The sequence below is a fragment of the Erpetoichthys calabaricus genome, chromosome 9, assembly GCF_900747795.2.
Source record: "Erpetoichthys calabaricus chromosome 9, fErpCal1.3, whole genome shotgun sequence".
Taxonomy (NCBI): Eukaryota; Metazoa; Chordata; class Cladistia; order Polypteriformes; family Polypteridae; genus Erpetoichthys; species Erpetoichthys calabaricus.
In genome coordinates, this window is record NC_041402.2 from 194,562,380 (window position 1) to 194,706,558 (window position 144,179).

General features: G+C 46.3%; 5 protein-coding genes across 6 annotated transcripts in view; 2 read left to right on the plus strand and 3 right to left on the minus strand.

Moving 5' to 3' along the window:
- zgc:92275 (cholesterol 7-desaturase nvd) overlaps positions 1-10,339 on the minus strand; it is an 18,523-nt gene extending 8,184 nt beyond the window's left edge. Inside the window, exon 1 of the mRNA XM_028808739.2 lies at positions 9,888-10,339. Within this exon, the coding sequence (XP_028664572.1) occupies positions 9,888-10,263 (376 nt within the window). The 5' untranslated portion in view covers positions 10,264-10,339. The remainder of the gene's footprint in view (positions 1-9,887) is intronic.
- A 43,185-nt stretch (positions 10,340-53,524) lies between these two features.
- Positions 53,525-71,913, plus strand: slc31a1 (solute carrier family 31 member 1). 2 transcript variants are annotated; one of them, XM_028808740.2, is made up of 5 exons: positions 53,525-53,694; positions 66,539-66,689; positions 66,778-66,850; positions 67,005-67,173; positions 70,905-71,913. In XM_028808740.2, the coding sequence occupies exons 2-5, from the start codon at positions 66,555-66,557 to the stop codon at positions 71,104-71,106; spliced, it is 579 nt and encodes a 192-aa protein (XP_028664573.1). In that variant the 5' UTR covers positions 53,525-53,694; positions 66,539-66,554; the 3' UTR covers positions 71,107-71,913. The 2 variants fall into 2 exon arrangements, with proteins under 2 accessions (XP_028664573.1, XP_028664575.1); XM_028808742.2 differs by lacking the exon at positions 53,525-53,694 and adding an exon at positions 64,069-64,153.
- A 3,862-nt stretch (positions 71,914-75,775) lies between these two features.
- Positions 75,776-84,907, minus strand: cdc26 (cell division cycle 26 homolog). The gene is made up of 3 exons (XM_028808744.2): positions 84,766-84,907; positions 83,868-83,960; positions 75,776-76,255 (listed from the first exon to the last, which is right to left on the minus strand). Exons 2-3 carry the CDS (start codon positions 83,946-83,948, stop codon positions 76,070-76,072), a joined length of 267 nt encoding a protein of 88 aa, XP_028664577.1. The 5' UTR covers positions 83,949-83,960; positions 84,766-84,907; the 3' UTR covers positions 75,776-76,069.
- A 251-nt stretch (positions 84,908-85,158) lies between these two features.
- Positions 85,159-118,913, plus strand: prpf4 (PRP4 pre-mRNA processing factor 4 homolog (yeast)). The gene is made up of 14 exons (XM_028808743.2): positions 85,159-85,279; positions 94,156-94,341; positions 98,648-98,834; positions 101,302-101,389; positions 101,506-101,585; positions 106,706-106,799; positions 109,968-110,062; positions 114,179-114,237; positions 114,369-114,492; positions 114,589-114,678; positions 114,804-114,926; positions 115,021-115,128; positions 115,223-115,341; positions 118,517-118,913. Exons 2-14 carry the CDS (start codon positions 94,179-94,181, stop codon positions 118,708-118,710), a joined length of 1,524 nt encoding a protein of 507 aa, XP_028664576.1. The 5' UTR covers positions 85,159-85,279; positions 94,156-94,178; the 3' UTR covers positions 118,711-118,913.
- An 18,057-nt stretch (positions 118,914-136,970) lies between these two features.
- Positions 136,971-144,179, minus strand: part of rnf224 (ring finger protein 224) — a 10,134-nt gene continuing 2,925 nt past the window's right edge. Inside the window, exon 2 of the mRNA XM_028809590.2 lies at positions 136,971-138,075. Coding sequence (XP_028665423.2) covers positions 137,602-138,075 — 474 coding nt within the window. The 3' untranslated portion in view covers positions 136,971-137,601. The remainder of the gene's footprint in view (positions 138,076-144,179) is intronic.

Below are 144,179 nucleotides of genomic sequence, written 5' to 3' on the forward strand. Positions count from 1 at the left end.
CAGACACGATGGACCCAACACACCTCACCCTCTCATGACTCCCATCACCTTTGGAGGAGTTTTACCAGCTGCCAGAGTCACTGACATGCCCAATTTTATAAGAAGTTTCTCCAGCTATCATTGGCACTAACGTGCCCAAGAGGGCGCAGGGCATGGCAAGGAGACAAGGATGTTCCTCCCAGTGTGTCATTCAGGGAGTAAATGGCCCAGCATGTCCCATCCCTGGCATCGATAAAGAGGCTGCCTCTGAACACTAGAGGGCAGACGCCCCGAGGGGGATAATAATAATTCTTTGTATTTAGGTATATAGCGCTGTTCCATCCATCCATTTTCCAACCCGCTGAATCTGAACACAGGGTCACGGGGGTCTGCTGGAGCCAATCCCAGCCAACACAGGGCACAAGGCAGGGAACCAATCCTGGGCAGGGTGCCAACCCACCGCAGGACACACACAAACACACCAAGCACACACTAGGGCCAATTTAGAATCACCAATCCACCTAACCTGCATGTCTTTGGACTGTGGGAGGAAACCCACGCAGACACGGGGAGAACATGCAAACTCCACACAGGGAGGACCTGGGAAGTGAACCCGGGTCTCCTAAATATGAATAAATAATTTATTCTTTGTTTTTGGGATTAGAATTACTACCAAAAACCACACAAGGCATTTTAACAGTTATTAAAGCACTTAAAAAAAAATAAATTGCAGATATTTCCTCGAAATTAGCCGAACACATGCAAAGTAAAAATGATAGGATACCGCGACACCGCACGAGTGTCCTACCTTTGTTAGTTGTATTATGGGTTATTCTCATCTATTTTATATTATGCAGGGGGCGCAGAATTATTCCAGGTAGAAAAGGGGGGGGGTGAAATACGAAAGTTTGAGAACCGCTGCGTTTACCCCCAAGTCAGGACGGCCTCACTCGAGCCCCCAGCGGAGCCAACTTGTATGACAAGGACGTCGCAGTGACAGCCGCCGTTGACAAAGACCTTTCAGCGCTAACTCGCTTCATAATCACAGGACTGGCCTTTCTATTGTTTCCAGCTCTTTCGTTTATTTCGTTTTCGTAGCAGGACCACCGATGTATGATGAGCTGAGTGAGCCCCCACGCTGCAGAACGGAGCAGAGCCTGATGCTTGGTTGGCTGGATGATTGGGGCGGGGCTTGATGTTGTGTAGTTGCCTCCCTTGTGAGTCGCCGATGTCCAGCTCCGCCCCCAACCTTCCAGCCTGGCCTTGTTCCCGTCTGTGAGGAAGACGCTGAGTGAGTGCTAGTGGCGCGTGTCTGAAAAGGCGTCCCGGACTCGGCCTTCGTACCAGGGGGTGCCAAGTAGTCTTTGGCTTTGCCTGTTTAACCAGACTGAAATCACATCAAAACCTCAATGTCACCACGGTCATTTTGGTACCCAAGGACTCTCCGTAGAGTTCAACTTGGTGACCTGCACTGTGTGGAGTGGCAGTTATGGCACTGCAGCCATGTGGTGCAATTCCCCAAAGGGTGGTCCATCTCACAGGACACTCGATTGTTGAGGACCCGAGTGGCTGGACCAGGCCAAGGGGACATCCACGTAACACCTGGGTCATTTCCAGAGGGTGGCACTGGACCACGTGTCTGCCTTTTTCTAACCAGATTCCTGAGCTGTTTCGTTGTATAGTGGGTGTGCCAACATGCCATACCAGTGTATGCCCCTCAACTTGACCTGACCAGTGCGGGGTTGAGGTGAAAATGTCACAAAATGACATCAATTTCTCGTCCTTAGAGTGTCAGGCAGTGCTGTCGGTTTTATGAGGACACATCAGGTACATCGGGTGACAGTCGCTGTTACCTTCAGAGCGGTGACTTCAGCCTGCTGATTCCTTCGCTTGTCTGACAGCAGAGGTTCCTGTCGCCCTGCAGGTGCAGCTTGTGCCTGCTTCTGCCCGTAGACGTGGTGATCTCGGCCTGTACGGACCTCCGCCACTCCAGCTTGTGTCTCCTGTCACCTTCATGATTGTGTTGAAGTCATTGGGAAAGGAGATGAGCTCCGGAGCTGCGGCTGGTGAACACAGGGGGTCCGCCTTTACAAGAAACTCAAGACCACCTCGTCATTCCGTAGTCTGCAGATCACTAACACTTCCCTGCCACTCTGACACGACCGGACCGGCAATGACCTTCATGGCCAAGATGTTTAGCTTGAGGCTCCATGAGATGTCAGCCAAAGACCCTCCACAGTCAATCAGCAGACCCAAACGTCTACGTCAGTCCAGTGAGAGCCTGCTGTCTGTGCTGTCAACCTCTGCCACCACAAGCCCCCGAATTGCCACTTGACAAAAATGACGGGACGTGAAGGAAGTCCTCCGATACACGTGTGGTTTCATGAAGCACAGCAGAACACAATTCTTGTGTTCACAAAGACCAAGTCAACGTGCGCTGCTTGTTGTGACACCTGATTATTGTCAATCCAACTAAACCCTGCTGCAGAATGGGGAATGGGGTGGAGTCGGATATCGGACCCCCTGCTGTATTTAGCAATCCTCCCCTCACTTTTCCATTTTCAAATAAAACCCTAAACACACCAAACCCTGAGCTGAACTAACGTAACTGACCTGCTGTCTTCAAACTGCACTGCAAAATATGTGACACTGCGCCATTCTGGTACGGTAAGGGGCGGTGCTTAGCTCAGATGGGATTATTGATGACAAAAATATCATTACTTATTCATAAATGAAGAATATCATTACTGGCCAAATCACTAAATAGATACACGTCTAACCTTCATTATATTCTAACATTCAGACATTGGGCAACGAGCAGATTACCGAAAACAGGAGGAGACTGACACCTGACCCCGCCCACATCAGTCCCTAACCAATCTCAAGTCTTGTGGCAGACCCCGCCCCATCCTATGTTCCACAGTAATAAAATAACTGAATATGGGAGGAGACTGACACCCGACCCCGCCTACATCCATCCCTGTTCCACCCCATGCCCACCTGCCAGGGTTTATTAGGAGGCAGAGCAGCTGCTGGATGTTTGGGAGTGGCACTTGATGTCAGGGGCACAGCTGGATGTTGCAGTTCCCGTCTCCTTCATCCTCGCATCCAACCCTCTGCTCCCGTGTACGGAGGAATATTTCAGACAAAATTAACTAAATAATTATTTATTGAGTTTTGTCCGAGTGATTCCTCCATACACCGGCTCTGTTCCAGTCTCTTTGTCACTTGTGTGGCACCCGTGTATGCTCAAGTCATCTTCAGCACGTCTTGGAGGCTTTTACAGCGGATTATTTCCATCAATAAATAAAAAAAAATGATTACGTTGATTTGCATCACTGATTGATTGATTTCATAATTTCCATCCATCCATCCATACATTTTCCAACCTGCTATATTCCTAACTACAGGGTCACGGGGGTCTGCTGGAGCCAATCCCAGCCAACACAGGGCACAAGGCAGGAACCAATCCCAGGCAGGGTGCCAACCCACCACAGGACACACACAAACACACCAAGCACACACTAGGGCCAATTTAGAATCGCCAATCCACCTAACCTGCATGTCCTTGGACTGTGGGAGGAAACCCACGCAGACACGGGGAGAACCCGGGAAGCGAACCCAGGTCCCCAGATCTCCCAACTGCGAGGCAGCAGCGCTACCCACTGCGCCACCGTGCCGCCCGATTTCATAATTTCCAACTGCCATTGTCACTGTGCACACGTGAGCTCTGGTCATCAAGTGACAGCTGCTTGAAGCAATCGAGTGGCAAGAGCGCAGCGGACGTTGGATTTGGTTTTTGGTTGTACGTTTGGTTTTAATTAAATCAATAATCAATAAGTTGACTTCAGATGTTTTCACATATGAAGAGCTGTCAGCGCGGGGGTCTGCGTGACGTTTGCATGCACTCCCCGTGTGGGCTTAACGGCGTGCGTTTAACACCTGACACATGTCACTGAGCAGTAGGACAATATCGGCCACTGGACAACCAGATCAGACCGTTGCAGCATCTCAACAGCAAATGGCTGACACCTCGTTTACAGAGCCCTGTTTCTCTTCTCTGATTGGCTGTCCGTTTAGCGTCCACCAAGTTTGCTTTTAGCTTTATGCCCAGCACTGCCAGGAGGACCACCTGCACCCTGTGACCGACCCTAAAGTGGGCGGACTAAACGGACCCCTCTGCACACGTTCGTGGTCCGCTTGTGACTGCAGCTCAGTTCTCGTTACTTGACTGGACACTGCGCATGTGCCTAACCTCAATCGACGAGCGGACCACGCGTGTACGATGCCCACCAAAGCAAGCAATTTTTTTTTGTGAAACAACGCTATTATTATTAGCTTTTTTTATTATTATTATTTTTTGAGTTGTAAGCAGAATGACCAGAAAGCCAATTTTTCAAATGTGAAATCTGGATGCGTGTTCATCAAGCGCCTCAATGTAGAAAAAACGGTCGTAACTCACTTAAAGATCCCGGAGTGACACAAATGTGGACCCCCGCTCAGCTTTAGGAGGAAAAACATTTGATCAGTTCACCTAATTTTACAAAATAAACTTCTCCAGGACTCAGGATACCTCGTGAGCTGCGCTAACCTGCTAAGAGCTGCCAGAAGGTGGCGCTCAGGCGGAGGTTGGCACACAGCCTTACCAACGAAATGTAACGCCTCAGTGTGGCGCGTGTTGCTCACAAACGCCATCTTTTCAAGGATTTTGATGTTATGAAGTCTTTTACGTAAAGGGGTTCACAGTAGAGAGGGGGGCTTTGAAATACACTTGATGACGCAATAAGGTGAATGAGGGGCGTGACAATAAAAACTTGTGACTCGGTGCACGTGACAATAACGACCCTATATAAAGCTTTATTGAATATACCAAAACGTGACAACTGCGCCTTTGATGCAATGCGGGACCTAAAAGTGTCGCCCAGCACCTCCAAGTCCCCGAGAGCCCGGAAATGCCGCGCTGTTTCGTCTTCAGACGTCAGACAGACGTGCCGCGATGCCAGCCTTTGCCCAGACAGTGTGTGTGTGTGTGTGTGTCACACTTGGCAGACTTCCCGGCTGCAGTGTTTATGTTTTTTTTTTTTACTTCATTTCCAAATCACGAGTGCTAAGCTCTTCTTCACTGCACCTTCTTCACCCTCATCATCATCATCATCGTCATCACCACCGGGTAGCAATGGCGAGTCGACGCAGTCTCGCTGAGGAAGAGCAGCGCAGAGCTTGTGGCTCTAAATTTATTTTGGGTAAAAGCTGTCAAAAATAAAATAACTTTGGCACGTTGATAATGTAAACCCCTCTAATGGAGTTTCCAAGAGAGTGCAATGCTGCCCCTAATTATAGTCCGTTCAGATAATAAAAACCCGCATTTGACCCCTCAGATCCCTAGTGAATGCCCACCAGTCCTTTTCTCACCAGTGGTGGTCTGCACTGAGCTTTGCCAAGGACAAGCCCTGCAGGTCAAGTTCATTTGATGGCCCACCACACCCCTCGTCACTCAGCGGCTCAATGGCAGCCCCCAAACCTGTTGGCCCTTTGACAATGCATGGTGACCCTCCCAGCCAGACATGATGTCCTTCTCAATGGACCCCCTAAGTGGAGAGCCCTGGGGTGTAACTGCATTTTTCCTGCACTCACTTAGGAAACTCGAAATACGGGTTACGTCACCAAGGGCTGCAGGCTGCCAAGCGTCCCAGTTTATTTCAAGCGTTTCTACCTGCAGGAGTCTTCTCATCAAGCCACTAAATGACAGGGGTCGTCACACACGTAGACAAACCCCCCACATGAGTACCCGTGAACTGCAGGGCATCCAATCAGCAACCAGAGCAGCAGTAGCACCTCAGCCTTTTAAAAGGGTGGCGGCTCAGCTATGCAAATATTTACCAGAAATGAATGCCAGCTGGGCCACATCGGTGGCATTAGGCCACATTCAGGGTCACCGCACTTCCATTTGGTCCACACCTGGGTCAACAGGCCCGAGAAAAATGAATAAGTAAATGAAACGTGGCATTCCAGTGAGTGAAACTGGCACCATCATGACGGACTGCCACTTCTGATGCCAGGCTGGCTGTAATGTGGGCATCTTATAAACAATTTTAAGAAAAAGGCTTAAACGCAGAAATTACTGTGCATCATGGGACTCGGTTTATTAGTATTGTTTTATCCGAGGTGGCTTCAAATATCTGGAATACAGTTAGTGGCATTTCTGTTGTTTTTCCAGCCCAAGCAGGTGAAGCTCAGGGTCTCACAGTGGTGCCAGTAGTGGGATTTGAGCCCACAGCCTCAGGGTTGCCTTAAACACTTCACAAATCTAAGAGAAGAGCAGCTGGTCAGAGCTCCTTGGCACCTCGGCCACCATTACGACTCATGCCAGAGATGGTGTTGGCAAAGTGCAAGATTACTTCTAATTAGGTTACAGCAAGGATTGGCAGCCCTGGCATCAGAATGCCATGCTGCTTACAACTTTCTGTTTTAGCCAGGGACTTTAATGGCACACTCCTCCCTTCATCAGACTACAAATTCTTCTCATTTGCACCCAAGTCTTTGTCACGCTCGGTATGCTCATTCTAAATGGCATTGCAAGTGCCTCTCAATCTTTATTTTTTATAGCGCCTTTAACAAGCAGCTTGACATCACAGAATTACAAACTCATGAGTGGCATCAGGCCTACCAGCTTCCAGCTAACTAAGTCTTCCACAGCAACTCAAGAACGGGACCAACAAAACTGGCACCCCATGGACTTGTTAGAAAGGGAAACTGGCATCATGGTGATGAAGATGGCACTGCAGCCTCCACAGTGGTATCACACCCAGTCAGGCTGGAGGGGCTTCATTCAGAGTGCAGACACCGGTGGACACTGGGCACATGGACACTTGCTGGCCAGAGCTGGAGGTGCCACCATTGGTGATGATGACGCTCCGCTGTTTGTGAGCCGCTTGATCCCGTTAGGTGGTGGGAGGCTGCAGCCTGTCCTAGCAGTGCCAGGTAGTCTGGCAGGAGGACCACCACAAGGTTCTTACTATACATTGATTTTAAAAGAAGCGGAAGGAAATGCCAGGCATGTCAGCTGCTTTGCATAGGAGCGTCTGCGAGGTAAACGTGAAACAGGAGGAGTAAGTGGGCAGAACGGCTGCGGGCAATGGGGGACGTGCCAGCTGAGGTTATTAAAAGTCACTCGAGATCAGGAAGTGGCGCAGCCCAGATCAAGGAATTCGCTCATTAGAGGCGTCCAGATGAACTGAAGCAGCACAATTCTGCCAATCTGGAGAGGACCACTGAGGTACCCGTCTAAGTCAGGGACAAAGGATGTCAATGGGGGCACAAATTTCTTACCACAAAGTCAATTCCATTTGACCCAGAAATGGGGTGGGACCCAAACTGTAGACCCCAGTGGTATACGGTGTGTTAACTTGTGACATTAAAACTGTCCCATGGGTGGGGAAGTGAGCATAGGCATTGGCACAGTCATGCCATGTGATAGGCTGTTCCCTCTACCTGGCAGTGGGTCTCACTTTGTATTCTCTTCTGTCAGGATGGATGTCTTGTCTGAAAAATCAACCCCAAAAATGCAAGATGGCAGATTTTGAAAGCAGACTGATTAGAACAACGGCAGCTGCAGTGTGGCACAGCTGGCAGTGTCTCCAGCTCGCTTCTGACTGACATCTCCCTTTGCATGAGTCCCTACTTGGGTGCCATCTGTGTGGAGTTGGCATGTTCTACCTGTGCAGGTTTGTTGCCCCCCTCACACAGTCCACTGGCTTCTATACGGGAGGCTGGTAGGACGCGGCTATAACATACAAACAGGTGCCAGTGCTCACACTTCAGAACGAAGCAGCATGTTGCCCACTAAAGAAAATGATCAACGTCATTTAAAAGATCAACCGTATGCCACCATACCATGCATTTTCTAACTTTCTTCATCCTAGTCAGGTTCCAGTGTGCAAGAGTCAGTGCCACCAGCAGCAACCCTGGATGGGTGGGGTGGCAGTCCATCTCAGGGCACACACATACAAACCCACTCAATCCTCACTTGAGACATTTTTAGGTAAGTATTGCTATTTAAGGTGAGGAAGACAAGGGTTTCAAGGTAAGGCAGTGATACCCAGTAATGATGGCACCAGAGATTGGCGAGGTGTGATCTGCACAGGCAAAGAAGAAATTCAATTGACTCTGCACGCTGGACAGTAATGACCCTATGAACCTATCATATAGTGCCTTTCACATCCATTGGCCTTCCCTATCAATCTGTTTTATAGCGCCTTGTGTAGTGCCCTCTGTATCCTTCTCAATATCGGTGGCACCTTACATATCAATCACTAATGTGACGACAAAGATCAGCGACAGGTGACATGTTGATTAGCACATACATGTTAGAATTTCAATGGGCTCTGACCCTGTGGGCCTATTGTATAGCACCTTTTACAGCCATCTGTCTATTATAGAGCGCCTTTCTTATCTATGAATGTTAGAGTGCCTTCCTCATCTATCCCTCTGTTTATTGTGCCTTTCATATCAATCGCTAATCATGGGGCCAGAAATTGGTGACATTTTGATTAGCAAGAATTTCACTGACTTTGTACACGTGACATTAAGAACCCTTTAAATCTATTATATAGCGCCTTTCAGGCTCATTTGTTTAATTATTTATCTGTGCTATAGTGCCTTCCCTATTCGTTTGGCTATTTATTGCACCTTTCATGTGGCATGTGGTGGCAAGAGTGGCACATGCACTTTTCCATTGAATTTTCTGCATGAGAGACTAAGAACCCCACATATAGCACCTTTCATGTCCATCTGTTCCTTACATGGCACCTTCCCTGTTTATCTGTGTTACAGTGCCATACCTATCTGTCTATTTGTTGCACCTTTTATGTGGCATGTGTGGCACATGCAGATATTTTGCAGCATTTTCTACATGACTTAGAACCCTTTCAATCTATTATATAGTGCCTTTCATGCCCATTTGTTTATTACCTAACACCTTCCTTATTTATCTGTGTGATAGTGCCTTCTCTATTCGTTTGGCTATTTAACGCACCTTTCATGTGGCATGTGGTGGCAAGAGTGGCACATGTACTTTTTCATTGAATTTTCTGCATGAGAGACTTAGAACCCTTTAAATCTATGATATAGTGCCTTTCACATCCATCTGTTTATTACGTAGCACCTTCCCTGTTTATCTGTGTTATAGTGCCTTCCTTTCTTGTGGATTAGGATTTGCAGATATTTCATAACACTTTCCATAGGAGTCACTAAGGAGCCTATAAACCTCGTTATATAGCGCCTTTCAAACCCATCTGTCTATTAGATAGGGCCATTCCTGCCTATTTATCCCTTGCACCTCTCACATCACTCACTAATGGTGGCGCCGCACTGTGGCCACATGTGGTATCTCCTTACACTTTGAAAGCCTCACCATCAGAGCACTACAGATCTATTTTAGACTCCCCAGTTACTCAACATCTGGGTGGGCAACCCGAGCAACAGGAAGGGACGAGGAGAACATGAAAACCACACACAGTCGGTGTCTGGGTGGGCTGCAAATTCATAACCACTGGTCCTAACCACTGCGCCACCGTGCGGCCTGGTTAAATAATTAACCCGCCTCATTGTAAATTGCACTCGTGCACAGAAATGTAATTAAGAAACGAAAGTTGTAATAAAAAACTCACTGGCTGAGCACTGAACCACGAGGGCGCAGCGGATGCCAGGACTGCCAAGGTACGGTTGGCACTTCCTCTCCGTGCATTCCTCCGACGTCTCACCGATGTGCCTTCACGTCCAGTTCAGGGTGAGCCTCAGGCTCCCCGGCGACCCCCGGGTACAAACCGTGGACGGACGCGCGCAGACACAAATCACTGTGGTTTCGATCACTCGCCGCCAGCGTCGGCACCGCGCAGCGCGCGACTCACCCAGTAAGGTGACGCTCTTCACTTCTCCCTTGGCCAGCAGGTGCGAATCGGTGACCCGGTACCATCCGTTCGGGTAGACAGGCGGCAGATCTCCGGTCTTCCGTCTTCGCCTCGCCTCATTGGCGGCCTGGGCACGCGTCCTGCCAGCTTCGACGATGTAGCCAACGTCGTCGGGACTGCGGAGCACTTCCAACGGAGCACAGAGGAACGCGTGAAACCATCGCGCTGCCACCAATGCCAGTGCCAGGAATGGCCCGGCCACCACGGCCCAGCAACAGTGGCGCTCAGGAGATCCGGGTCGCCAGCCCTGCAGGAGCAGCAGCCCCGCTGTCACGCTGCACGCCGCCAAGACGCCCGCAGTCCACACGCCACGCATCTTTCAGCTCAAGTCGCTCGAGCAGTTTCTTCGTATCGCCGCCCGCCCGGCTCTGAGCACCTGCCAGCCCAGCCCCGCTTTTTCAGATCCCGGGCCCAAGCCGACGGTTACCATGGCTACGGCTTGACCCCGCCCATTGCTGTTTTCAAGCAAAACTGAGTAAGACGTGAGAAAGGAGATCGGCGCCGTAGCCGGGACACTTAAGGGGTCTGAAATGAATGGCCGTGGACGAGCTGATGGCCTCGGGGCTGCCGCCATAGGGTCTCAGATTGGAAGAAAAAAGTACAACGGCCCCAGGGCCACATCGTTTAGAAAAGAGACCTCAATCATAAGTACAGGGTGGGGGGCACCAGCGGGCGCACATACCGTGCAGAATAGTAATAATAATAATAATACATTTTATTTATATAGCGCCTTTCCCATGCTCAAGGCACTTAGTCGAATGAGGGGCTCCGGGACAGCCACGCGAGAAGAAGAAAGTAATCGAGCAAATATAGCAACCTGCTTATGGGGGTGGGGTGGGGGTCGGGGGGGGGGGGGGGTTGTGGCTCGGGACGGACCTGTGGGGAAAGTGGGATGGTCACGTCAACAGAGAACTGCACTGACAACCAAAAAGGCTGCGGGTGCAAAGCCACCTGCTGATTTACTTTGGGCCCCCACCAGTTGACAGCATGCGCCGCAGTTTACGCTTCCTTAACTCCTGCAAAATGTCACTGTCATCATCAACGTGCTTAGAGGACGAACGCTGAATTGTCACAGTTGTGCAGACATTGACCTGAAGAAGGAGCTGGAAAGAATTACAAGAAGAGTTTCACGTACCTGAGTACCTGAAGTTGGCCATGGAGGCGGACCGCCACTGAATTTTTCATGAACTCTCATGAACTTCAGAATACGTTGGTCCCAATGGCTATACGTACCCAAAGTGGCACACAATGGACACAGGGGGTCGTGCAACCTGGTGCACGGCTATGTTCAGGGGCTCTCTCGGGGTCACCCGGGGATTGAGGCGGGCGCGAACTGAGCCTTCCACCTTACTCCCTGGTGGCCACATGTGTTATGACAGCCCGTAGGAGAAAAGAACATTAAAGGTCCTCTGTTATATAGCGCCTTCTCACAATCAAGAGTATCCCAAGGAGCATTTACTGCAGTTTTCAGGCTGAGGGTCACACTTTGGACTTGTGGCATGGACTGAGCCAGCCAGTACAGAGCTTTACCTGCTAGTGGGTACCACTCTGTCTGGAGTGCCCAAAAAGGATAGTTAGGTATAGGAAAGGCACAATACGATAGATAGATAGATAGATAGATAGATAGATAGATAGATAGATAGATAGATAGATAGATAGATAGATAGATAGATAGATAGATAGATAGATAGAGTGAAAGGCACTATATAATAAATACATATGGAAGGCACTATAGGATAGATAGATAGATAGATAGATAGATAGATAGATAGATAGATAGATAGATAGATAGATAGATAGATAGATAGATAGATAGATAGAGTGAAAGGCACTATATAATAAATACATATGGAAGGCACTATAGGATAGATAGATAGATAGATAGATAGATAGATAGATAGATAGATAGATAGATAGATAGATAGATAGATAGATAGAGTGAAAGGCACTATATAATAAATACATGTGGAAGGCACTATAGGATAGATAGATAGATAGATAGATAGATAGATAGATAGATAGATAGATAGATAGATAGATAGATAGATAGATAGATAGATAGAGTGAAAGGCACTATATAATAAATACATATGGAAGGCACTATAGGATAGATAGATAGATAGATAGATAGATAGATAGATAGATAGATAGATAGATAGATAGATAGATAGATAGATAGATAGATAGATAGATAGATAGATAGATAGATAGATAGGCACTATATAATAAATACATGTGGAAGGCACTATAGGATAGATAGATAGATAGATAGATAGATAGATAGATAGATAGATAGATAGATAGATAGATAGATAGATAGATAGATAGATTGAAAGGCACTATATAATAAATACATATGGAAGGCACTATAGGATAGATAGATAGATATCCATCCATCCAGTCTCCAAACCGCTATATCCTAACTACAGGGTCACTGGGGTCTGCTGGAGCCAATCCCAGCTAACATGGGCGCAAGGCAGGAAACAAACCCTGGGCATGGCGCCAGCCCACCACAGTAGATAGATAGATAGATAGATAGATAGATAGATAGATAGATAGATAGATAGATAGATAGATAGATAGATAGATAGATAGATAGATAGATAGATAGATATGTGAAAGGCACTATATAGATAGTCAGTACGCTTTTTCCAGCTCATTCCGTATCAGATGTTCTCTCTGGAGTCAGATGTTATTTTCTCAGCAGGTCTTCTCTTAGGACTAACTGGCTCTCCAGCGACTTTGTTTCGTTTTTGCTAATTCCATTCAAATGCTGTTTTCTTTTTCTCGGCCTCTCCCCCCGTATTCGTTCTCGCCGTCGGACCGCCTGTCGTTTCCTCAACGGCTCTTCTGCTGCACACAGAGGTTGAAGGAGAGGTGACCCCACTTCAGATCTCTTCAAGTGTCATGGCGGTGAAGACCCCGTGAGGGGTGCAGTGTGTCTCAATGTGCTCTCCATTACAACCTAAGAACTGTGTAGGCAGAGGTGGCAGGATTTGCTGTGGAAAAGCGCAATTCTGTGCTGGGTTAAAATGTCACCTTCATCGGATGCTGGAGAGGACATTCTGAAAACAGTCGGATGTGCCCCTGGCTGAATCACCTGGGACCAGATGGCCACGGCAACACACAACATTTGAAAGGGGATTCATGCTGGATTCCCTGTGCTTGTGCTTACAATATGTGACAAGAATGACCCTCCAAACCTGCACGTATACTTACGAGTGTCAATTTAAAATGAAGATGTGGCTGGGTGCTGATGGTGCTGAACGTCTGCTCCGTAATGCTGGCTTGTCCTAATGATGGTCATCTGTCACGTGGATCCTTCTGTGACCCTCATGAACAGAAGGCTCTAGATAGACGCGCTCACAGACACCATTGATCCGTGACCCGCATCCACATTTCCGATTATCGTATTGTACTTTGAAAGGCACTATATAAGAGCTTAATTATAATAATGAGCAGACCACTTTCTTATTGTAGTATCCTTTCTCACATTAACTGGACAACCATGACAAAGTCTAGGTAGACAGCTGTGCAAAACACACCAGTGGGCGGTTCGATTCCTTATCAACATGTGCGAGTTGAAAGGCACTATATAAAACCGAGTGACTGATTCCACTTCACAGGTTTTGGAAGAGTGGAATCAGAAATGGCCTGAATGAGGGTTTATTGAACGTGGAGGACATCTGGAGCAGAGTAGAGATCAGCTGTGTTTTTTCCCTGCTAATTTTCTTTCTTTCTTTCTTTCTTTCTTTCTTTCTTTCTTTCTTTTTTTTAGGAGACACGAGTGGGCGCAGCCCACTTTCTGTTACACTCTGACCGTACGATGTCGACATCTTGTTCGTTTGCCTTTCAGATTAAATATTTTTCCTCAGTAAACAGTCCTAGTGACTTCCGTGACTGCACGCCTTTCATGTTCGCCACTGTCCCCGTCTGATCTGCAGGGCATTCGCGTGGTAATGACGGACGTTTGGCACCTCGACAGCCGCGCGCTCGCAAAGGAAAAAAACAAAACAAATGCGAGAACAAGGCGCGCGACGCGCAGTGCGAAGCGGCCAATCAGCAAGCGCCGCAGCGTCATTGTGTACGTTACCACGGCAACAGCCGCCGCCCGCCTCAGTGCTGGACCTTCAATGGGGATGAGCAGCGGACGCTTTGACGTGACCTGCAGTTCAAAAGCCGTCATGAAGGGTTTGTTTCTTGACACGTCGCCTGTACGTGTGAGATGTGGAGATTAGTCGGCTTACTGTTACCGAGTGACGCCATGGAGATTTCCAGATCGCACCTCCTTACTGCGAATGTTTCAATGTGGTAATGGCCAGCCATCCATCCATCCATTTTCTAAACCCGCTTCACCCAGAGCGGGGTCGCAGGGAAGCTACATCCCCAAATGTTATATCATCTATAAACAGAAAATCAATTTTTTACGTGTTATTTATCCCATATCGTTTAAAGTGTTTACTGAGAAAAAAAGTTATTGTCACATTTTCATGAAGAATGAGATAAAAAAAAAGTTTATGGTGTAATACAAGCCAATACTGAGCACCGCTGTAAAACAGCAAATGATGTGAAAAGCTGTTTGCCCACAACATTTAAAATGCACGTATTTTATTGTTGAAATGCCGTTAAACTAATTGTGTTATGGGTTGAAACCTAAAAAATGAAGGTAGATGTCAGTTGGTAACATTTACAGTGCACCATCTGTTGGAATGTATTTTGTAATGCTTGTAGTAATAAAATGTATTTAATTTGTCATTCCAACAAATGACAAACATGCGCTATCTAATGGAATGACAAATACAATGCATATATCTCTGTTATATGCCATTTGATATGGGATTCATGAAAACAGTGTTAGGATTTGTGAAGCGCCATCTGTTGGAATTACAAATGCAGTGCATTTTATTACTACAAATATTTGTCATGCGCCATCTATTGGTATGACAGGGACATAGCAAATGGACACACAGGTACTGTGCATAGACACACAGACACATATCTTTTTGTCAAAGTAGTGCTGTGCTACCTGTCCAGGACAGGTTGATCTCTAAGTGATCATTGCAGACCTCAGTGTTAACATTTGCCATGAATCATCCAGTAGAATGTATTTTGTAATGCATGTAGTAATAAAATGCATCAGATTTGTCATTCCAACACATGGCACATCACAAACATTTGTAACAATAAAAGGCATTACTTCAAATGTTTATGGCGTGCCACCTGTTGGAATGGCAAATACAATGCATAATTCTCTGTGACATGCCAAGCAGCAGCATCACACATCACCACAGGTCTACATCAGCAGTTTCATGGTGGAAGTGACGTCACCACACGTGTATACTACACGCTAAAGACACTAACCTTAAGTTGCCCCACAATGTTAACCATATATACCACATGCTTACCACACTAACCCCTAACCTTAACTTTTGCCATGGAATTTCTGGTGTAGACCTGTGGTAACGTATGGTGCTGTGACTCTGCAGTTCAATATTATTGATGCCATTTGGAATGGGATTTGTAACAACAGTGTTAATGTTTGTGATGTGCCATCTGTTGGAATGACAAATGCGATGCGTTTTATTAATACATACCTTACAAGTGCATCCCAGTAGTGCATTGGTTGGTGCATTGCATTTTTCATTCCAACAGATGGCGCATCACAAACATTACCACTGCTTTTACAAATCCCATAACAAACAGCATATGATGGAGAAATAATGACCAGATGGACCACAGATACACAAACATTTGTCTTTTTATTAACATGGATATATAAATTAGAATAAATATCACCCATCTTTGTAAATAGTTTTTATAATTTTATTACCTTTACATTTACCCACATTCGACTATCATTGCACTTGTTTGTATATAACTTTTTTTTATTGTACTATAGTATTGTATATTTTATATTTCTTATTACCACACCATGGGCGGCACGGTGGCACAGTGGGTAGCGCTGCTGCCTCGCAGTAAGGAGACCTGAGGTTCGCTTCCTGGGTCCTCCCTGCGTGGAGTTTGCATGTTCTCCCCGTGTCTACGTGGGTTTCCTCCCACAGTCCAAAGACATGCAGGTTAGGTGGATTGGCGATTCTAAATTGGCCCTAGTGTGCGCTGTGTGTGTGTGTGCCCTGCGGTGGGCTGGCGCTCTGCCCAGGGTTTGTTTCCTGCCTTGCGCCCTTTGGTGGCTGGGATTGACTCCGGCAGACCCCTGTGACCCTGTAGTTAGGATATAGAGGGTTGGATAATGGATGGATGGAAGAAGTCCCCAGGTGGAGCCACTTCGCATACTCCATGCCCATTGATGACAGCGATTCAATGATTGTTTGGAAGGCACGTCATTTTGTTTTGTGCGGACATCTTAAAAGCCAAGGGTACTGCACACGTTCTGCAACCATTGCTGAACTAAAAAGGAGGACTGAAGAGGAAATCACTGGCATTCCTCTCGACATGTTAACACCGAGGCGATGCAGAATTTCCACAACAGCCTGTCAGAATGATTACAAGAGCGCTGTGAAAGCCTTTTATAAGAATGGTGATAGCGAGACTGCTGCGCAAAGGGAATTTCGGCATCATTACCAGTTAGGACATCAATCTGCTCATGTGATTACAACATGGGTGCGTAATTTAGAAGAAACGGGTTCAGCCTTTCAAAAGAAGAGACCGGAGGCATGGTGGCACAGTGGGTAGCGCTGCTGCACAGTTAGAGGACCCGAGTTTGCTTCCCAGGTCCTCCCTGTGTGGAGTTTGCATGTTCTCCCCGTGTCTGCGTGGGTTTCCTCCCACAGTCCAAAGACATGCAGGTTAGGTGCACTGGTGATCCTAAATTGTCCCTAGTGTGTGCTGTGTGTGTGTGTGTGCCCTGTGGTGGGCTAGCGCCCTGCCCTGGAGTTTGTTCCTGCCTTGTGCCCTGTGTTGGCTGGGATTGGCTCCAGCAGACCCCCGTGACCCTGTAGTTAGGATATAGAGGGATGGATGATGGATGGATTACCACACCATTTACAAAGCCCACTTAGTCCTGTGCAGGGTTGCGGGGGGCTGGAGTCCATCCCTGATAACATAGGGTGCAAGGCAGGAACAGGACGTCAGTCCATCACAGGTTAAACACACACACACACTGGAGCTGATTTAGTGTCGCCAATCCACCTAACCTGCAAGTGTTTTTTACTGTAAGAGGAAATCCAGGCAAACACGGGGAGAGCATACAAAGTCCTCGCCGGAAGAATCTGGGACACGAGCTGGGAGCCGTTAGAAGAGAACTCAGGGCGCTGGGCTCCAGCATTCCCCAAACCTAGTCTCCTTACTGCAAGGCAGCAGTGCCCCTCACTGTGTCACCTTATATTTCTTATTATTTAATAAAATTCTTGGAAAAAATAAATAAACTAAAAATGAACAAAACGACACGTCACGGTTGGGGATTTCTTGTTTTGTCCTTCCTTGTGGCCGCAGCAACGCAAGGGCTGCCGGGAGGAGGGCGGTACTCTAGCGCTATCGGGGCGGGGCTATCGCAGTCACTCAGGTGATGACGTTCTTTAGCAGTAAAGCATCGTCTGTTTCAAAGATGCAATGAGAAGTCAATCTAACTGAACAGACTCCAATATGCAAGCTGTCGTGGCAGCTCAGGCCCCTTCTTCAGGCAGCCTCAAAGATATTTGGGGACTCCTTGAGGTGAAGCTCGCGCAGATGTCCTAGTGTGGCGCTCGGCGCTACCTGTGCATTGGTGTGCTAATTTGCTCACATTGTAACGGCCCAGGGGTGGTCGTTACAATTTGATTACGCCTGAGCCCATCCCATCAACTGTCAAGATGTCAGCCCCTCTAATGCACTTCGGCTGAGAAGCTCCGAGAACCGACGTGCAGGCAGGACGGCGCCACCTCAGACCCATTTTTGATTCCGAACAAAGCGTTTCGTGTTGTTAGTTACAAATCGCCAACTCTGCTCCGCTTTCACAACTTCGCACAAAGCCTTTTGTACTTTTAAGTACATAGCAACAGAAGAGAAAGACAAAAATCCCTGCCGCGATCCCGTTTCACCTCAGCTGGTCCAGTCGTGGGGGCTTCTTGTCATGGCACGACATCAGTCGCGGGTCCAGCACGCAGCTGTCAAGGCTGACACCCCTCAATGGCCCGTCTAGATGTCACGGGTCCGCCGTGCAAGGCTGGGGTGTGGCTGTCCTGTCTAGTCGCTGGCTGACACGGTGGCATTTAGTGGCCTTTAATGGCCTTCACTTCAATCCCCCGTTGTCGCGTGGTGTCTCTGTGAGTGTCGGCCGCCAATCCAATCCAATCCAGCCAGCCAGCCGTCTAACTCATAAAATGTTGTTTAAAGGGTTTGATGTTTGATGAACACGACTTGAAAATAAACTCCGAGTGTTTCTATCAACGCTAAGATCAAAATAGAAAAGAAATGGAATCCATGTGACAAATGGCGCCGTTTATTCATGTATCTGAATAGGAAATACTTCATCTAATATTGTGATCAGATGAAATCACGTGACCTAAACGTGCCATGTCACCCTATAACCAGATTGCCGGGGACATCGCCATTACCGTTATAACACTGCAAGATGCTGAGGAATCCATTCATGCTTTGTATTTTTTTTTTAGTCGGCCATATGTAAGTTCACGGAAATGGAAACTTGTGGTTTTTGTGTAAAGTCCAATTGACCGCAAACTACCGAGAAGCTCCTCATCATCGGGAAAATTTGGAAGAGCTGCGGCATAAAACGAGTGTTTACAACAACAACAACACCATTTATTTCTATAGCACATTTTCATACAAATAATGAAGCTTTACATGATGAAGAAAAGAGAAAAAAGACAAAGTAAAAACTGAAATAAGAGAACACTAATTAACATAGAATAAGAGTAAGGTCCGTTGGCCAGGGGGGACAAAAAAAAACAAAAAAAAAAAACTCCAGACGGCTGGAGAAAAAAAATAAAATCTGCAGGGGTCCCAGACCACGAGACCACCCAGACCCCTCTGGGCATTCTGCCTAACATAAATGATCAGTCCTCATTGTATTCAGGGTTCTCATGGAAGGACTTGATGATGACGGTCATGTGGACTTCTGGGGACATCAATGTGGGGACATCTCGGTGTTTTGATCAGGTGGTGGTGGCGCCACAGAAAACTGGAAAAAAAACAGAAGAGAGAGTTGGGGTTAGTACGGGTTTTAGAGCCAACATGAATACTTATGATAATTAATTGAATATACAGAGCAACAGGATTAAACTAAAATGAAGTTATGAGAAGGCCATGTTACAGTAATGTGTTTTTAGCCGTGTTTTAAAGTGCTCCACTGTGTTAGCCTGGCAAATTCCTACTGGCAATCTATTCCAGATTTCAACAATAACAACAATAACATTTATTTCTATAGCACATTTTCATACAAAAAGTAGCTCAAAGTGCTTTACATAATGAAGAAAAGAAAAATAAAAGACAAAATAAGAAATTAAAATAAGACAACATTAGTTAACATAGAAAAGGAGTAAGGTCCGATGGCCAGGGGGGGAAAGAAAAAAAAAAAAAAAACTCCAGAAAGCTGGAGAAAAAAATAAAATCTGCAGGGGGCCACGAGACTACGAGACCACCCAGTCCCCTCTGGGCATTCTACCTAACATAAATGAAATAGTCCACTTTGTAGTTAGGGTTCTCACGGAGTCACTTGATGGTGATGGACATGCAGACTTCTGGCTTTTAATCCATCCATCATTGTTGGAACATCATGGTGCTTTGAGTAGATGGTGGTGGCACAAGCCATTTCAGGTGCATAACAGCAGACGGCCGCCCACCTCACCGCTTCTTTTAAATTTAGCTCTTGGAATTCTAAGCAGACACTCATTTGAAGATCTAAGGTTACGATTTGGAATATAAGATGGCAGACATATATAAGATGGAGCAGATTACTTAAGGCTTTATAAACCATAAGCAGTATTTTAAAGTCAATTCTGAATGACACCGGTAACCAGTGTAGTGACGCTCAGACTGGGGTGATGTGCTCGGATTTTCTTTTCCTAGTTAAGATTCTGCACTCATTGCAGTCGATTGATGTCTTTTTTGAGTGGTCCTGAGAGGAGTGCGTTACAGTAATCTAGTCGACTGAAAACAAACGCGTGAACTAATTTCTCACCATCTTTCAATGATATAAGAGGTCTAACTTTTGTTATGTTTCTTAAGTGAAAAAATTCTGTCCTAGTGATCTCATTAATATGCGATTTAAAATTCAGGTCACAGTCAGCAGTTACCCCTAAATTCTTTACCTCCGTCTTGACTTTTAATCCTAATGCATCAAGTTTATTTCTAATAACCTCATTATATCCATTATTGCCAATCACTAAGATTTCAGTTTTCTCTTTATTTAGCTTGAGAAAATTACTACTCCTCCACTCAGAAACACAAGTAAGACATTGTGTTAGTGAAACAAGAGAGTCACGGTCATCAGGTGCTGTTGAGAAATACAGCTGTGTGTCATCAGCATAGCTGTGGTAGCTTACGTTGTGCCCTGAGATAATCTGACCTAATGGAAGCATGTAGATCGAGAAGAGCAGCGGACCCAGGAGAGAGCCTTGTGGACCACCATATAGAATATCAGGGGTCTCTGAGTTGTAATTACCACAACTAACAAAGAGTTTTCTCCCTGTCAAGTAGGATTCAAACCAATTGAAGACCCTGCCAGAGAGGCCCACCCATTGACTAAGGTGATTTCTAAGAATATTATGATCAATGGTATCAAATGCAGCACTCAGATCTAAGAGGATGAGAACAGATAGACGGCCTCTGTCTGCATTGACTACTTTAATGAGTGCCGTTTCTGTGCTGGGATTTGTTCTAAAACCCGACTGAAACTTATCAAGAATAGCAGGTTTATTGAGGTGCTCATTTAACTGTATAATGACGGCCTTCTCTAGAATTTTACTTAAGAAAGGCAGGTTAGAGATGGGTCTAAAATTTACAAGAGCAGAGGAGTCGAGATTATTATTCTTCAGCAGGGGTTTAACTACAGCAGTCTTCAGACAGTCTGGGAAGACCTAATGACAAGTTTACTATGTCAAGAATATTATCAATTAGCACGCCTGATACTTCTTTGAAAAAACTTGTTGGTATTGGGACAAGGACACAGGTGGAGGGTTTCATTTGAGAAATTATTTTATGCAAATAAGGTAAATCTATTCTGGCGAAAGAATTTCATTTGTTTATAATGGAGTACTGGGGCTTAGGATCTGCAGTGTTGGGGAGATATACTTTATTATTTCTATTATCATTAATTTTTTGTTTGAAAAATACAGCAATAGCCTCACAAGTTTCATTGGAAGTATTTTGGAGACATTCCTTTGAGTGACCTCTGAGTTTAGCAGACGATCCATCGTCGAGAATAAGACTCTGGGATTACTAGCATTGTTATTTATAATCTTAGAGAAATAGCAGCGCCTCTCAAGACGGACTGTGTTATTGTATTCTGTTATTTTAACTTTTAATATCTCATAGTGGATAATCAGTTTAGTTTTTAGTTTAGATCGACAGGGACAAATATTTGAGCGCCAGGGAGCCATTAGAAGAGAACACGTAGCGGGGGTGTGCAGGGCGGGGGGCTCCGGCATACCCTAAACCTGAACACCATTCAAGACGACACGGGTAGAGACTTGCAGAGGGAGGGAGCCCCATGATGACGCCGTGCATGGGTTGTTCTTGCTGAATGGGGCAGAGTGTGAGGGGCCATCCGATCGACTGTCCCCGTGCCTTCTTTTACTAAGCAGGTCCCTTGAATTGTAACAGGTGAAGACGTTTATTGAAAGGTTTTTATATTCATTTACAATTTATTATAAACGCTCCCTTTACCTGACCCAATTGCAAATGTAGTGGCTTTAAAATGGTTGCTGATGACTTGAAAGAAGACAGACACACCAATATCCGGATTCTGCCATTTATTCTGCAACTACGTCATCCAACTAAAAGACAAAGCAGTAAGGGGCACAGTGACGGTCAACACACGCAGCGACAGGCGCTCTCTCTCAGTCTCCTGCAACGGCGTCATCCAGCTGTTATGATACACGAGCGTCCTAGATAGATAGATAGATAGATAGATAGATAGATAGATAGATAGATAGATAGATAGATAGATAGATAGATAGATAGATAGATAGATAGATAGATAGATAGATAGATAATTTAATTTTTAAAATGACCTTTATTTTAAACAGTAACAAAAACATTAACAAAACAATATACACATTCAATTAACATAAAAAAAACAAGCGTCATAATAAACAAGAAGCCATACATCCGACCCCAACTACTCCCCCTTTACACTCCTCCTACTCCGCACATTAATAATAACTTTAACAGTTAATAATTCAGTATAACACAAAGACCACCTTTACTCCCCTTTACACTCCTCCTACTCCGCACAATAATAACTACATGATGTTGATGCCCACCATTACTATCTTGTTATTCCCAGTTGAACACCAGTTCACCCCCCTCCACAGCACACAGTACCTGTCGTGTCCCCCACATGTCACTAAACATTTCTAAATTGTTAGTTAATTTATGATACATGAAATCAAGTTTCAGTCTACTTTTAATTAAAATTTTAAAGAGCAGCAGAGCGTCAGTCCCCATGAGGTTCTTCTCTTTGTTTCTCCTTGTTTTTAAAATTGCTAACTTGGCTTGTCCTAACAGAAAATTTCCAATAACACATTTATTCTTATTTTTTTGGTAATAATTAATACCAAAGACAAAGCAAATAGTAGAGAACTTAAAACCAAATCCACCAAGAAGAGAGTCCAAGAACCTGAACAACGGCTTCAGCCGTTCACAGTGAATGAACAGATGACAGATGGTTTCTCTCACAGTACAGAACGGACACTGGTCAGTCTCTGAAACTTTAATCGTAAACAGAAACGAGTTTGTGGCTAAGGCCGAGTGTGTTATCCTCCACTGCAGATCTCCAAGTCTTTTCTGTAATGGGAGTTTATAATAAGCTCTCCATGAAGGTGAGATGTTCTCAGAGACCTGCAGTTCCTTCCTCCACAGTGTGTCAGGTAACTCCTTCAATTGATTATAAAATGTCACTTTAACACACAGTTTATACAGTTCTTTTTTGGTAAACAGTTCAAAGTCTTTTTCAACTACAGTACCAAAACGGAGAAGGTGCCCAGGCCTGTCTGTGTGGTCAGATACATTTGGCCTCACGATAATGGCAGGTGATGACATCTCTGCCTCTAGTTTGTCCTCACCTTTGAAATATTCGGCACACACAGAACTCGCACCTGACCTCCTCAGTGCTGTTTTTACCTGGCTGAGAAAAAGTTCAACCAGGCGTATTGATCTGATGCCCAGGACTGTCGCTAGGTGGGCTGGGGTGTGCCAGCACCTCATATCTGTGTTAATCAGGTCAATTATTTTTAAAAGTCTATTGTTCAAAAGAATAGATACAAAAAATTCTGAAAGCAATAATGGGCATTCTATCAGAGGATTCCACACTAAAGGTTCTTCTATGAACCAATAAGTACTCTCCAGATTTAGCCTGGTCCTCCTGAGGTTTCTGTGCCAGATTTGAAGTGCGGAATGATAAAATTTTGGCAACTCAGACCGAACAAACGTGGCATTGTTTAAAAAGAAAAAATGTTCAGCAAAATTGAAGCCTCTTACTCTGCGAAATAAAGTAAAGGCCAGCTGTCTCCACGGCAGGTGCTCGGGTCCGTATAAGAGTCGATGTAACATTTGGAGTCTAAATGCCTCCATCTTGCTTAACAAGTCAATGAGTCCCTGACCGCCTTCTTCTACAGGCAGATACAGGACACTACGCCTCACCCAATGTATTCCATCCCAAAAGAACTCTAAAATCATGCTCTGGATGGTCTTGATGATAGATAATGGGGGGTCAACACACTGCAACTTATGCCAGAACATGGAGGCTATTAAATTATTAATAATGAGGACCCTGCCACGACAGGAGATCTCCTTATGAAGGTATTTCCATTTGTTCAGCCTGGCTTGAACTCTTTTCTACCCAGTCTGCCCAGTTTTCTTCAGCAAAACCTCCCTTTCCCAAAAACACCCCCAGGTATCTGAAGACTCTTCTATTCCACTGAAGACCACCAGGCAGGTCTGGCGGGTCCCCATTCCTCCAGTTGCCAATCAAAAAAGCATTGCTTTTGTCCCAATTAATCTTTGCAGACGACAGTTGCTCAAATTTATCCAGGCAATATTTCAGTGCCGTGATGTCTCCAGGATGACAGATAAACACTGACAAATCATCAGCATACGCAACCACCTTAAGGTTTAAGTTCGGGCACTGAGGGATGTTCAGACCTTGAAGGTGGATGCGAAGCTGCTGCAGTAGTGGCTCGATGGACAGCGAGAAGAGCATACCGGACAGAGAGCAGCCCTGACGTATCCCTCTGGTTACTTGGAGAGGGGCTGTTAATGCTCCATTCAATATCACGACACTAAAGACGTTATGATATAAAAGACCAATGTGTCTAATGAACGAAGGTCCAAAGCCAACAGCCTTCAGAACTGCTAAGAGATACTTGTGGTCCACCCTGTCAAATGCTTTCTCTTGATCCAGTGATAAAAGTCCAGCGTCAAAACCAAAGAGTCTGGCCGCATCAATCACGTCTCGAACCAAGAAGATGTTGTCCAGAATACACCTGTTGGGTACACAGTATGTCTGCTCCGGGTTCACGATACTCGCCATGACTCTTCTTAACCGATTAGCCAGGGCTTTGGAAAAGATTTTATAATCCGCACATAGCAGGCTGACTGGACGCCAGTTCATTAACTCCGTGAGGTCTCCTTTTTTTGGGAGTAGTGTGATCACCGCCCTGCGACAGGAGAGGGGCATTTCACCCACTCGCAGACTTTCACTGAAAACCTCTGCCAGATCAGCGCCAAGGTGAGACCAGAAGGCTTTAAAAAACTCAACAGGCAACCCGTCGATACCTGGGGATTTACCAATGTTCAGGCCATTCAAGGCTGTAGTCAAGTCCTCCAGAGAAATCATAGTTTCCAAGAAGTCCTTCTCTCTATCTGGAATCTGAGGCAAGTCCTGGAGAAAAAACTGACGTCTCTAAAGGAACCTCTGCAATGTCCGCAGAAAACAGTCGCTGATAAAACTGATGTGCCCAGGCTCGAAGGGCTTCAGGCTCCAGCAGTTCCTGACCTTTGTCATTCTTTAAACAGGTAATAATCCTACTTTGGCCAATGGTTTTTTCCAAACTAAAAAAGAATTGTGTGGGAGCGTCCATCTGGGTGAGCGACTGCATTCTCGAGCGGACGAGTGCGCCGTTGACTTTCTTGTCCATGAGGTCTAACAATAATTGTTTCTTAGTTTTCAGGGACTCAAAGGTGTGGCCGTCAAAGTTAGAACATAAACCTGAATGAAGGTCTTCAATTTCCTTCTCCAGCTCCAAAATGGCCGCATTCACATCTCTGGTGGTCTGCTCTGTGTATTGTTGGCACAATACGCGTATCTCAGTTTTAGTACAATCCCACCATTGCCTCAGTGAGCTGAAATTCTTCTTTTTGCATCTCCATTGAGTCCAGAAATACACGAAACAGTTGATAAAGTGGGGGTCTTTCAATAGATTACTATTAAAGTGCCAGTAGGACTTGACAGAATGTTTAGAGAGAACAGAAACTCAAAGGAAAACGAGAGAGTGGTCAGATAAGGCAGTTGGAAGAATGGAGCAGTTAGTAATGAGATTACGGTGATGTTTTTGGATGTAAAATCTGTCAAGTCTACCATAGAAAGCAGCCCAGCTGAGCCCTTCACCCACGTATATTGTCGGACCCCCGGATGAAAATCTCTCCAAATATCAATGAGATTATTGTTGGTGACTACAGAACCCAATGCGATGACGGACCCCGGATGAGGTTCTAGCCCATTCCTGTCCAACTGTGCATTATCTGTGCAATTAAAATCACAAACACCAGCTCATCATCCTCACACGTCTTCAGCACATCATTTAAAACAGAGAAGCAGTGAGTTCTCTCAGTCCCTGAGTTTGGGGCGTACACATTAATAAACACCCACTTCTTGTCCCCCATAAGTGCTTCTACCTTCATCAGCCTCCCCTGGATTAACTCCGAACAAACCGCCCTGTCTGGTACAAAACTTATTTGAAAACAGGATTGCGACACCTGCACTGATATTGGAGCCATGACTTAAATGTGCCACCCCCTGCCACTCTCTGTGCCAGTCAGACTGATTTACCACGTCAGTGTGTGTTTCTTGAAGGAAGGTCACGTTCATCTTTTTTTGCGCTAAGTGCTCAAATAGCGCCGTTCGTTTTACCAAATCTCTGCAGCCGTTTATATTTAAAGAGCACAGGGAATAGACAGGCATAATACAGGAGAGTAAAGTAGCAGTCAACAACACTGAGGTAACCCAAAAAACGGGGAATCGCATTAAAACTGCCATCATGATTGCTCTTCAAGGGAACGTTTCACTTTACTGATAATATTCTTTAAGCGGACTCTCTCTTTGGAGGTCAGTCCTAGTTCAGCAGCCCGACGACGCACTTGTTTCGCTGAGTTCAGAAATTGATGAAGATCAGGAAAGTGTTCAACAATCCTGATCCCTCGCTTCCCTTCTAAAAATCCTAAAAACTGCAAAATATTTTCTGTGCTGTAGGCCTCGCTTAAGCTCGAGTGAGATGACAGATCCACCCTGATTGACGGGTCTGATTCATTGCCGTCCTCCCCTCCATCTCCTGTCACTGTGCTGTCAGTCTGCTGCAGAGCACTAGCGGCGGCCTCTACACCTTCAGTTTTCGTGCTCTTCTTGGCTCGTCCACCACTGGTTGTTTGCTCTTTTCTCTTTCTGGTTACCGGCTTAACCACACTGTGTTCACCGTCACCGTCTTCACAGAGCATTTCTCCATCGGCCCCCGTCACTTGTGTTTCTTCAGCAGGCAATGACTGCACAGTCAGATCGCTCTTCTCCGCCCCCCCTTGAGAAGGCGCAGCGCTTGGGTCCGTCTCTGCAGCGGCAACACTCTCAGTGGGTGTCTTCTGTAAAAGCGCTGCAGAGTCATCTGTATAACATTCGACCTCTGGTACAACCGTAGACACCACCTCCTCCTCTTCATGGCTGACTTCAGCCTTCTTATTCCCACTACTTTCACTAATTTGCCCGTCATCGGCCGCTGCGCCCGTAACTATTTCAGTCCTCGGGTAGTTGTCCATCACAGGCTCTCTGCTTGACACTTCCGGCTCCCCTGCTTCATGTCCCGGGCCTACAGTGATACTTTGTATGGTTCTTATCACACCCTGATCTTCAGCCACTTCATCAGAATCATAACTTTGATCTTCCATTTCTGAATCACTAAACACCGACTCATTTTCTTCATTGTCCGAAGTGCTATTACGGAGCTCTCTGTGCTCACCAGACGGTCCCGGCTTATCCGGGTTGACGGTCATCTCACCTCGCTTACACAGACTCGCTTTGTGCCCCGTCTGACCACACTTAAAACATTTCATTAGTTCTGTAGTGATAAAAACTATATACTCATAACCCTCTACTTTAAATTTCAAGGCCACATCAAGCTCCTCACGTGAGTTATTTAGCAGCATGTACACCTGTCTCCTAAAAGACACGACGTGCTTCAAATCAGGAGAACGGCAGCCAAGCGGAATCATAACTAAGTCAGATAGGACTTCACCATATCGACGAAGTTCAGTTAATAAAGCTTCATTTTTCAAAAATGGTGGAACATTTGAAATAATAACCCTTTTAGCAGGAGTCGATAAAGGCAGGACCGGGACTAGCGAGCCGTTTATTACCAGGCCCTCCTGCACCAGAGTATGCACCATAGCTTCATCGTTTAAAAAGACCACAACCGTTTTATTCATGCGAGAGGCAGACTTTACATTTTTACTACCCACTCTTTTCGCCACCTCAACAACACACAGCTCAACAGAGACCATCGGGTCCACAACCACCTTAATTCCGTGTTTTCGGGAAAGGTGTTCAAAATGTCGCGGGTTAAGCCCTGGAGGCTTTGCTCGGGACGCGGCCATGGCGGTGAGCCGCAGCCGCGTCCAACTATTACAACACTCACTAACAATAAACAATACACTTTTAAATAAATGGCAAATCAGTAAAAAAATCTGTATATATTAAATTGATAGTAAAAAAAAAAGATAGAAAAAGAAAACAAGAAAATACTCACAGAGACCCGCCACGAACGAAACCGCCAACAACCACGCCCACCCCAGACCAGAGTAATCGACAGACAGAGGTTCAACAGACAGAAAGGATAGATAGATAGATAGATAGATAGATAGATAGATAGACAGATAGATAGATAGATAGATAGATAGATAGATAGATAGATAGATGTGAAAGGCACTATATAATAGATAGATAGATAGATAGATAGATAGATAGATAGATAGATAGATAGATAGATAGATAGATAGATGTGAAAGGCACTATATAATAGATAGATAGATAGATAGATAGATAGATAGATAGATAGATAGATGAAAGGCACTATATAATAGATAGATAGATAGATAGATAGATAGATAGATAGATAGATAGATAGATAGATAGATGTGAAAGGCACTATATAATAGATAGATAGATAGATAGATAGATAGATAGATAGATAGATAGATAGATAGATAGATAGATAGATAGATAGATAGATGGATGTGAAAGGCACTATATAATAGATAGATAGATAGATAGATAGATAGATAGATAGATAGATGTGAAAGGCACTATATAATAGATAGATAGATAGATAGATAGATAGATAGATAGATAGATAGATAGATAGATAGATAGATAGATGTGAAAGGCACTATATAATAGATAGATAGATAGATAGATAGATAGATAGATAGATAGATAGATAGATAGATAGATAGATAGATAGATGTGAAAGGCACTATATAATAGATAGATAGATAGATAGATAGATAGATAGATAGATAGATAGATAGATAGATAGATAGATAGATAGATAGATAGATGAAAGGCACTATATAATAGATAGATAGATAGATAGATAGATAGATAGATAGATAGATAGATAGATAGATAGATAGATAGATGTGAAAGGCACTATATAATAGATAGATAGATAGATAGATAGATAGATAGATAGATAGATAGATAGATAGATGAAAGGCACTATATAATAGATAAATTGATAGATACATAGATAGATAGATAGATAGATAGATAGATAGATAGATAGATAGATAGATAGATAGATAGATAGATAGATAGATAGATAGATAGATGAAACGCACACATAGATTCGATTTGCCGTTTGCTTTCACGCCAATCCGGCTCCACTTCCGCCGACCTGCTCGCCCGATTCGCGTCCTTCTTTCTTTTCGGTTTTCGCCCGTTGTCACAACACGAGCTTTTCTGATCGCAGACTCGATGCCCCTTTGATGTGACTCTTTTTTTGTTTTCTGTCACGTAGCTCACGTTTCTCCGCCGATTCCCTTTGATCTTCACTTCCCGGGCACATTCCTTGGCACACCGCCCACCACGTGTCTCCAGGTGAATCCGCATCTCCGATCCACTTCACTGGCACCGCAGGACCGAATCATCTGATGGTCTTTTAGACTGAATTTGAAGTCAGCAGTTACACTCAGGAACGTTGATAAACTTTTTTCCAAATCCACTTCCAATTTCTATGGTGGGTCTCATGATCTAAAGCCTATTGTAACAATGGAGGCATGGGGTTCGCCCTTCACAGCAGATTGGTGGTAGGTGACCTGAAATAAGGACCATTGGCTTCCACCCCTCAGCTCAGGTTTTCAGTGGTGGCACACACTCCCTTGTGCCCACACATACCCACTACCCAGCACCACCACCTCGATCCACTCATCTGGGGTCAGAGGCAGCCCAATCTGCCACAATATACTGGCACTGGGCACAAAGCCCACTTAAGGGGGGCACCAGTATACTCACAGACAGCATCACACCTGCTTAACCCTGAGGTGTTAATCAACCCCAAACATGGAGGGAGATGGAAATCTTTGTGAATGCGGGAACAAATGTGGACATGAGGACATCCTGGTCCTTTAATGGCACTTGATGGTTCTTTACTGGGTTGTGTGGTTTTTCGTAGCTCCAATGTTTGACCAGACACCATCTCATTCTCTAAATATGAAGTCAATTCTTTCTGCTTTGAAAAAACTTCCTAATGTGCAGAAAAAGCTGACACTTTTAATGGAAGGCTACCTAGCAGCACATAACAGATGAAGAAGAGCAGAACTGAGCCCCTGGCACTCAACGTTGGTAGAACGAGTCCTGTTAAACTCAGAGGCAGTTGGTATTTGACAAAGCCGTCACCTTCTGTTCATGGAGCCTGCTACACATCTAAATAAATAAAAAGGTTCTTCATGTTGATGGGTCTTTCAGGAACCAGAAAGGGTTCTTCTATATGGCACTGGTTGGAAGGACCACCCTGGCACCTTTATGTTAAGAGCGTGCAGGATGTCAGCCCGACCGTCTTCCTCTCCTTTACAGCACCATCAGGCTACTTGCTTCATGACATCAGGCACCCAAAGCGTTTTAGTCAGTCCTGAAGTACGCCTTTTGAAAATTCAGTTGTGTGAAAAAGTAAGTGCACCCTCATGACCATCCTTAACCTTTTCAACGCATTTGAATGGGCACACAGCAGCAGATCTTCATGCAAGCAGAGCCTACAGAGCATGACATGGTGGATTCATAATCTCATAATCCAAATCAGGGATCTCAAAACCGGTCCTGGAGGGTCCCAGTGGCTGCAGGTTTTCATTCGAACTCTTTTTCTTAATTAGTGACCTGTTTGTGCTGCTAATTAACTTCTTTTGAATTCATTGTAATGGACTTCTCTTGAAGACTCAGAGCCCTACATTGTTTCTTTTTCCTTAATTAGCAGCCAAACAATAATGAGACACAAAATGAGCCAAAAAGCAACTGGTGACCGTCATACAATATCTGAAAATAAAGAAAGATGAAGGTCTCAGGAATGTTGATCTGCTCAGGTCCACAAAATGTTTGACCAAAGCTCTTAGAAAAGAGGAAATCAACAATTTTGAAAATGTCTGCTACTTCACAATTAGAGCAGCAACAAGCCATGGAATTAAAGAACGAGTTTAATTAACAAGAATCGGTATCTGATTAAGCAACTGGTTGGAATGAAATTGGTTGGAGTTTGAGACCCCGACTTAGCTGGTCTTCTGTCGGCTCCCTCACTTCACATTTCATTTGTCTTTGGGTGCCATTTAAGGAAAGAAATGAAGCAATTCTGAGGAACGTCCAGGGGAACAGATCTTAAAAAACAAGTTAATTGAAATGAATTCAAAAGAAGTTAATCAGCAGCAAAAACAGGTCACTAATTAAGATGATGGTTAGAATGAAAACCTGCAGCCACTGTTTGAGAGTGGAGTTTGAGAACTCCTGATCTAAATGAATAAAAAAAGGTAAATGAAGAAGTAAAGTAAGACCACCCCTCCATTTCTCACCACTTCACATCTGTCAGGTTAAAATGAAGGGGGGCCAGTGGTCCTTAGGGAGTCTGCAGGTGGACCTGACTGTCTCAGTTAAAGCGCATGCAGATATCGAGGGTCTGCTGTTCTCTTTGCTGCTGACGTGTGTGGTGTCCTCATTCCAACATCTAAAGAGCTCTCAAAGGCCCTCAGAAAGAACCTTCTGGATAGCTAGGGGTCTGCCAAGGACTTTAAAAAGGCCGCCGTCATTCCACTGTAAGGAAAGCCATCCACAAGTGGCGTACATTTCAAATGTCCAAGATGGAAAATTCACTCCAAGAACTGAGCATTTCATGCTAGAAGACGTCTCTAAGACTTTCATCGTAGGATCGTTAGGCGACTCTTACAAAAAATATGACCAAAGTGCAGGCATCTCTAATCAGAGAAATGGCACAACCGCGACCCGCATGCAAGGTGTGCCAAGGAAGAACGTGAGAGCGAGACGGCAGCGTGCCTTTGAACATCCTGCACACTCTGGACCAAAGGTTATTATAGTTTTGCCTTTTTATATTAGTTTTTATTTCTAGATTTTTCTGACCTTACTTGGGAATTCAGTTTAGTTTTAGTTTTCCTTCATTGTGTATTTTTAGTTTTTATTTCACAAAGACATTTCTATTTTATTTTTATATCTATTAGTTTCAGTTTTAGTTTTCATAATTACAGTACAGTTAAAGGGCTATTATGGAGTTTAGTTTTGTGTCACAATGAGACAGAACTGTACACTTAACGGGTTTGGATATAATATGAATTTAATGTCAGTGGAAGCTTACGACACTGCATGGTTATTATCTGGTTTCGTTTTTCTCTGATAAAAACAATCATAATGAAAACCAGACAGTGTATATGTACAATTTTATAATTTTTTCTGCTGAACAAATGTGTGCTGACTGTTGGCACGTTTCTTCTTTTCCTTTTATTGCACAGAATGAGGGTTTTTCTACTCTAAACGTCTACAGCACACCATATATCATATAACGTATTTGTGAATTTCCCCTTGGGATTAATAAAGTATCTATCTATCTATCTATCTATCTATCTATCTATCTATCTATCTATCTATCTATCTATCTATCTATCTATCTATCTATCTATCTATCTATTATATAGTGCCTTTCATCTATCTATCTATCTATCTATCTATCTATCTATCTATCTATCTATCTATCTATCTATCTATCTATCTATCTATCTATCTATCTATTATATAGTGCCTTTCATCTATCTATCTATCTATCTATCTATCTATCTATCTATCTATCTATCTATCTATCTATCTATCTATCTATCTATCTATCTAGTGCCTTCCACTCTATCTATCTATCTATCTATCTATCTATCTATCTATCTATCTATCTATCTATCTATCTATTATATAGTGCCTTTCATCTATCTATCTATCTATCTATCTATCTATCTATCTATCTATCTATCTATCTATCTATCTATCTATCTATCTATCTATTATATAGTGCCTTTCATCTATCTATCTATCTATCTATCTATCTATCTATCTATCTATCTATCTATCTATCTATCTATCTATCTATCTATCTATCTAGTGCCTTCCACTCTATCTATCTATCTATCTATCTATCTATCTATCTATCTATCTATCTATCTATCTATCTATCTATCTATCTATCTATCTATCTATCTATCTATCTATCTATCTATCTATTATATAGTGCCTTTCATCCATCTATCTATCTATCTATCTATCTATCTATCTATCTATCTATCTATCTATCTATCTATCTATCTATCTATCTAATGTTCTGATCCTGCCGACTATACTAAAATATCTATCTATCTATCTATCAATCAAGATCTTGCCTGAAGAAGGGGCCTGAGTTGCCTCGATAGCTTGCATATTGTAATCTTTTTAGTTAGCCAATGAAAGGTGTCATTTTGCTTGGCTGTTCTCTACATTCATAATGGCTAACACGGTACAACACCCTAGTACTACTAACAAGGGGGACAAATATTTAAAACATAATTCTGCTACTGGATTATTTTCACAATATCAGGTATTTTGAGCTGAAAGGCAGGTGTGTGCCTTTCCAAATCCTGTCCAGTCAACTGAATTTACCACAGGTGGACTCCAATGAAGCTGCAGAAACATCTCAAGGAAGATCACGGGAATCAGGAGGCACCAGAGCTCAATTTCGAGCTTCATGACAAAGGCTGTGAATACTTATGGACATGGGATTTCTCCATTTTTTTTATTTTTAATAAATTTGCAAAAACCTCAAGTAAACTTTTTTCACATTGTCATTATGGGGTGTTGTATGTAGAATTCTGAGGAAAAAAATGAATTGAATCCATTTTGGAATAAGGCTGTAACATAACAAAATGTGGAAAAAAGTGATGAAGCGCTGGGAATACTTTCTGGATGCACTGTATACGTGGACAGACCAGAAATCTTTAGAAATCCTGTAGACTACCAAGCAAGATGCTTCAAGATCAAGAAGAGCTGAACGGAGCCTGTGTGACTTTTGAAGACATGAACCTCTTGTGTGTCACTCATACGTTACCATCTCTTCATGGCTACTCATGGAACTTCTGAAATAAAGAAAGGTTCTTTCTGAAACCTTCATATGGATGGGTGGATATTTTGGGAACCAAAAATGGCTCCCCTATAACATCACTCTGAAGGACCCCTTTATTTATAAGAGTGTAGTGGAGAGATGAATCAAAGACAGAGCTGTCCCACCACAGTATCAGCAGTCATGTCAGGTGCAAACCAAAGTCAGCATTTCAGGAAACGAACCTCATAGCAAGTGTGCAGTCAGGTGGAGGACATGTTCTGCTTTGGGCAGCTTGGAGTCACCGAGTCAACACTCAGAGTGTGCTTGAGGAGAATGTGAGGCCATTGATCCCAAAGATGAACTTGAACCAGCATGAGAAAGATCCAACACACACAAGCAAATCCACCAAGGAATGGCTCAAAAAGAAGAAATGGAGGATTATGGGCTGGCCAAGTCAAAGCCCTGATTGAAATATATTTTTTTTTAGAAATGCGCAGAACTGAAGACATTTTGAGAGGAGGAGTGGCCCAGAATGTCACCGAGTCCGTAGCAGAGACTGGTGGGCCAACAGGTTTAGTCATTTCTGCTTAAGAGGGCAGGCAGTACTGGTTTCTGAGCCCAAGGGTGGTCTTATTTTTTCTCCCACAGACATATCTTTGTTGCCTAAATCATTGAAGACACAAATGTTCTTTGTGTTTTTATTCAATTCTACCACTTTTATCTGCAGACACTGTCTGCATGAAGCTCTTCAGATCCGTAGGTTGTAAAAGTCAATGTTTCTATGGGGTGCACTTACTTTTTCACATGGCTGTTTTTTGATTTGAAGCAGGTTAAATACTTTACCAGGACTATTTCATAATAGATCTGTTACATCCTGACTTTAACAGGTGTCACGCATGCACATCAGTGGGGGGTCACCATCCGAATTTCTCCCAGTTATGTGAGACCACCACAGCCCAAGTGGGGGTGCTGCCACTAACCATCTTGTCGTCTTCTTCTTCCACAGCGTAGAAAAGCTGCCCAATAGAGGCAACTGGCTCCACTCCTTCCGGCCCCTGAACGCGAGACCACCCTGAAGGAGGTGTCACTTTTCATCCAAGCCTTCAGCTATACCTGTATGAGCGCCACACTCAAGTCACGGCTGACGAAGCCATCGATAAGGACTGAGTCGCGTTGTTTTGGTGGCAGCATTTTCTGTTTCCTTTGAGCGCCATCGTGCGTTATTTTTATTTAAGACCCTAAGTAAATGGGGGCAGCCAGGTTGGCACCCTGAGGTGTATCACCCTGTCATTCCCTCAGATGACCGCACAGGACTCTCGCGCCATACAGTCACCCAGGCTCAGTATCCTGCCTACTACACTGTAAAGATGTCTGCTGTGTCCACAGATCAAGGACCTTTTCAAAGCCCAAAAACCCAACTTAGTATACAAAGACGCCTTCCCAGAATGCACTGGTTCCTTGTCAAGGAGTGGCTCTGAGAGGAACCACACCACCCAGTAAAGTGCCATTTTAGAACCAGTATGTTTAGGAGGGTACATCCCAGGTTAATGTAAAATGGCCAACAGGGAGCGAGTCTGTGCTCTGGTGGACTGGCGCCCCATGCAGGTTTGGTTCCTGTGCCCAGTGGTCCCCACGATGGACCAGCAGCTTACGAGATGGGGTGGAGGAGGGTGGGATTTACTGACCCCTGCAATTTTCTTGAGAACATGTCACACCATGACACAAACAGCTGTTGAATCGAGCAAACTGCTGCTCGCGGGTGTCCGCCTTCACCCGTCACTCCATTTTTACCAAACACACCTGAGTGGGCCTCTTCCTGGACGTGGGAGTGAGTGAGTGAGTGACTGAGTGAGTGGGGGGGGGGTAACCACATTGGGCCACTGACTCAACAGCCCCCCACCATATGACACGGGTTACATCCCATATGCAGTACAGAACTTCAGGCCCAAATGCTCTTCCGAATCAAAATCGAATTTGTAACACACGTGGTGTGGTATAGCGGGTCCGCCAGCAATAGGGGGCTCATTTTATATAAATGATGGCCCCCCCAAGATGGTGCAGGCGCTGATTGGCTGCAGGTGTGCGTGAGTGCGTTTCGCTCTGCGGTTAATGGAGGTGCTGGCTGATTGCGCCGCATACACGGGGAGAGGTGGGCCAAGCTGTCAGTGGTGCCATGGTGGGACGGGCTCCTCGCACCTGCACCCAATTAAATACCCAGGATAAAAGGATAAAAAGAAAAACGGAAATGAAAGAGAAACACGGAGGGTTAATGGAAGGAGAAAATCGAGTGAGAGAGAGAGAGAGACGGGAATGTGAACCCCGGGAGAGGAGGGCATGGCTGGCACGCGAGGTTGCTGCTCCTGCTGAACACGGGACTAGCAGCAACGTAATTACTCCTGGGGACTCCACCCACAAGGTCGGAGATGGCAGTCAAGGGAGCGGAGGCTCGGTGACACCCCGTGGACCACCATGGGATGGGTGGTGGGTACACGGACAGGTCTGAAGGGTGTTGGGTGACATCTCTCCATGCTGCGAGATCCGAATAGGACAGGCGTCGGGTTTTAAAGGGACGCACCAGACATCAGGGGGTTTGAAAGGAGAGCTTCCTGCAAGTATTTTAACTTCGTTTTATGGAATATTTATCGACTGTTTTTAATCTCGATGTTGAGGAATTATTTATTTAAAGAAGAAGATGGCACTGCACTGCCGAACACTGATTTGTTTTTGGATTGTTCAATAAAAGTGCTGTCACTTTATGTACCTCCCCCTTGTCTGGACGTTTGTGTCCTCCTGCGCTAGGCTCATCTCGGTTATCGCCGATTGAGAAGCGTGGAGCCAACCCGCACCGTCACATAGTGGACACTCGGACCCTCCGCTATTTCGGTTTGCCTTTCTCCTCTGACTCTGTGGAACTGTCCTGACCCGCTCTGTCACTGCAGACCCCGTCCCTTCGCATCTTCTTCAGTCCACCTTTCCAAGACCGACTAGTTCCCAACTGGCTCGATTTCGAGTTCCCATTGTTCCCTAACCTTCTCGTCTTCAGGATGTCCATCAAGTGCCTAGCGGGTCGGGATTGTGAGACAGTCTGGAGAAAATCGAAACGTCACCCGTCCAGTAGGTGGCAGCAGGGAAGTCAGAAAGGCACCTCCGGACCTCCAATACAATTTTGGCAAAATGGCAATGTGACCACCAAATATGGCAACATGACGTCCTGCAGGTGTAAGCACTCAAGACAGGCTTTCTCCTCTCTCCACATCCCAGCAGAACACCGCAAATAACATGAAGAACTTGTGCCCTCCCCCCAATTAAGGCAATCAGCCCCTGAGGCCGCCTGGCTTACCGCTGGGTGTTCTCAGGGCAGCTGCTCTTTCCTTGTGCCCATTTGGTTGGCATAAAACTTCCGGGGATCGGACACGGCCCACCTAAAACGCCTCAGGGTCAGATGGAGACCTCATAGAGTACTGAGTGTATCTTCCTGCAGTGATCCCTGGCAGCACCCACAGAACTCAGCTGGGCTGTACTCCGGGACTCCAACTCCCATCATGCCATTGAGAATTACCCACCTGTCTCCCTCCGGCCGCTCCTGTCCATCCCTCCTGAACGCAAAGTCCACAAACAAGTCTCCTCTCTGACAGCAGGGAGTCTTCTACTGCTTCAGCAGGGCTCACTCCGCTGAGATGGGATGGCACTTTCGGTCACAAACGCCAGACGCCTTGGCCTCCTCTCTGTTCGTCCTTCATAACCTTTCATTGACCCTCTAACCCGGTCCTCGCTTACGGAATCCATGCTCCTGCTCCAGACTGGTCAGACTGGTTTGAGTCCCTCCTGTTGTTTCTGGTGGTCTCACTCCTCGTCTTCTCTTCTCTGCCCATTCACTCCCTGGACAGTGCAGGTTCTTCTCATGGCTTCTCATGCTCAGATCTTCCTCTCGTTTCCCTCTGACTTCCTGCAGGTCTAAGCCGAGGTCTCCAGCTCTCTGCGTGACACTCATCCTGGATGACTTCTCGTCACCTCAAGCGTCACTTTTTCAAAAGTCTCCTCTCCTCTACTTGCCTTCTGACTCTCCCCTGTCACCACCCTTCACGGTCAGGAATCTTGACGCGACTCTGGACCCCTCGCTTTCATTTCATCGATAACGTAATCTTGTCATCGCTTTCTTTATAAGATTCGCAGGATGTCACCCTTTTTCCCACTAATTATGTCACCCAACTTCCTTGTTCATGGATGGGGTTTTTCATGGCCGGACAATCGCAACTCTCATCTGGTGGGGCTTCTGCCCTCTCCAACTTCTCCAGATTGCAGCTTCTCAGTTGGTGTTCCCTGCTCTTCGTCTCACTCCTCTGCCTCCGTCTCTCCGCTGGCATTCCATTGCTGCAAGGATCTCGAGGAATTCTCGTCTTCCAGCTGTTATTCTCTCCATATGTCCCTTCAAGACGTCTCTCTGTCTGTCTGCTGATTGTCCCTCCTCTTGTCACACGTGTCACGGCTGGACAAAGCTCGGGGTGATCTCAACGGCACCCCACTGACTCCTGTCTTCTGAAAGTGAAAATGGCCATCATCAGCTGTCAATTCTGTCCCAGCAAGTTTGCACCACAACCTTCTCCTCTTTGCATCCTCATCCCCCCTTCCCTGGTCACCCCTCTACCTGTCTACTTGACCCCGTCCCCTCACACCGTCTGCCTTTCCCTCACTCATTTCATCCTCAACACCTCAACACAGGGGGCTTCCCTACTACGTTGAAAGAGGCCCCCAGTACTGCCCTTTCTCCAGAAGCCCACACTGGACCCCCCCCCCCCCCCCACCAAGGTGGGTCATTACAGACCAGCCTCTCTCCTTTCCTTTCTTTTTGATATGCTGGAATATGCCATCTCTAACCAAGTGTGAGTGTCACAGGGGATGGATGGGCATCCCAGTGGGTGATTTTTTGCCCAGTGGGGACACCACACTAAAAGAGATTGGAAGGACAGGCTTTCCGATTGGATGGGGACAGGAATGGCAGGAAGGCCACTGCATTGGAAGGACAGGGGGAGACAACAGCATGTAGGTACTGCACTAGGGGACAGCCTCCCTGGGTTTTGGGTCCCTTTCAGATACCCACAGGGCATGATGGGAATTGGAGTCCCGGAGTACAGCCCAGCTGAGTTCTGTGGGTGCTGCCAGGGATCACTGCAGGAAGATACACTCAGTACTCTATGGGGTCTCCATCTGACCCTGAGGCGTTTTAGGTGGGCCGTGTCCGATCCCCGGAAGTTTTATGCCAACCAGATGGGCACAAGGAAAGAGCAGCTGCCCTGAGAATGCCACATAAACACCCAGCGGTAAGCCAGGCGGCCTCAGGGGCTGATTGCCTTAATTGGGGGGGGCACAAGTTCTTCACGTTATTTGCGGTGTTCTTCTGGGATGTGGAGAGAGGAGAAAGCCTGTCTTGAGTGCTTACACCTGCAGGACGTCATCTTGCCATGTTTGGTGGTCACATTGACATTTTGCCGAAATTGTATTGGAGGTCTGGAGGAGGCCTCTGCCTTTCTGACTTTCCTGATGCCACCTACTGGACGGGTGAAGTTTCGATTTTCTCCAGACTGTCTCACAATCCCGACCCGCTAGGCACTTGATGGACATCCTGAAGACAAGAAGGTTAGGGAACAATGGGAACCCAAAATCGAGCCAGTTGGGAACTAGTCGATCCTCGGATGGACTGGCACCCTGTCCCAATTTGGCTCCTGTGCCCGCTGGTCTGTGAGATGGAAACAGGCTGCCTTTGCACTTGTTCTTGACCTCACAGTGTGCAGGAAGGTGGGTTTCATTGATTCTGAGCTCATGGTGTTGGTGGCCTTTTGTTAAGTTTGAATGTTCCTGAGAACTTGTCATGGCACTATTTAACAAAAAAAAGAATCAAAGTGAATTCCATGAACTGAACCCCCAAGGTGATGGCTGACAGCTGCTCATGGGTGTGGGTGGGCATCTCCTTGGAAACAGAGGGGAGCGAACAAGTTTGTGTGTATGTGTGTGGTTGATGGCACCTCAAGAGCGCTTTCCTGAGGTGAATTCCATACGCTCTTCACTACTCAGGCCAGACCCAGGCCAGAGACGTAAGGTGCTATATTGGTCTCCCTAAAGCAGCTTTTCAACTCTCCCTCCTGTGATAAACTCAGCGGCCCACCGATGAAGGCTCCCAGGCTGACGTTTGCTTAACAAATTCATCCATCCATCCATTCATTTTCCAACCTGCTGAATCCGAACACAGGGTCACGGGGGTCTGCTGGAGCCAATCCCAGCCAACACAGGGCACAAAGCAGGAACCAATCCTGGGCAGGGTGCCAACTGCTTAACAAATTCTTCTTTGACAATCCCCTCAGACTGGTTTGCTCGTTCTTGTTGTTTTCTCAGGAACTCCTCTGGTTGTTTCATTCGTCAAATACTTTTCAGAAAATGTTGCATCAGCTGGACTCCTGATTTGACAGAACTTTCTTAAAAAAATCAGTTAGGGGTCATCTGAGACCTTTAGGGAGATATGGGCACGACCATCTCTGGGAGCACAGGGGCTACCAGCTATCTATGTCAGTCGCTTTACGCCCACCTTCTGCCCTTCAACTCCAGAGTCCCGGGCTCGGTCACTCTCTGTGCACAACTTGCATGTTCTCCCTGTCTCTGCCTGGATTCTTCTTGGACTCCCCCAGGCTTGGGGACAATCGGCCATTCAAATGAAAATGGCACTTTGCTGATCCCCTCACATCCCAGTGGTGTTCTGAGGGTCCGCATGTCCTCTGCCCACGGTGGATGCTTGCCATGGACCTGATGATGCTGGGATTGGCGCCTCTCCAAAGATAGACACAAGACATGGCCCAAACCTGAACAAGATGCCCAGTCTATTACAGGGCATGTTCATGCAGACGGTGGCATCGGCTCAGGCCATGCAAAATTGAAATCTGCCAATCAAAGTAAGGAAAACTGGAAAATGCAAGGAAGACCTGGAGTTGTGAGACGGTGTCCACTGTGCCACCTTTATTACTGCAGATGGTGGCCAAGTAGAATGGGTGGCGAGGTGCCATTCAAGAAAAGGTTTTTTAATTGTGGTAGCCCGTGTGGCTTACTGTACATCAAGTGCTTGGGCATCATGAATGGCACACCTCCACCCCCATGTCTCTCTGTAGTGCCTACCTGCCAAATTGTTTCCAAGGGTAGCATTAAAGTGCCCACATGGTATTTGTATATAATGACTGGAGTGCCCTGTTTGTGTCTTATTTGCCATTTGTAGAAGAATTCACCAAAGCAAGAAACAACATTCAGCTAAGCGGGTCTGTTGCTTTACTAATGCCAACTTTGGGCATCAGGTAGCCAGCTGACAACAGCACAAGGCTGGCAGCTCCATGTTAACCAAGACAAGCAGCTGGAATTCCCCAACGCCATCATGGCAACCACACTTCAGGCCAGATTTGGTCCTTCCATCTCAACCATCTGAGCAGGGGGCTTTGCTGGAGCTCACATGGAAGACCTCATTGAAGAAGCACATGGAAGAAAGTGGGCCAAGTGTGAGGGACGGGACTGAGAGACAAAGTGGGGCATCTCCGAACCCTGAAACTCCATAGGCACATCAGGACTCCACAATTGAAGAGCCATCAAGGGCATTCTTAAAAAGGCATCTAGGGGGCTTTGGATCAGGCGGGCAGAACCTTGGCACAGCCCACTAGTTGGACACAAACAGGTGAGGGTGTCTGGTGATCAACGACCCGAAACACCCTGAGACCCTGGACTCGTCACCAATGATGTGTCCAAGTTGCACCCCAAGGTGTAGAACAAAACCAACAGGGGGCGCTGTTGTTGTTGTTGCATCCAATATGAGGGTGGAGAGGTGCAGTTTGTCTCAGAAGGGGTCAATTTCTTTTTTTTTTGTTCTTCTTTATTTCGTCTTATACAATTTTTTACTTTTCACATACCCCTTGGGGTCAGAGCCCCCCCAGAACAAGTGTAGGTTAAAGGCTTTGCTCAGGGGCCCAACAGAGTAGGATCCCCTTTGGCACTAATGGGATTTGAACTGGCAACCCTCTGGATACCCACGCTGATCCTCATTAGAGCTCTCCCTCTAACCCCAAACACTTTGTGACAAACAATGCCACGTGGTCATCAAACGCGTAAAAACATAACACCCCCCACCACCCCACCCCACCCCCCCTCGCCCCTCCAACCAACTCCCAAAATACATAAAACACGAGGCCTGAACTTTTATAGAAATCACTGAAACTCTAAAGAACGGGCTAAAGAACCCAAATTTCTTCCAAAACCCAAATCTCATTCTAAAGTCGGCTTAACTGTGAGAATCAGTGAGAAGATCTGAGAGTCGGGTGGCAGCGCCAGGGGTCTGACCGTTCAGCTCTGCAGATGGCTTCACTTGGCAGCGTCCTCGCTCTGCAGACTTGCTGGGTCACCCTGCAGCTGAATGGCACCACTCTGTGGTAAGAGTCACACAGGTGTTGGCACCCTTCAGAGGTGACTTGCGTGCCATCGGGAACCTTCTGCCAGACAAAATGTGGCGCCTCCCACCTGGCTTATGACTTTTAAAGGAGGAGACCAGGAAAGACTTCATCTTTCAATCTTGGCGTGCCCCCCAGGCCCATCAAAGCGGTGCTTCATTTTTTTCTGGCTTTCAGACGCATTGTTGTGTGTTGCTCTGCCCCCCCCCCCCCATTGGCCTGAGGGTCCTGTGCGATTGTGTCGAATTTCTTTGTTTGTCAAAAAGATTATAAATTCACTGAAAGTAAATGGTGGACCCCTGTCCGTTGAAACATCCACTGGAAAACCCCCCAGTGAGCAAAAAATGGACCCCAAAAACTCAATCACAGCTCTGTTCGTGTCTGATCCACCTGGGGTGACTTCGGACCACTTATAGGGAAGGTCATATGGCACAATAAGAAAACGGTGATGAGGTGGAACACCGCGTCACTCTAGCTGGATGTGACCCTAAGGCTTAACAGGCCACTGAAGTGGCTGCAATGGGGGTCTGGGTAGGGGCATGCAGGGTGGTCTTTGACCAGAGCTTCAATGTCAGTGCCACACAAATTTGTGACATTGCTGATTAACATGAACAATACCCAAATGGCCCTCATGTGCCACAGCCAGGACACATGCTTGGAACTATGACTGTCATAGTGTGTGTGAGGTTTGGAGGGGGGTAATGAGTACCCAGGAGCCCCCCGCTTCCCTCGAAGCCTGCAATGAAAAGTTTGTATTGGAGAGGAAGGGGTCCACAGAGACTGCTGAAGTAAGGGGGGCCCACAGTGCAGAACTACAGCGCAGAGACCCCGAGTGACACAGCTGTCACTCCAGCAAGTGACTATCATCCTTGACATGATGGAATGGTGTCACCTCAGCAGGCCCCTGAGTGGTCCACCCCTGCCTAAAAGTATACTGAGGGTCTTGCTCCCGGTCAGGGGTGGCATGAAAAGTAAAAAACCTAATAATGATAAGATAACATACGGTACATGTGCCCACTGGTCTGTGCTATACATTTATTTTCTGTAGGATTTTAATAATTTTGATCATTTTTAAAGTCACAATCGCTGAATTGGCGCATTTCCTGTTCAAATACAGGAGAGAAACGTGAGGTGCGGCAGCGATGACCCTCACCTCCCTTCGGACTGCGCACACACTGACGGGGTTGATTGGCGCGTGCCTGTCGCTGTCTCTCTGAATGTCGCCGATCTAAGGTGTGCAGGCACGTTTATTATACACCCTGACTTTCCACAGTCTGACTAATATCTTTAATGAATATGTGGGACATATTTAGTCTTACTGATCGGACATTAAAAGGCACGAGGCGAGGCCGACAGTACCGTGATGCCCTGAAGGGGGCGCATGTGAGCTCAACAGGCGCTCTTTGCTGCTGTTGTTCCAATAAGTAAGCGATATCAGAAAGTCACGTGCACTGCAGCGGGCCGTTTATTTTTATTTTTTGTTCCGACTGACTGCCAAAATGGAAGATTAAGATTTTTAAAACTAAAGGAAAATAAGGAGGACTTTTATAAGAAAGTGACGGAGATTTCCGTGGAGAAGTATAGGCGCGTGGACTTCATTTACAAATAAAGGTAAAGACCATAAACGGGTTTCAATTTTATAAAAAATGGGATCAGACTAAGAAAAAAAAAAAAAAAATCCTATATTTAAAAACTAAAATTTGTCCTTAAATAAAATATTCCTTTTTGTTGAACAGTTTCTATTAAAATTGATTAAAGCATCTGAATTAAAAGCTTTTAAAAACAACTCAATTAAGGTCAAAATTGAAGTCCGTTTTTTTTTTTTGTACATCTCTCTATACTTTCATTTGTATGAATGAGTTTATAATGTGGAATTGAAACGGGAAATTTAGAACACGTGGAGGGTGAGGAGCCAATGCGCTCTCTCTCTCTCTCTCTCTCTCTCTCTCTCTCTCTCTCTCTCTCTCCGTTTAGTTTAGTTCTTATTTATCAAATCGATTCCAATACGTACAGAGATGTGCTGACAGGACTCCATCATTACACACAGAAGTGAGATATGGTGTCCCGCAGGGCTCAGGACTGGGACTGTCACTGTTGTCACTTCACAAACTTCCACTGGGCTCTCTCATTAGGACACATCAGGTTAATTTTCACTCGTACGCAGATGACACCCAGTTCTACTTTTCTTTTAGATCAAATGAAGTTTCTCCGATGTTGTCTTTAATTAGTTGTGTTAGTGAATTAAAGGAGTGGATGAATGAGAACGACTTGTCTTTAAACACAGATGTTAATTGTTGGAGGGAGTGACGCTGATCACAACAATATTCTGTCATCATTTAACTCACTTGGAGTCTCCATTCATTTTACTGAATCAGCCCACAATCTCAGAGTTCTCTTTGACTCTAGCAGGTCATTTAAAGCTCACATTACAAAGTTGTCTAAATCAGGTTTGTTCCATCTTAGAAATGTTGGGAAATTAGGGCTCTTACTAAATAAACAGGATTCTGAGAAATTAATTCCTGCATTTATCTCTAGTAGGATTGACTACTGCAATGCGGTGTTCACTGGATGTTCAAACTGTTCTTTATACAGCCTCCAGTTAATCCAAAATGCGGCTGCAAGAATTATTACAAGAACTAGAAAATACGAACACATAACTCCAGTTCTTAAATCCTTACACTGGCTCCCTGTTAAGTTTAGGGCATATTTCAAAATCCTCCTTTTAACATATAAAGCCTTAAATGGTCGAGGTCCGGCTTACTTGTCTGAACTTATCATGACTTAAAAACCTGAGCGCACATTAAGATCTCAAGATGCCGGTCTGCTTATGATTCCAAGGGTTAATAAAATAACAGTGGGAGGTCGAGCTTTTAGTTACAGGACCCCTAAACTGTGGACTGGTCTGCCTGCTACTATAAGAGATGCAGTTTTCAAATCTCACAACTTCAGTTTAGCACACCCTGACTAGAGCTGCTGATTAACTGTGCAGACTGCATCTCTGTTGTTAGTCATTAGCACTAAAACATAAGTCACATGAGAGTTAGAATTTGTTACTAACCCTCACCTATTCTGTTTCTCTTCTCGGTACTCAAATATGGCACTTGGTGCCCACTGCCCACTTTTCAAGTTGTTCTGCCTGCCTAAAGTAAAGTCATCCCTGATGGAGGATCGCAAGAATCATCGGGTAGAGGGGTCCTGTCATCGGATTGGCTGGCCCAGTGCTGACTCAGCTGTGGAATGGCCAATAGGGGGAGGCAGCTTGATGGCCAAGGTCTCCAGGACTCTAAACAAATCCAAATCATATTATGGGATATCATCTACTGTTAAATTCTGCTCCATACTTGAACATTTTTTATTTTATACTGTATTGAGGATTTGTTCTGTTCTGTGTATTGTATTGTATTGTATTGTATTGACCCCTCTTCTTTTTGACACCCACTGCACACCCAGCCTACCTGGAAAGGGGTCTCTCTTTGAACTGCCTTTCTGGAAGTTTCTTCCATTTTTTCCCTACAAGGGTCTTTTCTTGTCTTCTTAGAGAATCAAGGCTGGGAGGCTGTCAAGAGGCAGGGCCTGTTAAAGCCTCGTTGCGGCACTTCTTGTGTGATTTTGGGCTCTACACAAATAAATTGCATTGTATTGTATTGTAATGTATTGTACTAGTCCTGTGGTGGGTTGGCACCCTGCCCGGGATTGGTTCCTGCCTTGTGCCCTGTGTTGGCTGGGATTGGCTCCAGCAGACCCCCGTGACCCTGTGTTCGGATTCAGCGGGTTAGAAAATGGATGGATGGATGGATGTATTGTACGAGCTCCTGAACTGTGAGACAGCGTGGCCCCCCAGCGCAGCCGCAGATGCACCACAAGTGACTCAAATTGCGCTCCTCGGCACAAAGCGAGCGCTGCTGCCCTCTAGCGGTGAGTGAAGCGGCTGCCTGTCTTAAAGCAGCACTTCGTGTTCTTTAAGCGACGTGTCGCCGTACTTGGAGTAACTCCGGATCGCTGCTGCCTGTATGTATTAGAATGCCAAGGTCTGCCCGTCTGCCACTCTGGAACATTCATCTTGGTGATCACCGAAAGCTTATAGGACCTTTTGATTTTTTTTTTTAAGATAAAAACGCCACTGACAAACCGTGGCCGAGGTGGTCCACAACCACACGCGCACACAGACATAAGAATCACACAGTTTGAGATCAGGAGATGATCGAACAGGGCAAAGGAGTGAAGACAGCAGGAGCCACCCGTCCGTCCATTCGTTCTTCCATTCATCCGCACTGGTCAGGTTTCTGCTTCACCTCAGCGTTTTCATTCCCGATTCATACGACTGTTTGCTTCCTGGGCTTCCCCTTAACGTCCAGCGGGTGTCTTTGCGTGCGACATTCACTCTTCCGTTGAAAGAATTAGGCAGGGTCAGTTTCATCACCGCCTGTGAGGTGGCAGGGAGCTGCAGCACATCCTGGCAGCCCTGAGAACACAGCAGGGACCAACCGTGGACGGGATGCCAGGATATCGTTGGTCAAAGTCCTGCCAGCTGAGCCAATTCAGCCAAGAGAGAAACGCCCAACTGAGACACGGGGAGAACATACTGACCACACATGCGCAGTCGCTAACCCAAGACACCACAAACCCCTGCTGCTTTTTCTCAGCTTATTGGAGCTGGAGAAACGTGTGGGAAAATGGATGGTGGGAGAATGGAGGGCAAATATACTCAACCCTGGGACATAGTTCAGTGCACCCCAATGATGATGTAGGACCACCCCAAAAAAAAAGATGTCCTTCCATAACACCCTGACACAGATGAGGCTGTTAAACCTCACAGGGGCCAAAGAGATCAGCAAAGCATAGACCAGTGGAAGGAGACATCTCACTGGCAAAGTCTGCCATGGCCCCCAACAGAAAACCCGAGTTCCTCGTTGAGCCTTTCACAAGGCTGTTGGCACAAATCATATCGCCACCTGCTTGCCAGTGCTACAGCTACAGATGCACGTTTGTCACTGTCAACACATGCAAGATGGCCTCCATAGAATGTCACATCACTAGCATGGGACATAGTGACTTCTGACCGTCACTTCCATTCTTCCCATTGGGTGATCCTCTACAGCAGCGCCCCCCAATACCTGGGTGTCCTCTCTGCTGTGCACAGCAGGTTAAGTAAGCACTGAGTGCACAGGCTGGCATGCACTTTGATTGGCTCCCCTTAGTGTCTGCGGCTTAACACTTTGACTCCTGGCCAGTCGCGGAAGTTTAACACCGCCCACACCCCATTATGGGGGAACAGGGCCATCTCTATGGCGCCAGCACCACCTGCTGGTCATAGCGCTCAATGACATGACACACACTACACGGCCTCTGTAAGGATAACGCAAGAGTGGCGAGACAAACGTCAAAGCAGACAAGCAGCTTCTGGGGCCGACATGGACACGGGGACAACGAGATACCAAAGAGCAAGTGGGCAGACACCCTAATGGTCAATGATGAAGACGAAGCGGATGGACACCCTACTGGTCAGTGGTGAGCATCAAGTGGACGGATTTTCGAATGGGACTTCAAAACGATTGTTTATGCTCACATATCTATCTATCTATCTATCTATCTATCTATCTATCTATCTATCTATCTATCTATCTAGCGCCTTTCACATATCTATCTATCTATCTATCTATCTATCTATCTATCTATATAGCGCCTTTCACATATCTATCTATCTATCTATCTATCTATCTATCTATCTATCTATCTATCTATCTATCTAGCGCCTTTCACATATCTATCTATCTATCTATCTATCTATCTATCTATCTATCTATCTATCTATCTATCTATCTATTATATAGTGCCTTTCACATATCTATCTATCTATCTATCTATCTATCTATCTATCTATCTATCTATCTATCTATCTATCTATCCATCTATATAGCACCTTTCACATATCTATCTATCTATCTATCTATCTATCTATCTATCTATCTATCTATCTATCTATCTATCTATCTATCTAGCGCCTTTCACATATCTATCTATCTATCTATCTATCTATCTATCTATCTATCTATCTATCTATCTATCTATCTATATAGCGCCTTTTACATATCTATCTATCTATCTATCTATCTATCTATCTATCTATCTATCTATCTATCTATCTATATAGCGCCTTTCACATATCTATCTATCTATCTATCTATCTATCTATCTATCTATCTATCTATCTATCTATCTATCTATATAGTGCCTTTCACATATCTATCTATCTATCTATCTATCTATCTATCTATCTATCTATCTATCTATCTATCTATCTATCTATATAGCACCTTTCACATATCTATCTATCTATCTATCTATCTATCTATCTATCTATCTATCTATCTATCTATATAGCGCCTTTCACATATCTATCTATCTATCTATCTATCTATCTATCTATCTATCTATCTATCTATCTATTTATATATATAGCACCTTTCACATATCTATCTATCTATCTATCTATCTATCTATCTATCTATCTATCTATCTATCTATCTATCTATCTATCTATCTATTTATATATATAGCACCTTTCACATATCTATCTATCTATCTATCTATCTATCTATCTATCTATCTATCTATCTATCTATCTATCTATCTATCTATCTATCTATCTATATAGCGCCTTTCACATATCTATCTATCTATCTATCTATCTATCTATCTATCTATCTATCTATCTATCTATCTATCTATCTATCTATCTATATAGCGCCTTTCACACATCTATCTATCTATCTATCTATCTATCTATCTATCTATCTATCTATCTATCTATCTATCTATCTATCTATCTATCTGTGTGTGTGTGTACTAGGGGGCTTTGCCCCCTCCTCTCTTCGCTCGCTCTCCCCCGTGCCTGCGCTACGCGTTAGCCGCTCTTTGAAGTTTTTTCGCTCGCGTATCGTCTATTGATGCGCATTTAACCAACTTGCCGTGTAACCGATCAACAATTTTCGCGTTAATTCGTTTGACTTAACCGTTTCTCGGTGCTAGGATTTCCCGTGTACTCATGTTTTATGTTAATAACCCTGAAATTCTTCAGTAAGATTTGGATATAATAAATCTTCTTTTATTAGGAACTTAAATGTGAGGAAAACGTTAAAATTTATAAGAGCTGAGAGCACAGAAATCATGTCTGTCAAAAGCATTCACACCAATGAGAGGTGAGCGGATCGTGAGAGGGCGTGGTTTGAGAGGAGGGCGGGACTTAAAAACATCTCGTGGCCAAAGTCTCATTTGGCGGGACTTGAAAAAATCTTCCAAAAAGTCTCGTCACGTCACAGGATTTTTTATATAATAGAGAGAGTGCCAATTAGTGCCAGTCAGACTCTTGGGAAGTTGTGCCAATCTGACCCTTGGGAAATTTTGTGTACTTGTGCCAGTTACTTTTAGGGTGAAGTGCCAATTTGTGCCAGTCAGACTCATAGGAAATTGTCCTTGCTGTCTACATCTGTCAGATATGTGTTACAGCAGCGTTTCTAAACCTTTAAGTATTTGTGACCCAAGTTTTTATAACAGTTTTAATTGTGCCCCCCTTAACGTTTTTTTGAAACCCTAATAAAATGTATTCCTATATTTTTTGCTGCTGATACACCGCTACAAGTTTAAAATTTCCTTACGAATAGTGAAATTACGCCACATATGGTAACATTTGTGCGTGGGACTCGCTCCACAATTTGAGAACCGCTGTGTCACAGTGTCTTAATATGCCAGTCTAACTTGTGGAAGATTCTGCCAGTCTGACTCCAGGGATGCTGTACCCGCTTGGACTTGCCTTGGTTGCACAAGGGGCGGGGCCACCTGCCAGTCACCACCAGGATTGGCCCTCTGCCCTGTTTAAGGGAGGCCCTCCCACAGTTCTTGGCGGTTCATTGAATGCGCTGTAGTTGTGGAGCGTTTCTTGTGCTCAGGTGCACCTTTGCTATTGTGTTGTGAATTCCTGGATTTTTGAACCCGGGCTCTGTTTTGACCGCAGCTTTTGAATTCTGTTTATGGAGTTTTCCGGCAATTCCTTGTGATCTTCTGTGCTTCACGTGTTGCACAGCCTTTTGGAAAATAAAACCTTTTATTTAATTGAGATTCTGCAAGGCCTTTTTGGTTTCTAGTTGCAGTTTTTCATGGTGTCCCCCCCACAGTTGTCAACCTTGGAAAGTGTTTCGGTATCCATGCTTTGGAACTCCCCAGTTTGAAGACAACTGGGTTCTTTTGCCATTTTCTGTCCTGTAAAAATAAACTCCTAGGATTTTTATACAAGGCTTGTTAGCTGAGGGTCCACAAGGGGCACCTCTCGTCCCCTTCCGTTTACTAATCTACATCATGACAGACTTACTCCGATTATATGTGGAACCTGTGGCCTCCTGTAAAATCTCAAAGATCAAGAAATAAATGTTGACATATCCATCAGCCTCACTCCTGCGCTTGTGGCTGAGACTGGGCCTCCAGTATCCTCCCTTTCACTGGTCTCCTCTGCTACTGGTTCTATAGACATAGCATACAACAAAGGGGAGAGCGGGCAGCGTTGGCGCACTCCTCTGCCTTGTGCTGTCCATCTGCTAAATGGATGTTACTTCCCACACCCTTGCTCTTAACCTCCCAATGTCTTGACTCCCAAAACCAAACTTTTCCACCACCCTGAACAGGAACTTCACTCGATCAAACGCCTTTTCCTGATCAAGATTAGTCACGTTCCTGTCTTCTACCCAGTCGATGACACCTCTCACCACCTCCAAATTCCAAGTTTGCTCCTGATTTATGACTTCATGCCTTCTTTACAACGTGGCCCTGTCCTAACAAAACTCCTCTCTGCTCTCCTTGTGACCAGAGACGTGCAGCGTGGAAAACAAAATACAGAGGGATATGGAGAAGTGGGGATTTGCAGCAGCCAAGGAGACACGGAGGGGCTTCTGGATACTGGGAATGGGACTTTAATGGGAATTGATGGGACACCAAAATGTGTGAGTAGTATGGAGGTTTGGTCCAGTGATTTAGAGGGATCAGGGTTTTGGTTAAGAGATGGAAGCTGTGCCCACCTCGACTGGCCTGACTATACACCGTGGCATCTTGTGCCAGTCTGACTTTTGGAGAAGTGTGTCTGCTTGTGCCAACTAGTTTTAGGATACAGTGCCAACATATGCCAGTCAGACTCTTGGGAAATTGTGCCTGCTGTCTGTGTATGTCAGATACAGGTCATAGTGCCAACTTGTTCAAGTGTGGATTGAGGGAGCTTGTGCCATATTGTGCCAGTCTCACTCTAGAGATATTGGGCTGTCTTTCCAGTCAGTTGTAGTGCAAAATGTCTGATTGTGCCAATCAGTTTCAGGGTACATTTTCAGTTTGTGTCAATCATATCCTTGGGAAATTGCGTGTACTTGCACCAGTTACTTTTAGAGTGAAGCACCAACTTGTGCCAGTCAGACTATTTGGAAATTGTGTGTACTTGTGCCAGTTATTTTTAAGGTGAATTGCCAGCTTGTGCCAGTCAGACTCCTGGGAAATTGTGTGTATTTGTGCCAGTTACTTTTAGAGTGAAGTACCAACTTGTGCCAGTCAGACTATTTGGAAATCGTGTGTACTTGTGACAGTTACTTTTAGGGTAAAGTGCCAGCATGTGCCAGTCAGACTCTTGGAAAATTGTGTGTACTTGTGCCAGCTACTTTTAGGGTGAATTGCCAACTTGTGCCAATCAGACTCTTGGGAAATTGTGTGTACTTGTTCCAGTTACTTTTAGGGTGAAGTGCCAACTTGTGCCAGTCAGACTCCTGGGAAATTGTGTGTACTTTTTCCAGTTACTTTTAGGGTGAATTGCCAACTTGTGCCAGTCAGACTCCTGGGAAATTGTGTGTACTTGTGCCAGTTACTTTTAGGGTGAAGTGCCAACTTATGCCTATCAGACTCTTGGGAAATTGTCCCTGCTCTCTCTGTCAGTCATATATGGGTTACAGTACCATCTGGTATAGTGACATCTTCTGTCAGTTTGACTTGTGAGTTTTGCCTGCTTGTGCCAGTCACATACAGGGTACAATGCTTTCTTATGCCACTGTGACTTGTGGGAACTTGTGCCATCTTATGCCAATCTCATTATTGATACATTTGGCCATCTTTTCAGTCAGTTGTAGAATATGATGTCTGCTTGTGCCAGTCTGACTCCAGGGATGCTGTGCCCACTTGGGTTGGCCTGATTCTCTATAGACTATGGCAAATTGTGCCAGTCTGACTCTTGCAGAATTCTGTCTGTTTGTGTCACTTGATTTCAGGATGCAGTGCCTGCATATGCCAGGCTGATTCTTGGGAAGTTATGCCATCTTGTGCCACTTACTTAAGGACATCTACCATCAGCACTAAGTTTAAATTGTGGAACATCAAAAGCTTTAATAGGATAAATTCAATAAATTCAGTAAAAATAAAAGCTTCTTCACTTTATTGGCAATCTGCTGGGTATCATTCAGTTTTTTTTTTTGTTTGTTTCCCGTCAATCAGCTTTTCAAATGCGGACAACAAACAGTAACAGTAAGAATTTCGTCACCCAGCTGTAAAAAGTAAACCTGCGAAGGACAAAAGCTTGTGTTTCGACAGAACTCTGAGTGGCTGGGGACGCTGTCCAGTTTCAAGGGGACTGTCGCAGAATCAAAGACTTCCCAGCTCCGACTTTATTGATTGACGTGTTTATTTGTTTTACTTATTTATTTTCCTTGATGACTGTTATGACGTGCCAATCAAATCAGCCCTCCCACTAGCTTGACAGGCAACGTGTCAGGGGGCGGGGTTACGGGCTGATTGAGCCAATGGCGTTCAAGCTCGAAGATCACGTGCCACACAGCTCAAACGTTTACGGCAATTTTATTTAAAATAAAGATAATATAATTAACATTTGAAGTCAAAATAACTTATATAAACAAATACATAATAATAAAAATATTTCAAAACACCCTTTGTAGCGAATCGGTCTCCCTAAAATGAAGGGTGAACTTTTGCTGAACTGAGTTGCTATGGCGCATGTGCAGAAAGTGACCATTGCGCAAGCTCAGTGGGGGCTGTCTCGACGTCCGTGAAGGCACTGCTTAAATGTGACAAAAGTTTGCGGAGCGAGAACTGGCCAACCTCACTCGGCAGCGGTGGAGAGCCTTGAAGTGTACACCGGAGCAGCGTGCGTGTTCGTCGGAGCAGCGGAGGGAGACACCGGCAGCCTCGCACAGAAGTTGGGTACGTGTGCCCGCAGGATGCGCTGAATGGCGTCTCGGTTTACTTCAGCTTGCCGCTCGTTGCCCCTGAAACCGCCGGAGTTGACCACTGAGCGCGAGACACATGGAGGGGCCGGAGAGGAGAGGAGGTGAGGTGATGTGATCCGTCTGGTGATGGCGGTGCAAGTGACCCTTTGACTCTGGTGGTCGCCGTGTCCTTGAATGTGAAGTTCGGGGTTGCCGGTGCGTTGCGCTTGTCCGACCGTCCGTTTGCCTCAATTGGTGGGTTGAATTCAAAAGATCTTCACCGTCTGTACGCTTACAGAAGTAATGAGAAGTCCACAAAGATCTCTCTGTTCGCCTGCATGGTCACCGGGTGGGCCTTTGGCTCCGCGCTGCCGCTTGTTTAGTTCCTTATTGTATTTTTGATTTTTTTTCCCTAATGCCGGTGTTTGAAGAGGTCACCCGGGCCGGTCACTGTCCCAGTTTGTACCCTCATCCTACCGACGTGTAGCTTACACTGATTGATGACCCTGAACCGGGCGGCTGTCTTTGAGGGGACCCTCTGGTGGTCCTGATTTGTCAGGTTTGGTCAGCGCAGATTCTGAGAATTTGATTTGTCACCCTCGATAAATAAATGTGATTATAACAAACTCCCGTCCAGTATACACCAGAATGACGTTGCCCTCCCAGTAAGGCGCTGTACAGGCGTGCTGTGGTTGGTAGGAAGGAGCGGCCAGTCGCGTTTCTGGACTCGCTTGTGCTGATTGATTTTGTTGGCTGAAAGTCCTCCTCGCTGCTGGGGTGTCACAGAGAGGACGTGTGGCGTTGTCTATAATGGCACTCGGGTTTGTCTTCATTCTCGGATCATCAGCCACCTCCAGCAGGTCCAGAGGATGATGCCCCATAATGAAGCCCACCATTTGAATTAGCTTGTTGATTTAGTGGGCCCCTCTTCAGGTGATGTGACCTGACCAGCCCAGCCCAGCCCACCACACTGGCCGTCACAGACTTGTAGAATATGTAGAGGAGGTCATCGTCACCCTCATTAAACAAGTGTTTGTCACCTAACCAAAAAAAAAGAGCCTTCTCTACTCCGGCCTGTCACTGATGTGGACCCCACCAAGTACTTGTGGCAGTGCCCTCCCTGGAGAGTGACCAGGCTTCGAGGCTCTTCGATACGTCAGAAGTCCGTAACCATTCGGGACATAAGAAGTTTGACAAACAAGAGGAGGCCATTCAGTCCTTTTGGTCACTTGTTTGTTTAGCTCAGCTGTCCCAACGTCCCGTCCAGATGCTTCCTGAAGGTTCTCAGGGCATCTGCTTCCACTTCTATGTCTCGCTGGTGTGTTCAGATTCTTTGTGTAAAGATGTGCTTCAGCCCAGGCTTTGGTCTCGTCACAGCTGGGCTACTGCAACCCTCTGCTGTGCCACCTGCACCTCAGAAGAGGGAGGTCACCCACCTGACTGTTCAGGCCCAGCCAGGACTTGGATAGGAGACCAGCAATGAAAAGCTTGGGTTGGTGTTGGTGATGCCAGCAGGGGGCGCTCACCCTGTGTCCTGAATGGCCTCAGTGCAGTGACAGGGACACCGTGCTGTAAAAATGTCACCATCCTTCAGATGAGACGTAAAACTGAGGTCCTGGCTCCCTGTGGTCATTAAAGATCCCTGGGTGTCCCAATGTCCTGACTAAGTTTCCCACCACTGCCTTGTCATCCCCTGGTCTCTAACTGGCAAACTGTCTGCCACCACTTCACCACCTAACAGCCAGTTCAAGTGAATTGGGGATTCCGGATTGAACCCGTTGGAGTGGTGGACTGGCACCTGGTGCTGCCAACATAGGACTTCGGTGTCACAGGATTGTGATTTTGGCCACCCGTGTGGACGGCGAGTGACGCACCGATGGCCTGATTTTGACGTTTGGTTTTTGAAGAGCAGGTTCACTTTTTATTTTAGGATTTTTCCGTTCAGTTGAATTCACACGACTGCCAGTTGACCAAAACCCGTTTGACTGTTGAGCTCAGGCCTTTTAAAGAGTGGACCCCCAAACTGAAGGAGCGGCCCACCAGATTGGTTTGTTTTTTGTGATCAACTTTTAATTGAGCAAAAACAAATTGATGGGAATAAACGGACAAAACATACAAAGTAACCCACCCAGCCACTTGCTGCCACCCAGCCACTCGCTGCCACCCAGTCACTCGCCATTTAAAAAAATAAAAATGGAGGAGCTGCCAGCTGAGATTTAAACCCCTGAGCCGCCACAGCAGAGCAGAATTCAGTGGCACAACTGGACTGGACGTCCCGTTGATCACACGCACTTCAGGGGACCCCCAATGCGTCACGTTGTAGAAGGAGGACTGGCAGTGGTCGACGGTGACACATTCAGGGGTCTCCCAGCAGGAGGCAGTAATTAGTTGGGTTGCCCTGACAAAGGGACTTGTGTTCAGAGAATTTTAGCTGAAGCCTGGAAAGTTCTAGAAGAAGAAGAAATGTGAGGCAACGGAGAGATACAGCAGGAAAGAAAGGAAGAGCACAGGTGACAAATGTTTGGTGGGGGGGGTTACAAGTGGCAGGTAAACTGAGGGAACATAAATGACAAGAGAGGAGAATCGGCAGTGGGACCCATCAGGTGCCGTCTGTGTGGAATGGAGAGCTGCAGGGGGGTCCGGTAGTTTGGGTTTCTGGAATAGAACCTCCCATTGGAGAGGAGGAGGAGGAGAAATGGAGGGCAGAGGTGTGGAGGGTGCGGAGTAGCGCAGAGTAGAGAGACCGCTGTTGTCTTCAGAGAGAGAACAAAACAAAGAGTACAAGGATTGAGTTTGGGGGGTCACTCGAGGAACTCCCACCTGTCCCGAGAACTGATTGGAGCTGAAGGTGGAAAAAGAAACTGGAACCTGGGAGACTCAAATCTGGGACGTCATCAGCCTCAGAGTATTAAACAGAACGGCCAGCATGGTGCCAAGGAGAAAATATGCAGGGCGGCCACCGATTGAGAGGGCATAGAGGAGGGAGGGGGTGCCAGTTTCCAGAGGGTGCAAGGAACTCTTCCACACGGTGGCTAATGTGGATGGCGTGTGGCAAAATGGGTCTGAAGTCTAGCGGCTTTAGACTTCAAGGAGGTAAATGGGGCACCCTGAAGGGGGGGGGGGGATTCTGTAGGGAGGGGGATGAGGGCACAGCCGTGACACAATCGGGCGGATGGTGAAAGCCCACTGGCAGTGCCACACCTGCATTCAGTCCATCTCAAACCAGGGCTGGATGTTTTAAGGTTTGGTCTCGTGCCGTTCCAGAGGACCCTGGTGATTGGGGGTGGGGGGGCTCACTTGGCACCAACAGTTAGTTGGAGGTGGAAGTGGCAGCGTGGCACTAAGATGCTGTGGTCATTGGAGGGTATGACTGAGATGGAGGCAGGAATCTCAACTCCCAGGTATCTCATACTGCTGGACTGAGGGATGGCAAGATGGTGCCGATCATTGAGGGGCACGAGAGACCATTACCTGTGGAAACACCTGAACAGTCCGGGCACGCAAGGGATGCCCGGTGTGGGCGCATTACCGAGGGGTAGGGGAGGATGTCATCAACATTTAAGGATATTATAGGACTGGGATTTGATGTTGGAATAGGAGCTGGCGATTGCGAGTGGTCCCATCGTAAGTTGAAGAGTAAAGGAGACGAAGGGCAACCCTGCCCAGCTCCTTGAGTTAGATGCGAGCGACCAGTTTGTGGCGTATCTTGTGTAGCTTGTCACAGTGGGCAAGAGAAAAAGTCGACAAGTGAAATATTGAATTTTCAATAGGGGTCAGTGCTGGTGTTGCTTGTGTTGCGTAATCCCACGAGTCCGATTTCCGTTTGTGAGGTTTTTATTTTAGTCCGATTAACGGGTACTTCCTGATAGCGCTGCGCTCGACTAAAACTCGGATCTCGTCGTTTCTGATCTCCGCCTTGGAATTCTTTGTCCCAAACTCGGGTCGGGTCCTGAGTTCGTGTGACTGCACGTCATGACGTCAATCCAAGATGGCGCCGCTTTGTAGTGTCTGTTTGCTCAGGTAGGAGAGTTGACTTTCATTGATTGGTCTGAACATCGAGAAGGTAAACTGGCGGCGACGCGCTAACCGATGTCAGCCTGATTTGTGCTGCTGTTCGTACGTTGAGCTCTGTGGTTGCGTTGTGACTTTTTTATTTATGGGGGCTGAGTTTATAAAAATGTTTTTCCAGACGAGACGTCATCGTACTTTTTCTGGCTCGTCGGTTTCTTCTCCGATTTGGACGTCAGGGCCGTCCGTTGGCATTTGTTGCAGCTCTTCTGGGGGCGTCCGTGTTTACTTTCTCACTTGGGTGGTGCGAATGTGCAGTTGTCACAAACGACACGACTGCGACTCCCATCTTCGCCTTATGACAAATGTGACAGAAGTGTCCCTAAGGAAGTTGTCATTCCCACAGTGGCATGCGTTGGAATTAAAGGTCGGCCTCTCGCCCTCGTTGACTGCTGCAGAAGTCCGCCATTCAGTCCAACATATGACGCGGTAAAGCCCTCCAGCATACCAGCAAAGATAAATACATCGTGATAGGACACGAGAATCGGGGGGCCGACCTGTGGACCCCATTTGAGTGGCGATGACTGCTTCTTTTTCAAGGCTTCGGCCTCAATGGTAACTAAAGTGTCGTCCATGGTGGTCCGGTGGGATTGTCTCAGCCTAGATGGGCACAGTGCTCGAGTTTGTGCTGCCGCGTCTCTCGGGCCACTCACAGGCTCACGTGTACGACTGTAGAGGGGCATCTCTAGTGTGACAGGTGGCACACGGCCATTGCATGTGTGTGTCGGGTCTCCCCTCACTGCCCTTAGCCTTCGCCACCCCCTTTTTTTATTGCCCCCTTGTTTCATGAACATCACACACTTAACAAAGCAGACTGCCCACCTGAGTGTACTGTACATGTTGCGAGCTGTGCCAGCCTCATTCATGGGACACTCACTGTGCCAGTGTGCTCACTTGAATCCACTGTGCCCACCTTCTTTGCCCTGCCTCGGAATTCTGCTACTGCCAGTCAGACCCCTTGTACCCCTATCCATTTTTTTACTAGTTAACCTTCAGGACCTGTTGCCATTTTTGCCAGGTTGTTGCATGGCATTATTCTCCTTGGGTGATCTTAAAGTTCCAGATGCAGTGTCTGCCTGTGCAAATGTCATGTTTATCATGGGGTGCCAACTTGTTTCTGAGCTCTGTGCCATTTTGTGTGAATCTAACTTTTGGGTCATTATGCCATCTGGTGCCAGTCATTTGTTGAACTTGACATCCCTGATTTTAGGGATCTGTGGCTGCTGGGGTTATCCAGATTCTCTGTTTGCTTTGGACTCTTGTGCCATCCATTTACTGGGTATAGTGCCATCTTATGCCAGTTTGACCATTAAGACATTGTACCTGCGATTGCCAGTCAGTTGCAGGGTACCTGTCTTGCAAGATGGCACAATGTCTCAGGAGTACCAGTCAGTTGCAGAACTTGTCTACTTATGCCAGGCTAACTCTAGGGATGTTGGGTCAGCCCCACTGTGTGGTGTGGACTGTTATGCCAGTCAGTGACTGTGCCACTTGCATACCTTTGCCTCTTTTGACAAACTGTTGCACAACACAATGTCTGCTTGTGCCAGCCTGCCTCTCTACACTTTGTGGACTGTTGTGCCAGTCAGTTTTACGGTCCAGTTTGGGTGCTGTGCCAGTTGAGCTCAACGGATGCTGTATTTTGTGATGTAGGCCACCATGCCAGTGCTGACTGTTGGTGATTTAGTTTGTCACTGGGCATTAGTGCCCTGAGGATCCTTGTCCTGGGTGTTGCAGGGAGATGCCACCAGCACGTCTTTGTCTGCAGTGGTCCTCCTGAGGCTAGCGAGGTGTCTGTCAGCTGCACAGGGTGGCAGAGTGTCCATAGGCCGTTTTATTTGTGCCTCCTCAGGGTTTTTGAAAGCTTTTCCTGGAATGTTGGCACGCACGTTTGCCCGCATGTTTACATCCGCCACGTCTGACTGGAATGGATTGAAGTGTGCTGCTGTGTGTCACCCACCTCCAAGACAAACACCCGTCACGTGTTACTTGAGGTCCCAGGACTTTGTCCCGCCGCCTCCCTCCTGCCCAGTCAGCAGGACCTTCCCTGAAGTGTCCACCTTTCAGGTTGGTGAGGACGTGATGCCCGTGCTTAGCTTGGCGGTCACGAGGACCCATAGGTGGTGGCTGTGGATGGCTGGACTGACCCTCCAGTCAGCCTGTGGTTTTTGGGCTCTATGGCTGTCGTATTGGTGGGGTGTAAGTGGGTGAGGCCTCAGCAGCTGAGCTTGTGGGACCAAATCCCACTGCTGGCACCACCGTGTGACCCTGAGTGGGTCGCTTCCCCCACCTGGGCTTTGACTAGAAAAACAAAAGAAGTGAAACTGAGCGGGTGACAAATGTTAGACAAAGACGTCAACCAGATAACAATAAAAAATGATAATCGGGGAAGAGAGGTGGGCACCCGGGCAGGATCTGCGTGCCAAGTGTCTAAAAGTGTAAAGCACGCCGGGCACAACACATGCCCTGTTGAGAGTGTCACTTACTTGGCACATCTAGGAGCCCAGCTGTGGGGTGCCCTGTTTGTACTGCCTTGCAAAGTGGGCACCTTCATTAAAATATACTGAAACCAATCGAGACTGGAGGGCCTCGCCACATCCCAGTGTGTGTGTGTGCCCCCTGTATGCCGTTTTTCATTCTTCTGTATTCTACTGAGTGTGTGTGTGGATGGCGTCACTCATTCTGTGTATTGCTGTGTGTGCCATCTGTGTGGCGCCCTTTACCCTCCTCTATGGGGTGCGTGCGTGGGTGTGTCTTCATTTTACACAACGCCCTCTGTTCTTCTTCCTGAAGTTTTGTGCCCGTCTTCCTCTCACAGGGTGTTCTCTTCATGTAGCAGGTGCCACTTACCCAGTTTTTAGTGCCAAGGCCTCGTGGCTGTAGTGGTCCGGGTTCAAATTCTGTGCCCCTGACTGTCTGTGTGGGCTTTGCTGGCTCTCCGGGTGATCCTGGTGGGTTTTCTTCCATCTCCCAGTCTAAGTGGGGGTTTCCACTGGACTGGCACACCCAGCCCGCTCACATCTTCTGCCCGTAGCTCCTTAAACCCATGGTGATGTGCAAAGAAAGACGAGAGCAGAAGGAAAATAAATAGAGTATTCAGGAAAGGCGCTATATGAAAGAATCCTGAACGCCAAAGGGGGTTTGGCACCATCCACGCCAGAAACCCGATCCATGCTGGCATGCGGAAGGAAGCAGGAATACTCGACACAAATGTGGCCTTTCAGGTGGGCGCTTCACGGCTTTTTTTTTTTTTTTCACGGCTCAAGTGTCTTTGTGCCCCCCCCACCCGCACCCCCCCCCCCCATTTTCCGATTCTGGATTTTAACGAGAGGCTCTCGCTACTTAACCCTTTGTTTTCTGTCAGCAGTGCTTTTCCGCCATGTCGTCAGTCCGAATGAGACCCTGCGGACCCCCCTTTTCCATCTCATGCCCACTTGCACCCCTGTTCACTCCCCTGGCTGACCTGACTGTGCCCAACACGTGTACCCTGTCTGAGTGAGTGTGCTGCCCATCCAAGGTGGGCACCTGCATTGTGCCCGATTCTGCCATGGTGGTCTCTGGTGACCCTAAACAGGATTCAGTAACGTAGTGACAGACGGCTCTTTCAGAATGTCTCAGAAGTGGCAGATATTTCCAGTTGTAAATAAGGTGGGCAGAACTGAGGACCAGTTGGCAAAGGCCAGGATGATCAGGTGGGTAGCTTCTCATCTGCCAACATTCTGAGCAAAGTGGCATTACAGACCACCCTGCCACTAGTGGTGTCTTATCATAGTGTACTCCAGATGCCCAGCTGGCACACCTAAAAGACCACGCGCACCTCCGTCAGTGGGGTGTAGTGGTTAACAGTTCAGACTCTTGACGCTGCGTCACCAGACCCTTAGTGAGTCCCTTCACCTCCCTGCGCCCCAAAAACAAAAGACATGCAGCCCACCGAATCTCAGCTGGATGAACGTGTTGGGCAAATAATAAAACGTAAAAACCAATCAAGGCTGGAGGGCCTCATCACACCCCGGTGTGTGTGTGTGCCCCCTGTGTGCCGTTTTTCATTCTGCTTTATTCAGTTCAGTGTGTGTGTGTGTGTGTGTGTGGATGGCGTCACTCATTCAGTGTATTGCTGTGTGTGCCACCTGTATGGCGCCCTTTACCCTCTATCAGGTGCGTGCGTGTGTCTTCATTTTACACAACGTCCTCTGTTCTTCTTCATGAAGGTTTTTGCCCGTCTTCCTCTCACAGGGTGTTCTCTTCATGTAGCAGGTGCCACTTACCCAGTTTTTAGTGCCAAGGCCTCGTGGCTGCAGTGGTCCGGGTTCAAATTCCGTGCCCCTGACTGTCTGTGTGGGCTTTGCTGGCTCTCTGGGTGTCCCTGGTGGGTTTTCTTCCATCTCCCAGTCTAAGTGGGGGTTTCTGGTGGACTGGCACACCCTGCCCGCTCACACCTTCTGCTCATAACTCTTTGAACCCGCTTGCCTGCATTAGACATATTTGAGGTCTTTATTGTCACCCACCTTACGAGAGCGCGGTCACCACGGTGATGTGTAAATAAAGAAGAGAGCAGACAGAAAATAAATAAAAGAGAGTATTCAGGAAAGGCGCTATATGAAAGAATCCTGAATGCCAAAGGGGGTTTGGCACCATCCACGCCAGAAACCCGATCCATGCTGGCATGCGGAAGCAGGAAAACCCAACACAACATTCCAGAGTGTAGCATTTCAGGTGGGCACTTCATGGATAAGTGTGGCAGTGCTGAATGGCTCGAGTGTCTTTGTGCCCCCCCCAATCCCCACAGATTTCCGATTCTGGATTTTAACGAGAAGCTCTCGCCACTTAACCCTTTGTTTTCTGTCAGCAGTGCTTTTCCGCCATGTCGTCAGTCCGGATGAGACCCTGCGGACCCCCCTTTTCCATCTCATAGATAGATAGATACTTTATTAATCCCAAGGACAATTTCATGCCCACTTGCATCCTTGTTCACTGCCCTGGCTGACCTGAATGTGCCCAACATGTGTGCCCTGTCCGAGTGAGTGTGCTACCCATCCAAGGTGGGCACCTGCATTGTGCCCGATTCTGCCATGGTGGTCTCCAGTGACCCTAAACGGGATTCAGTAACGTAGTGACAGACGGCTCTTTCAGAATGTCTCAGAAGTGGCAGATATTTCCAGTTGTAAATAAGGTGGGCAGAACTGAGGACCAGTTGGCAAAGGCCGGGATGATCAGGTGGGTAGCTTCTCATCTGCCAACATTCTGAGCAAAGTGGCATTACAGACCACCCTGCCCCTAGTGGTGTCTTGTCATACTGCACTCCAGATGCCCAGCTGGCACACCTAAAAGACCACGCGCACCTCCGTCAGTGGGGTGTAGTGGTTAACAGTTCAGACTCTTCACGCTGCGTCACCGGACCCTTAGTGAGTCCCTTCACCTCCCTGCGCCCCAAAAACAAAAGACATGCAGCCCACCGAATCTCAGCTGGATGAACGCGTCGGCCACATGATAAAACGGAAAAATCTAAAAGCCCACTGCTGCCACCTGCTGGCCCTTGGTAAGGTGCATAGACCATCGGAGCGTCTGAACCCCTTCAGGTCACCTTTACACCCGCAGTTGGGTTTTTGTCCCCAGGTGAATTATTGGGGGTCTGCCAGTCTGCAGAAGGACATGCCCCGCCGCGTAGTCACCTGACCCGTTTGTCATTTGGGTTCAAGTCGGGTCCCCAGGAGTGTCAGATGCTGTGCTGTGGTAACAGTAAGGGGACACCCACACTAAACCCAGGACCTCCTCCATTTTACACAAATTGCAGACACCACAGCCGCCCATCAGAGAATGTAACTTTGTGCCCTCCAGAGCCCCCTCCTGTTCTCTTGCTGGAGTCGCCCTTTAGTGTGTCAGATGGCATCTGCCCTGTGTGGAGTTGGCATGTTCTCCTTGTGCTCATGTGGGTTTTTGCCCATCTGTATTTGTGCTCCCCACTTTGGAGCGGTGCCCCCTGCAGGACTGCCGCTTTCCACTCCCCCTAAATTAAATGTGTAGAGACTTGTCCGGTGCCAACGTTTTTTTTTGGGTGTAGGTGGTGACATCTGAGACTAAAGACTAGGGCTCGCCTTAAGTGTCCTGTATATACACACACACACCCGAGGAGGTGGCACGCGTCACTTTGTCACTGCAGATGTGCGATGGCCTGTGGCATGGCTGGGCTCAGGGACCTGCTTCCTGAGCACATGACCGGGGAATGGCTGTGGGTGGGGGGTGGGGAGTATAAACTTACAGAAAACTAGAAGTGTGCTGCGGCCAATTAGTGAGCAGGCTGGCATCACATGACGGAGAGCACGAGTTATAAGAAAGGCGGGTTTGGGTGCGGGCGCCACAGTGTGAGGAGCTGGGAGGCATCTGGCAGGGTGAGTTGAGCTGTTGTGTTTTTTGGTGGGTTTGTGCTGCTGGGACACTTGGGGTGGGCAAGTTTTGTGGCAATCCAAACTGGGGGTGACAGACAGGTGGCAAGGTGCTGGGTCAGTGAGACTGTGTGTGGCATTCAGGAGACGGAGTGGCAGCAGGAGTCTGTGTGTGTGTGTGTGTGTGTGTATTTCATGTCGGCACAGTGGGTACCTTTAGGAGTGGCGCTGCTTGGGCTCGTCCTGCAAGTCCCACTAATTCCTCCGCCCGCGGCCGTCTGCCTGGTGTGACTCAATTACCAGGAAGGTCTCCAGCGCTAATTCAGTTAATCCCCCACGATGCTTAGCAACAGAGCCTCAAGTGCCCAAAGGCTCCTGCCAGGCGCTCGTCCAGGCCCCCTTCACCTGCACTCTTATCAGTCGCCTGCCCGCTGGCTCCATAAATCACAGCGAAGCTCCAGTGAGTCAAAAGTGCAAAATACGTGAAAATTGAACAGCGCAGGAAATTCAGGGTTCAAAGTAGGCGACCTCAGTGATAAGAAAAAGGAGAAGAAAGCAGGGTGGTGACAGCGGGCAGAACCACCCTGAGGGGCCGTCGAGGACTGACTGGGTATGGCGCCACCCCTAAAGCCCCCTTCGTTCAGGGGGTGCCAGCCCAGGGCAGGACCAGTCAGCCCAAGATGCCCATCTTTGTGAAGGACACTGGAAGAGAATGGGCAACTGGACATTCCAAATCGGTGAGATGGCAACGCTAGCCACTGTACCACCCTAAAGGGGCACACGTGTGTGGGGATCTCCCGTTGGCTCCCTCAGTCATTCCTTACTGGTTGCGGTCGGTGGTCCTGAATCGGCCCACTCCTCGGGACTTTCCTATGGAGGCCAGAAGTGTGCGTGGTGCTGCGGGTGAGGCCTCACTTGAGCTGTAGTCCAGCGTTGTGATTCACTCCAGAACCCTTCACTCTAAACTCATGGGCACGCTGGGCAGCTGCCTGGGGGTCCCACAAGCATAGGGGCCCCCTGCTAATCTCTTGCTGAGTGGTTGTGTAGGTGGGGGTCTCGGAGCACTGCTGTGCCCGGGGGGGCCTGTAATGCTGTTAAGACGGTCCTGCCTTCAGACACATCCCACCTTTATCTCCATTTGCTTTGACTCTGTCAGTCTTTCCCTTCTTGGCACCAGTGAGTTCTAAAACTTGAGTAAGCCCACCGGACCCAAAAAAAAAAAAATGAAATTGTGCCACCCCTGGCCAACTGTTCTCCAATGGCGGGCAAGTCCTCGGTGAGAATGAAGAACTGCTGCCCATCTGTCTACCATGTTGGCGACCAGCCGATCCCACAGGTTGGCCCAATGGCTCAGCTGGCGTTTCACTTGCTCCTGCCGTCTGTGGGGTTTTGCTTGCCAGTCAGGATGCTTGGCAATGTTCTTCGTGCCAGTCAGTCCCACTCCACGTGACATTCATCATCCTGGGAGTCCGTGTTTTAGCCATTCTGTGTTCACACTGGACATGAAGCACTAAAGGGTAACACGCTTTGTCCCAGCACCAAGAGTTGGGACACCTGTAGGAACTGTTTGCTTTCCCAGCGCGTGGCACACTATGGCTGTGCCCGTCTGTAAGCACCGTCTTCGACCACATGATTAGCGGGTAACTGTGACATATGCCACCGCTGGTGGGCTCCTTGAATGGGCGGCTTGAGGCCAACTTCCTGTATGCTGCGCCCTTGGCGCGGTCAAACACATTAACTCCGTTTTACAAGTCCTTCACGTCTGTCACATGATCCTTGTTTCACAGAGGGGACCACTTGATGCCCCCACGACTCCTTTTGTGCTGCTGGGTGTGTCAAGTGACGACACGGCTATTTGTAGGATGGTATCCATGCTGGGGTGCCCCCTGTTGGCGTAGCCCCTCTCACATGGGCACTGACTTATTTATTTTGTTTATGTCTGGTGAGCTAATGAGCTCCTTTAACTTGTACCACCCATGCCAGGGCGCTATATGCAGACCCCCCAAATCCTTTCCAGTCTGAGACCTCTAGCCGTACACCGACCTCCCCGTCTTGACGTTTTCCAATTCTTGTCGTTAAATTTGATCGTCTGTTCTGCCCACCCATATACCCCCCCCCCCCGTCTCTCCTCTCCACTCACCAGCCTGCCCTTTCTGCCCTCGTCATTAAACGGAGCGGCGGCTCAGCACTGACCCCTGCTGGACGCCCCTTCTAACGTCACCTGCTCAGCGTGAGGTCCCTCTGCCCAGCGGAGTGCTTTGGTTTTGCCAGTCCTCTCCTGTATTCCCGTCGTCACGCCACTGGATGAGCACTGAAGCGCCCAAGATGTGCCGCCATCTGCCTAGGGTCTTTGTAGTGACCAGAAGTCCTCTCTTCATCTTGTCTTTGCAGGTGTTGGCTTCTCATCATGGCGCACGACCACATGCACATGGACATGGAACACGACGTGACCACCATGGCGATGCCCCACACGGACCACGTGCACACGCCGTCCTCTCCGGATTCGGGGGGTCACCAGGACCACAACATGAACATGATGATGGTGAGTGGTGGGCTCCTGCCGCATTGTGGTGGGTGCGGGTTGTAAAGCCGGCCTCCTTCACCCCGTGTCTCTCCCTGTGTCCCCCCAGCACATGACCTTCTACCTTGGCTACCAGAACGTGGAGCTGCTCTTCTCTGGCCTCGTCATCAACAGCGCTGGAGGTCAGTCTGACTATTGGGGGGTCCCCTCTTAATTGTTGTTCTGATGTCACTCAGGGCGTTTTGGAGAGTCTGGTCGAGACTGAAGAGAGGAGGAAGCGCGTGGGGGGCCGGCGAGTTTACTGACCCCCCCCTCTGTCTCTTTCTGTCTGTGCAGAGATGGTGGGCGCCTGCATCGCCGTCTTCCTCCTGGCCATCTTCTATGAGGGTCTGAAAATCGGCCGTGAGTTTCTGCTGCGCAGGTCACAGGTGGCAGTGAGGTACAACTCCATGCCAGTCCCGGGCCCAAATGGCAGCATGCTGATGGAGACGCACAAGACGGTCGGGTAAGAAGTCCAGCTTGGCAGGGGTGCCAGGCATGGCATGTGGCATTTTGGGGTGGTCTATGAAGGGGGTGCCAGGACGGAACACTACTGGTTGGTGATGAGGAGAAATGCAGAACGGCGTCTAAAGTGGGGAATGAAACCCGAACAAGTGCTGGGTGGGCTGCCAGCTGTACAGCAGGGGATTGTGGGTGACATGATGGATTTTCTTAGAGGGGGGTACATCGCCCTGAAGGGTCTCCCTCAGGATTTCTGTCTCAGGGCAGGAGTCACTCGCTTGTTCCCCCTGCGTCTCTGAGGGTCTTCATGTTCCACTTCAGGGTGGGCAAGCGGACCTTGTGATGGGTTGGTTCCTGCCTTGTAGCCGTTGCTGTCTGGAGAGGCCACAGCACCCTCAGGGGTCTGACTTGATTTTAAAGGATTTGAATGAAGATGTTCAGGTGACACAAAGTCCAACTTGTGCATTCGTCACCATACGCTTTCTTATTAGGGTGAGCCATTGTGACGTCACCTCAGAGGGACGCTCCAGTCACCAAATCACAAAGAGGATTTCACGTGGGACAGGGAGAAGCAAATTGTGTGTGTTTGGTGGACGTCTTCCTCCAGTGAGGGGTCAGTAGTCCCTACACGTCACTCCATGTCCCTCTCAGGTCACATGCTTGGGGTCGCCCAGTAAGTCAGAGGTGACAGTTGAACCCGTGTTCTAATGCATCTGACCAAAGGCTCTTGGAAATCAGTGTGTCCAGTAGGACACGGGGGTGCCACTGGGAGCGGAGGACGAGTACTCTTCACCCAAATGGCTTGGGGACACACCGGGGTGACAGTAGGAGAAGCCTCGGAGTGCGAGGTTTTAAGTGGCAGTGACCGAGTCGTGGGGCCCGCTCTCTAAAAACAGAGCGCCGTGTTTGTGGAGGCAACTCGCCTGTAATTATGGGATTTGGGCACTCGGCTGAGTAAGCATCACGTGACCCGACAGTTGGCACAAAAGCACAGCTTTGCTTTTCCATTGCGTGTTTGGTGGTCTGGTTGTTTTGCTTCGTTTCAGGTTTATGTGGCTGTGGGACAGTAACAAGTGCCCCCTAAAAGGCACTATATAAGGTAGCCCATTCATTTGGGCTACAAACGCCCACACAGACGGGTGAGCGGGTGACTTCAATCATGGAGGCCACGTGAGGCATATAAATGGGTGCTGCCCGCCTTGGCCTGTCTACAGAGTGGGCAGAGACTGGGCGATGGAGGATTGTCGTGTAGCGTGTGACCTTTGTTTCGGCCATGCGGTGGTCTGCACGTTTTGTGTCCTTTTTGTGTTGGCAGCGAGCCTCGCCATGTTCTCTATGACAGGTGACAAAATTTGACAAACCGCCGTCATGTGATGATTTACAGCGACTCGTACTCGTGGCAGAGGAGAACGACGGGGCGCTGATGTTCTAGAAAGTTCCAACGCCAGCTGCAGTCATAGTAGTAATTATCTTGATTTTATTTTCCTCGGGGGGGGGGGGGGTCTCGTACTTTTTCTGACTCTTGGTGTGCCCGTTAAGGTTTGTTTGGACTGATGCCACTCCACGAGGTCACCCCGTACACCGGCATCGCCCTTCGTGGTCCCGTCACCCAGTTTTGCCTTTTTATGTTACGTGACAACTGCTAAAGGCCTCCGTGGTGAAACGAGTGCAATTGGGGGGTCCCGTTTGGTGAAAAGGGGAAACACTGCAACACGCTGCCAACTGCTTAGGGAAGCCACCGCGACCCACTTGGGAAGTGATGATGGCAGCCCACCGTCCAGCAGCAGCAACTTGGGTCGTCATCCAGTCTTTGAGAAAGACAAGCTCAGGCGAGCCACTAGAGAACTGACGATGCCAACCCATTGCCCACTGGTGGCAGTTTTGCATGCACAAGTCTTATAAATTTGCCCCCCCTGGAGCACTGCACAGTCGTGGTGTCCAAGTAAAGCCATAGCAGCGCTAGAGAAAGTCGGGAGACGAGCTGAGGAGGACAGCTGAGGGCGCTGAACCTTTAAAGGAGACGACAGGGGCCTAAGATGTGACGTGACGTGACGGGAAGGAAATAGTACTGTGGACCCCCGGGGTGCCACTTTAAGACTTTAAGGAGCCTGGGACACATAAGGAGACAAATGAGACCAAGTAGGGTGGTGGACAGTAGGAGTCTGGAGACCCCCAAATTTTCAAGATGGGATTGGCCAGCTTGTGGTTCTAAAGTTTTAACACCAACTTCCCCAGCTGTGGGGTCTGCTGAGGCGTCCACATTGAAAGGAACAGAGGTCCGTTAGAAGGGAGGTATGAGGACCACACAGAGTCGGGAACTGGGCGACGGGCCGGCCGGTGGTCCCAGAATCAAGCGGGGGGGGGGGGGGGGTCAACTGAGAGGATCACAGGCTAGACCCCCTGGCATGAGATGTCACTGTCACCCAAAATGAACGCTCAGGTGGGCAGGTGCTAATCGGTGGGAATAGTAAATGGACCCCGGCCTCGTTCAGAGACCCCCTTTAAAGACTCCTCCATGTCAGAAGCACGGAAATGAAACGAGCGGCGGTGACGTTGACGTGTGCGTCGATCAGACGCCGGCTGGGCCTGACGGTTTGTCACGAGAACAGACCACGCCCTTCAGCTCCCACCTCAACACTACGCCGGAGTCAACGGGAGAGCCACGGTGGGCCGCGGCGAGTAGTGAACAGACACGGTAAACGCTCTGAACGTCCCCGTGTAACAACATCTGAAGTCCGTGTTCATCAAACAGAACATCGTTTTACTCGTGGTCTGGTGGTCTACACTCGGGTCCTTCTCCGTGACGTGGAGTGCGAGTCCGCCGTACCTTCAGTGTCACTCGTGACATGCTCACACGGGGACTTCATTCCTGACCTGCACCTTCCAAGGTGTTGTGCTAATTGCAATGCACTTTTCATTCCAACAGATGGCGCACAGAGCTTACACAGAAACCTAATGAAGGAAATGGTAGAGGATAGCAGATTAAAAAAAAAGGGCTAATAAAGGAAGTGACAGTCACACTGATGGACTGACTGTGGGGGTCCCAAACTGGGGGTACTGCAAGGGCGGCCTGCTGTTAACGGAATTTGCTGTTTATTAATGCAGTTTATTTCTGCTCTCATTTTGCTACCTTAACAGGGCAGATCAGTGGGCTCATGAGAGATTCGCCCTCCCTTGATGACGGATTCTTTTTTGCTTTGTGTATTTTTGTCCTATTTAAATTTTCTTTTATGTTAGATCCTCAGTTTGTTTGTTTTATTTGCTGTGGGATTCTCAGCAGCAGTGCCAATAAATGCAGTGCACCATCTGTTGGAATTGAAAATGCAATACATTTTATCACTGCATGCATTCCAACAGATGGCGCATCACAAACCTTAATTAACCCTGATACCCTCAACATGGTGGAACTGCCAGATGGCTTATATTTGTTTATTTATTTATTTTTAATACACTAAGGTACCGATGGACAGGCATAGACCCCCTAGAGGCCCACCCACAATAAAAGTGGACAGGATTTGGGTGGTGTGGATTTCTGAGTTGATTATTAAGGCTGTGATTTTGGGTGGACGAGCGGAATCCCTCATTCACACAGGGAGATGCTTTGTGGGTCATTCTGGGTGTGTGTGTTTGTACCCGGAGCAGCTGCCCTGACCCCACAGGTGGATGTCGTTGCTCACTCGGTGGTCCTCCTCACCATCTCACCTCGCCTCTCTCTCCCCCCCCCCTGTCTTGCAGGCAGCAGATGATCAGCTTCCCTCATTTACTGCAGACGTTGCTCCACATCATCCAGGTGGTGGTCAGCTACTTCTTGATGCTCGTCTTCATGACCTACAATGGCTACCTGTGCATGGCCGTGGCTCTGGGCGCCGGGACCGGCTACTTCCTCTTCAGCTGGAAGAAGGCCGTGGTGGTGGACATCACTGAGCACTGCCACTGACCCGAAGCAAAGCAGACTGACCAACGGCACTACCACCAATTTCCGCCTTTCCCAAGACTGCTGGAGAATCGCCCATCTTGGATACCCCAAAGCCCCCCCTTCTGTTAGGGACGCTGTGGCCGGTCCCAAAATGACGCGTCACTGGGCTGACTGGCACGTAATGCTTAACCTCCCCAACAGCCCATCTCCAACCCTGGTAGTTCTCGCTTGACAAGGCCTGGGCACCAGGTTGGCACCTCATTACCAGGAACATTTCCACGTCTGAGATCACGTCAGGCGTACCACCAAAAGCCCACCCAAAATTCCAAGATGCGCAGCAGTGTGCCAACGGCGAGCGCCTTAGTTCACTGACCTCAGGCCAATCTGTGCCTCATCGTAGCTGCTGTGATGGCCGCTTCGGGCTGGCGTGGGCTTCTCCACCATTGGCCCCGTGGCGTGCTAGTGAAGGATCAGTTTATTCCTTTTCTTTTTTTTTATTGTTTTTAATGTATTTTAATTATTAATTACGTTAAGAATCAGGTCCACGTTTATTTATCTCTAACTTTACGTTGAAGTCGATTTGAAAAATGAAGTTCTTGGGGTGACCTCGCTAGACTGCTGGCACATCCCGTCCTTTGAGCTGGGATTTCAAGGACGGGACTGAAGTGCAGTCAGCAGGGAATTCCGGAAACCCAACAGACCCTCCTTTTCCCCCCCCCACCCATTCCAAAGGGGGTATGGAAATGAGGGGGGATTTGAGTAGCATTATTATAGAGGGGCACCAGACTCAGACACTAGTGACAAATACAATGACGTACTGCAAACCTCCACCTGTGACACGAGTTTTTATTTCGACTGGGCAAATTGGGGGGGGCGACCAGGGGGTGCCGATGACCCCCAGCTGTGTTTGGGTGACTCTAAATATCAAAGTCGGGTTTCGGATCATGTGGCTTTCTTTCAGGAGTACCCAGATGTGGTCATCATCATCGTTGTCACCTGTGCAGTCGCCCGCTTGCTTTCATGTCCGACCGCCGTGTAACTCATCGGCGTACTGCGGCGACGCGACAAACAACGAGGTGTTCAAATACGGAGCCGCCTACTAACGGCCACCAGAGTGCTTGTGGACAACCAATCAGCACAGTTTGTGTCCTGAGCCCCACCCACAACCGTTCCTGGAGGAGGAGGAGCTAAAAAAAAAAAGGGCCGGAGTTCCTGCTGTGGGAGTGCAGTAACTGTCCCCAAGTTCCTGTTTGACGCAAGGCGATGTCAATGCGTGGGGTCCACAGACGGCGTGCTGGTCGTGCGAGATGTTCCGATGTTTTAGCTCATGACGTGTAATTATTGGAATTCCCTTTTCAGATTTTCTGTGACTTTTTCAGGTCCGTTTACATTTTTTTTAATGAGAATTTCAAGGACTTTTTGGGATTTCATTTTCGCCCGTTCATGCCCACCCTGCACTCCGCACCTCCAAATGGCGACACGAAAACAGGATCTTCGTAAATTTGTGCAAATGTCTTAAACTGAAAACCTGAACGATCCCCCTGATACACAAGCCTTCGGACCCCTCACTCAGCACTTGGATGTGGGGGTCTTCTCGAGTTTTCGCACAGCCGTTCTTCTCTGCAGGTCCTCCTCAGCTTTGGTCAGGTGGATGGCTGCTGTCGGGGTCTCTCCAGTGATTGTTCAAGCCCAGGGGTCTCAAGGACATCCACAGAGTTGTCCCCAAGCCCCGCCCTGTCTTGCTTTGTGATCCGGAGGTCCAGAGCGTCTGGAGGAGGCTTTCATTACAGGGGGGGTCTCTGAACTGAGCCTCCTCCAGCTTTTTCTCCCCCCAGTCCCTGATGCTACCACCACTGAGTGTCATCCTTTTTAATGGTGACAGTGGCCAGACATGACACGGAGTCTTGGGTATCGGGGGTTCTGAGGGTCCTTCAGTTGCCTTAGCTGTGTTGCCTGACCACTCGGCCATAAATGAATTTCTCCTTGGGATTAATTATCTAAAGCTCAGGTTTGGCAAGGTGCTACTACAATGGTGGTGGTCCTCATGGAGGTTTCTCTCGTGTTCTCTGGGGTCCAACCAGAATGACCGATGGCTTTTTGGTCACCTCTCTTACCAAAGCCCTTCTCCAGTTCTGATGAGACTTGTGGTTGTTCCAAACGTCTTCCCTTTCAGATCTTTGAAGACCACTGTGCCCTTGGGACCCTCCTTCAGCTCAGCACCATCCTGTCTCTGAGCTCTGCCAGTCCTGATGAGGCCAGTTGATGGAGTTGACCACCAGTGGACTCTGAACATCTCGACGACCATCAGTAGGACGGGAGGCACCTAAGCCTAAACAAGTGGTTCTGAATACTTGGGTTGGGGGGGACACTTCAGATTTTTCCGTTATGATAAATTTACTTTCTGATTCTGGGGTATGAACTGTCGCTTGACGAAGGAAAAAAATGGAAGTGATTTTAGGACAAGCCCACCAAATGGGGGAATGTGACGGGGCTGGAGCCCCTCGGAGAGCGCGCTGAGTCAGGTGACCTGCAGTTCGTTTTCTAGCCGTTCCCGGCCAAACCTGATTTTAGGACAGACTAGTTTAGACCGGACCAAGCCGGTTTGGCCCAATAAAGGGCGACTGCAGGCCAAACGAGTTTAGACTCGGACCACTCGGTCTGGCCCGGGAGCTCCACGTTGATTTCCAGATCCAAGTTCAGACCTGCTGCCTCCTGTCCGCTTTGTCAAACTGGTTTGTTCTGGTCTAAACGGGTTTGGAGGGTGACCTGACTCTGAGGGGCTCCAGCCCCATCACTTTTGTCACATTTTCTTAGGTGGTGGGCTTGTGCTAAAACCTCATCTTAACATCGATGAGGGTCCAGAAGACTTGAGACATAGTCAAGAATGGGGCTGACGACCAAAACCTGGAAGGACAAAACAAGACAAAGAAACCTCACCGGAGATCTTAAACTGGAAAAGCCAACTCTATAAGAGAGGCAACGAGGACAACTCTTAGGGCGGTGGGTATCCACGAGCTCAGGTCGCGGGAGGGGACGACACTTTGGTGACATTACACAGGTACCACTCCCAAGGTGGCAACCAAAGAAAAAATGGCAACATCCTGTCGAAGATGGCATAAAAATGATGTCACTTCATCTATGGGGTCACACTTTAATATTTGGGGTCTCAACCCTCAAATGATCTCGATGGTATTTAACAAATCACTAAAAGAAAGAAACCGATGACAGCGGTGTCAAGGGGGTTCCGTTTCCCAGCAGCGCCTTTGACTTCGGCGTTTCATCAAGTCATTCGGGTCCTACCTGAGCTAAAGCTAAAGCACCAACAGACGGGGGCCGTTTTGATGAGCCAGGTAATGTCTCACTAAAATGTGAATTTCCCCTTGGGATTAATAAAGTACTGTGGTGGGTTGGCACATCACAAGGGTATGGCCAAATTCTGGGTGCCCGCGTGGGTAGTAGGGTCAGGTGTGGATGCCGTGCTGCTCGAGATCCACAGCACTGCTCAGATGCGCACAAAAAATGTCAGTTTGGGTTGAAAGAAAAATGAACAATCCTGGAAAACGAGGATTCACGGAATAAAGAAAAATGACCCGGCGAAGCATTTGGGGTCGCACCTCTGCGTTGTTCCCAGTTGATTCTGGGGGTCCATCAGTGGTGTGTTCTATTTCTGCTCTGTTCAATGGACTGGGTGTTGATCAGAGTTGTGGGGTCCAGTGGCTTGAGGGGCATCTGTTGGGGAAGTGACATTCATGGATCTCGACTTTGCTGTGATCTTCAATGGAGGCTCTGATCGGGGGGCTCGAGAGTCCTGATAAATACCAAGAGCCAGACCTTTAATGACCTCTCGGGCACGGCCATCAGCAGGGGGTCTCTCTGTGGAGACCTTATTGAGAGGCTTACTTACCTCTGCAGTGACATTCATGTGTCTGGTGACACTTCCTATGAAGTCAGTGGACGGATTGGGAGAGCATGGGGGGGGGGCCATGAGGTCACTGGAAAAGGGGTGTGTGGTGGTCCTGATATCTCCACAAAAGGGTGAAGGTCCAAGTCTTTTATAGAGTCCTGGTGCTCCCTGTTTGTGAGACATGGACACTATCCTAACGTTAGAGACCCCAATAACAGATGGCGACCCCCGGTCACAATAGTTATGCATCCCCCCCCCCACACATTCATTATAACAAAATATTTTTATGACCCCATGAGTCTCACTACAAGGGGGCTCCACCTGTTAAGAACCTGTGGCCAGTCAAAGAGCAGCAGACTCGGCCCCCAAAGCCAGGCGCAGACCACCAAGCTGCTGTACGCTCCACCAGCCCTCGCTGTAGACCCACAAATTGGCTAAGACTCGCGCCCCCAAACCCCCCCCGCCGTGCCCGCTTTGCATTGTTTTCCTACTTTTCATTGAACGGCCGCCATGCCTCTAAGTCTCTGAACGCCCCTCCATGTCAGGTCAGACTCCTGCCTTGACACCCGTGCTGGAAGGGTGGGCTCCAGCGCCCCACAAGCCTGAAATGAAAACAGCCGCCTAAGACGGCGGGCACACATGTGTATCTTGGGTGGGTGGTGGGAGGAAACGCAAACAGACGCCAAGTCAGAAAAGTCTGGGGATGGGTAAGCGGAGAGCAGCAATCGCTGCACCCCGACACCTACGGGCGAAACGGAAGGCAAAACTCAATGCAGACTGCAGCTGTTAAATTACTAATTTAATAAAAATGAGGTTTGATTGTTAACAGTAACCTACCATGCTACCCACAAGGACATCAAAGCAAAGCTTCTTACATCGCAGCAGCAGCTCCACACTCACAATCCCTGAAAGCGGCACTTTGGGGGCATCACTGCAGTCCCAGGTCATCCTGTGCTCACTAGCGGGCACCGTGCCCCAGCTCTCCCTCTCGACCCAGAAATGCCGTTTTCAAAACAGGAGACAACAAAGGATGGCCTTCAAGATGGAGACTTGCCCCCCCCCAAAAAGTCTGGGAATCCCCTAAAACTGCAGATTGCCAAAGAGGGAGTGAAGGTTGTTGGATTTGGGCTCCGGGTCGTAGCCGATGCGTTCGTTTATGATCTGACTCCTCAGCTTGGCATCCCCACTGGCAGAACTGGGACCCCCAACGTCGGCAGTGCTGGGCACCCCAACGACGTCCACATCTTCTCGTTGCTTCTTCCGACTCTGAAAATGGACACAGGACAGAAAACGTCGTCAAGATAAAGAGCACGGGCGTGGACGGCGAGGGTCTCCGTGGTATAAAGTACATCACAGCAGCACTGCGGACCGAAGGAGAGCAAGTGAGGGGCAAAGACTGAGGGGTGACATGGTGGGAGGGTCTGAAACGATGAAGGGAAGGGGCACGGGGGGTGAAAACAGATGGAAACTTGTGAAGGGAAAAGCGTCACACAAACATCTGCAGGGAGGCACAGAGGCATGGAGCAGGTGGCCAGGACCCCGACGAGAGTGTCAGTGGGCTAACATCTCAGTGACTATTTACCACTCTGACGCTCATCTTTCTGATCATTAAAAGAGTTCATTATGGTAACAACGGACGAGAAGAATTCATCCTTCATTGCAGAGTTACGCTATTTGAGGGTTCCACTGGAGCAGGGGTCCCCAACTCCATCAAACATGGCTGCAGGGCATTGATCAACCAACGAATGTCTTACTTTAACGCACTGTTCATTATTATTGGACACAGCTTGTCGTCCTCAGCCTGATAAACCTCGCATTTGGGATCACACGGCACTTCCTCGGTGGTCCAGGTGCTCTAACTATTTACCTTATTACTTCAATCACTTTATATCAGGGGTCCCCAACGCCGGTCCTGGAGGGCCACCGTGGCTGCAGGTTTTCATTCTAACCCTTTTCTTAATCAGTGACCTGTTTTCGCAGCTAATTCACTTCTTTTGAATTCATTTTAGTTGAAGCAAAAGAGAAAAAAGACACGAGCAGACAGCAAAAAAATTTAGATTTTTAAAATTGCTGGAAGATGGGAGACCACCAGGTCATGAGATGAAGGAGATGGGCCTAAAATGAGGTGAAGCAGAACACGTAGCTCAAGATGGGACCGGATGCAGGAAAATCGTCAACGCCTTATGCATCTTTCAGCACAAACAGGATTATTATTTTTTTATTATTATTAATATTATTAATAATAATAATAATAATAAATTTTAAATGGGGGCGGCACAGTGGTGCAGTGGAGTTTGCACGTTCTCCCCGTGTCTGCGTGGGTTTCCTCCCACGGTCCAAAGACATGTTGCCGATCCTAAATTGTCCCTAGTGTGTGCCCTGCAGTGGGCTGGCACCCTGCCTAGGATTTGTTCCTGCCTTGCGCCCTGTGCTGGCTGGGATTGGCTCCAGCAGACCACCCCATGACCCTGTGTTAGGATATAGCGGGTTGGACAATGACTGACTGACATTTTAAATAGTATGGACTCTCCTATTCTATTGGCTAGCTGTGCTACCCGTCTAAGACAACGCAGACCTCGGTGTTCACATCTGCAGGACACCATGCAATGCAGATGTCTCTGTTATATGCTACTGGGCATGGGATTTGTAAAATCAGTAAAGGTTTGTGATGCACCATCTGTTGGAATGACAAATGCAGTGCATTTTAATACTAAAAATGTTTTTGAGGCACCATCTTTTGGAATGGCAGAGTCATAGCAACTCACAGACAGACAGACACTTAATAAAAGAATAAGGTGGGTTGTTCTTTCACGGGCCAAGCACGTTAATTCTTGACAGATTTTCAAATAATTCTGGAAACTTCCTCTTACTAAGAATTTATTTTTTTTAAATTTCTGATAATATCGAATGTCTCTTACCCACTGCATTACAGATGGGATGGGGGGATTGGGACTCTCCCAGTGAAGCGTGATAAGCCTGGGTGCTACTGGTATCGGCCATTACAATCAAGTTCTCCCTTCACACATTAAACATCAAGGGGTTCATTAACTCTTTGTGGGCTAAATATTTTTTTCTGAAAAGCACACAAAGCAACGGTTTCACACATAAATCAACATAAAACGTCTGTTGCTACATGCTGGGGTTGCTGTTGGCGCTTGTTTGGCATCTCTTGTGTCAGTGGCATCTCGATGGCCAGCAGGAGTGCACGGTGGGCTGGCTGCCTTCACACAGCAGGTGGGTGGCGGTCGCAGTGTGACGTAATCTCGTTTGTACCTCTTGTCATCGTAAGTGGTGGTCCTCCCAGGCGAACGCTGCTGTAGGCGCATCAGCTACACGAAAGTGTTCAGCACCACAATCAACTAGAGACCAAATCAATCAGATGATGCTGGTACCTCACTTTCGTTTTTCGATCTCCATCTCCAGATCACTTGTATTAAACTCGGGAGTCTGACAAGTCAGAGTCCTATTCAACGAAATTATGTAAAACGTCCATGGAGTATTCTGCTCTGCACATTCACGCTGGTCTCTCGCCACATGTTGATGCCATTTTGGAGGTGGTTTGCACTTTGCTACTCACACACGCGTAGGGAATCGAGGTTGAATGAACCAAGTGATGTCATTTTCCTTCTAGCAAAGAGAGTCAAACTAAAATCGAAGGGCGAATTTTGTCAGAGTTTACGGCGGATTACCGTCCTCTACCCCTGAATTTTGACAAAAGTCGACATCAGCCCTGAAAGAGTTAAATACCGCAGTTAACATATTAGGAGAGATTGTGACCCAAAGGTGATCTGTAAAGACTTTTGTCCAAAATGACAATAATTTAGTGCAATCCCAAAACCCTTAGGTTTACACGGGGAGGAATCCAAAGAGTTCCAGTACTCCCAGCGTCATTTCAGGCTCCCCGATTTTATTTTCGGTTGCACTGGTGGTTTTTATTATTGCATTCAAACTTTCTGCTTCTGCTATTCTTGAGTTCACAGTTTAAGGTACCGTTTGTCTGTCTATCACGTTCACAATGGTTTTTTGCGATTTAAAAATTGTGCGTATCGTGATGTGTGATCTCAACTTTTTGTCAGCCTTCTGTCCACTATCTGGATGTAAGATAAGTCGTCAGGCCTTCTCACGAGCTGCGTGTTCAACGTTCAGACCTCCGGTGACGTATTCACATCTAACAGGACATTTTATCCATGGTGCATTGACTAACATGCAATAATGCAGGGAATGAATAGATAGATGAAAGGCACTATATGACAGACAGACAGACGAAAGGCACTATATGACAGACAGACGAAAGGCACTATATGACAGACAGACAGATGAAAGGCACTATATGACAGACAGACAGATAGATGAAAGGCACTATATGACAGACAGACAGACAGATAGATAGAGATGAAAGGCACTACATGACAGACAGACAGACAGATAGAGATGAAAGGCACTATATGACAGACAGACAGACAGATAGAGATGAAAGGCACTATATGACAGACAGACAGATAGATAGAAGGCACTATATGACAGACAGACAGATAGATAGATGAAAGGCACTATATGACAGACAGATAGATAGATAGAAGGCACTATATGACAGAGACAGATAGATAGAAGGCACTATATGACAGACAGACAGACAGACAGATGAAAGGCACTATATGACAGACAGACAGATGAAAGGCACTATATGACAGACAGACAGATAGATAGAAGGCACTATATGACAGACAGACAGACAGATAGATAGATGAAAGGCACTATATGACAGACAGACAGATTAAAGGCACTATATGACAGACAGACAGATGAAAGGCACTATATGACAGACAGATAGATAGAAGGCACTATATGACAGACAGACAGACAGACAGATGAAAGGCACTATATGACAGACAGACAGATAGATAGATAGAAGGCACTATATGACAGACAGACAGACATAGATGAAAGGCACTATATGACAGACAGACAGATAGATGAAAGGCACTATATGACAGACAGACAGACAGAGAGATAGATAGATAGATGAAAGGCACTATATGACAGACAGACAGATGAAAGGCACTATATGACAGACAGATAGATAGATAGAAGGCACTATATGACAGAGACAGATAGATAGAAGGCACTATATGACAGACAGACAGACAGACAGACAGATGAAAGGCACTATATGACAGACAGACAGATGAAAGGCACTATATGACAGACAGACAGATAGATAGAAGGCACTATATGACAGACAGACAGACAGACAGACAGACAGATAGATAGAAGGCACTATATGACAGACAGACAGATAGATAGAAGGCACTATATGACAGACAGACAGACAGATGAAAGGCACTATATGACAGACAGACAGACAGATGAAAGGCACTATATGACAGACAGATAGATAGATAGAAGGCACTATATGACAGACAGACAGACAGATAGATAGATGAAAGGCACTATATGACAGACAGACAGATTAAAGGCACTATATGACAGACAGATAGATAGAAGGCACTATATGACAGACAGACAGACAGACAGATGAAAGGCACTATATGACAGACAGACAGATAGATAGAAGGCACTATATGACAGACAGACAGACATAGATGAAAGGCACTATATGACAGACAGACAGATAGATGAAAGGCACTATATGACAGACAGACAGACAGAGAGATAGATAGATAGATTAAAGGCACTATATGACAGACAGACAGATGAAAGGCACTATATGACAGACAGACAGATAGATAGAAGGCACTATATGACAGACAGACAGATAGATAGAAGGCACTATATGACAGACATAGATGAAAGGCACTATATGACAGACAGAGACAGATGAAAGGCACTATATGACAGACAGAGACAGATGAAAGGCACTATATGACAGACAGATAGATAGATAGAAGGCACTATATGACAGACAGACAGACAGACAGATGAAAGGCACTATATGACAGACAGACAGATGAAAGGCACTATATGACAGACAGACAGATAGATAGAAGGCACTATATGACAGACAGACAGACAGACAGATGAAAGGCACTATATGACAGACAGACAGATAGATAGAAGGCACTATATGACAGACAGACAGACATAGATGAAAGGCACTATATGACAGACAGACAGATATAGATGAAAGGCACTATATGACAGACAGACAGATAGATGAAAGGCACTATATGACAGACAGACAGATGAAAGGCACTATATGACAGACAGACAGATAGATAGAAGGCACTATATGACAGACAGACAGATAGATAGAAGGCACTATATGACAGACATAGATGAAAGGCACTATATGACAGACAGACAGATGAAAGGCACTATATGACAGACAGACAGATAGATAGAAGGCACTATATGACAGACAGACAGATAGATAGAAGGCACTATATGACAGACATAGATGAAAGGCACTATATGACAGACAGAGACAGATGAAAGGCACTATATGACAGACAGACAGATAGATAGAAGGCACTATATGACAGACAGACAGACAGACAGATGAAAGGCACTATATGACAGACAGACAGATAGATAGAAGGCACTATATGACAGACAGACAGATAGATAGAAGGCACTATATGACAGACAGACAGATGAAAGGCACTATATGACAGACAGACAGACAGACAGATGAAAGGCACTATATGACAGACAGACAGATAGACAGAAGGCACTATATGACAGACAGACAGATAGACAGAAGGCACTATATGACAGACAGACAGACAGACAGACAGACAGATGAAAGGCACTATATGACAGACAGATAGATAGATAGAAGGCACTATATGACAGACAGATAGATAGATAGAAGGCACTATATGACAGACAGACAGATGAAAGGCACTATATGACAGACAGATAGACAGATAGATGAAAGGCACTATATGACAGATAGAGATAGATAGATGTGTGAAAGGCGCTATATAATAGATAGATAGATAGATAGATAGATATAGGATAGATAGATGAAAGGCACTATATGACAGACAGACTTTATTAATCCCAAGGGGAAATTCACATACTCCAGCAGCAGCATGTATACAACACTTGCATTTCCAGGTGCATCTCAATAAATTAGAATATCATCAAAAGGTCAATTTATTCTTAGTAATTCAATTCAGAGAGTGAAGCTCCTATATTCTACAGATTCATTACACACACACGGATATGTTTCAAGCGTTTATTTCTTTTCATTTTCATGATTATGGTCTACAGTTAATGAAAACCCAAAATTCAGTATCTCAGACCATTAGAATATTGTGAACAAGTTCCATATTGTAGACTCCTGGTGTCCCACTGCACTCAGCTAATGAACCCAAAACACCTGTAAAGGGGTCCCGAGCCTTGAAATGGGGTCTCAGTCTGCTTCAGTAGGCCACACAATCCAGTTGTCCAGAAGACTGTCATTGAGACCCTCAGCCACTACAGGTCACTGCTAAAGACACTGGCTGTCCACAGAGTGCTGTGTCCAAGCAGATTAATGGGAAGTCGAGTGGCAGAAAAAGGGGCACAAGCAACAGGGCTAAGCACAGCCTTGAGGGGACTGTGAAGAATATTGACAAGTAGTGGACTGCGGCTGGAGTCAGTGCTTCAACAGCCCACCACACACGCACACAGACGTATCGGGGACGTGGGCTACAACTGTCACAGCATTCCTTGTGTCAACCAGAGACAATGTCAGAAGCACCTTAACTGGGCTTACTGGACTGTCGCTCGGTGGTCCAAAGTCCTCTTTTCAGATGAAAGTCAATTTTGTGTTTCATTTGGAAATCAAGAGTCTGGAGGAAGAGTGGAGAGGCACAGAATCCAAGTGGCTTGAGGTCCAGTGTGGTGATATGGGGAGCCATGCCACCTGCTGGTGTTGCTCCACTGTGTTTTATTTTTCCAAGTCCAAAGTCGGCGCAGCCAGACGTCTGCCAGGACATTTTAGAGCACTTCATGCACACCTCTGCTTTATGGAGATGCTGATTTTCATTTTCCAGTAGGACTTGGCACCTGCCCACGCTGCCAAAAGTACCAACACCTGGTTTAATTTTCACCTGGTGAATTTCCCCTTGGGATTAGTAAAGTACTGCGGTGGGTTGGCACCCTGCCCAGGATTGGTTCCTGCCTTGTGCCCTGTGTTGGCTGGGATTGGCTCAAGCAGACCCCCGTGACCCTGTGTTCGGATTCAGCGGGTTGGAAAATGGATGGATGGATTAGTAAAGTATCTATCTAACAACCATGGTATCACTGGGCTTGATTGGCCAGCAAACTCGCCCGACCTAAAACCCCACCATATAGAATCTATGAGGAAGAGGAAGATGAGAGACAGCAGAGCCAACAGTGCAGACAAGCTGAAGGCCACAATCAAAGCATCCTGGGCTTCCATAACACCTCAGCAGGGCCACAGGCTGAGCGCCTCCATTGATGCAGAAGGAGCCCCGACCGAGTACTGAGTGCCTACATGGACATACTTTACAGGAGGCCGACATTTCTGAATTAAAAATCATTTTGTTTTATTGGTCTTATGTAGTGGGTTGGACACTGACTGACAGACTGACTGACTGACTGACTGACTGGTCTCATGTAATATTCTAATTTTCTGAGATACTGAATTTTGAGTTTTCATTACCTGTAAGCTTCATAATCAGCAAAATTAAAAGAAATAAACACTTGAAATGTATCACTTTGTGTGTAATGAAATCTATACAATATATAAATTTCACTTTTGGAATTGAATTACTGAGAACTTTTCGATGATATTCCAGTTTATTGAGACGCACCTGTACTTAAGGCAGATTCAGACCATATCCCCGATAATATGAAATTGACCATCGGGGAGCTGGGACGGGACCACCGCACTCCTCCTCACCTCCAGTTCCTTCTTGACGCTGTCAAACTCTTCAATGTCGTCCAGTTTCAGCTCCAGGCGGGTGGGCTTGCGGCGCAGCATTCTTGTGTTGTCCTGCGGGCAGATCAGAAGGAGAAGCGATTATTTGAGTTCCACTGTACTTGTATTATTACATTATAAAAAAAAAAAACACTTTGAGGAAAGACCCTGGGAAGAATTAGACAGGTTTGGGATTTAAAGATTAACCCTTTTTTGTTGAGGTAATAAAAAAGCCAAATCACCTACAAAACAAAAAAAAAATACTCTTCAGACCAAAACCAGTCGTTCACACAGCTGCTGCTGCTTTGCAGACTTTTCTAAGGCTCTTCCAGCTGCCCACAGTGCCCGACTTTGCCCTGAACTACAAAGAACGAATCCTGAAAAATCCAAAAAAGAAAAAACAATCGAAGAAGACACGAATGGCGTCTCAGACCAGGGATAAAAAATACAGCAGCAGCCGCCCTACCACATCTTTGGAAAATTAAAAACAGAACTTTTCACCGCTAATAAATTAATTGTTTATAACATAAGAACACATCAAATCATCACACAAAAACTTCTGGGACCAACTTCAGGGAATCTGGTTGCCCAAACAAATTCAATTGCTGATTTAAAGCCCGATTATCAAACTGGAATGAAAATCTGCTGCCAAAACCGTGCTAGAACATTTTGTTTTCGTGTGCCGGGACAGAATTTGTAAAACGATGCCGATTTTGACCCTTTTTTGGTTAACTGCCCAGGCTCCCGAGTTATTGTCACATAGGAAATGTAAATACTAACACTGGTGCTGTCTGCCCACAGGGAAAAGTAAAAAATACATACATCGTAAGAAAGCACAGAAAATTGACCCAATGAGATCGATGATTGCAATCTTACTTACTTAAAGAGTTGCTACAACGGAAAGAAAATCATCTGATGATCAAGTCACCGTGCCCGCTTCTTTACTGAACGCTTAAATTAAATCTACCATGTTGTTTTTTGCGCCTTACGTACACTACCAGCGTCCGAAAACTTCCGGTGTTGACGAATAAAGCCAATCATCTTTTAGCTTGTTGACGCGTTTTTGTGACGTCAGACTTGAGCCTCGCCAAATAGATTCGGAGGCGGGAATGGGCCAACATAAATCTCGGCCTAAATTGCATTTCTTCCGTATCGTTTTCGTTTTAAATAAAGAAAAAAAAATCATCTGCATGAATGCTGTTTTTTGTTTTTCAAAGAGCGATTTTAATTCATTCTATTTGGGCTGAAAACTACATTTCCCACAAGGCATTCGTGTACCGGAAGTGATAGTAAAGGGTTACGGAAATGTTCTTCTGTTCGTGTTTCTCACGTTGGTAGCCGGGTTCTCATTCACCGGAATTCATCGAGTTGCCGAGTTCGTGGTTTTGTGGAAGGTAAGTGGTTTTGATGTACTAAACTGAGCGGAGTTCTCGTCGTTCCCCGTCAATATGTGGTCGAGCAGGCACATCGGTGGCTAAGCGCGCGTGCGCTCATACAAGTGAGGCGTGACAAATCGGCATGGAGTGTCGACTCGAAGCGGTTCGGCCTCGGGTTCAAATAAAGGACCGATCGAGGTATCTGTATCGTACAGGCCAGCGGTGCCTGCTTCTGGACATGCATTAGTTCAAGAGCTGCGTTGAAATTTAAAGTTCTGAGTATTACTTCTCAATCTTTAGAATGAATCCCAACAGGTTTGACCAGCGCAGCAGCAGTAGTGATGTGCAATGATCTGTTTCCCTCATTAATAGTACCTTGTTGTGATCAGAAAAAGGCGAATCTTTTTATTTTTTACTCACACAATTTCTGCATGCCGGAGTCCTGCTCGATATTTTTATGTATAGTCGTGGGAAGAAGTAAGTCGACCCCTTGAAATGTTTCTGATTTTTAATATCGGTGGACATATCAGCAATCGGTCGTCACTTAAACAGCATCAATAGATAAAAACAAACATCGGGCTACATTTACATTTTATACTCCATTGTATAATTTCAAAAAACGTAAATACAAATTTCACATGTGGGGAAAAAGTAAGCGCACCCCTGTATTTATCATTGCCTTGAATTAAAATCCGGAGTAAATGATTAGCACATCAGGAGAGAGGATCTTGTCTGACTTGTCTTATTTAAACCTGAGACGTTTAGTTTGGTTTGCTCTTCAGCAGTGAAGTGCGTGTTATCGCCATGTCTGATTGAAACATCTCTCTGAGGCCATCACAAAGAAGGATCTCAATGCCTTAGGAGGCTGGAAAGAGATTTAAAAAGACCTCCCAACAATTAGAAATTGACCATTCCACTGTCTGGAAGTTGATCAACAAGGAATGAAGATTTCACACAACTGCCCACTTGTCCAGGCCACCCCACCCCAGTAAGTTCAGCCCAGCAGCGGAATGCTGAAATGAGTCTCTAAGGAGCCCAGAATTTCACCCTGGGACCTCCAGGTAGCTTTTGCCACTGTTGATGTCAAAGTCTACCATTAGAAACGGGCTGCAAAAATATGATCTGCGTGGGAGGTGTGCCAGGAGGAAGCTGGAAAGAATATCAGGGCACGACTGGAGTTTGTCCTAAGACCTGGGGCCTCATTTATAAAACCTGCGTGCACACAAAATGAAAAAATGAGCCCTTCTCTAAAGTGGCACGGAGCTTGGCTGCTCTGGAGGTTGGGGCGCTTTGGTTGTTGCGGGGGGATCAGATGTTTTAATCTGAGAGCAATAAAGTCACAATGGTAAAAATGAATGAACAAGTCCTCGGCAGCTGCGTTTGAGTCCATGTGTCACTACGGGCTATTAAAGCTGCGTTCAGACTGCAGGGAACAGGGACTCGCTTCTGATTTCTGCCTCGCTGTGTATTATTTGTTTGAGTTAGTTTTGGCTGGAGATTCAAATCCACTGTACTGATCTCAAACCTGAATACAAATAAATCCATCAAAGAGGTGCAACATGAGAAACCAACTACATGCAGATAGCAAATTTATTTATGGTGCAGGACACAATGGCGAGTACTCAAAGATGACATGAGTGCAATCATCCAACGGTGGGCATGAGACACAAGTACCTCGGGAAGTCGTGCATGTCAGAAAATGTCCAGCAATTGGGCCGTGTTGGCAGACGTCCTTTTAATTTTGCATTTCAGATTTCTCTAAAAGTGAAAACTAAAGTGACCATTTTAGAGTGGTGTAAATAAAATTGCAGCAACTTCAGGAGGGGGTAGCACAGCTGTGGGTGACGGGTACGGCCCTTGCTAGGGTGTTGAACTTTGAGGTTGCTCAAATGAGGCACATTACCTGCGTTGTGAGAGAGCGTCCGTTACGGCACTTTGGCCATGTGGCGTGATTCCCCGAGGGTGATCTGGCTCATGAGACCCAGGCAGCTGGACCAGGCCAAGGGGATGCCCACATAACACCATGGGCATGGTCAAATCCGGGGAGTAGGACTGGACCGCGTGTCTGCCTGGGCTTGCCTGAGGTGTTTTGTTATGTGGTGGGAGTGCCAACATGCTGTACCAGTGCGTGCTCCCCAACCTGACCTGTCCTGTAAATTAAAATTGCCACCAAATCAGCAGGGTAATTAAATGGGCAGGACGCCCTGAAGATCATTGTAGTGAAGTAGAGAATCAAAACACAGCTGAGTGCCATTATGAATACTGCTGTGGCAAACTCGGGCAACATATTATTGTGCCAAGAAACGTGATGGGGGTCCTTTAAACCAACAGCCATACACCTGTTTACCGCCTCACTGGGACTTGCAGTGCCAATTAAATTGTAAATGTAATGTAGGGCCCTGACCTGACGTGGCTGTCATAATCCAATCCCAACATTCAGTGTAATTGAAGTATGATGAATATCTTTAAATCTTTACCCCTTAAGGGCTCGTTTATACTTCACGTTCGCCACGCGTTCCCAACATTCATTTGACGCATCCTCAGAAATGAACATGATGCATGCGCGAGTTGCAGTACCAGCTAAAAGTCAGGGGGTGGCGCGGTGCGATAAAAGTCGCAATGTGACACGATGGCACAGTGAACAAACAGAAGTCGCTCCCATGGCCGGTGCAAATGAGTTTAGTTATACAAGCGGGTGAGAATCGGGGTGGGGGCTCCATCCTCTCAAATGTTCAGGTCCACACCAACATTTGGGGATATTCTCTCTATTATAGTGGTCTCGCCGGAAGGGGCACGGTCAGTTGCCCTACAAAGAGGAATTAGCGGCAGTAACCCCCTCCACCCATCGCGTCTCGGTGGGGTTTTACAAACCTTGAGGTGTCCCTCAGATGCACTTGTGTGACAAACGGAGACAATGTAGCAGCACGTAACACACATACGTTTATGAGGTCCTTATGCTGCACTTTACGTGTGTTCAGTATTCAGAGCTCCGGGTTGTGATGTCTTATATTCCCACTTCTGTGAATTTTCAGTCGGACTATTCGGAGAAACACAACATCACTGCTTATTTGTTACGTGGTCTGTGGGAAAAGCAATTTGTGATAAACTGTGTAGTTTTCATAAAAATAAGAGCAAATGCAATTTGCTCTTACAGTGGTCATCTGAGAGAATGCTCTGTCAAAACTCAGGATAAATGTTGAGGTGCCAGCCTGCCTTTCCCTGTTTACTTGTTAAGCAAGAATTAATTAGCGTTCGATGGCACGAGTACAAACAAAAATATCGCCCTCTAGTGTTCTTACAAATAAGGACACTGCCTACCGAGGCCTCTGTCGGGCACTTCTTCTGGGATTGCAGGATCTCCATCTCCTCTGCTCTCCAGTCAACACGTGGCACCTCCTTCAGGGCAGCTGGGCTTTTAAGGTCCTCATACAGGAAGGGGCGGTAAGGTGATAAGGTGCCACATGAGAGGTTGGGCATCAAACTAAAAGAAGTGATGCAGATGGGGGCAAAATTGGCTCAGACACAGGAAGCAGAGGGTGTGAGGAACCTCCTCAGAACTGGCAGATGTTAAGAGTGGTGACCAGCAGGGGGCAGTGTGAGGTCTGCTGCTATTTTTCCATCCTTCCATTATCCAACCCGCTATATCCGAACTACAGGCTCTGCTGGAGCCAATCACAGCCAACACAGGGCACAAGGCAGGAAACAAACCCCAGGCAGGGTGCCAGCCCAATGCAGGGCACACGCACATACTAGGGACAATTTAGAATTGCCATTGCACCTAATCTGTATGTCTTTGGACTGTGGGAGAAAACCCACACAGACACGGGGAGAACATGCAAACTCCACACAGGGAGGACCCGGGAAGTGAACCCAGATGGGTCTCCTAACTGCGAGGTAGCCGCGCTACCCACTGTGCCACCTGCTGCTATTTTTAATATATAAAATGATTTAGATAGGAATATAAGTAACAAGCTGGTTAAGTTTGCAGATGATACCAAGATAGGTGGATTAGCAGATAATTTGGAATCCGTTATATCATCACAGAAGGACTTGGACAGCAGGCAGGCTTGGGCAGATTTGTGGCAGATGAAATTTAATGTCAGTAAATGTAAAGTATTACACATAGGAAGTAAAAATGTGAGGTCTGAATACACAATGGGTGGTCAGAAAATTGAGAGTCCACCTTATGAGAAGGATTTAGGAGTCATAGTGGACTCTAAGCTATTGACTTCCTGACAGCGTGCAGAAGCCATGAAGAAGGCTAACAGAATGTCAGGTTATATAGCGCCTTGATGTGTGGAGTACAAGTCCAAGGAGATTCTGCTCAGGCTTTATAACACACTGGTGAGGCCTCATCTGGAGTACTGAGTGCAGTTTGGGTTTCCAGGCTACAAAAAGGACATAGCAGCACAAGAGAAGGTCCAGAGAAGAGTGACTAGGCTGATTGTGGGCTACAGGGGATGAGTTATGAGGAAAAATTAAAAGAGCTGAGCCTTTAGGAGATGAAGAGGAGGCCTGACTGAAGTGTTTAAAATGACGAAGAGCATTAGTCCTGAGGATCGAGACTGTTATTTTAAAATGATTTCATCAAGAACACGAGGACACAGTTGGAAACTTGTGAAGGGTAAATTTCACACAAACCTTAGGAAGTTTTTCTTTACACAAAGAACGATAGACACTTGGAATAAGCGACCAAGTAGTGTGGTGGGCAGTAAGACTTTAGGGACTTTCAAAACTCGACTTGATGTTATTTTGGAGGAAATAAGTGGACAGGACTGGCAAGCTTTGTTGGGCTGAATGGCCTGTTCTCGTCCAGAGTGTTCTAATGTTCTAACTGGGCGGTTTGTCAGCACTGTGGAGGCAAAGGAAGATGGCACAGCTAGCAGCAGCACCCCCTCTTGGCCCAAAGTGGTGTTACATACCTGGGAGGAATCTGGATGGTGACCCTCTGACGCACTTGCATGACACAGCTTCTATTCTTTTATATTCTACAGTTGACTAAAGTGAAAGGTCAGCGTTATGTCACAATGCAGAGAATTCTAGTAGCTTTGTTTTCTCAGAATTGTCTGACTTGTAGTGTGAAGTTCGTAGGACATTCTTGTAAAATTTCCAACCCGGATTCTTGTCCAAGAGATTGTCCTGTGCACAGAGTCCAGTGAAAATCTTAACTTGAACGTGTTAATCGGTATGAAACGTATGACCACTCTGAGGCCGAAACCTAAATTTCAAAAAACCACTGGACCGAATATTCAACATGGAATGCCCTGTTGACTTTCTTGTATGGGGAAAGTATAGGAGTCGTCGATAAATTCGACTGGGATGAATCTCGACTTTACTTTTATAATAATTGTTCAATATGTTATTAATTTGATTTGATTTGTTGTTGATGGTTCTTTAATGTAGATAATATAAAAATTTAATCCTTGTCATGCGGTTTACTCCTCAAATATCCATCTCCATATCTGACTATACGAGAGAGTAGTGGGAGCTCAGTTAAGAAGTGAGGTGATGATTAGTGAGCAGCAGGATGGTGTCATGTCAGGAAAGAGCACCACAGATGTGATGTTTGCTCTGAGGATGTTGATGGAGAAGTTTAGAGAGAAGACGGAAGGAGTTGCATTGCGTCTTTGTGGACCTGGAGAAAGCAGATGACAGGGTGACTGAGAGGAGCTGTGGTATTGTATGAGGAAGTTGGGAGTGGTAGAGAAGTACGTGAGAGTTGTACAGGATATGAACGAGGGAAGTGTGACTGAGCTGAGGTCTGTGGTAGGAGTGACGGAGGTGGGATTACATCAGGGATTGGCTCTGAGCCCTTATTTGCAATGGTGATGGACTGATGACATTGTGATCTGTAGGGAGCAGGATGAGGAGACCCTGGAGAGGTGGAGATATGAGAGGAGAGGAATGAAGGTCAGTAGGACCACCAGGACAGAATACATGTGTGTAAATGAGAGGGAGGTCAGTGGAATGGTGAGGATGCAGGGAGTAGAGTTGGTGAAGGTGGAGGAGTTTAAATAGTTGGGATCAACAGTACAGAGTAATGGGGAGTGTGGAAGAGAAGTGAAGAAGAGAGTGCAGGCAGGGTGGAGTGGCTGGAGAAGAGTGTCAGGAGTGATTTGTGACAGACAGGTATCAGCAAGAGTGAAAGAGAAGGTCTATAGGACTGTAGTGAGACCAGCTATGTTATATGGGCTGGAGATGGTGGAACAGGGGACAGAGCTGGAGGTGGCAGAGTTAAAGATGCTAAGATTTGCACTGAGTGTGACGAGGATGGACAGGATTAGAAATGAGGACATTAGAGGGTCAGCTCAAGTTGGTCAGTTGGGAGACAAAGTCAGAGAGGCGAGATTGCGTTGGTTTGGACATGTGCAGAGGAGAGAGAAGGGTGCTAATGATAGAGCTGTCAGGCAAGAGGAGAAGAGGAAGGCCTAAGAGAAGGTGTATGGATGTGCTGAGAGAGGACATGCAGGTGATGGTGTGACAGAACAAGATGACAAGGACAGAAAGATATGGAAGAAGATGATCCGCTGTGGCGACCCCTAATGGGAGCAGCCGAAAGGAGAAGATGATGATATGACTATACGAGAAAGTCACGGGGAGAGCACCCCCGATTTGTATTTATTTATTTTTTGCTATTTGGCCGAGTCCTAAATTAAATCAGTTTCACTTTCAGGTCGTGTCTTTTAATGAAACTGAATTGTAAAACAGCAAGTTGTTAATTAATCCTTTTATTTTTAAAGTCTGTTTCTGCTAAGCGGCCCTATTTTAAAAAATGGAATTGAGATGAGTTGACTAAATGTCTCTAGATATAAAATCCAACATACGTCCGTCTGTCTGTCTGTCTACTTTTCACGAGAGACCTGCTTCACAGATTTAGGTCATAAATTTTTTTTTCTATAATTTGCTTGAACATTCCGGGTTGATTTTGTGACTTCTGCACGAATCCCAGCGAGGCCCTCCTCACTCACAAGCCCGCCTCAGGGCGTGTATCTTGCATCCGCTTAGCTAGTGAATGAGAAAACTACTTCACGGATTTAGATCAGGTTTTTTTTTCTAGAATTTTCTTGAACATTCCAGGTGATTTTTGCGACTTCTCCCATCGCGCTAAATATCAGAGTTCGCTTGCAGGAGAGATATATTCATGCTAAACCGAGACAGAGGCTGCAGGCCAAGGGGAAGCGTGACCCCAGGGATAGGGAGCTCCTGGGCGTCCTTCTCCTCCTCCTCCTCACTGTCCTGTTTCACTTCTCGCGGGCGACTTCGCGGATGACAGCTAGTCAATCAATAAAACAATCTGAGCGCAGTTTGCCTGTTTGGGTTGCTTTGTCAGTTTCTTGGCTGGCGAGTCGGTGAGATCCGCTTGACTTGTTTGTACAGAATTCCTGATTCCGTTTGTCCCCGTAGGATCTCGTCTCCTTCCACCTTTCTTTTCTGCTTTTGTGAATGCATTGCACTTTTTCTCCGTATGTCCCCACTACTCATTCCTTATTTCATTCCTAAACAAACCATTCCAGTGTGCTAAAGATGGCGCCCATGCCAATCCCAACAGAGTGTAATTGCAGACCACAGTACCTATGAGGCCAGTCGTGTAAAGCCCCAGCATCACAAAACGCCCTCCACGTCAGTCACGTAACACCCATCGCACTAGACTGTGATTAACATTAGGGCCCCGTCACACCGGGGTTAAGATTAGGGTTGTAGGAGGGTTATCTGAGTCAACGGGCATTTTGTGACTGACGTTGTGGGCATCACCTGATCTGTGCCATAGGTGTTATTGCAAGCTGCAGCTAGACTGTTCTCGCCAATCCCACAGTGTGGTGTGATGTATCACTCATTTCCTGTAACCTGTGAACACCAGGGGTCGCTGTTGCCCCATTAGACCCAACACAGGGTAAAAGAACCAAGAAGGTCTTTTATTTTCTTTCTTCTTTAAATAGATAGATAATAGTGCCCAAAAGCACCTCTGCCACCATAAACAGGCAAGTAACAAGTATAACAATACTATAAATCACACAAATCTCTCCTCCACACCTCCCAGCAAGCTCTGTCCTACAACCTCCCAACTCTGGCTCGCTCGCTCGCTGGGTTCCCATCAGTCCTTTATATAGTCCTTGACCCGGAAGTACTTCTGTTCTTCCTCCCACGTGACTTGCCAGCACTTCCGCATCAGCTGGAGGATTCAGGTTTTTAATCAGCCCAGAAGTACTTTGGGGCATCTGTTGTCATAGTCCATTGGCACTGCCGGGCTAGGTGAGAATTTGTTTTCCCACAGCGTCCCCTGGCGGTACCCAGCAGGGCTGTGCTGCCACTCTCCAAGTGCCATAGTGCTGGCATCCGGGGCAACGCTGCAGTCCAGGGAAGCTACCGTCTATCGTCTTGGGGGAGGCAGTGTCCTTGATAAGCTGCCTTCCATTACTGGAAGGGCTGGCCATCCCTTACAAACCGAGCAGGAGGTCATGTTTGAAAGTGTCATCTGTGACCTCACACATCCGACTGTTTTTATGCACTTCGTCCAATGCCAGGTGTTTCCATTTTTATTTTTTATTTTTATTTTTTGCATTTGGTGCGTTGCTAACATTCCCATTTCTAGTCACTGCCATCAACAAGCAGCCTCGTCCTTGTCCACAGTATGCGATTGTTCCCTTCACCCCGAGTGGTTACAAAGAATCAGCCATAGACAGGGAGACTGATACGCTCACACAGAGAGAGGCCTCATAGGAAGATTAGCTCAGTCGGTGAGGCACAGACCATAAGTGGCACTAACCGCCGGTGCCCAGCCTGCTGACAGCACTTGCTCTTCTTCTCAGTGTGGCATTATATCATCATTTCTTCACGTGAGAGTTTCAAAATTATCTCTTTCTTTTCTGTTCCTTCTTCTCCAAACTCGAATGCAGTTGAGCAAAACTTCAGAAGAAACATGTCTGACGAGGAAGAAGCTCCAGTGGCAAAGAAATCTCGGATTTTCTATGGCAGCCTGGAGGACCACGAGAGAGAGCGGCTTAACAAGGCCGAGAGCGGCTCCTCTGCCCGGGAGGGTATCAAGGCTGGCATCGATGCTGGCAACATCAACATCTCCAGTGGTGAGTCCCACTTTTGTGTGTTTCTTGTGTGTGTGTAACGTTCTGCTTTAGACCATTGCTTTCTTCCAGGAGTCCACTTGTTACGGTGAAGTGGCATGAAGTGAGTGCTGAGTGGCCGGAAGTTGATTCTGTCTTGTGTCCCGTTTCATTTAAAGGATACGTTAGGGATTTTTCAAGTCAAACGTTATTTCTTCAGAAACTTGGCATGTATGCATTTGTCACATGAAACTGTGTTCTGAATTTGAGAGTATCTCTCTATTATAAAAGAAAATCTTGAGACGAGGCGAGACTATCGCCAAGAGATTTTTTTCAAGTCCCGCCCTCCTCTCAAACCACACCCTCTCACCTCTCATTGGTGTGAATGCTTTTCTCAGACTCAGTTCCTGCACTCTCAGCTCTTATACATTTTTATGTTTTCCTCACTTTATGTACCCAATAAAAGAAGATTTATTATGTCCAAATCTTATTGAAGACTTTCATCCCGAAGAAAAAATGAGGACACGGGCAACCTAGCAACGAGAAACGATGAAGTCAAACGAATTAACGTGAAAATTGTCAATCGGTTACACGTTAAATGCGTATCAATAGACTGCTGAAACAGTTGGTAGTGATGGCGTGTGTAATGTTTTTCAAAAATAAGTCCAAAAAGACACAAAAAAAGGTTTGGGGACCGTCCCCGTATATTGCCCTAAGACAATATCAAAATGAAGAAATGATCACAAGTCTTTTTAAATTCAGAATAAATGACCATTTTACTTTTGAAACATGGTGGTTTAAATACAGAAAGGATTATGGGAAAAGGAAATGGTTGGCATCAAAACAGGAACCGGAAATAACATCATCAGGAGGATAGATAGATAGATACTTTATTAATCCCAATGGAGTCGGAAGTGATGTGATATTGCAGAGTCGGAAGTGAGGTTAGTGGAGATGGCCGGAAGTGACGTAATCGGCGGCCATCTTGAACCCGGAAGCAGGGCAATTATTTTTCCTCTGGTTTTCTGTAAAGAGAAGAGATTTAGGTAAGCACCATGTGACACCTATATCTCACGATATTTCACTCACCTTTAGGCTCTTTGACTGCCTCCTAATCGCCCGTGTGTGACACGTGGAAGACAGAAACATCAACTTACAATATCACGAAGAATATCTACAACCGTTAACACCGTCTGGTCTTCCACTGGCCGAATTTCTGTTGAAAGAAGGACGTATCGTAATGTTATTGCGTAATTTGTGTCTGAGTGATGGGCTATGCAATTGGACAAGATTAGTTGTGTTCAAAATTGGTCGAACAATTCTGACATGTAAAATTTGAACAGGTGACAAGAAAGGTAACGAAGTCCATCTAACATGAGACACCAAAGGAGATCTTGATATGCCATTGGTATTAAAACGTTTACAGTTTCCCGTTAGAATCGCTTTTGCTATGACGATTAACAAATCACAGGGACAAACGTTCGAAAAAGTCGGTTTATTTATTAGAGTGAAAGAAACGAAATTCACTCACAGGCAGTTATACGTTACGTTGTCATGATGAAAGTCCAAACACGGAATCAAAATTCAATGCGATACTGACAAAGTTAATTCAAAAAATTGTTTTTACTGAAATTTTACAGTAAAAGTGTAAGTTTAAAAAGTATTTGCGTGTTAATTTTAAAGCCAAACAGAACGAAAATGTATAACTCGACGAATACCTCAAACGCAACATGAAACCTAATTTTCTTTCAGTTTACTCCGTTTTACTATTTTTTACTATAATTACTCGCTGCAATGTAAAATAGTTCTATTATGGATATGTAACAATTCCCATGAAATAACAATCGGTTTAAATTGTACATCCGCATCCTCATACATGAGCAGCAGAGCCGTGAAGTGGCTAACGTGTAGTGCCCGCCCGGGGGTTGGCAAGCGAAGCCAGACATGCCCTAGTCTTATATACACATGAAAGTGTGTGTGTCTGTCCGGCCTGGACGTGCGAGGCTACAGCATGAAGCTCAAAGAAAGCGACTCTGCTGCCAAAGTCAAACCGCCAAGAAAAGAGAAACTCGCTTAGCCGCTGATAGACAACACAGGCGAGCAGGTCGACAAAACAAAACCGCAGATGAAAGAGAATCTCGCTTAGCCACTAATGCACAACCGAAGTGATTGATTAATTGATTGATTGATTGAAGTGCAGGAATCCATGGTTTCTAGGAGCCCGGGCTTACACAGCTAGTCATTTATAATTTTAGAGGAATAGGGCTGCATTGTTCTATTCAGTTAGCCTTCAGTATTTCATAAAACGTTTACGCTCGGATCTCCAGCATGTTCTCTTTAAATCACACTCTCGTTGGGTTTTCCAGGGTATAGAAGTGCTGGAGGATTTCTTAGCTGTCTTTTTCCACCTTGCTATTAACATTGTTGGCGTTGTTGAGGTAAAATCACCACAAACAGACTCAGTGTTTAGAATATTACCCAACTTTGAAGCTGCAGATGTATCAAAGTAACACTTTTTAACAATACGCTCCTCATTAGTTGTAGGCCTAGTGACCTGAGTGACTATCGGCTTGTTGCTGTGACGTCACATGTGATGAAGACCATGGAGCGGCTGCTGCTTCACCACCTGAGGTCCACATGTCCGCCACGCCCTCGACCTTCTGCAGTTCGCATACCAGGAGAAGGTGGGAGCGGAGGATGCCATCATCTATATGCTACACCGATCCCTCTCCCACTTGGACAGAGGCAGTGGTGCAGTAAGAATTGTTTCTAGACTTCTCTAGCGCGTTCAACACCATCCAACCTCTGCTCCTTAGGGACAAGCTGACAGAGATGGGAGTAGATTCATTCCTGGTGGCATGGATTGTGGACTATCTTACAGACAGACCTCAGTATGTGCGCCTCGGGAACTGCAGGTCTGACATTGTGGTCAGCAGCACTGGAGCGCCGCAGGGGACTATACTTTCTCCGGTCCTGTTCAGCCTATGTACATCAGACTTCCAATACAACTCGGAGTCCCGCCACGTGCAAAAGTTCGCTGACGACACTGCTATCATGGGCTGCATCAGGAGTGGGCAGGAGGAGTATAGGAACCTCATCAAGAACTTTGTTAAATAGTGCGACTCAAACCACCTACACCTGAACACCAGCAAAACCAAGGAGCTGGTGGTGGATTTTAGGAGGACCAGGCCCCTCATGGACCTCGTGATCATCAGAGGTGACTGTGTGCAGAGGGTGCAGACCTATAAATACCTGGGTCTGCCAATACTGATGCTCTGTGCAAGAGAGGACAGAGCCGACTGTACTTCCTTAGAAGGCTGGCGTCCTTCAACATCTGTAATAAGATGCTGCAGATGTTCTATCAGACGGTTGTGGCGAGCGCCCTCTTCTACGCGGTGGTGTGCTGGGGAGGCAGCATTAAGAGGAAAGACGCCTCACGCCTGGACAAACTGGTGAGGAAGGCAGGCTCTATTGTAGGCACGGAGCTGGACAGTTTAACATCTGTGGCAGAGCGACGGGCGCTGAGCAGACTCCTGTCAATCATGGAGAATCCACTGCATCCACTGAACAGGATCATCTCCAGACAGAGGAGCAGCTTCAGTCACAGACTGCTGTCACCGTCCTGCTCCACTGACAGACTGAGGAGATCGGTCCTCCCCCACACTATGCGACTCTTTAATTCCATCCGGGGGGGTAAACGTTAACATTATGCAAAGTTATTGTCTGTAATACCTGCATTGTTATCACTCTTTAATTTAATATTGTTCTTTATCAGTATGCTGCTGCTGGAGTATGGGAATTTCCCCTTGGGATTAATAAACTATCTATCTGTCTATCTATCTGTCTATCTATCTGTCTATCTATCTATGAAAATGTGGTGTGATATACCGATATCCACGACCTGCCTCACTTTAGCACTGACTGAATCCGTGTCACACGCGAGTCTTTTAATGTCCAACATGGTCACACATGACTCGCGTCCCCCAAACAAAGAACAACTGAATTGATCTTTGCCTACAGCACAACATCAGTCGTGATTTTAAGGCTGTTGGTGGGCCATAAGTGATGCAGGTTTGGGACCCAAAGAGCAACATGAAGGTTCGCTGTCACACCAGAAAGGATGAAGTGGCAAACGGTTGGTACAGTTGTAAAATGTTCTAAACATACATGAACAGAAATAAAATATGAAACTGCTTTTATTATGCAAAAAATTGCACTTTTGGGTGCAGTGTGCTGGGAACTTTTTAAGTTAGAGCCATTTGATGCTCGTGGGTGATTTAAATGGTTGGCAAGGCCCACTTCTCAAAGAGCTCCTCTCTGTCTCTTGCAGGAGAATCGTTTGAGATTGAAGAGCACATCAATGAACGGCAAGCCGAGGTGCTGGCAGAGTTTGAGCGCAGAAGGCGTGCCAGACAGATCAACGTGTCCACAGATGACAGCGAGGTGAAGGCCTGCCTGCGTGCACTGGGAGAGCCGATTACGCTGTTTGGTGAGGGACCGGCAGAGCGCAGAGAACGGTGAGCAGCCTGCACAGTCTTAACATTCCTGTTGTCTCTGATTAAAGGGATCAGTTTGATATTTCTTTTCAAGTCTGAGTTATTTCTTCACAAACATGGTACACAATACAATACAATTTATTTTTGTAGAGCCCAAAATCATACAAGGAGGGCCACAATGGGCTTTAACAGGCCCTGCTTCTTGACAGCCCCCCAGCCTTGACTCTCTTAAGAAGACAAAAAAAAAGACCCTTGTAGGGAAAAGAAATTGAAGAAACCTCAGGAAAGGCAGTTCAAAGAGAGACCCCTTTCCATGTCGGGTGGGTGTCAAAGAGAAGGGGGTCAATACAAAACAATACACAGAACAGAACACAAGTAAACCTTAATACAGTATAAAAATAAAAATATCACAAGTATGGAGCAGAATTTAACAGTAGATGATATCACATAATATGGTATATATGCATGTGCCTCATGAAATTGTGTAATAATGTCAAGCAATTTCCATAAATTTAAAAAAGTATACAGTATATCTTGCCCGCATTGGTGTTCTACATTTGGAGTTAGCGGGGCATGGGTATAGCCGGAAACCAACAGCCTTAAAATTAACCAAATACGTGCGTCTTGGTGGGGATGCGCGTCTTGTGATTACACACAGTCACAAGCCTCCTGCTAAAGCAGATGGCCTGCTAGTCGTTCAGGACTGAGGAGATAATAAGAGGGGCACAGGAGAGGCAAATGCACAAAAAAGTTTTTTATTCCACGACAACTTAAAAAAATCAGTTCTTGATGTAAGTATTTATGGGGGAATAGTGTACAATATACAATGTGAGAATTAACAAAAATTAGAGAAATTAAATTGAAGTAAGGAAAAAACGCACCAAAGGCTCTAACCCTGCTATTAATTCAGTTCCTTAGAAGGGGTATCAACAAACACAACGAAACTGGACTCTGCTTCAGGCTTCTCCTTAACAGCAACGCCTCTGTCTGGTGCACCACACACACACACACACACACACACACAAGCGTATAAAAAAGCGATGTAACAAGAAGATCACTGATCTCTATCAATCGCTAGCGAGACTGAGGCTTTCAAAATAATAATAGCAAAAACTGCGTTAACATGTGATAAAAATAATTGTCAGCATTAATTAATTAATGTGTTAACGCAATAATAACGTGTTAACTTGCCCTTATATATGTATATATAAAAGCCAAATCCCACTGACTCACTCATCACGAAATCTTTCCAAACCATCAGGACTTGGGACTTGAAATTTGGAATGTAGGTTACCCTTGGCCCATAGGTGCTCACTAACAAACGGTTTTAAAAATTTCGTGGTCCAAGTGCGAAATTTCTTATAGTTTTTTTAGACCCGCTTTTATGTCTGTCCGCTTTTCACGAGAGAATGACTTAACGGATTTAGATTGGGTTTTTTTCTAGAATTTGCTTGAACATTCTGGTTGATTTTGTGACTTTCTCATCGCGCTAAGTATCATAGTTCGCTTGTGGTACCGATTTTATTAGTGCGAATCCGAGGGAGACTCATCGGGCTGCGGGGCCCTCCTCACTCACGCGTCTGCCTTGGGGTGTAACCTTAACTCCACTCAGTTAGCGAACAAGAGAACGACTTAACGGATTTTCGATTGGGTTTTTTTTCTAGAGTTTGCTTGAACGTTCCGGTTGATTTTGCAACTTCTCTCATTGTGCTAAGAATCAGAGTTCACTTGCAGGAGCGATATAATCGCACTTATCCGAGACAGAGGCTGCGGGCCGAGGGGAGGGAGAAGAGTTGACATCGGGAGTAGAGAGCTACTATATATACATTGTGAAAGATAGAGGTCTCCGTGACCCCTTGAACCCTCAGACTAGATGTCAGACACCAGATAAAAATCCAAATAATAGTTTTATTATTAATAATAATAATAATAATAGTGCACAAAGCACCCTCCACTCCACAATACTCAATAATAATCAATAATTCAACCAACAATAACCAATCCTCCACTCCCAGACGCGGTGCCACCCTTCCACCCAGCTCAGCTCGCCGTCTGGGATTTCCCATAGTCCTTTTATATTCCCTGACCCGGAAGTGTTTCCCATCCTACAGTCCATTTGATTTCTTATCACTTCCGGGTCAGATAAAAAGTCCTTTTCCTCAACCCGGAACTTGCCTACGACGAACTTCCGGGTTATAGGGCACAAAGTCCTCTCTGGGCCTCCCTGCAGCGTCATCTGTTGGCCCCTGTGATATCCAGCAGGGCTGTAAGGGAAAACTCCATCGTCCATGATTCCCTGCTGGTATTCGGGGCACTTCCATGCAGCAGGGACAGCTCCATCTGGCGGCCTGGGGGTGTTGGCCAGGGTGACATGTCGGCCATATCCCACAACATATATAGTATGCAAAGTGCTAACTTTGACTTGAAAATTACTGCACTTATCCTTTAAGGCAAGTCTTTGGCTCACTTAACTCTGTTCTCCCCTAAGGCTGCGCAACATCCTTTCTGTGGTGGGGACTGAGGCCCTGAAGAAGTCTAAGAAAGATGAAGAGAAGTTGAAGAGGCCACCAGAGGAGGTAAGTGGGAGATGGTGACCAGTGGCTGTCAGTTTGTTTGGAATGTTGCTTTCTTCAGAGATACAAAGTGAGCGTTTCCTTTAATGACATGTACTTCTCTCTCCTTCCTTCTTTAGTGTCATCAGACCTGGTACCATGAAGGGCCTACGTCTTTGAAAATTGCCCGACTCTGGATTGCCAAGTATTCACTCCCCAGGTAGGATGGACACCAATTTCTTAAATAAAGTAATGATTTTTTTCAAGGCACATTAATGAAGAGATGGAATGATGGTACTTTATTAGCGCCTTAGAACAATTGTGACAGGAAGAGCTCATCAATGTGATTCACCTGGATTGTCCAAAATAACCAAGTTGAGATCAGAAGGTCCTTAAAGGTCTGCTCTCTACAATACTACTTGATCACTTCTTAAATACACTCATCGGCCACTTTATTAGGTACACCTGATCAACTGCTTGTTAGTGCAGATATCTAGTCAGCCAATCACAGGGCAGCGTTTCAATGCATTTTGGCACATAGACATTGTGAAGACCACCTGCTGAAGTTCAAACCGAGCATCAGAATGGTAAAGAAAGGTGAGTGAAGTGACTTTGAACAATGGCATGGTTGTTGGTGACAGATGGGCTGGTCTGAGGATTTCAGACTGAGATTTTCACACACAACCATCTCTGGGGTTTACAGAGAATGGTTCTAAAATGGAAAATATCCACTGAGCGGCAGTTTTCTGGGCCAAAATACCTTGTTGATGCCAGAGATCAGAGGAGAACACCCAGACTGGTCTGAGCTGATAAAAAGGCAACAGGAACTCAAAAAATCACTCGTTACAAGCGAGGTGTGCAGAAGAGCAGCTCTCAACACACAAGACATCAAACATTGAAGCAGATGGGGGTTTGGCTACAGCAACAGGAGATCACACCAGGGGGTGACACTCCTGTCATCTAAGAACAGGCAACTGAGGCTACAATTCACATGGGCTCACCAAAATTAGACAACACACAGCAGATTTGAAAAACGTTACCTGGTCTGATGAGTCACAATTTCTGCTGCGACATTCAGGTGGTAGGGTCAGAGTTTGGCATCGACAACATGAAAGCAGGGATCCATCCTGCCTTGTATCAACGGTACAGGCTGCGGCTGGTGGTGATGGCGTAGGAGGATGTTTTCTTGGCACACTTTGGGCCCCTTTGTACCAACTGAGCCTCGTGTAAAAGCCACAGCCTGCCCAAGTCTTGTTGCTGACCATGTCCACCCCGTTATGACTGCCACCGCACCATGTCACAAAGCTCAAATCACCTCAGACTGGTTTCTTGAACATGACAAGGAGTTCACTGGACTCAAATGGTCACCACAGTCACCAGATCTCAACGCAATAGTGCACGTTTGGAATGTTCTAGAATGGGAGATTCACATCATGGGTGGGCAGCCAATAAATCTGCAGCAACTGTGTGATGTCATCATGTCAATATGGACCAGCTTCCTAGAGGAAAGTTTCCAGCACTTTGTTGAATCTGTGTCACAAAGAATTATGGCAGTTCTGAAGGTGAAAGGGGGATCCAACCGGAGACTAGCAAGGTGCATCTAATAAAGTGGCCAGTGAGTGTGTGTCTTTTATGTGAAGACAAAGGTTTCTGACATTTTGTATAACGTGTACCCTTAACAACTTTTTGTCTGTGTTCTTGTTGAAGTATTCATTTTGAAGTAACTGCCTAGATCTACTATGCTAATGTCTTTTAATAATTTTAAACACTTTGGCTGTGTCCCCTCTTAATCTCCCTTTGCTTGAACTCCTGCATAGTCGTATCTCACAGAACTTCATTAGGCCTTGTCACTCATCTCTGCCATGTCTTTTTTTTTTTTTTTTGTAATGTGGTGACTGATACTGTGCACAATGTCCCAGATGAGCCCTCACTAGTGCGGTGCATCGCTCATTTCTAACCTCCAGGCTGCGCTATTTAACCTCACGTTGAAGGCCTTTGTCCACGGGCAGGATGTCCAAATATCATTTTCATACGGTTGACTTGCAAGATTTAAACCGTGCATTGTGTTCTCATAACTAACACTTTTACTCCTGCTGAACCAGGAAGTTTATAACTTTAAGATAAAACTCTGTTGGCCTAATAGGTGTGTGAGTATTTAACTGGGAGCATTATGTCCAAATCTCTGGAAACAGACATTTTTCAGCATATCTCCTGGTAGTGTCCAAGAAATATTTTCTCCCAGATAGACACAGCATAATAATGAAGACAAAAAAAATCAAGAATCTTCTTCTATAATAAGCTAGCGTGGCTGTCTGTCCGGGATTTTAAATCACCTGTAGCTCACAAACCGTTTGAAGCATTGACCTGAAATTTGGTACACTTATACTACGTGACGTCTACTGTCCGCTTTCTGGGTGATGATTGACCTCCAAGATTATTCCTCTTTTTATTTTTATTTTATTTATTGTAGAATCAACTCTCGGCAGTGGCCAGCAGGGTGGCGCATGCGTTCGGGCGGCGTTCTCAGTCCTTTCCACCTTCGCCATCAATTCCCCTACCTCTTCATATCTTAAATCAGTCTTGAGGGAGATTGAAGACTTAAGTGCCAGCTTAAGTGAAAAATTAAGGAAAACGTACTAAGTGATTGCAACACAAACACGGACTTAATCGGTTTTAATGTGAAAAGATGCCGACGGACGAACAGAAGAAGCAGGCCGCGGGGGGAAGTGGGGGGGGAGAGAAGAGCCGCTCAGAAAGCAGCAAGCGCATGAACCTCTGAGCAAACGAATGATAAAAACGTACAGAGAACGAGTCTGAAAACTAAGAATGCTCAAGTCAAGTGTGTAACGTGCAGTGCGCCGTTACTGATGTATAATAAAAGGGAAAATCAAGCAATCTTACACTTCCACGCCTAAATGTTTAAATATATGTCTGTCTGTCCAGCCCGGAAGTGAGAGGTGGACTCGGGATAAGGATACGCAAACGAGGCGAAACCTCTGAAGAAAGAGTCACTCGCTTAGCCGCTAATGTACAAATGATGCGAGCACTTCGGCAACACAAAAGCTCCTTGGAAGAGAGACGCCCAGAGTAGTTCCTTTCAATCACCTGACATCTCCACATTTCGATTTTTTTTCCTGATGATTTCAATAGTTTCTAGGACCCACACGGGCTTACACAGCTAGTCTTATATACAGTGCGTCCAGAAAGTATTCACAGCACTTCATCCCTTTTTCCACATTGTGTTATGTTACAGCCTTATTCCAAAATGGATTAAATTCATTTTTTTCCTCAGAATTCTACACACAACACCCCATAATGACAACATGAAAAAAGTTTACTTGAGGTTTTTGCAAATTTATTAAAAATAAAAAAACTGAGAAATCCCATGTCCATAAGTATTCACAGCCTTTGCTCAATACTTTGTCGACGCACCTTTGGCAGCAATTCCAGCCTCAAGTCTTGTTGAATATGATGCCACAAGCTTGGCACACCTATCCTTGGCCAGTGTCGCCCATTCCTCTTTGCAGCACCTCTCAAGCTCCATCAGGTTGGATGGGAAGCGTCGGTGCACAGCCATTTTAAGATCTCTCCAGAGATGTTCAATCAGATTCAAGTCTGGGCTCTGGCTGGGCCACTCAAGGACATTCACAGAGTTGTCCTGAAGCCACTCCTTTGATATCTTGGCTGTGTGCTTAGGGTCGTTGTCCTGCTGAAAGATGAACCGTCGCCCCAGTCTGAGGTCAAGAGCGCTCTGGAGCAGGTTTTCATCCAGGATGTCTCTGTACATTGCTGCAGTCATCTTTCCCCTGACTAGTCTCCCAGTCCCCACAGCGTGATGCTGCCACCACCATGCTTCACTGTAGGGATGGTATTGGCCTGGTGATGAGCGGTGCCTGGTTTCCTCCAAACGTGACGCCTGGCATTCACACCAAAGAGTTCCATCTTTGTCTCATCAGACCAGAGAATTTTCTTTCTCATAGTCTGAGAGTCCTTCAGGTGCCTTTTGGCAAACTCCAGGTGGGCTGCCATGTGCCTTTTACTAAGGAGTGACTTCCGTCTGGCCACTCTACCATACAGACCTGATTGGTGGATTGCTGCAGAGATGGTTGTCCTTCTGGAAGGTTCTCCTCTCTCCACAGAGGACCTCTAGAGCTCTGACAGAGTGATCATCGGGTTCTTGGTCACCTCCCTGACTAAGGCCCTTCTCCCCCGATCGCTCAGTTTAGATGGCCGGCCAGATCTAGGAAGAGTCCTGGTGGTTTCCAACTTCTTCCACTTACGGATGATAGAGGCCGCTGTGCTCATTGGGACCTTCAAAGCAGCAGAAATGTTTCTGTAATCTTCCCCAGATTTGTGCCTCGAGACAATCCTGTCTCGGAGGTCTACAGACAATTCCTTTGACTTCATGCTTGGTTTGTGCTCTGACATGAACTGTCAACTGTGGGACCTTCTATAGACAGGTGTGTGCCTTTCCAAATCATGTCCAGTCAACTGAATTTACCACAGGTGGACTCCAATGAAGCTGCAGAAACATCTCAAGGATGATCAGGGAAACCAGGATGCACCTGAGCTCAGTTTGGAGCTTCATGGCAAAGGCTGTGAATACTTATGGACATGGGATTTCTCAGTTTTTTTATTTTTAATAAATTTGCAAAAATCTTAAGTAAACTTTTTTCACGTTGTCATTATGGGGTGTTGTGTGTAGAATTCTGAGGAAAAAAAATTAATTGAATCCATTTTGGAATAAGGCTGTAACATAACACAATGTGCAAAAAGTGATGATGCGCTGGGAATACTTTCCGGATGCACTGTATAAATGTCAATGCGTGGAAGTGTGTGTGTGTGTCTGTCTGTCCAGCCCAGAAGTGCGAGGCTACGCGTGAAACTCAAAGAAAGCGTCTCTGTTGCCAAAATGAAACCGCCGCCACTAATACACAACCGATGCGACTGATTGATTGATTGATTGATTGATTGATTGAAGTGCTAGAGTTCATGGTTTCTAGGAGCACGGGCTTACACAGCTAGTGTAACGTAATAATCCATTAAAGCAGAACTAAAATGCATATAAAAGAATACAGTTTAATAAAAAGATTATAGAGTTGCACAGCTTATTGAGTACCCAGACCACCATGACACCTCAAATACAGATTCAACATCACTGCTGCCTATGCCTGTGGTGGGTGATACCCAAATCCAGGGCCTGTTCCTGCCTTGTGCCAGGTGCTCCCCAGTTTGGTTCCGGCCATGTGAATCCCTGAATTGGCTTAAGTGGGTGTGAGAGGGTGGTGTTGTTTTGTCTGTTCCGTTGATTTGCTTTTTGTTTGTGCCTGTCATTTTCAGATCTGCAGACAGATTGAAGGAGGCCCGCGAGCAGAAGGAGATCCCCGAGGCCTCTCGCACGGCACGTACACAGGAGCTTCATAAGGTGCTCCGGGTAAGTGGACTTCTGGAAGTGAATGCAGGAAGGTGTGGAAGAGCAACACATACAGTGAGGTGATAATAGATGGTCCTTTAACACTAGAGTCCCTGAAGGCTACGAAAAAAGTCATCATCCCTGGCCACCTTAAATTCCTTTGCAGCTCCTTGTCAGCACCTTTGTTTCACAAATGTGTCAGTCGGCACAAGCAGCAGGCCGCCTGCTCACTGATTCCCCCACTGATGGAGCTGAAATCAAGTCAGGCGCAAAATTGTCACAGCTCAAGTCTGTTTATCTGGCAGTGTATTGGGTAGATAATATATCGTTATTTGGAATACATACATTTCATGTGTGTTTCGCATCTACAACGATCTGTGTTAATGTAGGATGACAGGAAATACGAGACAAGAAATGTTGAATACATAACTGAAAGAGAAACTTTTTGCATGTGATAGTAATAATTGGCAAACTGTTGACATGAAGTGTGTAATGTGTGAAGACTGAAGTCCAAATATCAAATAAACACGAAAGGTATAACAACACAAGTGCGCTTTTATTGAAGAATATAACCGACGAAAAAGAAATGTTACTGGCAACGTGTCCAACTCTCAGTTGATACGAGTTAGCCACGTCAGTTTAGCTGGTGCAGGGGTAAAGGACTGCTTCCTTATAATCAAGGGGTTGTGGATTCGATTCCGGCTTATTCTCGTATTTTATAGTTTTGAGTAGTGAGCTGCTGTTATTGTTACTATTATCTATTATTAAAAAAAATCTTGCGACGATACAAGACTTTTTTCCTGCAACTAGACGTGATCTTTTGAAGAGAGACAGTTTCACGTCCTGCTAAACAGTCACGTCACGTCATACTTACAACCTTTGGAAGCAAGTCCCATGAGACGTTCTCTTTTGCAAGTCACGCCCTACTTACTGCCACTTTCAAACAAGACCCCATTCATCTAACCTCTCAGTTGTTGGAATACTTTGGCAGACACCCTTCCTGTGCTCTCAGCTCTTAAAAAGTGTATACATTCTAGATGACACGTCAATGACTAAGCGAAGAAGAAAGAGCAGCACGTTGAAAAGAGACACAAAAGCGTTGGAGAGAAAAGAAGGCAAAAGAGAATAAAAATAATCTATGTGCAAATCCAGAAAATAAGAAAAGTAATAATCAGACTGTCCCATGAAGACTTTGTGCCAAGAGATTTAACCGGGGCCGGAAAAAGACAAAGTAGAATGTCGTAAAGAACTCAAAAATGTTGGCGCGATACACAGGCAGAGCAGGTTAGAGATAATGGAAGTAGGAAAATTCAAGTCTCAAAAAAATGATAGTAAAGATCGCATTAGCACAAACAAACGGAAATTATTACTCCGTGAAATAACGGAACAGCGAAAAGAGATCGCATAGTGTTTGAGGATGTGTGGGGGATAAGAGAGACAAGGCAGTGAGACAAAAGGATGGCTGCTGTACAGGCTTTTAAATGTTCGAAGCGCCGCATGACATGCAGATCACGTGGCACAGCAGCAGCAAGACAGCCGCTGATCGAGCAAAGAGGAGGTAAAAAAACCAACTGTTATTTGATTCCCATTGTATCACCGGTTAAGAGGGGGTTTCAGAGGAGCGGCCGCGTCCCCTTGGGGGTGTGTTCAGCACCCTCTTCACAACTTTGTGGGTTTGGCAAGCAAAGCGAGCAGCCCCCTGGTAACATATGACAACATTTTCTGTTTTAGCCGTGTGTTCGGCATATCTCACCTCGCATGTCTTCTGTTATTCTGTTATTTGTGAATTTCCCATTGGGATTAATAAAGTATCTATCTATCTATCTATCTATCTATCTATCTATCTATCTATCTATCTATCTATCTATCTATCTATCTATCTATCTATCTATCTATCTATCTATCTATCTATCTATCTATCTATCTATCTATTCTGTATTTACGCAGATCGTTGTTGACACAGAACACATGTGAAGTGTCTGGATTTCAAATCATGGTATTTCATTATCTATGTATTTCCTTACAAACACATCCCCAGGTAAACACTTTGACGCAGACTTTGAGGATGGCAGCAGGGTGATGCTTTCCTCTGACCGAGTGGTTGGGGGGGGGGTGTAGCAGGCTCTGTTCTACTAAACCACACATTTGCAAAACAAAATCGGGCTAACAGTGATGAGGAGCAGCGAGCTTCTTGGCGTATGTCAGGAAAATTTAAGGAGGTTGGGGACAACGAAAAAAATCACAAGCTTCAGGGATTCTAGTGTTAAGTGAAGCGCACTCAGTGGAATGGGAGGGTCCTGCTTTTCTCTTCATGTGTGTGTAGCAGAGCCTGTAACTACTTTGGGTTCAGAAGAAGCGATGGAGCAAAAGGATAAGCATCCGAGAGAGCAGACATTCCTGTTGCATACAGACAATGCTGTCACACTGTGTAGAGATAAAGGAAGGATTGAAGGGCAGCAATAAATGCGCTTTGTGTCTGTGGAACACTGGGTTCAAAAGCTAAACTTAAGAAAATTTGAGGATGTCTTATTGGGTGAATGAAATTTGGGGGGGGGGTGGGACACATACAGCAAAGGACCTGACAAGATTTAGATAGAAAAGTCAAATACAAGTTAGAGTTATGGTCAAGATGGAGAGGTCAGTCAGGTAGAGTGCAGTGAAGGAGTTGAAAATAAGAATGACAGCTGATGAAACAATCGGTGAAGGGAAATTAGGATATGCAAGAACTGGCGATTATACAGTAAAGTACCCCTAGTGTGTGTGTGGGGGGTTTGTTGAGTGAGTGGGGGGGTGTTTGCCCTGCAGTGGACTGGCACCCTATCCTGGGTTTGATCCTTGCTTTGCTCCCCATGTTCGCTGAGCTTGGCTCCAGCAGACCCCCACAGGCTCGTTTTAGGACTAAGCAGGTAAGAAAATGACAGACTGCCAGAATGTGGAGGTTAGCGGACATAGAAATGCGAAGAAGGTCTGTTCATCCTAAAACAGTGCAGAGCTCAGGAGAACTGAACAGAGCAAAGTAAGACAAAAAGATGTGATGCTCCGTGCCTGACCTCAAGTCACACCTTTTAGACCGAAAAAAAACGAAACAAGAAAGGACCCCACACCAAACGTGGTGTAACCCGGCACAATGGAGGGGTGGGGTGCTGGTGAGAATGATGATGATGATGATGATGTTTTCCTTTGGTCTAGAATCTGAATAACATCTGCAGTCAGATTGGTGATGATCGGCCCATCTCCTACTGCCATTTCAGTCCCAACTCAAAAATGCTGGCCACCGCCTCCTGGTAAGTGCGACCTAGAAATATCTTTATTCATATAATTATTGAAACAAGGAGAATGTCTTCATTCAATACGCTGCCTTGATGCCTTTTTTGAGTTTGAGAAACACAGCCGATTACCTCAAGGGAAGTTTAAATAATAATAATAACTAATTACATTTACATTTATTACTTCTCAAAGCACTTAGACAGAGGGGAGCCACTACAACCACCACCAATGTGCAGCACCCACTTGGATGAAGTGACGGCAGCCATTTTTGTGCCGCTACGCCCACCACACATTAGCTGTTAGGTGCCGGAGTGGTGGCTCTGAGGCTAGGGATCTACACTGGCAATCGGAAGGTTGCCGGTTCGAATCCCTTAAATGCCAAAAAGGGACTCTGCTCTGTTGGGCCCTTAACCTGCAATTGCTGAGTGCTTTGAGTAGTGAGAAAAGCGCTATATAGATGCAAAGAATTATTATTATTAGAGATGGCCAATTAGAGACAGAACGGTCAAGGCCGTGATGGGCAGTTTAGCCAGGACATCAGGTGACACCCCACTCTTTTTGAAAGGAGCCCCAGGGATCTTCAGTGACCACAGAGAGTGAGGGCCTCAGTTTAATTTCTCATCCAAAGGACAGCACCATATTTACAGCACGGTGTCTTCGTCCCTCCACTGGGACATTGGGATCCTCATACTGACCACTGCTGGTTGACACTTTCTGCATGTTAGTGCCATTGTAAACTCTCCTTGTTATCAGCTGGTCCTCGGTCTCCTTTATAATCTGATCAGTCAGGCCTGGTCATATTTGTCGTCGTTGGTGGTTTTCATATTGCCACATGGAGACATTTCCCCGTAGGACATTCAGTCTTTTTGCAGATACAGGAATCGAGAGGGGCACCCCAGCTGTGTTTATAAGGAACAGCACATATTTTTATAAACGAGGTTTCATTTCTTTGCTGTGTTTTTTTTGACGGTTGTTGCAGTCAGAAGGTGGACGTTGCACAGCCCCATCTATACTTTACTGGCGTCGTCAGGCAGATTTGTTGATTCAAGGGACAGTGAGTCCTGAAATCTGTGGCTCTTTGTTATCCGCTCTCTTTTGACACACCGTTTTGAATATTTTGCAGTACAAATTTTCACAAACACAGCTGTCAGTTCCTTCAGTCGTACATCGGCTCCTACACGGTCATCGTCACACTGAACAGCAGAGGGCACACAGCATCTGCGGCAACATGTCGTTCACGTTTACCACTCGAATGCCAGTGTAGAATCTGATGTTACACAAAGGTTTTTTCCTTGCATCAGGTTATGTTTATTTTTAAAACGTGCAAAGCGTTCTCTGTACGCACAACACGCGTTTATATGTCCAACATTGTTTTTGGGCACTTTTCTGCTGGAGACGATTCCTCGTAATCAGAACTTTGCTGCCTGTCAGACCCCAGGTTAACAAAAGCATCTCTGATCTTTGCAGTTTAAAATCACCACCCCGACTTTGGACGCCACCTTCACGAGGCGCTGGGTTGGTTTAGAAACCTGACACTTGGTGAGCCACCTAATTGTTCCCACCCGGTTTTAAGAAAAAATCACTTGGGGTTGTCTTCAGATGTACATTTCATACGCCTGGCTTCAGAGAGACTAAGGGCAGGCAGGACAGAAATCAAAACCAGACATAAAATGTTTGTTGTCAAAAACAGCAAAAAAAAATAATGTAAGAAATTCCACACAGACAACCTGCGGGCCCAAAATGTAAACCCAGGGGTGAAGCAGCAGTACTGTGATCTGTGTTTTATATTGTAATCTGATTATTTCTCTTATAAGGCACCTGATGGTACTACAGTGCCTAGTGGGTAAGGTGTTAATAAAGGACAAGGATCTGTCTGTCTGTCTGTGTGCCAGTTGCTATGTCTCTTATTATTGGCCATTTGTTATGTAAAAAACATGCTTATGTTTGTGATGCAGCATCTGTTGGAATGAAAAATGGAATTCATTATATTACTGCAAATGCTTGTGATGCTCCATCTGTTGGAATGAAAAAATGAAATGCATTATATTACTACAAATGCTTGTGATGCTCCATCTGTTGGAATGAAAAATGGAATGCATTATATTACTACAAATGCTTGTGATGCTCCATCTGTTGGAATGAAAAATGGAATGCATTATATTACTGCAAATGCTTGTAATGCTTCATCTGTTGGAATGAAAAATTAATTTTACTACTACAAATGCTTGTGATGTGCCATATGCTGGAATTAAAAATGGAATACAGTAATCCCTCGCTATATCGCGCTTCGCCTTTCGCGGCTTCACTCTATCGCGGATTTTATATGTAAGCATATTTAAATATATATCGCAGATTTTTTTCTGGTTCGCGGATTTCTGCAGACAATGGGTCTTTTAATTTCTGGTACATGCTTCCTCAGTTGGTTTGCTCAGTTGATTTCATACAAGGGACGCTATTGGCAGATGGCTGAGAAGCTACCCAACTTACTTTTCTTTCTCTCTCACTTGCTCTGACATTCTCTGATCCTGACATAGGGGGATTGAGCAGGGGGGCTGTTCGCACACCTAGACGATACGGACGCTCCTCTAAAAATGCTGAAAGATTATCTTCATGTTGCTCCCTTCTGTTCAGCTGCTTCGTGAAGCGACATGCTGCACGGTGCTTCGCATACTTAAAAGCTCGAAGGGCACGTATTGATTTTTGACTGTTTGTTTCTCTCTCTCTCTCTCTCTCTCTCTCTCTCTCTGCTCCTGACGGAGGGGGTGTGAGCTGCCGCCTTCAACAGCTTTGTGCTCCGGTGCTTCGCATACTTAAAAGCCAAACAGCCCTATTGATTTGTTTGCTTTTCTCTCTCTTTCTGACATTCTGTGCTCCTGACGTGCACTTCTTTGAAGAGGAAGATATGTTTGCATTCTTTTAATTGTGAGACGGAACTGTCATCTCTGTCTTGTCATGGAGCACAGTTTAAACTTTTGAAAAAGAGACAAATGTTTGTTTGCAGTGTTTGAATAAAGTTCCTGTCTCTCTACAACCTCCTGTGTTTCTGTGCAAATCTGTGACCCAAGCGTGACAATATAAAAATAACCATATAAACATATGGTTTCTACTTCGCGGATTTTCACCTTTCGCGGGGGGTTCTGGAACGCAACCCCCGCGATGGAGGAGGGATTACTGTACATTATATTACTGCAAATACTTGTGATGCCACATCTGTTGGAATAAAAAGTGAAATGCATTTTATTACTACATGCATTACAAAATGCATTCCAATAGATGGTGCATTACAAACATCAACAAAGGTCTTCATTGATTACTTGGACTTCAACCCATCTTAGACGGGTAGCACAGGAAGTGCCCATCATATTGACAATTCCGTCCCGTACATAAAATGAATGTTGCTGTACTTGTGAAAGCAGCTGATGTATTTCTTTCAGTTAAACAGACCTGAGCAGCTAGTAAGAAGGATTAGGCTGCAGTGTTGCTCATATTTCACTGCTGCGATACACGTACATCACATGCAGCCTCTACAGAGCAGGTGACGGAAACAGACGATGTCTCAGGTGATTCCCTCATTTTAAAAACGGGAGCTTCACAAAACTTCAGGGAAGTTGTACCTACTTTTTTTTTGATCATTGCCCCATTCAGGTTGACTGCGTGTAAACTAGTGATTCTTGACCAAAACATGTCCAGGCGATTCATTGAACACTCTGTGTGAGGTGGCATCCCCACTATGCCAGTTCAGTTTAATGGCCTTCTAATATTTGAATTACTGTCAGCTGGTCAGGTGTCACCCCCCCACCATAACAATGAGCGGCCCACATTTTTAGGAGTGCTGTGAGCCCGTACTCCATGAACGTCTCTATACAAAAGTACACTGAATTGAATGTTGAACCTTTAACACCACTGTGCAGATGGAGCTTACAGAAGAGATTCACGGGGCTGTTAAAGAATATGATGACCACCCATCCAGAATCAAAGTGCAGAGACCTTTAAAAACAGAAATAATGACATTTATTATTTTTTATGGCAAATGTTGTCATAGACGCCGTGACTAACCTCTCATGTTGCAGACCTGCTCTGCTGTGGTCAGATGCCCCCTTTCTCCATGTGCGTGTTCTGTGCTCTATTTGCAGGAGTGGCCTCTGCAAGCTGTGGACGGTTCCCAACTGCAGCCTGATTCGCACATTGAGAGGTAAGCAACTCTTCTACCTGCCAAGCAGCCATCCAGGTGGTGGGCTTTAGAGCGACTGAAGCTTCTCCCACATTGGGATGCTTTTGGTTTTACCCAAATAAATGTGTGTTTCTCTCTCTCTCTGTCTACAGGGCACAACACAAACGTGGGGGCCATCGCTTTTCACCCTCAAGCCACAATCTCAATGGATGAGAAAGGTGTGAACTTAGTGTCCTGCGCTGCAGATGGGTCAGTGAAGCTGTGGAGCCTTGATAGGTGAGAGCTTTGCACCCCCGGTTATTGATGTTCATGTTGAAGACTGGACTCCTAGCTGACCATCCGTCTGTCTGTCTGTCTGTTACATTCCTGCAGTGATGAGCCTATAGCAGATATCGAGGGGCACAGCAAACGAGTGTCACGATTAGCATGGCATCCATCTGGCAGGTTCTTGGGTACTACCTGGTGAGTAACGTGATGGCAATGGGGGCATTTAGGAGACCTCATCTTACAATTACAGTTCAAGAACCTCAGCCAGCTCTCTCTTGTGTGTTTGTCTGACTCTCTGACATCTGTAATGTTGTCTTCAGCTATGACCACTCATGGCGCCTCTGGGACTTGGAAATACAGGAAGAAATCCTTCACCAGGAGGGGCACAGCAAGGGGGTTTATGATATAGCATTCCACCCCGATGGCTCACTGGCTGGGACGGGGTAAGACTGATGCGTCTGAAGAAGTGGTGATGGAGGTTCGTTTTTAAGTTTCACTTCCCAGGTTGCCTTCATTTTTTTTTTCCCTTTCCTGCAGAGGCCTGGATGCCTATGGACGGGTGTGGGACCTGCGAACCGGGCGCTGCATCATGTTCCTTGAGGGACACCTGAAAGAAATTTATGGAGTCAGCTTCTCACCTAATGGGTAAAAAAACAAAATCTGTGGAAACTATTGGCTCAATTCTCAAACCGTGGAAGGGAAGACCAAGTGCAAATGAGCTCTTGTGTGTCACTTTTAGGTTCCATCTTGCTACAGGAAGTGGTGACAACACCTGTAAAGTATGGGACCTTCGGCAAAGGAAGTGCATCTACACCATCCCTGCACATGAAAATCTACTGTCAGCAGTCAAGTTCCAGTGTAAGTACCATCTGAAAGGGGTGACAATTATGACACGTGACCATGAATTAGAGTGGGCATCTCAAACTCCAGGGGGGGCTGCCGCAGTGGCTGCAGGTTTGCATGTTAGCCTCTTTCTAAATCTGGTGGCCCTCTTGGAGGATACCCTGTGGACTTCAGGAGGACCACAGTGGCTTCAGGTTTTTGCTTTAATCCTTTTTAGTATCATAACCCAACGTTACTTTATTGAATATTTGACATGACGGTGCAAATTACAAATCTCAAATGCCAATGAAACAGAAAGTGTTCCTTTTTAAACTCTCTTTGGCCTGTGTTAACTTGAAGAGAATAAAAGCGCAGCAGCCATGCCACCTGCAGTTCAGTACAGGTCACCCACCTGAAGCGAAGCCCGTTCAGGCCCTGCCAGTACTTGGATGGGAGACCAACCAGGAACAGCTTGGCCTGCTGCTGGAAGAGGTGCTGGTGACGCCAGCAGGGGGCGCCTACTCTGTAGTCTGTATGTGGATGCCAATGCCATAAATAAATCCAGCAGCCACACCACATGCCCTTTAGATGAGCTCATCCACCTGAAGCTAAGCCAGTGCAGGCCCGGCCAGTACTTGGATGGGAGACCAACCAGGAAAAGCTTGGGTTGCTGCTGAAAGACGTGTTGGTGAGGCCAGCAGAGGGCGCTTACCTGGTGGTCTCTGTGTGTGGATCCCAGTGCAGTGATGTGGGGGACCCTGTACTGTAAAAATGGTACCGTCCTTCAGATGAGACATACAAGTGGGGACAATAAGTATTGAACGCGTCAACGTCTTTCTCAGTAAACGTATTTCTAATGGGGCTATTGACATGACATTTTCACCAGATGTTGGAAACAACCCAACTAAATCCACACATACAAAGAAATCCAAACAAATACGTCCATAAATGAAGTTATGTGTAATAAAGTGGAATAGGATTGAACACACGAAGAAAAGGAGGTGCTAAAAGGCCTGGAAAGCCAAGAAAGCAGCTGACATCTGTCACTCCTGTGTGCCAATAGATGGCGCTATACCAGCGCTTAACCTGGCCCACTTACACAAGTTCACGCTTTTTATTTTCTTCTTTTCCAATTCAGCACACACAGTGCACAAACCCCAATTAAGCTCAGTCCCTTTTCTTCTTCTCTGCTTTTCTCTTTGGCCGCCTCCATCCTCTGCCTCCCGACTCCGGCTTCCTAAATGGAGTGAGGCAGCCCCTTTTCTACAGCCCCCCAGATGTGCTCCAGGTGCTCCCTGATGACCTTCCTGGTGTGGCTGAAGTGCTGCATGGGCACCTGGAACCACTCCAGGTGTACCTGCTTCCTAGTCCGGCAGCAATTCCTGGTGTGGCGGAACTGCTGCATAACTATGGCTTCTGAACTATCCAGGTGCCCCCTGGCAGTGGCCACAGGTCCCCACAATGTTGAGCTTCCAAACTCTGTTCCCATTGCCCCAACACCCACCAGTGCGGCTGCCTTCTCGTTTTCCAGGGGAGGTACTAGTCCTCTTCTAGTCCTTCCATTCTCCAGGCATCCCAACTGGGTATGAGCCCCATCTGTCTGTCACACCTGATAGCCCCCTATTGGTGCAAATGAATATCAGCTGGTTGAGTCCTAATTGATGGCCTGTCATTCCTGATGTGTCACACAAGACGCATCTCATGATGGGTAAAAGCAAAGAGCCCTCTGAAGACCTTCACATACATGCTGATTGCATCGGTGACAGATGTATTTCTAAACTTGTGAATGTACCAGTGAATGGGGCCGTAATCTGTAGGTGGAAAGAACATCATGAACTGGCCACGACCAGGTGCTCCTCTCAAGATTTCTGTAAAAAGAATAATCAAAAGAGTTGTCCAAGAGCCATGGAGCACTCACGGAGAGCTTCAGAAAGACCTGCAATTAGCAGAAAACAAGAAGTAATGTGCTCCACTGCCATGGCCTCTGTGCACACCGCTCACCACGCAAGACTCCACTGTGGAAGAAAGAGCACATTGAAGCTCGTTGAAAGTTTATTGCACAACATTTGGACAAGCCAATGAAATAACTGGGAGAATAGAGTCTGGTCAGAGGAGAGCAAAACTGAACTCTTTGGATGTCATTGCACACCCCATTGTTAGGAGGAGAAATGGCACGTCACCCCACAAACGCTACCAGTGACGTTTAGAGGTGGGAACCTCACGGTGTGGGGCTGTTTGTCAGCATATGGTACTGGCAGACTTCATATAATTGAAGGAAGGAAGGAAGGAGAAATGTAGCGGGACATCCCAGATGAGAATCTGCTGTCATCTACCACGATGCTGAAGAAGATGAAATGAGGGGAGACATTTCAGCAAGACGAAGACCCCCAAACACACAGCCAAGGAAACCTCCAGTTGGTTTCGGAGAATAAAGAAAATCAAGAAGCTGCTAGAATGGCCCAGTGAGTCAGTCAATCACCTGACTTGAGTCACATTGAAAATCAATGGAAAGAACTGAAGAGCAAGAGTCCCTAGACGAGGCCCCCGGAACCTTCCAGATCTGAAGAGAGTTTGGGCCCAAATCCCACCTGAGCAATGCGTGTGACTCATTTCTCCACACAGGAGGCATCTTGAAGCCGTCACCACCAACAACTAAGTATTAAATCCCAGTAAGCAGGCTCAATACTGAGTCATTTCACTTTATTACACATAATTTGTGGACTTCTTTGTATGTGTGGGTTACCGAAATCGGGTGATACTGTCACGTCAGTAGCTTCATTAGAAATATATTTACTGAGAAAGACGTTGACGTGTTCAATACTGGTCTTCCCCACTGTAAACCAGAGGTCCTGACTCTCTATGGTCATAAACGACCCCTGGGCATCCTTCATAAAGAGCACAGTGTATCCCAATGTCCTCACTCAGCTGCCCACCATGCCCTTGTCACTCTGGCCCCCTAATTGGCTGCCTGTCTCATGTGTGAGCGTGCTGTCACCACGATGGCTGCCGCCACATCATTCTGGTGGATGCTACATGTTACTGGTGGTTGAGGTGGCTCCCCACTCGCAGAAGTACTTTGAGTAGTGAGGAATGCGGCATATAAATGTAAAGAATTGTTATTATTAGTAAATGTAATATTTTCATAAGTCAGCTTTATTCGTTGATGGAGTGAGCCCCCGGTTGAGTGAATATATCTCTTTTCTTGCTGCAGCCATTGATGGTCACTACTTACTGACTGGTGCGTACGACAACACGGCTAAAGTGTGGACACACCCAGGCTGGTCCCCCCTGAAAACACTCGCTGGCCATGAGGGAAAGGTGATGGGACTGGACATTTCATCCGACGGCCAGCTGATTGCCACGTGTTCCTATGACCGGACCTTTAAGCTCTGGATGACTGACTAGCGCCCCCAGGTGTCCGTATTTCTTCTTTTGTCTTGGACGTTGTAGCAGTTCTGTCCCGCTGGGTCGCTCTGCTCCATGTTTAGGCCTTTTGACTCGCAGCTTTAAACAGCAGACTTGGTTACTAGGGGGGCGCAGAGCTGGTTAGCGACACACTTGCGTCACCTCACCACAAAAGTTCTAATGTCTGCCCTTTTTTTTAAAAATCAGTGCCAGCTCCTTGAAAGCAGGAGGAGGGCAGTGCGATGTAAACCAGTCTGCCAATTCCTCTCCGTCTCCCGAGCCCCCGGCACTCGTGGGTAATGACCTGGCAGGGCCTGCCAGCTGCACGTTTGTCTCTTAGCACTCAGCCAGCACAAAGAAACAGACGACTTGGTGTCAGCTGGGAGAAGAGGCAAGACGTGCGTGTGCTGCGCCGCCTTTTATTTGTATACCGTGATGATCAGAGATGCGTCCATTAAAGTTTTGCTGTTACCACTTTTAATATCTCGATGGTTTGAATGATGGAGACTGTGACATGAAGACAGAGTGGAGCTGCTGCTTTGAACATTACGAGGTGTGACACTTCAAGCCCGTTTGTGCTTTATCATCACTACCCTTAAGATCTCAATTGATTTTATTGCCAGTACTGACGTTTGTACTCCCAGCGTCTGCACCTCATTTCATGAGCGTACAAAGGATTGAAAAATAAGCACATGGCTGAAATCGGTGGCATTTCCAGGAAGGAGTAACCAAGGGGTTAGGGGAGTGTCAGAATTAATCAATCCAGGTCCCTCACAACGTAGCATTAATATCAATGCGCAGAATGGAGATATCACACGGCACACCTGGAGTGAAGCCCACTGTAATAAGTCACGCAGCCCTGTTTGTGTCGTTATTTTCCAAGTCTTTAATTGATCCATCTCTTTTGGCTTCTTGTAAATGTGGCTTGGTGCCCTTTGTGTGCCCAGCGTCTACCTGTTCCTGCTCCCAGTTCACAATTCAGTTAATTCCAAGACTAGTCAGCCCGACTTTCACAGTCATTGTGTGACATCAGTGGTAGTCCTGGGGACATTTGGGGTCTCAGACCAGGGCACCCACACAAAATGGTGGATCCCCCGTTTTTTTTGCAACAAATTCTTTCAGAGCCACAATTTCAAAATGCGGTAATTTGGTTCACCCGCTAGACGGCAGTCTAAAATAAGGAAACGCTGGAATAGGAAAAGGGAGGCACATTCAAGAAAAAGCAATAAATTAACAGAGTGAAGCTGCTTAGAAGAACTAAAGTTTAAAACCTGAAATTCTTTGTCTTCTGTGACACGGAGCCATCTCTGATTTTTTGTCACGTGATAATGACATGGGTGCTAACTTGACACTAATGACGGCCAAAACCTCCAAGGTGATCTTGTGTCACGGTGGCCCTCGAGTTTAGAATACTCCTCAGTGCCCCAGCTACTGTCTCTACAGGTCAGATGGCCACCCTGGTGGGGGGCAATCCTTAAGTCTGGATACGTTTCTGAATGGCAGCAGCTGCAGTGGCGTCCTGTTCTATGCCATCCTAATGTCAGGTTGCCCTCCATGGAGTAAGAGCTGCCAAGAATGTTTATGTCCGTCTGGGAAGACTGAGAGTCACCTCAATGTCTCCCATGGGTCATAAATCTTCACTGAACTGCTGAGAGTGCAGAATTCTCAATTACGATGAGAAAACAAAGTTTAAGGGCCACCACTTACTGCCTTGTCAGGGGACTAATCTGCTGAATCAAATGTAATCAGAATGGGACAAAACAAAAAATCAAACTTGACAGCTGAGCCTTTTTACTGCCGGTGACATTTTAAGCGAAAGTTCAGCCGTGTGACATGCAGTCGGATCAAAAACATGAAGTACTGTGCCAAATCACTGCGTTTTGGAATTGTTGCTCTGAGAGAATTGGTTGCAAGAAACCAAAATCCAACCTTTGTGTGAGGCACCCTGTGAGATCTCGTCTGGCACTTCAAACGCCCCAGGAGTGCCCACTGATGCCAATCGATGGCAGTGACATTCCAGATCCAAAAGTCTTGACACAGTGACTGTGCACACGTCCTGCTTAGCTCTCTTCTCCTCTTCGTTCTTTTATTTTTGTGCCCAGCACCTTTGAATTTTTGTAACTGATTGCGGTGACCGTCATCGTTAACATGTTTCTAATGGACTCGTCACCACGTGATTGCTCCTTCCTCAGTCCCTGTCAATGAAAGTTCTCTTCCAGTTATAGACAAAGCCAACTCGGTGTGTTGATTATTTATTTGAGTGTATGAATCGAGGTTGTCAGTTAGGTCAAGTGATGAGCTCTGCGCTGCGTGCCATTTACTGCAGTGTTACTGCTGGCATGTGTACTTTTAATGGAAACAGTGGCCCGTTCAACTAATGGCCTTTGACTGATTTGATTCCATGACATCCACCCGTCTGCCCTCTTGGCTCCTCTGCTGAGTAGCAGTGATGGACGGAGGAGCGCAGAACCGTGAACCACAGTTTGGAGAGATGGCCATGTGCCCCTAATTATTTGCCACCTTGGGTATTTGCCGGGCGGCATGGTGGCGCAGTGGGTAGCGCTGCTGCCCTCGCAGTTGGGAGACCTGGGGACCCCGGTTCGCTTCCCGGGTCCTCCCTGCGTGGAGTTTGCATGTTCTCCCGTGTCTGCCTGGGTTTCCTCCCACAGTCCAAAGACGTGCAGGTTAGGTGGATTGGTGATTCTAAATTGGCCCTAGTGTGTGCTTGGTGTGCGGGGTGTGTTTGTGTGTCTCCTGCGGTGGGTTTGGCACCCTGCCCAGGATTGGTTCCTGCCTTGTGCCCTGTGTTGGCTGGGATTGGCTCCAGCAGACCCCGTGACCCTGTGTTCGGATTCAGCGGGTTGGAAAATGGATGGATGGATGGTATTTGCCTGTGCCAGTGTGGCCAGCAGGGGAGCGCTAGCCCCTCAAACTGACCAGGGTCTAATACTGGAATCACACCGTGGAAAGTTTTGTTCCATTTCACCATGCCAACTCAATGTCACGGCAGGAACAAAATAGCCACCACAACACCGATAATCATTACACCCCACTTGTATTAAAGGGGTCTTTTAAGGTCAGACTTAGGCTGGCGAATCTCCATTGTAGTATTGGCATGCTAAACGCCCCCCTGGAGTGGCCAGGACATTCCCTCCGTGAGCTGAGACCCTCTCGATACGTAGGCTGGTGTCCCGTATGGAGAGCTGGAGTCTTCTCTAAATGCTGGGGGGTGGGGGGGTGTGTGCGCTACAACACTATTATACCCACAACTGAAGTTACAATAAAAGCCATCAGCGTCCAACCAGGAGCTTAGCCAACCCATTTCTAATAGAAAAGGGAAAAAGGACCAGAACTTTCTCTGTTTCTGCTGGCAAAGCCCAAGAAAAGTTTTCTGACCATGTTAGGCAGCACAAAAATGAAGGACAAAGGAAAGCAACACAAAAAATATATATATGTGTGTGTGTTGGTATATATATAATATATATAATATTTTGGTGGATTGGTGATTCTAAATTGGCCCTAGTGTGTGCTTGGGTGTGTGGGTGTGTTTGTGTGTGTCCTACGGTGGATTGGCACCCTGCCCGGGATTGATTCCTGCCTTGCGCCCTTTGTTAGCTGGGATTGGCTCCAGCAGACCCCCGTGACCATGTGTTCGGATTCAGCGGGTTGGAAAATGGATGGATGGATATATACTGTATATATATATATATATATATATATATATATATATATATATATATATATATATATAGAGCGTAACATAGTGATGATAATAACTAGGAATAAATACGTATGAAGCATGTGCAGTGCCTACAGAAAATCGTCATCCCCTGTCTGAATTTGGTCGCATTCAACCCCCTGAAATGAAAATAAATTCAATACAACTATTTCTAGATGTAGTTACATGTCATAATCCTCAACTTCAAAGTGAAAACATTTTAAAAAATCCATCCATCCATTACCCAACCCGTTATATCCTAACTACAGGGTCACGGGGGTCTGCTGGAGCCAATCCCCAGCCAACACAGGGTGCAAGGCAGGAAACAAGCCCTAGGCAGGGTGCCAGCCCACTGCAGATCCTGAACAATTACTCAGATTGAATTTGTGAAATACCTGCTGTAGATAAGTGAAGAGCCCCTTAGAGTAAACCACATCACCTTGCTGTGGTCGGTGACAGCTTTGAAGGGGTTCTGGCTAAGACCGGTCTGTCTGTGCAGGTGCCAACAATGAAACGAGCCGCTGTGGCAGCAAGAAGACCCTTCTACGTTTTTCTCTTTTTCAGTGGCGACTGGGCGATTGGTTCAGGATTGATGGGAAAAACATCATGTCGTTTTTCTTCCCTGCTTAATCCAGACCGGGGTCATATGGGTGTGGAGCTTATCCCAGCCAACACAGGGTGCAAGGCAGGAAAACAAACACCGGGCAGGGTGCCGGCTAGCAAACGGTGCATGGCGGGAACAAACCCTGAGCAGGGTGCCAGCCAATCCAAACACATACTAGGAATAATGTAGCTGTGCCAGTTCACCTAACCTGCATATCTTTGGACAGTGGACACTCGAACACGGGGAGCACATGCAACCTCCACAAGGCAGACCCAAGACACACACCTGCTCTCCCATATTAAAGGCAGGAATGCCTGAAGATGGACAATTGGGTCAACGTCCAGCATAACAATGACCCTAAAAACACACTGGCAGAAAAAAAAACAAAAAAAACAATGGCTTAAAGATAGGAAGGTGAATGTCCTTGAGAGGCCAAGATAGAAAATCTGTGGATGAACTTGAAGAGAGCAGGTCCACCCCAACAAAGTACAAATATTCTCATATCAATATCAGTGTGCAGAGCTGATAGAGACTTTAGTGTCGATCGGCAAAATTCACAAAAGGAACAATAAAATGTCTGAATTAGCATAAGTTGCCCAGATTTGGGACGTTCATATGAACTGTAATGAGTTACTGCATGAGGCAGAAGTACATAATGGACAACAGTAGTTTGAAATACTAAAATGGGAGCTTCAATTTAAATGTGTAAAGGTCTAAATATTCCCAAGTTGACACAGACGACTTGTTTTTGGCCCTCTGATGGAGGTCTGTAGCGGGCTACATCCCGAGTAAAGGCTGACAACTCAAAAATCACGTGGGTATTCATAAATCACAGACCTTGAAATGATCTAAAACAACACCTCACATGCATCTGTTAGAAATTTGTCACCTTCTGGGAGTGGCTCTTAGAGGGCTAGGACCACCGCTAAAAATATCAGACTAGTGATCAGCTCTTGCCTATATTACTGTAAATTTGACACCTTGCATCCCATTAGCAGGTGAACCTTTGGGATCAGATGATGTGGCAACTAATCATTTTTGCTGAAGATACCCATTGGTTTCCACTTTATCATAAGGATTCAATTTCCGGCAGAAATCGTGGTCTAAAAATGGCCTAAATGTTTTGTTTTTTTTTGGGCATAGAAGGTCAAAATAAAGGGGGGTATAACTCCAAAAAGCTTGACGTCCTGCATAACTAGACAGCAAGATGAGTCAAATGGTATGTGATTTGTTGGGACTTTCTCCTGTGAGTGAGTCAGGAGCCGCTGGACATAACTGAAGTGATTCTTATCTACACAAAATGGATCAAAAAGTTTAATCTTGAAATGTCCTCCTTAATGTTGTAGTTTATATTGTCATTAAAGTAGAACGTTGTAAACTTCCTTTTTAAAATCAATATTTATATTTATAACTAAATTAAACTAAAGCAGCACATTAAATGCTTCATGTTCTAAGTGCTCCCCGACCCTGTCATTAATTGCTACGGGCCTTTCTCTTACGCTGACAGGAGTGCACAGGCAGTGATTGCCACACACATTACGTTACATTCATGTTATTATGGCGCTCACTGAACATTTTAGAATACTAAGATGTATATCTGATATCATTAAAGCAGCGATTGAGCAGAGATTGTTCCTGCCTGGTGCACAACGGTTGCTGGGACAGATGACTGCAAGTACACATACACTAGTGGCGTCAGTTTAGCATCATCAAAATCTGCTAACCTGCATGCCCTTGAAAGAAATCCATCAGGAAAAACATACAAACTCCAGGCAGGGGACACCAGGGACACAACCCCTTAGTGTGAGGCAGCAGCACTTCCTCCATGCCCCAACATGTTTAATTATTTAAATTAAGTTAAGTTTATTTGTAATATGTAATATACAGTGCATCCAGAAAGTATTCCCAGCGCTTCATCACTTTTTCCACATTTTGTTATGTTACAGCCTTATTCCAAAATGGATTCAATTCATTTTTTTTCCTCAGAATTCTACACACAACACCCCATAATGACAACGTGAAAAAAGTTTACTTGAGGTTTTTGCAAATTTATTAAAAATAAAAAATTGAGAAATCCCATGTACATAAGTATTCACAGTCTTTGCCATGAAGCTCCAAATTGAGCTCAGGTCCATCCTGTTTCCCCTGATCATCCTTGAGATGTTTCTGCAGCTTCATTGGAGTCCACTGTGGTAAATTCAGTTGACTGGACCTGATTTGGAAAGGCACACACCTGTCTATAGAAGGTCCCACAGTTGACAGTTCATGTCAGAGCACAAACCAAGCATGAAGTCAAAGGAATTGTCTGTAGACCCTCCGAGACAGGATTGTCCCGAGGCACAAATCTGGGGAAGGTTACAGAAACATTTCTGTTGCTTTGAAGGTCCCAATGAGCACAGTGGCCTCCATCATCCGTAAGTGGAAGAAGTTCGAAACCACCAGGACTCTTCCTAGAGCTGGCCGTCCATCTAAACTGAGTGATCGGGGGAGAAGGGCCTTAGTCAGGGAGGTGACCAAGAACCCAATGGTCACTCTGTCAGAGGTCCTCTGTGGAGAGAGGAGAACCTTCCAGAAGGACATCCATCTCTGCAGCAATCCACCAATCAGGCCTGTATGGTAGAGTGGCCAGACTGAAGCCATTCCTTAGTAAAAGGCACATGACAGCCCGCCTGGAGTTTGCCAAAAGGCACCTGAAGGACTCTCAGACCATGAGAAAGAAAATTCTCTGGTCTGATGAGACAAAGATTGAGCTCTTTGGTGTGAATGTTTGGAGGAGACCAGGCACTGCTCATCACCAGGCCAATACCATCCCTACAGTGAAGCATGGTGGTGGCAGCATCATGCTGTGGGGAACTGGGAGACTAGTCAGGATAAAGGGAAAGATGACTGCAGCAATGTACAGAGACATCCTGGATGAAAACCTGCTCCAGAGCGCTCTTGACCTCAGACTGGGGCGACGGTTCATCTTTCAGCAGGACAACGACCCTAAGCACACAGCCAAAATATCAAAGGAGTGGCTTCAGGACAACTCTGTGAATGTCCTTGAGTGGCCCAGATTTGAATCTGATTGAACATCTCTGGAGAGATCTTTAAAATGGCTGTGCACCGACGCTTCCCATCCAACCTGATGGAGCTTGAGAGGTGCTGCAAAGAGGAATGGGCGACACTGGGCCAAGGATAGGTGTGCCAAGCTTGTGGCATCATATTCAACAAGACTTGAGGCTGGAATTGCTGCCAAAGGGGCATCGACAAAGTATTGAGCAAAGGCTGTGAATACTTATGGACATGGGATTTCTCAGTTTTTTTTATTTTTAATAAATTTGCAAAAACCCCAAGTAAACTTTTTTCACGTTGTCATTATGGGGTGTTGTGTGTAGAATTCAGAGGGAAAAAATGAATTTATCCATTTTTGGAATAAGGCTGTAAGATAACAAAATGTGGAACAACTGATGAAGTGCTGTGAATACTTTCCGGATGCACTGTAGATACTTTAATGCATTTCATCATAAAAATGATATCAGCTAGCCCTCCTAATATTCTAACAGCACACAGCGCCGAGAGGAGAGCTCTTGGAAATCGACTTAGAAGCGAGTCGTCGTCATCATCTGTAAACGCGAGGCGCTCTCTTCTAATTCTTCCATTTGCGAGGTCTTCTAACGACGCTAAAGCAGCTACAGTAGATGGAGTACTTTAGCCATGCTGTATTGTTACAGAATGATTACAATCAAGTGAATTTAATTTGGAAACTGTGCAATTAATTGTGTTGTATTTGATAAAGCCAGCATCATGGGTACGAATCTGAAAAAGAAAGGGAAACGACACAGAAACAGTAGCACTGCTGTGACAGCGGGCACCACCCATTTGCAAATCCGACCAGAAACGTGCGTACGCGTGGTGCGAGGCTGCTGTGAAAATGGCCGTGGCTTTACGCCAAGTTTAGCATTTTATACAACTCGAGGTGGATGTAGAAACCAGTGCATGCAACAATTTTGTGCGTACGCACCATTTATAAATGAAGCCTCTCATCTCAACTCTAACTGAAAACCTTTGGCAAGAGTAGAAATGTGCTGCTGGGAAAAGGGCTCATTCATGAACCGAGTAATAACCATCGGAAAGAAGTTTCGAGATAGGCAACAAGAAAACACCTGGAGGTGGTCATCATGGCCAAGGTTTGTGCGGCCGAGTCTATACTTCATGTGGCTCGACACGCGCTCCCGTGGACTCTTACCACTACGCAAGTATTGTACTGTTTATACTGCGTGTGTAGTTTATGCAAATCTGGAAGATTCCACCAGGTGGCAGTGCGAGATATCATCAAAGTGAGAAAACGTTTGGGCTTCCCTGTGCTGTGAATTGCCTGAAACATCCATTCAATTCCGAGGACACCTTACCACAATATCTCTGAAAAGGATGTTTAATGATTACATCCATCAATCCAGGGATGCGTCCATCTCCAGATAGCACTGGGCATGAGGCAGAAACAATCCTTAGACGGGGCATCAGCTCATCGCAAGGTGAGTACAGGCATACACATACACACTGGTGTCATTTTCAGGTCCCCGAACCTTCCATATCTTTGGGAGGAAACTCGAGCACACTGTGGAAACCCACCGGGAAAAACGTAAAAGTCCAGGCAGGGAACGCCAGGAAACATGACTCCCTGTGCGGCAGCAGCGCTACCACTTGTGTCATTATTAGCGGCTTTCTGTCACATGTAGATAGTAAACTGAGACTCTGACCATCACGTTCCGACTTTGTCACACTGCGCCCCTCAACCTTTTGCTTGGACTGCAACTCATGTATGCGTCACATTAAAGGACCTGCTCATAAGACACGTCAAATGAATGATTGGAACGTGTGGCGGCCATGATGCACGCCCGTACACATTCTGAGCGTGAAGTATAAACCCCGCCCTTAGAGAAAGGGGGTCTTTCGCACGGACCAGGTCAGATTTTGAATTTCTACATGCCAATTGAACATACATCATGCGTTTTGTTGTACAGCACATTCTGATCTCTAATGATCAACTATTTCAGAAAATATTGGACATGTCAGACCTAAAATGCAAGGGGATCAATAATGCTGACCACAGCTGAGGCATTTGGCACAGATGGATGCCACCAAGGCTGCCCAGTATCCCTGTAAATGCTTACCACAGCCCCCTAGCAGGCCATACCCAATCTGACCACCCAACAGATGGCAGTCATCTCTTGATGGAGACACTGGGAGTGGCCCTGAACCTGCTCACATTGCTGACCATTTAGGTCTCCTTGATCTTCTGGTCTCCTGTCATGTTTTGTAATCTTTCTTTAATAATTAATAAAAGTGCATTAAAAGCAGCGTCTAGTACAATTGTTTTAATTATTTTAGGCTTATTACAATGTTAAAAAAGATGAGCACAAATCCATCAAGCAGCAGATTGCTGCTTCCATTGTAAACGAGATGCCAGGAGAGCAGCTGGGTGATTGGCATTAGCACCCACGTGGTAACCTTTGTCGGGAGTGGTAGTGGCTTATTTGGCCACCTGTCACTTATTACCCCATAGCACCTGTCGTGTCCAATATAAGGACATAATAAGCAGCACTGTCACCACAAAAATGGCCAGCAGTACATAAGAGAAGGTCCGGAGCTGGGGGCTAAAACAGCCTTCATTGGGGGAGTTCTCGGCGTCCAGGGTCCCAGGTGAACTTGGTTATGAGTGATCCGCAGGCGGCGCTCATGTCCAGGCTGAGCGTGTAGATGGTGGGCCGCTGCTTCCTAAACCAGGGTTTGCGGGATGTGGCCTCGTAATAGAGCCGGCCATCTTCCAACACCATGGCGTAGCTTTCAGACGCATCAGCTCCAGAAGGCCAGGTCTGTGGGCAGGCTCGGGGTGACGGACTGCCCCACCTCCATTGGGGTAATATGCCGGCCACAGTGGGCAAGGCAGGCCCCCTACCCAGCCACCTGGGGTACCAGGGTTCATGGCCAGCCGCATCCTGGCCAGGCATTCAAGGACAGAAGGAGTGCTGGCAGTCCAGCAGTTTGGGGGTCTGGAAGGTGTTATTGTAGGGGCTCCAGCAGATGGCACAGTCAGTGCTACGGTCTGTCCTCTGTGTCGGACATGACCTGGCTGAGAAGACGTCTACTAAAGCTCTTAGCTGTGCCCTTGAACAGAACACAACGGCACACTTGGAGATGTTCAAAGCCACCCCTACAGCATGGAGGGGGTGTGATTTGGGTTCCAGTGACGTGCCGTAAGTGTGGCAGCTTTCCACATTCATGATATCACCCAGCTTGTCATGGCTCCCTGCCAGCACAAAACACAGACTCCATTGCCTCTCTTTTGTTCCTCTCATACTTACTACCTCCTCCGGTAAAGAAATGTGCCACAACATCCAGTAGCGGCCCAGGTGGCACACCGATGCCACCCACGCCTGGATCTTAGACGATCTGATTTTCCGTTTTCTGAGATCACGTCCAGGCTGGACCTCCTGTGGTTTTGGACTGATTTCCCCAACATGCTGGCGACGTTCTCTTCAGGTGCAGGCTTTTTGACTGGCAGTACCTGTAGCAAAGGTATCGAGAAGAACCTGACATCAGCTCCCTGATAAACAGACAGCGGGCACACTGTAATATGGAGTCTTTAGAAGTGACCACAAGAGTCTGTCTTAAGCATGGGGCACAAATCAGCAGGTGAAAGAAACGGGCAAGTAGTCACCGTAAGTAAACCGACGATTAACGATTCACTCTGTTACGGTCACTGCGATCAACGCAAACCGCCATCCTGCCCCCAGCATTCCCGGTGCTTCCCCGAGGCGCTTCTACTCACCCACGTCTTGGCGAACACCTGCTCACCCCCCTCTCTTCTAACGAGGATGCCACATTCGGGAGCGCGGCGCCGGGACTAGCATTCAGGTCATCTTGGAAAGCGGACCCGACATCCAGCGCAGCCTGTGAAGCTGGCGCAGGCCTGCAACGGGAGCGAGGCTGCCGTCGCGGCGCCCACCTGGCGACAGGTGAGTCGTTGCCATGGAGGCGCGCCTCGTCAACGCACTGGCAGCACCCGAGGGATGGGTACCACACCTTGGCACAACCCCGCACCAGTAGTTTGTCTTTTTTATTTTGACTTTTTTGCATGGTGATACGCTTACAGTGACATTACAGGAAGATTTAAGAATACTGCAGAGTACACTAAACGTGCAGCGCGCTTCTTCACTGGGCGGGTGACAAAGAAGCGCCACAAAATACGCGGGCTACGTACTTTCAAAGAAGAAAGCCGGTCTCGAGTGACCCGATAGCCCGCCGTGTGCTGCCATTGGCCGCCCAGCTGTCGAGGTAGCCAATCGCACCTTGCAGGTGGGCGGGTTTGAAGCTTTTAACAAATTGGCAACGCATTCAGCCAATCGATCGCCGAGTTCGTGGCTTGTTTATCCTCCGAGTGCCACGCCCTGTTTAAAACGTCATATGAATCCGCCTTTTTTCTATTGAAAGCAGTTTGATTCTTCTGTCAAGTTTGTCCAGTTTGACTTCGTAGTGTGGGCCACTTCAGCAGGTTCGTTACGTTTAATAAAAAGACATATGCATCAGACATGAAATGAGGTAATGTATTTATGGTGTTAAACCTATGAGTCATAGATGTTCTAACACATTTATTTGGGATTTAAAAAGTAGTCCCTCTAGGAAATGCTTTCTCGAACATTCTCAGGCATACGCTGCCGATTGGACACTGCCATTCATACTTTTATTTCAAAGGGAGTTTGCGTTTTGCACTTTTGCTCTTGTAAATATAATTCAGCCACGTTTCTTGATACTGAAGGTTGATGGGACAGTGATTCAAAAACATGTTTATTAATTTTATATTTGTTCCTATTGTATCACATTTTGGTGCGACTTAACTGATTATCTTTATGATAAAATATCTCGCCATAGTGTCACGTATGTCAAAATGTGAACATATTTTATGTACTTTAATTTTTAAATCTATAAGGTACCACTGGTCAACAAAGCTTTTGTCACAGAACAACTTGGGGTGTTATAAAGGTACTTTTTTCATGCTGATTACAAAAATGCAGTCATCGTTTTCAGATACCCATCGTTCTTGACTTTTTATTTCTTACAGATTTAGTATATAAACACTTACTAGGATGTATGGGTTTTTGAAAGTTAAATTTATGATTCAAATGTTTTGGGTTTTTTTTTTCCTGCTGTTTGTGAACATTTTATAACTTTCCAGAAGGGTATAAAATAAGTCAGTTGTGCCAGAGTTTGCAGGCTCTAAGATGTTTGGACTTGAGGGGTCTGCTCCGTGTCCGAGGCTTAGCTCTGATGTCAAAGTGTATGAGTTCACATCTTTAAAAAGCCATTTCTTGGAAACTTTAACTGGACTTTTCCTTATGGAAATCTCGACGAGGTCAGCACCAAGCATAGCGAATGGTTTCATCAGGGAGATAACAAGGTACGTGAAGATCCGGGGTGCTTGCTAACTACTGCTGGACCCTTAAGAGGGATATTCCAGCAGGCCAAGTACAGCAGAAAATTCTAGACTTCTACCTATGAGGTGAGACACTCCCAGCATGTGTCCATTCCCTCCATTTTCCAAACCCTGTAACTGTAGGGTGCAAAGCAGGAACGATCCATGAATAGACCACTGGTCTATTGCAGGGCAAACACACACACACACATCAGGAGGTAATTTAGCAACAGCAGTCCACCTAACCTGCATGTCTTCAAACGATGAGAGGAAACTCACGTGGATGTCGGGAGGACATGCAAACTCCACAGTCCGTGAAGTCGGCCCTCTTGTTGTGAAGCAGCAGCACTACAACTGTGCCAATGTGGCCCCTCCTCAGCATGTGTGTGTGTGTGTGTGTATATATATATATATATAGACTAGGGGGCTCTGCCCCCTGCTCACTTTGCTCGCCAACACTTCACAGCTCTGCCTCTCACGTATGGGGAAGTGGATGTACAATTTACACAGATTATTATTTTCATGGGAATTGTTACATATGCATAATAGACCAAACTATTTAACATTACAGCAAGTAATTAACCGTAGTAAAAAAATAGTAAAACGTAATAAATTGAAAGAAAATTATGTTTCATGTTGTGTTAGAGGTATTTGTTGCGTTATACGTTTTCGTTCTGTTTGGCTTTGAAATTAACACTTAAAACTTCAGTAAAAACAATATTTGGAATTAACTTTTCGTCAATATTGCATTGAATTTTGATTCTGTGTTTGGACTTTCATCGTGACAATGCAACGTATAACTGCCTGTGAGTGAATATTGTTTCTTTCTCTCTAATAAATAAAACAACTTTTTCGAATGTTTGTCCCTGTGATTTGTTAATTGTCATAGCAAAAGCGATTCTAACGGGAAACTGTAAACGCTTTAATACGAATGGCATATCAAGATCTCCTGTGGTGTCTAATGTTTGATGGACTACGTTACCTTTCTTGTTGCCTGTTAAAATTTTACATGTCAGAATTGTTCGACCAATTTTGAATACAACTAATCTTGTCGTATTGCATAGCCCATCACTCATACATAAATTACACGATAACATTACGATACGTCTACAGTAATTCTGCTGGTGGAAGACCAGACGGTGTTAACAGTTGTAGATATTCTTCATGATATTGTAAGTTGAACTTCCGCACCATCACCACCAATTGTTTCAGCAGAGTCTATTAATACGCATTTAAACCAATATGCCGTGTAAACGATCGACAATTTTCACATTAATTTGTTTGACTTCATCGTTTCTCGGGCTTAGGATTGCCCGTGTACTCGTTTCTTCTGTTGATAACCCCATCGGGATAAAATTTGGACATAGTAAGTCTTCTTTTATTGGGAACTTAAAGTGAGGAAAACATAAAAGTTTATAAGAGCTGAGAGTGCAGGAACTGAGTCTGACAAAAACATTCACACCAGTGAGAGATGAGAGGGCCGCGGGCGAGGGCTGTTAAGAGAAAATGGTGGAGGGGATGGCGGGACTTGACAAAATCTCTTGGCAATAGTCTTGTCTCAAGATTTTCTATTAAATTAGATACAAATACACACACACATATATATGTATGTATGTATATACAGTATATACTATAACATAGTAAATTATAACATACTGTAGTAAATACACATTTGTTGTAAATTTTATTCATGTGTCACCTAAAATCTTTGTTTGATAGAGAGAGTCTGGTTAGATATATACACTCATATGAAAAAGTTTGGGAACCCATCTTAATTCTGAGCTTTCAAAGTAGCAACTTCCTTTTAATATCTGACATGCCTTGTGGACACAGTAGGATTTCAGCAGTGACGTAAAGTTTATTGGATGAACAGAAAATATGCAATATGCATCATCACAAAATTAGACAGGTGCATAAATGTGGGCACCGCAACAGAGATATGACATCAATACTTAGTTGAGCCTCCTTCTCAAATCTAACAGCCTCTAGACACTGTCCTCCTATAGCCTTTGATGAGTGTCTGATTCTGGATGGAGGTCTTGTTGACCATTCTTCATACCAAATCTCTCCAGTTCAATTTGATGGACAGCCTGCTTCAAATCATCCCATAGATTTTCGGTGATATTCAAGTCAGGGGACTGTGACGGCCATTCCACAACATTCTACTTCTCCCTCTGCATGAATGCCTTTGTAGATTTCCAACTGTGTTTTGGGTCATTGTCTTGTTGGAATATCCAACCCCTGTGTAACTTCAACTTTGTGACTGATGCTTGAACATTATCCTGAAGAATTTGTTGATATTGGGTTGAATTCATCCGACCCTCGACTTTAACAAGGGCCCCAGTCCCTGAACTAGCCACACAGCCCACCCCACGGCATGATGGGACCTCCACCAAACTTGACAGTAGGTAGCAGGTGTTTTCCTTGGAATGCAGTGTTCTTCTTCCGCCATGCAAATCGCTTTTTGTTTTGACCAGATAAACTCCATTTTTGTCTCATCAGTCCAAAGCACTTTGTTCCAAAATGAATCTGACTTGTCTAGATGAGCATTGGCATACAACAAGCGACTCTGTTTGTGGCGTGAGTGCAGAAAGGGCTTCTTTCTCATCACCCTGCCATACAGATGTTCTGAATTGTAGAACAATGTACAGATAGACCATCTGCAGCAAGATGTTCTTGCAGGTCTTTGGAGGTGATCTGTGGGTTGTCTGTCACCATTCCCATAATCCTGCTCATATGCCGCTCCTGTATTTTTCTTGGCCTGCCAGACCTGCTGGTTTAACAGCAACTGTGCCTGTGGCCTTCCATTTCCTGATTCCACTCCTTACACTTGAAACTGACAGTTTAAACCTCTGAGATGGCTTTTTGTAGCCTTCCCCTAAACCAGGAGACTCAACAATCTTTGTTTTCAGATCTTTGGAGAGTTGCTTTGAGGATCCCATGCTGTCACTCTTCAGAGGAGAGTCAAAGGGAAGGAAGCCCAACTTGTAATTGACCACCTTAAATACCTTTATATCTCCTGACTGGACACACCTGTCTATGAAGTTCAAGGCGTAATGAGCTCATCACACCAAGTAATCAGCATTGAGCAGTGACAGACATTCAAATCAGCAAAATGACAAGGGGACCCACATTTGTGCACAGCCAGTTTTTCACATTTGATTTCATTTCATACAACTAAATACTGCGTCACTAAAAATCTTTGTGCGGAAAACACCGCAGCACTCAGATGTTCCTAGGAAATGAAAGACGTACCACTGGTATCTTTATTGTTGACGAGTCAATTATTTATGCAGGCTGAGAGGGGGTCACAAACTTTTTCATATGACTGTATTATCTATTTGAATTGTATTAGTAAAGTTTATTTAGTCTAATATGTGAATTTATTTTTTAAAAAAAAACACTGTAAGATAAGCAATATTGATTCCTGTAACAAATAACAAAGTCCTGATGATACTCCTGATGACCCTTATGGTCACAAGTCCCCTCTACACACAAAATGACATGTAGACATATCCATCCCCATTTAATTCTCTTTTTATTTGAATTTCAAAGTTTCATTGAGTCTTTTAAAACCTCTTAAAAACCAGAAGAGCATTTATATTATCGGCATCGACCATAACATTTTTTAACATTTCCCTTAATTGTTCCTTACGGTTAATAATTTTTGTTACTGTTTTTAATGTCCTTCCCTATAACTAAAATTTTTAAAAAATAAAAAATAATGTAATTGAAGAAGTATTGATTCAAATATTCTGTCGTTGGTCAGTTTTACAGATTCCATCATCCCTGCCCCAGCCCCCCGAGTCTCTGCCAACAACGTGTGGACCCCTGGAGCTCCACTTGAAAGACCCTTGCGACCCTTTTTGTTTTTTTTAAGTGCATGTTGTTCTAATAACCTTCTAATGATTATGAAAAGAGTGAGATGTATAAATATGCATTGAAGAAAAGCGCCATCTCGTTGTGTAAATCTTTTATTCAGGAAACCTTTTGACTAGAAGAGTGTCCTGCCAGTTCTGCGGCATCCCGTGCACAGCAAGTACAATAAAGAGATAAATCACCGAGTAGCACTTATGGTTTCAATCACCTTGGGATGCCATTTGCTGTGGCAGTGTTGGCACCACTGATGAGTCATTTTGCATTTCCCCTGGCACACACAGACTTGTGCGGTAAGGGCCGATCGCTCATTTCCGCGTGTGCGGTCTCGCACTTCTCTGGATTGCTTTGTGTCCAAACTGACTTGTCCGCCATGACTATGCATGTGCTGCCCATGACACACATGAAACGTGCACATGCAGTGTCGTGTAAAAGCATGGCAGTCCACCGTGTCCATACATGTACTCACAGTATGTGAGCCCTCAGGTGTCTTGAGATGCTGGTGACCGTCTACAAGCACCAGACAGTATAAAGTGGCGAGGCTCTGGTCACCTCACATGTCAGTGTTTGCCTTGATGAATTACGTTTCTGGGGACCTTATTGTCAAGTTTATAGAGTCCAGTGAAATTCTTATCACATTGACACCATGATTGGTGAGTTACAAGTGCCTGCCCTCGAAACATCTGTCATCCTTACTAGAGAAGCCTTTGTCATAAATGCTTATAATATAAAAAGCAGGGAAATTCTGTGGAGGAAGAAGAGGAGGGCTATTAGTCATGCAGAAGGCTAGATGGGTCAAGAGATATCTGAGTGGCAATCCACAGGGTGGGGTGAGATGTTTGAGTGGCATTTGGTGTGGCGGAGCTAAAATGTCTGCACAGCAGTCGGCTTGGTAGGGTGAGGTGTTTGAGGAGCCGCCGGCTGGGAGGAGTTAGAGGCCTGATTGACAGCAGACTGGGTGTGGCTAGATAGAGTTGTAGGGGGTCTATTGTCTATTGATTTGGGTGAGATTCTGCTTTGGATCGTCATGTATGACGTGCCCGCTCTCCAGCTGCATGATTAGTGAGTAACAACCTTATCATAAATTTTCTGTTCTCTGTTGCCAAACATTTTTTTTTAATAATCTAGCAACACAACAAAACGCAAATATCTCAAATACCAAAGAGCTGCCTTGCCATGTTAATTACTGCAATAAAAGGCACTTTGTAAATCGCTTTGCAGCGAGGTGTTTTGGGGTGCCAGGTGACACCACAAGGTTTCAGTTCAGACCAATAAACCTTTCAGTGTGTCACCCTGAGCTTGTCACTTCACGCGGTTCAATCATTGAACTATAAAGCAGAATGCGACGGGTATAGTCAGTGGTATGTCAGTTTGGCCCACTGGCGAGTGCACCTTTGGCTGGGTGGCACTCACGTTGCTCCAAAATGAAGAAAATGGTTGTGCAATCTTGGAATAGTATTTATTATGAAAGTCACTATATAAGATCACAAGCCCCCAAATTGTAGGTTACCAGTGGTTCCAAGGCTTTCATTATCGTCATCATCATCATCATCCACGTATGACGCTCATTACAATGGTACTCGCTACAGGAAGGTGCTCTATAAAATGAGTCTTTTTTATTACAATTTACAAAGTATAAAATTTAACAGTTGGCACAAAATAAGTGAAAGGATTATAACATGAATCAATAAGACCCTCGCTGCCCACTTCATTTGACAGGCTTTCCGGGTGGACTGACTCTTTCTGAATGGACATTCCCGACATTTCAGGTGGGTTTTCCCAAAGTGGACAGAGACGGCGCCTTGTGAATCTGACATGCCAAGGGCGCACCACCCCAGGCTGTGCCACCTTCTGCTTTCATGTTTTATTTATGATATCTAAAGGCCCCATGAATTTCTGGCCACATTTGTTAGCACTGGGTGAAGCCATGTGAGCCTACTGTTGATGTCTGAGGTTATCAGAAACACCCTGGCTGTGCCCCAGTGAGCCAAACTGACCAATGGAGGTTTGCCAAAGGACAACGGCTGGGCATCTTGGAACAGTTCCGTAGCCCGAGGCTTCACATGACACTGGACCAGGGTGGCCCTCACTCATGTCCTTCACCCCCCCCAGTTTATCCTCATTGCACCTCAACTCATCTGGTGTGCCAACCTCTCGAGGGTTCCAGCCTGTCCCCTCCTCTGCCGGTGACCGCTGTGTTATAGAGTGGTAGGTGAGGCCATTTCCCCACTGAACCTTCGTTCAAAAGCACCACAAGCAAATCTTCCTGCAGCACGGGCTCCTGGGAAAGCTGGGCTCTATGGGGGTCTCGAGGCTCCAGATGGCAGGCTGCTGGGTCACTGGCTCCTGCTTACTGCCGGGCAGCTTGCCATCCAGTTCATCGCCCTTATGGTGAGGCACCGCTCTCTGGCTTTCTGCTTCACATTTGGCCGCCAGGAAGGAGGCCAAGTCCAGATCGAGCATGACCACCCCACCCCGGGGCGCGGGGGTGTTTTGGCGGCACTGAGGACAGGGGATCCAGCGCTGCTCATTCAGGACCACATCCAGCCGAAGCAAGCAGGCCTGGCAGAAGGTGTGGCCGCAGTAAAGCTTGCGTGGCAGGCGCTCGGCCAGATTGAAGCTGCAGAAGCAGATGATGCAGTCCAGCTTGTCTCTGCCACAATGGCCCTTCTGGATGACCTCCACGTCTGCTCCCAACTCTGCCTCCGCCAACATCTGAAAGGGAAAAGACACGGGATAGTTGGACAGCATTCAGTACTTTGGGTCATCTGGCCACCGCAGGTGCCTTATACGGCACTCTTTATTGTATATAGTGCCTTTCTAGGAACTTTTTCTATTAATAAACAATGGTTGTTCTATGCAGGGCGGCACGGTGGTGCAGTGGGTAGTGCTGCTGCCTCGCAGTTGGGAGACCTGGGGACCTGGGTTCGCTTCCCAGGTCCTCCCTGCGTGGAGTTTGCATGTTCTCCCCGTGTCTGCGTGGGTTTCCTCCGGCGCTCCGGTTTCCTCCCACAGTCCAAAGACAAGCTGGTTAGGTGGATTGGCGATTCTAAATTGGCCCTAGTGTGTGCCTGGTGTGTGGGTGTGTTTGTGTGTGTCCTGTGGTGGGTTGGCATCCTGCCCGGTATTGGTTCCTGCCTTGTGCCCTGTGTTGGCTGGGATTGGCTCCAGCAGACCCCCGTGACCCTGTGTTCGGATTCAGTGAGTTGGAAAATGGATGGATGTTCTATGCAGTAATGTGACTGGCACAGCCACCTACCATTAGATGGCGCTGCAAACCCAGACAGCCTGCACCAAGTAAACTTGTCACATTATATAGCGACTTTCAAAAAAAAGCACTTTACTCATAAATACGAGCACCGCTGTCTCACAGGTCCAAAATCTTCAGTCCAATTAAAAATGGTGTTCATTCCTTGTATTTATAAAGAGCTTTCTCACCACACAAAGCACTTAACTCTTTGGAGGCTGCACGTCGTTCCTGGGTCTGTGTGGCTTTTCCTTGCACACCCCTTTAAAGACATGCAGGTTGCATTAATTTGTCATTCTAAATTGTCACTCTGTGCCTCCTACCTTGATCCCAGAGCTGCCAGGGTAGGTAACCCAGAATTGGATTAATCGTGTGTGTGGGTGGACTGGCGCCCTGCCCAGGTGTTGTTCCTGCCTTGTGCCCTGTGATTGCTGGGGTAGGCTCCAGCTGCCCCCTAACCCTGCCAACCCCCAGAAGGTTCAAAGTGACAAATCCCAAACTCAAGCATGTCGGGTATCGTTTTTAACTATTCAAGGTCAGTGATTATGAATATGAGAGGACTTTTGGTTTTTGATCCTTTACTAGCCCTCTACGGACCTCCATCAGAAGGTGACAAAGGACACATTTCTGTTACTATCGAGGATATTTTGACTTTAAACATTTAAACTGAAGCACAAGTGTTAATATTTCAAACGTCTATCTCTTGTTTTGTGTGTCCTTGTACCTCATGAAGTAAATCAAGATCGATATCAGGACGCCTTATGCCAGGAGTGTCCAAACTTTTTTTCACTCGGGGCCACATACAGAGAAATGTACGGAGGGCTGGGCCAACCACGAGAGGTTTTCCCTGAAAGTTGGAGTCACTAGAGAATAAAAAAAAAAAATGACCCAACTTTGAAATCAGTCAAGTAAGTCAGTGAAGGCATCTGAGTGCTCATGCCATGCTGTTTTCTTTCGTGTTTCAGTCTACAGTGTGAGGTGGGCAAACACGGGTTCAAACAAATCGAAAAGGTTTGGGACACCAGCCGGGTAATCCCTTTTAATACTTTCAAATCTCTGGTGCCGTCTGGTAGGGCAGGGGTGTCCAAACTTTTTTCACTGGGGGCCACCCACTAGAGGTGAGCTACAGTATATTGCGTCACCTCCTGTGTATTAAGCCAGCAAAAGCAATCAAATGTAGGTAAATTATGCTTCATAATTGAATATGCGTAAAGAAAAAACAGCATCACAGCTCTCCATGAATGGGTTTTCATTTATTGTATTACCAGTAACGGCGCACTGAATACACTTGACTTGATCATTCCTAGTCTCCATCCTCTTTCTCAGTACGTTTACCATTCGTTTGCTCAGAGGTTGATGCGCTTGTTGTTTCCTAAGCAGCTCTTCTTTACTCCACCCTAGCGGCCCGCTGCTTCTCTTCTTTCGTCGGCATCTTTTCATGTTATTAAAACTGATTGTTAGTTTTTGTGTTGCAATTACTTAGTACGTTTTCTTTAATTTTTCAGTTAATCTGGCACTTAAGTCTTCAATCTGCCTCAAGAATGATTAGCGAAGGTGATAGGGAATGAGAACGGCGCCTGTACGCATGCGCGCACGGCCGCCCAGTTGCGCGCTGCCGAGAGTTGATTCTACAATAAAATAAAAATAAAAAGAGTAATAAAGTCATCACCCCGAAAGCCGACAGTAGACGTCACGTAGTATATGTGTAGCACATTTCAAGTCAATAGGTGAAACGGTTTGCGAGCTACAGGTGATTTAAAATCCTGGACAGACAAACGAACAGCCACGGTAGCGTATTATAGAAGAAGATAAAGTGCTGTCATCACATGCAATCGAGTAAAAATCAAAAGCACAAGCTTTATCTGACACTTGATGTTTTAAGTTAGCTGACAATTCACGGGTGGCACGGTGGCGCAGTGGGTAGCGCTGCTGCCTCTCCTTCCCTGCGTGGAGTTTGCATGTTCTCCCCGTGTCTGTGTGGGTTTCCTCCCACAGTCCAAAGACACGCAGGTCAGGTGCATTGGCGATTCTAAATTGTCCCTAGTGTGTGCTTGGTGTGTGTATGTGTGTGTGTGCTGGCGCCCTGCCCGTGGTTTCTTTCCTGCCTTGCGCCCTGTGTTGGCTGGGATTGGCTCCAGCAGACCCCCGTGACCCTATAGTTAGGATATAGCGGGTTGTATAATGGATGGATGGATGGATCGATCTTCAATTCGCCACACAACTGCGTTTCTGGACAAGCGCACGTTATTGAATTCCCGCATTTCCCCCGGGCACGTTATTCCTGCGACTTAAGTGAGGCGCTGTTTTATGACGTCACCATCTGAGAAAGGTGTGCCTTAACGGGCAGTGAGTTGCGTTACCTCATAACTGGCTAATGTCGCATTTTCTTGTGTTTTGTTAGCACGGACAAAATGCTGTTGTTGAGCTAGCAGACTGGCTGCCATTTGCTCAACTTTCTGTACCCGCTCGGCACCGGGGTAGGACGTGGAGGTCGGATATTTGATTTCGTATTGTCGACACGCACTATATGCTTTCATCACTGCAACAGTTTAATTGCAAATCAAATAGACTCACTTGCCCTTCACTTCTATTCATTTTCCCACCGTGTCTAAAATTTTCTGCACTCACTTGCTATTGTGTGTTTCTTTGGTTCTGCCATTTTTGGTCACCCGTAGCAAAATTGTTCTTTGGCTGCGCTTGTTTGTGAAGACGCTGCCTTGATGAAGACAGCACAGTGCCTTGTGTTAAAACTAAGAAAAGAACAAGTATGGTGTGTGGGTCATATTTCATGATATTTTTAGAATTTGCTGCGGGCCAGTTAAAAATGGAGCACGGGCCGTAGTTTGGACACCCCCGCCTTACGCTAATTCAGACTTTTAAACAAACCCGCATCCCTCTGTGCTCTCATCATGTACTCTTAGTATTTTGTAAATTTGTATTTGCATTTTACCCGAGAATGCGGTGGGCTGGCGCCCTGCCCAGGGGTTTGTTTCCTGCCTTGCGCCCTGTGTTGGCTGGGATTGGCTGCAGCAGACCCCGTGACCCTGTGTTCGGATTCAGCGGGTTGGATAATGGATGGATGGATTTTACCCGAGAACTCGTCACAGCGCTCTACGTCTGCACCCGCTAAAAGGTGCTCGATACAGTGAAAGTAAACTGAATTGTGAAAGGCGCTATATAGCATCACAGATTGGTAGGTTCAGTCTCTGCCACTGTGTGGCCCTGGCCAGCTTGGTTTTATCTGTCAGGACTCTCATCATAGAAATACATGAAATGGTTACCCTGTGCCCATACCTTGAGGATAACTGAGTTATTGAAAGGCGCTATACAAACTCACTCCGTTGTAAAGTCAAAGCCCTGCCGTTGAGTCTCAGCAGGTCTCTTCATCCACCACAACAAAATGTTCAGTAATATGGGAGCAGACCTGTAAAACAGATGTGGGTAATGCTGAATATGGAAGGGCGCCATATACACTGCTCCAAGAATGAAGGGAGCACGTCAATCACACATCGGATCTCGATAAGCGAAATACTCAATAAGTGTTCAATCGTTACTGAGTCCGGCTGTGTAATTCATCGAGAACAAAATGAGTCGACGACGGTCAGTGGACACCAAAGTCACAACCCACTGAGCGCTGATTCAACGTCACACCGAACATCAAAGTCACAAATTGAAATCCCAGGCTGGCGTGAATTTCCTAATGTGACACAGTAGTGTGTCCCCCCGTCCCCCCCCCCCCCCCCCCCATTCCTGTATGGACCACCATCAATGTCTGGTCATGCTGCTGATGAGGCGGCCAGTGGCAGACCTGATCAGGGCATCAGTGAGCGTCTGTGGCGCTACATGGTGGTGTCGGATGCACCCATAGATAACATCCCAGTTAGATTCAGGTCTGGGGAATGTGCCAGCCTGTCAAGGGCATCAATGCCCTCATCATCCAGGAACTGTCAACACACTCTGGCCACATGAGGCCGGGCATTGTCCTGCACCAGGATGTGCCCAGGGCCCACTGCACCAGTGTAAGTTCTGACGATGGCTCTGAGGATTTCATCTCAGTAGCTAACAGGAGTCAGGGTACCGTTGCCTAGCCCCCTAAGGATATGCCTCCCCGGACCATCACTGACCCACTGCCACACCGCTCATGCCAGATGATGTTGCAGACTCTGTCACACCTGTTCTCATCTGTCAAGAATGGCGAGGCTGCCAGTTGTGGTGTTCTCTGGTGAATGCCAATCAAGCTTCATGGTGTGTGGCTGTGACCACAGGACCCCCTAGAGGACATTGGGCCCTCATGCCACCCTCATGGAGTCTGTTGGTGACAGTTTGGTCAGACACATGTGCACCAGTAGCCAGCTGGAGGTCATTTTATAGGACTCTGGCAGGGCTCCTCCTGGCACAAAGGAGCAAGATGCCAGTCCTGCTGCTGGGCCGATGCCCTTCTACAACCCTGTCCAGCTCTTCTTGAGTGACAGCCTGTCCCTCTGGCATCTCCTCCACGCTCGGGGAGACACAGCAAACCTGCTTGCGATGGCACGTATGGATGTGCCATCCTGGTGGGGCTGGACTACCTGTGCAACCTGAATGGGCTGCAGGTGCCATCTCGTGCTACCAGTAGTGACAAGGACACGAGCAAAAACATAAAACCACAGAGGAATCAGTCAGGGAGGATAAGGAGAGCAACTGTCTGTGGCCACCATGTCCTTTTTGGTGGGGTGTCTTACTGTTGCCACTCCAGTTCACCTGTTGTCACTTTCATTTGCACCAAAGCAGGTGACGTTGATTCCCAATCACTTGTGCTCCCTAACTGGACGGACTGACATCCCTGAAGCTTCACTGCCTTGGTGTTAGGCTGTCATCATTAAGTGTGTCCTTCATTTTTTGGAGCAGTGTACACACACTATCACACAGTTAGGTTACTTGTTGAATTTCATCCACTGTGTGACCCTGAGCAGTCATTTCACCTGCAAGGCTCGAAATATGGAAACAACCGCCATTACCTGTAAAACACCTCAGGGTGCTCAGCCATGAAAGGTGCCAGAGAGCAACACAAATGAAAGTTTTAGTCCATTCGTCCACCCCTCCAACTCCCAAAGCCACTTATCCTGACTGGGGTCGTGAGGAAGCTGAAGCCAATCCTAGCAATCATCGGGCGTACGGATGAAAGAAACAAACAAACCCTGGGCAGGACGCCGGTTTCTGTCTTCACCATTAAGTAAAACACATCATCAGCCACGAGCTTTCACCGCAGTCACGCATTGTCTTGGGGCGACATTTAGTCTGAAAGGCGCTATATATGGTTACAAGGGTACTCGCTGAATTAGACACTTTACCGGCCAGTACTCCCATTATAGAAGTGGTTGTGCTTTACCCGCATTGTAGCTCATGATGATCTTTATGAAAGGCGCTATATAAAATCACAAGGTGGAAAGTTATGGAAATAGGGATCCCTGAGAGAGATACGTCAGCAGCCTGCGACCACCATACACAAGTGTGGCGGCTCTTAGCCTGTTGGTGACCGGAAGTCATAAGCAGTTTCAATGAAATATGCAAATCATAAGGCGTGGGTCTCCGT

Bases quoted from the DNA above. Each gene is read 5' to 3' on its own strand.
- slc31a1 (XM_028808740.2), top strand. From the start codon at position 66,555: ATGGCGCACGACCACATGCACATGGACATGGAACACGACGTGACCACC. The intron at 66,690-66,777 runs GTGAGTGGTGGG...GTGTCCCCCCAG, and splicing joins ACAACATGAACATGATGATG to CACATGACCTTCTACCTTGG. The intron at 67,174-70,904 runs GTAAGAAGTCCA...CCTGTCTTGCAG, and splicing joins GAGACGCACAAGACGGTCGG to GCAGCAGATGATCAGCTTCC.
- cdc26 (XM_028808744.2), bottom strand. From the start codon at position 83,948: ATGCTGCGCCGCAAGCCCACCCGCCTGGAGCTGAAACTGGACGACATT. The intron at 76,256-83,867 runs GTGAGGAGGAGT...GTCCATTTTCAG, and splicing joins GCGTCAAGAAGGAACTGGAG to AGTCGGAAGAAGCAACGAGA.
- prpf4 (XM_028808743.2), top strand. From the start codon at position 94,179: ATGTCTGACGAGGAAGAAGCTCCAGTGGCAAAGAAATCTCGGATTTTC. The intron at 106,800-109,967 runs GTAAGTGGACTT...CCTTTGGTCTAG, and splicing joins AGCTTCATAAGGTGCTCCGG to AATCTGAATAACATCTGCAG. The intron at 114,679-114,803 runs GTGAGTAACGTG...TGTTGTCTTCAG, and splicing joins AGGTTCTTGGGTACTACCTG to CTATGACCACTCATGGCGCC.